Source organism: Leucoraja erinacea, chromosome 2 (assembly GCF_028641065.1).
Source record: "Leucoraja erinacea ecotype New England chromosome 2, Leri_hhj_1, whole genome shotgun sequence".
Lineage (NCBI taxonomy): Eukaryota > Metazoa > Chordata > Chondrichthyes > Rajiformes > Rajidae > Leucoraja > Leucoraja erinaceus.
Genome location: NC_073378.1, coordinates 97299473 through 97429141, shown reverse-complemented (window position 1 = coordinate 97429141; position 129669 = coordinate 97299473). Strand labels below are relative to the sequence as shown.

Below are 129669 nucleotides of genomic sequence, written 5' to 3'. Positions count from 1 at the left end.
CTACCCCTGGCTGCGAGGCGTTCCAAATCCAGCGCCGCCCGCGGTCGGACGCCCGCAGCCCCAGCTCCACGAATGTTGGGAGAAGGCGGCCTCAGCGCCCTGGAGCTTACCGCACAGCGACCCGGTAAGGCATTGCCCGCTTCCCGCTGGTATCCCAGCGCTGCGACGCCGCCGACTCCCAACATTTACGGAGCTGGGGCTGCGGGCATCCGGCCGCGGGCGGTGGTGGATTTGGAGCGCCTCGCAACCAGGGGTAGAGTTGCCGGGGTCGGAGCTACAACCGGCGCCGCCCGCAGCCCCAGCTGGGAGTTGGCGGCCACAGCGCTGCGGAGCTTACTGCACGACGACCCGGTAAGGCATTGACCGCTCCCCGTCTCTCCGACCAGGTAGGGGACTAAGAATTAAAGTTTACCCCTTCAACCCCCCCTTCACATAAAAGCCCTCCAAACTAACTGACTAACATTTAAGCAATGATTTACAGATGTTTAAGTGTCTCCCCGGTCTCCGGGGAGGAGGCAGCCGCTACAGTAGTACAGACCTGGGTTGACCGTGGGTCGTTTCGGGTCAAGTTTGGCGCCAAACGCGAGCTTTGGTGTGCAGACGACATCCTGGAAAAAATGGCCGGTTTTCAGAGTTTTTCGGTTTCCGGAACACCGGATAAAATGTTGTGCACCTGTATTACAATGCATCTGTTCTGTAATGTAAATGTAAATTGTCTGAAATTTCTACTTAAACTATTCCTTAGGATTGAGAATTACTTTATATAATCTGCAGTTTTTTGCCACAAGAGGTGTTTAGTGGGTTGTGTCAGTAGTTTGAGGTTGCTTTTGTATGTTTCATAAGGACACGTTCTGTGTCTTCCCAAATCCTTTATTCACTTCAAATGACTTTAGGCCTGCAATTTCCAGGACCAGGTATCAATAGGTTTGTTGAACATTTTCCAAACAGGTTTTGCAAACATCCCTGATTCCTCGAAGATGCAAGGGAAGTTTGATATTAAGAAAGAGTAGGTGTTGGGGCTCTTGAAGATTCATTAAGGTTGATAAATCCCCAGGGTTTCACAGGATCTATCCCGGTTTATTGAGAAAGGCAAGGGAGGAGGTTGTGGGAGACTTGACAAAAATCTTTGCATCTTCTCTGGCTACAGGAGAGGTCCCAGACTGGAGAGTAGCTAATATTGTTTCTTTGTTTAAGAAGGGAAGTAGAGAGTATCCAATGATTTATAGGCCAGTAGGCTTCATGTCAACGATAGCAAACCTATTGGAGAGGATTCTTCAGGATTGGATTTACTCTCGTTTGGAAGAGAATGGGTTAATTAGGGACAGTCTCCGCAGCTTTGTACAGGGCAGGTTGTGTCTCACTAACTTAATAAGTAGTTTGAGGAGGTTGATGAGGGTAAGGCAGTGGATGTTGTCTATATGGATTTTTGTAAGATATTTGATAAAGCCCCGCATGATAGGCTGATCCAGATTAAGATGCTCAAGATTAATAAAAACTTGGTTGAATGGATTCAGAACTGATAGAAATCAGAGGGCTGGGGTGGAAGGACAATAGCTCTCCAGCCTTAATGTGACCAGTGGGGTTTGGCAGGGATCAGTATTGGGACCTCTGCTGTTTGTACTAGAAACTTGATGTAAACATGGACAGGTTAGTTTAAGTTTACAGATGGCACCAAGATTGCTTGGATCGTGGACTGGGAGGATGGCTGTCAAAGTATGCAGCAGGATAATGATCAACTACAGAAAGGAGGGGAGAAATGGCAGATGAAGTTTAATCCAAGCAAGTGTGTGGTGTTGCACTTTGGGAGGTCAAATGGATAGGAGAAAATATACAAATCATGTCAAGACCCTTAACAACATTAATGTATAGAGGGACCGTGGACTCCAAGTCCATAGCTCCTTGAAAGTGGCAACACAAGTGGAGTGAATGCTAAAGAAGGCATATGGCATGCTTGCCTTTATTGGTCTGGGCATTATATAAGAGTTGGAAAGTCATGATGCTGTTTTATAGGACTTTGGTTGGGCCATATTTGGAGTATTGTATGCAGTTATGGTTGCCCCAATACAGGAAGGATGCGGAGGCTTTGGAAAGGGTGCCAAGCAGTTTTACCAGAATGATACCTGGATTAGGAGGTATTAATTATGTAGAGGTTGGACAGACGTAGTTTGGTTTCTTTGGAACACCGAAGGTTGAAAGAAGATCTGATGTAGTATATAAAAATATGCGAGACATAGTGTCAGAACCTTTTTCTGAGGATTGAAATATCAAATATTAGAGGGCGTAGGTTTAGAGTGAGAGGGGAAAAGTTTAGAGAGTGCAGAGCAAGAGTTTATACACAGGGTGATGTGTCTGGAACATGGGTGCTGGTGCTGGTATATACGGTCATGGCAATTAACCATTTTTGGATAGGCACATGGATATGCGGGGAATGGAGGAATATGGGTCTCTGTAACATGTTCAGCACAGACATCGTGGGCTGAAGGGCCTGTTCCTGTGCTGAACTGCTCCATGTTCTTTGCTTGGTAATCTTTTACCATGAGAGAGCTTGGAACAGGGTATATTTTGGAAATCTGATGTCAACGTGCAAATAACAGGTCCAACCCAAATGAGTCTGTCTGGATTATAATTACATACCTAGACTCTCTGGTTCTTAACTTAAGTAGCAGTACACAGTATATTTTCTATTTGTCACATTGTATGTAAATAGCAAGTTACTTCTGAAGTTACCTTCGGCTTAGCAAGTGGCACACATTAAATTTGAACAAAGTACATGTAATTAAAAAATGTCAATACGTGGACTATGTTGCGAAGCATACCATCATGTCAATATTTTGCCACTATTCCCTGTCTCTCTAGGTACTGGACTGTGATTTCCAATTGTTAAATGTTAACTATTAGCAGATATAATTGAAGCAGCTTGATTATTGTTGTGTCTTCACATACAAATATATTTTGAAATCCATTAGTCTAAATTAACATATTTTCTTTTGAATCAGTCTTTTATGCAAAATTCCAATGGGATATTGTTAATGTGTTATCTATTGGTGGTATTCTTTCTACCAGTGGCAATGAATTTAGTGCAGCGGGACAGAAATCTTTAAAACCACTCACTTACCACAACAAAATGTTGTTTTTTGCTAATTTTCAATGGCTTTTATCTGTGGTCTATTCCGAATATTTCATGGTCATATTTTTTTCTAATAAAAGGCAGTATGTTGTTAATTTGTTACTTCTATGAATAGTTACTCTCTCGTGTATTCCAGTTTGAGCTGTTGCCACGCCTTTCAAATTCCAACCAAAACAAACATGGAACAACATTTCATTTGGCCTCATTATCCATGGACAGCAGGATGTAAACCCACATTTTCACAGCTGATTGTACGTGACATAAGACATGAAAGCAGCAAATTTAATTATAAAGATTAAAAACTTGGGCTGTTTATACAGAAAGTCATAGTCATAGTGATACAATGTGGAAACGGGCCCTAAGGCCCAATTTGCCCACACCGGCCAAAATGCCCCAGCTACACAGGTTCCACCTGCCCGCATTTGGCCCATATCCCTCCAAACCTATCCATGTTTGAAAAGAGGTATCGACCCGAAACGTCACCCATTCCTTCTCTCCAGAGTTGCTTCCTGTCCCGCTGAGTTACTCCAGCTTTTTGTGTCTATCCATGTACCTGTCTAACTGTCTCTTAAATGTTGGGATAGTCCCTGCCTCAATGACCTCTTCTGGCCACTTGTTCCATATACACCTGCCTCCCTTTGTGTGAAAAAGTTACATCTCAGATTCCTTTTAAATCTTTTCCTTCACCTTAAACCTATGCCCTCTGGTTCTCAATTTGCCTACTCTGGACACGAAACTGTGCATCCATCCGATCTATTCCTCTCATGATTTTATACACCCCTTAACCTCCTGCGTTCCAAGGAAGAGTCCCAGCCTACTCGTTGTAGCTCAGACCCTCTAATCCTGTAAAACATCCTCGTAAATCTTCTCTGTACCCTTTCCAGCTTGACATCTTCCCTATAACATGGTGCCCAGAACTGAACACAATACTATAAATGCGGCCTCACCAACATCTTATTCAACTGCAATATGACCTCTCAACTTCTAAACTGCAATGATGAAGGCCTCTCCAAAAACTTCTAAACTAAATAACTCTGAGATGATGATGAAGGCCAAGAGGTGCCAAAACAACCATTTTAGACGGAAACAGGCCATATCAACCCGTGCCGAACAAATTTTTTTTCCCCTTAGTCACCTGCCTGCATCATACCATAACCCTCCATGTTTTCCACTATCCAAGAGGTTTAAAATGATACCAATAATTACACTTCCATGGGATATTCCACACCGCTACCACTCTCTGAGTAAAGAAGTTCCCCCTCATATTACCCCTAAACTTCTGTCCCTTAATTCTGAAGTCATGTCCTCTTGTTTGAATCTTTCCTATTCTCAAAGGGAAAAGCTTGTCCACATCAACTCTGTCTATCCCTCTCATCATTTTAAAGACCTCTATCAGGTCCCCCCTTAACCTTCTGCGCTCCAGAATAAATAATTACAGTCGATATAATTGAGAATATGGAATGAGAACAATTGAGAAATGGGATTGGTGCATAAAATAGGATTAAGAAAACAGACACAAAAATAAAAATTAATGTTATTAGTGCAACTGATAATTTAGTACTTGGGTACAAGATTTCAATGATAGCCGCATATTTTTGTAAATTGGGTTGCAACATACCTTATGGAGGATCATATCAATGGCAGCGATGTCCTCAATTTCCACTTAAGGGCTCAGAAGCTGCAGTGTGTTTTAGTCATTTATAAAGATTATTGTTAATTTAATATGTGCGAGTGCAGCAAAATCTTGCCCATTCTTCTCCTCCCCTACCTGCAGCAAAACTATGCGTTAGGAAACAGAAAAAAAATGTTTATGCCATTCGCTATTCCCACTGTGTTTCTTTTACTCTGGAAAATAGCAAAATGAAATTTCTACAATCGCTTTAAAACCTCACCTTCAACTTGCTAAAAGATTTCTTTTCACTTAGTGACTTAAAAAAAAAATTGTACAAAAACACGCCTTTAACATCCTTAGCTAAGATCAATGAAATTAGTAACTTAGCCCTCAAGAGTCAAGAGTATTCAAGTCATATGTACTTGCAACGGAACAATGACATGTTAACTTGCTGCAGCTTAACAGGCTTGCTGTTGCAATAAAATGCAAATAAACATATAATAATCAATAATAGTGAAACACCTTAGTATTTTCCTCTTGTTTTGTAAAGCAGCAAGGCAAACATTAATTTAGAACTGGTCAAATTGGGGGGATAAAAAGCACACATTGACATCTTACCAAAAAGCTGGGGTTGTGTTGTCAGCATGCTTTTTGAGATTTGTGACAAACAATTTAGTAAATCTATTTCATATTTTTTACTGTTACCTTCATGAGAGGTATTTAATTTGTTATTGAAAGATCAATTAACCTACTGATTTTGAAAGTGACATGAGGCTGTGTAAAAACCGCTACTTAAAAACCAATCCATTTTTTGCTGTAAAAATTGTGGAGACAGCGCTCTGAAAAATGGTGGAGTGACTGAGCACCAAGGTGTCAGCACTCTACGGAGAGAATCCCTCGGGACAGCCCCCACTAGGGGTCAGCTCTGTCAGGCCACAGCCACTCTTGCCTTCCCCCTGACTCTGTCAAGAAGTCAGCGTCTAATGAAGGGTCTCAACGGGCAGCGGGCACATCGCCCATTCCCCATCAGCTCCAGAGAGTGCGGACAGTCTGGACCCTCCGCTGACCCAGTCACTGATTCTGCAGCCATTGACCTTGGGTCTATCTTGGGTGTGGAAACCAGTCATCCCTGCAGTTCGCTTCCAACCGCAGCCATTGATTACCTAATCTGGGGCTGTGTCTAGAGCCTTGGATGCTGGAGCTCCAATGTCGCGGATCAAAAGTTCAGATCTCAGCACAAGGGAGCTGACATCCCAACGTGGAGGGCTTGTTTGTTTCAAGAACATTGAAACTATGGCTTTCTCCCCCGACCGCAGTGAACAAAGTTGGGAATATACAAAAGTCCAAGACAAAGATTTTATTTAAAAACTTGGTGTTTACCTGTTTTTTGTATCTGATCTGACTAATCACAAAACACACTGGCTACTAAAGTGTGTGATTAACAGCACAAATCAGGCTCCTTTACACGGAAAAAAAACGCAAAAAAAGCGAAGGATGATACAGAAAATTAGTAGACACTGACTTACGTAGGATAGGGGGGAAATTCAAAGCACAGCAAGATCATCGGGTCAAAGGGAAAGGAAAAATGACGAAAGACGGCAGAGCAAAAAACTGCTCAAACCTAGATAGGGAGAGACGTGGCAGCTTCCCGCATACGCTAGTAACTCACGAAACACGTACTTTCTTACCTGTTAAAAAACGGCAAAATTGTCCATTTTGGTGTGCTGTAAATAATTGTGGAGGGTGACTGAGCGCTCTGAACCAAATGCTCGATTATCTTTGTTCTGAACCTGAGCACCAAGGTGTCAGCGGCCTACGGAGCGCATCCCTCGGGACAGCCCCCACTCTCCCCCAGGGGTCAGCTCTGTCATGCCACAGCCACCCTCTGCCCCGTCTCCCCCTGTGGGCCACACTGTCAGGGGCTGTGAGTTGGCAGCGCCCACACATGGGGCCGGGTGGAGCGGGGTCGCGGCTCCGGGCAGCGGGCACACGGGTCAAATACCCAGCAACGGCCCCATCAGCTGCAGCAGTGTTGGGGACAGTCTGGACCCTCCGCCCACCCAGAGTCACTGACTGTGCTGCACCACCACCATGACCGGCTGACCTTGGGCCCTACAGCGTGGCGTGGACTTCCACCGGAGTCGATCCCTTGCCTGGGATTGCTCTAACCGCAGCCAAAATTTGTTGTTTTCATCTGGGGCTCGCAGTCTCGTGAGAGGCCTTGGATGTCGGGAGCTCCAATGTCGCGGAAGGTTCGACCAGCCCCGATGCGGGGTCAGATCGTCCAGCACAAGGGAGCTGACATCCCAACGTGGAGGGCCAAAACGCCGCCGGCTATGGGAGTCGAGAACATCTCGTCAACGGAGAGCTCGACGCCCACGACCGCGGGAGAACAAAGAAGGGAAGAGATTTAACTTTTTTTGCCTTCCATCACAGTGAGGAATGTGGAGGAGTCACTGTGATGGATGTTTATGTTAAAATGTATTTTGTGTGTTCCGTTGCTTTTTATTTGTATGACTGACTTGGCAAATGAAATTCCTGGTATGTTGCAAAACATACTTGGCTACTAAAGTATTATTGTGATTGTGATAAAGGTTTTCCTTGAGAATGTCATCAGCGATTCAGTAACCTACACGGAACATGCAAAACGCAATACTGTTTCTATGTAATTGCTATGGACGTGGTGCCAGGGACGCACCTTGTCTGGGTTTGGGAGCTAAAATATAAATGTAAGAAGTGAAGAACGGAACCATGTCATTCTGAAAGATTAATAACTTGGTTCTACTGCTTTGAATGACAAACAATCTATCCTGAAGATGTGGAATGTGTCAGTTGGAAGACAATGCTACATATCAGGATAGTCAAGTCAAGAGAGTTTAATGTCATGTGTCCCAGATAGGACAATGAAATTATTGCTTGCTGCAGCACAACAGAATGTTGTAAGCATAAATTCAGAACAGTTCAGTGTGTCTACATAGCATAGACCATATACATATATACAAAAATAAACAGGTAAAGTGCAATAGGCTGTTATAGTTCAGAGTTTGTTTGATGGTGAGTTTAATAGCCTGATGGCTGTGGGGAAGTAGCTGTTCCTGAACCTGGATGTACCAGATTTCAGGCTCCTGTACCTTCTACCTGATGGCAGCGGAGAGTTGAGTGTGTGGCCAGGATGGTGTAGGTCCTTGATGACGTTGGCAACCTTTTTGAGGAAGCGACTGCGATAGATCCCTTCGATGGTGGAGAGGTCAGAGCCGATGATGGACTGGGCAGTGGTCACAACTTTCTGCATTTGTTTCCACTCCTGGACGCTCAAGTTGCTGAACCAAGCCACAATGCTCTCTACTGTGCACCTGTAGAAGTTCGAGAGTCCTCTTTGACAGTTCTAGGATTGATAGTTTGGTAGAAACTTTGACAGTTCTAGGATTGAGAGGGCACAGAATGGCTTTGATTTTGTATAAGAAATTTTACATGTGTACGGCAGTAGTCGAGGTGATTCTGACATACGTAAAACCTGACACATGGCAGATGTAGGCCTTTACAAATCTTGTTGAAGCATTTTAATATGATCTATTTTGGAGCTACTGAGTGGTAGCTCAATGAGACCAATCACTTCTTCCCTTGAGGTCTGGAATTATGGAGATTATCTTGAAAGCAGGTCTGAAGTCTGCCACTAGAGATGCATGGGACAGTCAGCAGGGTCAAGGAAAGAGCGCTCACCTTGCAACCCTGTTTCCACCAATCTTTCCACCACCACGCACAAGACAGACACCATTGTATGCAGATGCCGAGAAGTGTGTTCAGCTCTGGCTGAACAACTTCTAATCTTGTGCGTGGACTCGATAAGAAGAAACGGGATGGGGTGATGTGCTTTGGTAGAACTTTGTTCAAAGTGGATGTAAAAGAATAGAGCTTGTTTGGTAAAGATGTGTCAATGCCAAAGGCCGCCCTCCGGATTTCAGCTTATTAACCCAGGATGGTATTCAAAGCCCTGCCATGGTTATCTGACATTTATTTTATGCAATGAGCCTCGGGCATCAGAAGCCAATCCCTGATTGGGTGATAGAAAGCAATACTTGACTTTATTGTACAATAATTGGGGTCATCTTTCTTAAAAGCCTTGAATCTGGAGTATAGCAGAGAGTGAATCTTCCACTCTGCTAGAATATGTTCAAGGTAGTTAAGCCCCTGTCCCACTTAGGAAACCTGAACGGAAACCTCTGGTGACCTTGCGCCCCACCCAAGGTTTCCATGAGTCGCCAGACGTTTTGGTCACTTGCCTGGAAAGCCTTGACCGAATCGTGAGCTGCATCTACTGACCAAAGATCCTACAGGATCTTTGCTACCGACCACACACACACACACATCGCGAAAGTGGGGGCCAGGGACAGCGGAGGAGCACTGTCTGCGCGATGAAGTGGAAGGTAAACGGCTGCCAGAGCACGGTAAGTCCTTTAGAGAGTGCAGGAGAGAAGGGGAAAGAAGGGTAGAGAAGGACAGAGAGAAGGGGAGAGAAGGGGGGGGGGGGGGAGAGAAGGAGTGGAGACAGTTTTAAGAAGTTTAATAAAGTTAGCGGGCATTTTACCTTCCGGCGGATCTTCTAGGTCCTGAAAACCAAAGATCCTAAAGATCCTATAGGATCTTTGGTGAAAACTCCAATGAGCCAATCAAAGTGACCGGTCAGCGAAGGAGATTGCCTTTGACTGCCTGTAAGTAAATAGTGACCCCACTCCACTGGCTTCGACCAAACGCCAACCTATTTTTAGTCGAGGCCGGTTTTGAATTTGGTGAAATAATCGCCGGAACATCGAAGAAGCCTCAACCACGCGGAAACCACTTTCGACCATTAGGGAGAGTGACCAGAACATCCGGGAACCTTGGGTGGGGCGCAAGGTCACCAGAGGTTTCCGTTCAGGTTTCCTAAGTGGGACAGGGGATTTAGGGTGGTAAATAAGGCTTCCAGTACTTTAGTCTTCATCAGTAATAAGATCGAGTATAGAAATTGGGATGTTATGTTATAGTTTCACATGATGTTGGTGAGGTCACATTTGGAGTATTCTGCTCAGTTTTGGTAATGCTGCTGTGGGATGTATCTGGTTAAGCTGGAAAGGGTGCAGAGATATATAAAGATGTTGCCACGACTTGAAGGCCTCAGCTATAGGGAGAGGTTGGGAGGCCAGGGTTTTATTGGTTGGAACACAGGAGGATGAAGGGTGATATTATAGAGGAGTACAAGAATATAAAGGAAATACATAGTGTAATCTTGTGTCCAGAGTAGGGCAATCAAGAACCAGGGGACTTAGGTTTAAGGTGAATGGGGAAAAGTTTAATAGGAACCTGGGGAGTAACTTTTTCCACCCAGAAGGTGGTGGGGATATGGAACGCCAGGAGGCAGGTTTTCTAGCGACATGGACAGGTACATGGATAACAAAACACTATTTTGTCCAATGCAAAAAAAAAATCAATAACCTCATAAGGTCACATCACAAATGAGGTAAGCATGGTCTGTATCAAGTTTTATCATAAAATATGAAGCATGCACAGCATGTCAAATACTTTCACTTATTGCTGCACATGAAACTGTGATAAAGAACCATAACAAGACCACAATGAAAATCCAGTGAAAACGTGGCATCAAAGAGGTTCCAATACTATTACATTTCACACTTTTTTAACTGCCTCCCTCAGTCTGAAGGTTAGATAGTGTTTCAATGGCTGAACTGAATTAGTAGTTTTTGCCAAGTTCTGATATCTGGAAGATAGACACAAAATGCTGGAGTAACTCAGCGACCCCCTTTCAGAGGGTCTCGACCCGAAACATCACCCATTTTTTCTCTGAGATGCTGCTTGTCCCGCTGTGTTACTCCAGCATTTTGAGTCTATCTTTGATTTAAATCAGCATCTGCAGTTCTTTCCTCGTTGTATCTGTGGAATTCTCTGCCTCAGAGGGCGGTGGAGGCTGGTTCACTGGATACTTTCAAGCGAGAGCTAGATAGGGCTCTTAAAGATAGCAGATTCAGGTGATATGGGGAGAAGGCAGGAACAGGGTGCTGATTGGGGATGATCAGCCATGATCACATTGAATGGCAGTGCTGGCTCGAAGGGCCAAATGACCTACTCCTGCACCTATTGTCTATACATTTTGTCTGATTTCTGGAGTCAGCACACTGGAAAAAGTACGTTATTAGTACACATTTGGAATGCAGAATCAGAAATTCACCCCATTTGCCTTACCTCACGGTGAACACGAGCAAGATGAATGCTTCAATAGAACAGTAAAATAGAAAGAATCTTCATTGGAAAAGCACATTTTGAGGAAGTGGCAGGTTAGGTGTGCATGAATTTGATCAGTGGGGTTTGATATCAGTGAAGCTATTTGCTGGCTATGAATAGAAATATTAGCATTTCTTAACCGGTGAGAAATTAATGGATGTTTGGGTTCTGACGAACTTTGTTGTCCTTGTATGCAAAACTGAAAATTAACACATTGGTATCGTAATTACTTGACAAGCTAATAGTACTGGGTGTTTTTTATTGAAAGGGGGTTGAAATAGAAAGTAAGCAAGTTTTGCTGCAGTTGTTCAGGGCTTCATGAGACCAAGTACATTTACCAGAGGCATTACAATGAAAGTTAATTAAAATTGTTTTATGGGATAAGAAACTTCTTCACTCAGGGGGGGTGTGATAGTTTGAAATCCTGCATTTCAGAGGATTGTCAATGTATTAATTTCCCCCTAAAAGTGATACCGCTCAACTCTCAGATTCTGAGGAAATCAAAGATAATGTGAATCTGAGGGGAAAATTTGATCTATCAGATTGCTGATTGGCCTCATCAGGAACGATGAGTCGGCCTATAGGGAGGTCCAGCGCCTAGCAGCATGGTGCACTGACAACAACCTGGCCCTTAACTCCAAGACCAAGGAGCTCTTTGTAGACTTCAGAAGGTCTAGGGGCGGCACGCACACCCCCATCCATATTAACGGAACGGAGGTGGAACGTGTTTCCAGCTTCAGGTTTCTGGGGGGTCGACATCTCCGATGACCTCTCTTGGACCCACAATACCTCAACTCTGGTCAAGAAGGCTCACCAGCGTCTCTTCTTCCTGAGGAGACTGAAGAAGGTCCATCTGTATCCTCAGATTTTGGTGAACTTCTACCGCTGCACCATCGAGAGCATCCTTACCAACTGCATCACAGTATGGTATGGCAACTGCTCTGTCTCCGACCGGAAAGCACTGCAGAGGGTGGTGAAAATTGCCCAACGCATCACCGGTTCCTCACTCCCCTCCATTGAGTCCGTCCAAAGCAAGCGATGTCTGCGAAGGGCGCTCAGCATCGTCAAGGACTGCTCTCACCCCAGCCACAGTCTGTTTACCCTCCTACCATCCAGGAGGCGCTACAGGTCTCTCCGTTGCCGGAACAACAGGTTCAGGAACAGCTTCTTCCCTGGGGCTGTTACATTACTTAACTCTATACCTCCGTGATTGCCAGTCACCCCCCCACCCCGGACACTTCTTCCCCCAGAAAAAAAAAATTGCACTACGACGACTGTATTTACGTATATATATTTATTGCTCATATTCTATGTTCACTCTTCTGAGGAGATGCTAACTGCATTTCCTTGTCTCTGCACTGTACACTGCACAATGACAATAAAATTTGAATCTGAATCTGCCAAATTATTGACACAGTGATCTCCTTCTTCCTATATTAATTTAGATTGCTGGCTTGGAGTTATTGGTATTTACATTCATAAGTTGTGGCAATAAAGAGAGTGAATGCCAAAAATTACAAATTTGCTGACCAATCTCTAACCAGCAATAACATCAGTCAGTTGGAATTGGTCCTAAGATTTCCTCCACCCTGACCCCAACACAGATACTCTTCAGGATCATGCGTTCAGGCCAGGCACGTGCCATCAGGGTAAGCAAGGTGGGCACTGCCTACCCCGACTAAAATTATAAAAAGGTAATTATTAAATGTAAATAAACATAATTATGCCTACCTAAGAGATCGATCTCTTAGGTAGGCATAATTCTCGGTGCCTTTCATCCGCAGTACATGTAATACGCGAAGATCTGTGTAGCCCACGTGCCGTTGACGATGCTTCAAGCTATCAATTTCCAGGGGACTGACAGCAGCTGAAATTCTGCCTTTGCAGTACAGCGCATGCACAGCAGCCTACTGCGCATGCACAGCGCAAGTTTCTTGGCAGGTTTTTCAAATATGGATTGCCATTATCTTAAGAGTATCAAGAAACAAAGAGAGAAGAATGGAGTTTGTGTACAAATGACGTGGTAAGTAAATTTCTTGGTCCTATGTTTTTAAATACTGTATTTCCCAGCAATGAAGGCGCTATTTTTTACCCAAAAATAAGCACAAACATTTACATTGTCTTGGAAGCTGGTTGGAAGTTTGTTAGCCAAGAAAGATAGACTTGGCTATCCCTCAGTACAGCAACATCAAGAACTATGTTCTTGTATTGAGGGATAGCAAAGTCTATACCTCATTGCTGGCAGCTGATGGGAAGCAACTGGAAAAGGACAACACCGCTGGGGAGGGGAGAGTTCCTTTCACAGCGTGTGGGGGGTCTTGCCCGGTGTAAAGTTGCGGGGAGGGCAAGAGCGTTGAGTCGGGGGTCAGTGATCATGCCGGCAACTCACTTGCTGCAACGCTCCGGACGCAGAGCCACCACATTGTGGCCGGGGAGGGATGTATCTCGGGTGGCTGCGAGCAGCCGCTGGGACCAGACAGCTCGGGTGGCTGTGAGCGGCCGCCACCTCGGCTCCTTCTGCTGGCCCCCGCTCACCTCTGGCAGTGCTCTCAGTCTGAGCATCTCTCTCCTGGTCTCATTCATGTCAGCCGCTTCCTCCAAATCCTTAAATTCCAACAGCGCGATCAAGGGACCAATTGAGGTTACTTGGCTGCTGGAATTTAAGGACTTGCGGGAAGCGGCTGATATGAGCGAAGCCGGCGAGTGGCAGGTGAGAAATGTTCAGACGGAGAGCACTGCTAGAGGCGAGTAGGCCAGCAAAAGGCGCTGAGGTGGCGTCCGCTGTCACCCGAGCTACTTCCCTCCCCGGTCACAATGCGGTGGCTCCGCGCCCGGAGCACCGCGACAGCAGTGAGTGAGTTACTGGCATGATCCCCGACCCCCTCCTTTTCAATGCTCCTGCCCTCCCCGCAACTTTACCCCTGACCAGACTCCCCACACAACCTCCCCCCAATTGGTCCCTTGAACAAGTATTGTCATTCAATAAGATCACAACTGATTCAACTTGTCTCGGTAAGCTCCCGTTTTTCCCCACCATCTCTCTACCAGCCGTCACCCCCCACTCAGTAATTCAGAATGAAGGATATTTGGAAGCCTTGGGCAAATTGCTTTATTTTTCATTTTTTTGAACGTGAGAAATTCTTTGTCCCAACAGCCTTCTTTCAAAAATTAGCAACTCAAAATGGGGGTGCGTTTTCTTTGCCAGGAAATACGGTATTTTTTTTTTTTTTTTAAAAGAGATTTGGCTTTGGAAGACTTTATAAAAGTCGACTTACAGCTTATGGAGAGAACAATCTGCGCATGCGTGGTTTAAGATTTAAAAAAAGCCTGAGTAATTACTTACGGTACGTGCCTGGTATAGGCCCCTGCCTGACCTCCTGTACAACCATGACTTTGTGGCTAAATAAAACATCAAATCGATATGCAAGTTCATCGACGACACCAGTTATCAGCGAGATCAACAACGATGCACCAAAGAACAGTCATTGAGAACTTTGTCTTGGTGTCAGGACAACAATCTAGCCCTTAGTGTCAGCAAGAGTAAAGAGCTGATTGTTATACTAAGGAAGCGAGTGGGTGAACAGAACCCCATCTTCATCCACAGAGCTAGTTGCTAACTTCAAATTCCTAGGCATTCGCATCACCAGGTCCCTTCTGCAGTGATCAAGAAAGTGTTGCATTAAGGATGGAGGTATTGTTGATGGTTCTTACCATGCTAGCCATTCCTTTTTCTTTCTTCTAACTTCTGGAAGAAGATACAGGAGTTTGAAAGCTTTAAGAACAGCTTCTTCCCCACTGCTATCAGACTGTTGAACCAATTACCTTTCACACCCCCAACCCAAATGTGCCGCCACATGCTCCCTCTACTTCATTTGGTCATTCCATCGTTGTACTTTGATTTTTATGCACTGCTTTCAGCTAATTCTGCAATCTTGCACTGTTCTACTGCTTTTCAATTTGTGTGCTTATTCTCGTGTTTATCACGACAATGTATATTATTACTCTGTGAGCATCATCTAAACAAAGAATGGCATTGCACCCTGGTGTATATAATAAACTAATATGAATTTAATAGATTAAAAAAAAATGTATAGGCCAGTGGCATTCATAAACAGTAAGAACATAGAATATCTTGAAAAACAGAAAGGCTGAATGCCCAGCTGAGGTGTCAGTCATCATTTGTCCTCAGGAGATCTGTCCACAGGACCAATACACATCTTTTTCAATTCGATTGCAAGGCCTGGCAAAATATAGGATCTCTCTCTCTGCTCAGCTTCTGGATGGTCTCAGTCAACAGGATTAGCCTTCTGGAATTTATGGTGAGTGAGCAACATCCACACAGTTGTACATCGAGTGTTGGTAGTGGTGCCCACAGAGCAAAATCTGAGTTAACAAAGCATCCTTACGACAATAGTTGGCTGCTTGCCCAAAACAACAAATACCAACCATAGAACAGTAACCAAACAACACATCCATGTCAAATGAAATGGCAAACATAGCTTCTGCGTTGATCTGCCACATGTATGTTACAATGCTTACCATGCTAATAAAATACCAATTTCATATGGAGAGTATTTACTAATATATAATAAAAATTAAACACAAATAAGGGAGATAAATCCAGAACAAAGTTATTAATTGGCAAAGATTCTTAGCTAAAATATTGAGCAATTCCTTTCCGGTGATCCAGAGCCATCTCCCTGGAATAAAAATAGACAAATATTCCCTTTCACAAGGATTCTGGCAGATCTTAGAAAAGTCGACACTATTGGCAGGAAGTTCAATTCTTTAAAAAGGACCAGGCTTGATAAACAATGGTGAAAGTTGCAATCTGGGAAGGTAGTTGAACACAGCAACAAAGTAAAAATAATACCACATACTGTGGTTCATATTAAGCTCTTAAAACATTCAAGGTGGTTTATTGCACCTAAAATTGCTTTTGTTTGGGATCGAATGACATGAATAAACAGAATTTAATTTAAAATTCTCTTAGCAATTATGCGATCAAAATGCACAAAAAACAAAGCCATGTTACATTTAAGAACACAAAGTGCTTGAGGAACACAGCGGGCCAGGTGGAATAGCTGGAGAAGACAGATGGACAATGTTTTGGGTCGGAACACTTGTTTCAAAGAAGGGTGCTGACCTGAAATGTCGCCTATCCATGTTCACCCACCTAGTTCCTCCGCACTGCATATTTTTGGTAAATAACATCTGTAGATCCGAGTCTACATGTTACATTTTGGTGAACAAAGAAGTCTGCAGCAAAATGAAACACCTTTGCACAAAATTTTGAAATTGCTGGTGTGATCCCCTAATACCACATATCAGTTACTTTCAGAATAGTAATATTCAAATTCTTGTTACAATGTTTAAATTTGTGATTTTGCCAGCTGTTTAGATAGTGTATGCATTCTACATGAAATTTTACTTCAAGTAATTTTATTGTGGGCTGGGCAGGAATGTGAAGGATAGAGAAGACAACAAAAAGCAAACAAAAACTGCAAATTTATTACTAACAAGCATTTGAACAGTGGTTTGCAAAATCTGTTGATTTTCATCAATACACACCAATTAAGAAAGATTTTCCCCGTGGAAAAATAACCTAAAGAAATTGCAATTAACATCAACAGGAGATCAAAATGGCAGAAACGAACACCAACATTAAGACTGGCTAACTTCAGAACATTGGACTTTAATCACAGGAAAACAATTACTCTGCAGGTAATTTGAGTCATTTTGATCTTAAATGCACGTCATAAATTCATACACTACTTTCCCACATTGTGTGATGCACTTTTTGAAATATTACAGCAAATTTACTTTAATTGACTTGCGCAGAATTTAGATCAATCCATTTGGATTTTTCAGTAGTGAAAGAGCGTTCTTTTCCAGATGTAGTTAATGAATTAAATAGCGACAGCAAATCCTGCTGACGTCATTGGTGCTTAGTTTACTGACTCTTCAGGATTGCAAGCGGCTTTGGTACAGGCTAGAAAGCACGATCAAAGCAACTAATTCTCTAGTGCACAAGAACAGTCCTTCACTGCAGTTATGTAGTGGAGCAATGACCTTGTTGATGAATGCATGTTGGATTATGTTTCACACAACTAAAAAGCCAAGGCTGCATTGGATTCACTTTATTCTTCGGCTGTGTGCATGGTTGCAGGAGAAATGACCCCTCCTTCTGTTGTGCTCTCTTTCTGTGAAGCTTTCACTTCTGCTGTGGGTCCTGCGCTGAGATCACGAGACCCCGAGCCATCTTCAGAAGTTGGGGGGGAAGGGTTGGAGGGACCTACAGGTTCTTGGACGATTTCCTCCTCATCCACACTGGTTTCAGAGGTGGTTGCTTTTGTTTCTGTGAGCCATGGAGGAAAAATATGTATTCATCCAGTTAGATTTGAAATGAACTCCAAGATTAGAACCACAGTACTTCTCAAAAATCAGTAAATAAGAGTTGGGCTGAAAACGAGAGCAACTTCAATTTTAAAACAAAGATAAAGAAATAATATTAAAGAGTGATGCTTTAGAATTCAAATTACAATAACCAGAACTAATGCACATTACTTTACTTTTTTGTGCATTATAAAGGTTGAGTTAACATGGACTGCTTACAGATACATTGTCACGTAAAAAAAAACCCACCTAAAAGCAAAGAAGTTATTCTCGACTGCTAATATGGCTAAAGGCAGCTTCATAGCAGAACTGGCAGAGTTTGAATATACAACATCCAACACAAAACCATTGCCCTCCGGGTCCTATCACCACCTTGTTTTTAATCTCAAAATGTACTGGCATATTAGTATATCCAATGCCTTTTCCATTAGTATATCCGATATCTTTTCCATGTCCTTTTCCTTGATAAATACTGATAAATGCTGATTTAGTACCTTGCCTACGTCCCGACTCAGAGCAAAATTCCCTTCATCCTTGAATTGAACTCTCCCATAGTTACCCTCGTGTTTTCAATGTGTGTCAGAGTCATTGAGTATGAAAGAGGCCCAACTCATCAGGTGCCCCATCTAAGCAAGACCCATTTACTCACATTGGCCTCAATCCTTCTAAACCTTTCCTATGCATGTATTTGTCCAACATTTATTTTAAATTTTTGTATTGTACCTGTCCGAGCTCCTTTCTCTGGCAACTTGTTCCATATACCCACCACCCTTTGTGGGGAGAAAAATGCCCCTCAAGTTCCTATTAATGGGTAGCACTAACAAATCTCCCCGAGAAGATATTGATTCTCCCACCAGTTCAGATGCAACCTGTCCCTCTTGTCCCACATGTCCTGAGAGGAGAGCCCAATGATCAATATATCTGAAGTACTCTATACCCCACCTGTTCCTAAGCCACCTTTTCAACAGCACTATCTTTTCATTTCTTGTCTCACTAGCATGTGGCCATTGTAGTAATCCAGAGATGACAACCATGGAGGTCCTTTTTAAAAAAAAACCTCATTATCTAATTCCCTAATAGGGTGAGGCAGCATCTATGGAGTGAATGAATAGGTGACGTTTTGGGTTGCGACCCTTCTTCTCGACCCGAAACGTCGCCTATTCCTTCACTCCATAGATGCTGCCTCACCTGCTTAGTTTCTCCAGCATTTTTGTCTACTTTTGATTTTTCCAGCATCTGCAGTTCTTTCTTAAACATCTAAATTATTTTTCCAGAACATCCTTCTCCCTTCCTACCTACATCTTTGCTACCATTAAGGATCACAATCTCTGGCTGCTTACCTTCACCTCAGATTGTTCTGTGCCCTTGACCCTGGCACCAGGAAGGCAACACACATACAAAGCAGAGCCAGTGGACGTTGTTTACCTAGATGTTTAGAAAGCCTTTGATAAGGTGCCACACGTGAGGCTGCTAAGGAAAATGAGAGCCCACGGTATCAAAGGGCAGATACCAGCATGGATAGCAGGTTGGCTGGATGGCAGAAGGCAAAGATTGGCAATAAAGGGGGCTTTTTCTGGTTGGCTGCTCGTGACCTGCGGAGTTCCGCAGAAGTTGGTTCTGGGGTCGCTACTCTTCACGTTGTATATTAATTGTTTGGACGAGGGGATTGAAGGCCTTGTAGCCAAGTTTGCGGATTAAACGAGAATGGGTGGAAGGATTAAACGAAAATAGTGCAGAGAAAGCAGGGGCTCTGCAGAAGAACTTGGACAGGTTGAGAGAGTTGGTAGAGAAGTGGCAAATGGAATATAGTGTGGTAAACAGTGGAGTCATGCATTTTGGTAGTAGGAATAAAGGCGTCGACTATTTCCAAAATGGGGAGAGAACCCTGAAATCAGGGGTGCAAAGGGACTTGGTAGTGCTGGTGCAGGATTCCCAAAACGTTAATCTGCAAGTTGAATCGGTAGTAAAGAAGGCAAACGCAATGCTAGCATTTATTTTAAGAGGACTAGAATACAAAAACAGGGATGTAATGCCAAAGTATTGGTCAGACCACATTTGGAGTATTGTGAGCAATTTTGGGAACCATATCTGAGGAAGGATGTGCTGGCCCTGGAGAGGGACCAGAGGAGGTTTACGAGAATGATCCCAGGAATGAGTGGGTTAACAGATGATGAGCGTTTGATGGCACTGGGCCTGTACTTGCTGGAGGTTAGAAGAATGAGGGGGGGACCTCATTGAAATGTACCAAATAGTGAAAGGCTTGGATACAGTGGATGCGGAGAGAATGTTTCCACGAGTGGGGCAGTCTAGGACTAGACGTCATAGCCTCAGAATTAAAGGACGTTCTTTTAGGAAGGAGATGAGAAGGAATTTATTTAGTCAGAGGGTGGTGAATGTGTGGAATTCTTTGCCACAGAAGGCTGCGGAGGCCAAGTCAATGGATATTTTTAAAGCAGAGATAGATAGATTCTTGATTAGTACGGTGTCAGGGGTTATGGGAGAAGGCAGAAGAATGGGGTTATGAGGGAGGGATAGATCAGTCATGATTGAATGGCGGTGCAGACTAGATGGGCCGAATGGCCTAATTCTGTTCCTATCACTTATGAATTCCTGTTGTATCAAGAAAATGAAATGACGAGTTGGTCACAAAAAGAATGACGTATTATTTTACTTTAAAAAACTAACCATTCTGCTTCATTTTTTCCATGGCTTCATGTTTTTCTCTGGTTTCTTTCAACTTTTTACAAACTTTTTTGTGAGTGAACCAGTGCATCTTTTGACAATTTTGATTGCAGTATATCACCTTGAGAAAATATGTACTGATTAGTAGGCAATTAAGGAAGGGTGGGTGAGCAATTCTATGCTCTTCAAATATACAATATGACAATCTTGAGAAATAAATTTATATCAGAACATGAATAGTCATGTAATGACATGTTTTCCTTCCGCTCCCTTGAACTGAAAACCTTTTTGCTAAATTAATCCAAAAGTTCTTACCGTTTTGCAAATTGAACACCTTTTTGCGGCTCCCTTTTCACCACAGGCTGTGCAAAATTCAGCATCCATAAAGCCAACCTGGCCTGTTATGATTTGAGTCATTACAGATAAAGCTGTGGGATCATTACCCTCAATTCATTTCCATGGTTGGTTGGGTTTCAAGGTGGAGAAAGAGAGGAAAGAAAGAAGCAATTTCAATTGTTAATGTATAGTTCTGCAGAAGTATATAATAATCATCCACAGTTCCCTCAGCCAGAAATATTTTTTAAAACATGCTAACAACAATCTCTATGGCCGATAAAATGGTAAATCTAATAGGCCAATAGTAAATCCAAAAGTTCCTAATTTTGATATCATTAATGGCACACTCGAGTTATTGGTTTAAAACTCGGATTTCTTAGTGTCAATATTCTCAGGGCGTCATATTCACTGGAATAGTATGTACAAATATTAATTCAGCTACTCAAAGTCATTGCGAATTTCATTACTGTAGTATGGCAAAAAACAAATCAGATTCAGATTCAGATTCAACTTTAATTGTCATTGTCAGTGTACAGTACAGAGACAACAAAATGCAGTTAGCATCTCCCTGGAAGAGCGACATAGAATATGATTTCAATAAATATATCTATTTACATGTATACATAGTGTTTTTCCTGTGGGAGGAGTGTCGGGGGGGTGTGGGTGATTGGCAGTCACCGAGGTACATTGTTGAGTAGTGTAACAGCCGCAGGGAAGAAGCTGTTCCTGGACCTGCTGGTCCGGCAACGGGGAGACCTGTAGCGCCTCCAGGATGGTAGGAGGGTAAACAGTCCATGGTTGGGGTGAGAGCAGTCCTTGGCGATGCTGAGCGCCCTTCGCAGACATCGCTTGCTTTGGATAGACTCAATGGAGGGGAGCGAGGAACCAGTGATGCGTTGGGCAATTTTCACCACCCTCTGCAGTGCTTTCCGGTCGGAGACAGAGCAGTTGCCATACCATACTGTGATACAGTTGGTATGGATGCTCTCGATCGTGCAGCGGTAGAAGTTCACCAGGATCTGAGGAGACAGATGGACCTTCTTCAGTCTCCTCAGGAAAAAGAGACGCTGGTGAGCCTTCTTGACCAGAGTTGAGATATTGTGGGTCCAAGAGAGGTCATCGGAGATGTTGACCCCCAGGAACCTGAAGCTAGAAACACGTTCCACCTCCGTCCCGTTGATGTGGATGGGGGTGTGCGTGCCGCCTCTGGACTTCCTGAAGTCCACGATGAGCTCCTTGGTCTTTTTGGAGTTAAGGGCCAGGTTGTTGTCAGCGCACCATGCTGCTAGGAGTTGGACCTCCTCCCTATAGGCCGACTCATCGTTGTTGCTGATGAGGCCAATCATCGTTGTATCATCTGCATACTTAATGATGGTGTTAGTACCATGTACAGGTGTGCAGTCATAGGTGAAGAGGGAGTAGGGGAGGGGGCTCAGCACACAGCCCTGTGGAACGCGGGTGTTCAGGGTGAGGGTTGAAGAGGTGTGCTTGTCTAACCTCACAGACTGGGGTCTGTTGGTTAGAAAGTCCAGTATCCTGTTGCAGAGAGGGGTCGATGCCCAGGTTACTGACTTTGGTGATCAGTTTAGAGGGTATAATGGTGTTGAATGCTGAGCTGTAATTGATGAACAGCATTCTTACGTAAGTGTCTCTGTTGTCGAGGTGGGTGAGGGCGGAGTGAAGTGCTGTTGAGATGGCATCCTCCGTACTCCTGTTCTTGTGGTAGGAAAACTGATAGGGATCCAATGTGGGGGATAGGCAGCCTTTGAGGTGTGCCAGGACCAGCCTCTCGAAGCACTTGGTGATGATGGGGGTAAGTGCAACTGGGCGGAAGTCGTTGAGGCTCGCTGCAGTGGAGTGTTTTGGCACCGGCACGATGGAGGTGGTTTTAAGGCACGTGGGGACAACTGCTTGGGCAAGTGACAGGTTGAAGATGTTAGTCCAGACGTCTGTCAGCTGCACAGCACAGGCACTGAGCACGCGCCCAGGGATGCCGTCAGGGCCAGCAGCCTTACGTGCATTAGTCCTACTCAGTGCCACGTACACGTCGTAGGGGGTGAGTGTGAGGGGTTGGTGATCGGCAGGTAGCACAGCCTTGATGGCTGTCTCTAGATTGTCCCTGTCGAAGCGGCCATAGAAGTGGTTAAGCCCCTCAAGGAAGGAGGCGTCACTGGATGTGGGTGTGGTGTTGGTGGGTCTGTAGTCCGTGGTGGCCTGGATGCCTTGCCACATGCGTCGGGGGTCGGAGTTGTTGTTGAAGTGTTCCTCGTTCCTGAGCTTATGGCAGTGCTTGGCCTTCCTGATGCCCCTCTTCAGGTTAGCCCTGGATGAACTGTCGGCTCGAGCATCGCCTGACCTGAAAGCGGTGTCCCGTGCTTTCAGCCGTAGCCTGACCTCGCTGTTCATCCATGGCTTCTGATTCGGGAATACGGTCACCCGTTTGAGGGAGGTGACACTATTGATGGTGGAGTTTATAAAGTCCAGAACAGAGGATGTGTAGGAATCAATGCCCGTGTGAGAGTCAAGGGTGGCCTGGGCTGCAAACGCTTCCAGTCAGTGTTTCCAAAACACTGCTGAAGTGTGAAGTCCGCTTCCTCTGACCAGACTTTAACTGTCCTCACAGTGGGTTTAACCCGTCTGATGAGTGGGGAGTACTTAGGGAGCAGGAACGATGAGAGGTGATCAGACTGACCAAGGTGGGGGAGGGGGACGGCTTTGTAAGCTTCAGCCATGTTTGTGTAGACTTTGTCCAGTGTCTTGTCTACTCTATTGGGGAAGGATACATGTTGGTGGAATTTGGGGAGTGCAGTCTTCAGGTTGGAGTGATTGAAGTCACCCGCAACAATGAAGGATGCCTCGCGGTTGTGCGTCTGTTGTTTGCTAATGGCAGTATGCAGCTCTTTCATTGCAAGTTTGGCATTAGCATCAGGAGGGATATAGGCTGCAGTCACAACAGTGGAGGTAAACTCTCTGGGCAGATAGAACGGTCTGCATCTAACCAAGGGGAACTCAAGGTTAGCTGAGCAGTGACTCTCGATGATGGTGGAGTCCGTGCACCATGCTTTATTTACATAAATGCACAGACCCCCACCTCTGGTCTTACCAGAGTCTGATGTCCTGTCCGCTCGGAGTAAATGACACCTCGTTAGCTGGATGGCGCTATCAGGAATGTCGATGTTGAGCCAAGTTTCTGTGAAGATCAGGATTTTGCAGTCTTTGATCCAGTTGTGGGAGGTGATCCTTAGTCGGAGTTCATCCATTTTGTTTGCCAGTGAGCGCACGTTGGCGAGGAAAAGGCTAGGAATCGCTAGCCTGTGTGGGGCTAACTCTAACCTGGCCTTTAACCCACCTCTGCGTCCCCGGCGGTGCTTTCGCACGCGTCGCCGTCTGTTGGTGCTTCCAGTCGGCGGAGCTGGCTTGGTACCCGCGGGTGTTCTGCCACTCCGTTGCTCCGCGTCTCCAGTGGTGGTCTCCAGCCCCGCGGCTCTGTGGCGGTCTCCAGCCCTGCGGATCCGCTGGCTTGCTCCAGCCCCGCGGCTCTGCTGGCGGTCTCCAGCCCCGCGGATCCGGTGTTCCGTTGCTCTGACGAGCTCAGGAGCAAGACCGAGATCGCCCAGAAAGTTGTTGCAGCCGCAGGAACCGAAGTCCAGAAGTTCCTGTCGGCTGTACGAAATGGATACAAGACTGCTCCGTGTGAGCAGCCTTGAAACAGGTAGGGGAATTGTCGCTATTTTTCCCATTCTTGGGAGACATGGGGCGTCGCGATGTGCCCACGCCACCGCCAATTAAAAATAAAAAATCAATTAAGATGTTTTGAATCTATTGTTTAAAATCACACAAAAAGCACATGCCTGTGTAACACTTTTGGTGGAAGGTCAAATGAAGGAGAAAGCATTAACTTTGCAAAAGAAAACAAATGTACATGAGGCTCCAATTATATTTTATAACCAGCAGCTGGTTCATTAATTGGAAAAACCTGTTATCCGTTTATCTTTGCTGGAAATGGATGCATATATTAATGGAATCTTTACATTTGATTTTCCTTGGCCACCACAGTTGAAAATTTAGTTTAGCAATGCACTTCATTGTCCTTCACATCACAACTCATGATTTAAAATATTCTAGCTGAGTAATTCAATTTTTATATGATTAAACAATACCAAAATAACTTACAATTTCAACTGGAGCAATTGTTCTCACAAGCTGTTGTAACAGGGTGGCTTCACACCAAGGAAATTTCCGGATGCATTCTCTTATGAATTTCTCTTGGTAACATGGGAAACCATCAATATCCCGTCCTTTTAATAAACTGTTCAAAATAGGAACAAGCAAAAATTGACTTGTCTGCAAAAGCCTTAATATAATTATTCCTCCATTCCAATAATGTTAAAACTAAACTATGGGAGACCCATAATGTTTCAAAGGAGCAGCCAAGTGCTGGCCACCCGAGGAACATTAGCTCATGATCAATGAGCTGGAGATCGAGCTCCAAACACTTCAACACATCATAGCGGGGAAGAACTGGCTGGAAAGGATTTTCCCCTTGGATTAGCCCTTTCTAAAATGGTAATGGTCAGGGAGAGGATGGTGGTCCTGCAGAAGGGACAGGTAGAGGAGTCAGCCTCTATCCTTATCCAGCATGAATGAGGTTTTCGCTCCCTGCATGGGAAAGGACATCAGGGAGGATGTGCGGAATGTCCACGCCCCATGGCACAGGGAGTCTTTCATGTGGGAGAAGTAGCAATGTTACAAAATTTTGAGATTTAAATAATCAAGTCTGTAATTTATCCCATCAGATAAAGCATAAAAATAAGTTTAATTTGACACCTAATTCATTTTCATATCTCAAGTATTTAAAAAGTTATGGCCATTTTCATACTTGGAAATTAGCATCTTGTTCCCTATTGATTTTCTATGGACATAACAAAAAAGCTGTGATCGTGTGCAGTCAAAAGCCCATAACCTTCTTAAAAATTAAGAGAACTGAATGAAATTTTCAGTTATCGTAGATTGAACCATTCTGAAACAAATATAAAATAATCTTACTTGGATGACCTGAAATTAAAGCATATAATTAGTTAGTTACCCAATTGTAGCTAATTTCAAACTTCAATTACTAGATCTAAACACCTATCCATTTCTTAATAAATGATTAACATTTTTAAATAGCCTAAGTGTCCAAATGATATTTATAAATAATTCACAATAAAACACGATTTTTAAATCTCATTTACATTAATTTATAGGCCAAATGGAAGGAATTTAGTGTTCAATTGCTGTAAATTAAAGTCAATTTAAATCAGCTTTCTAGTGGGATCCTGTGAACGCGCTGGTTTAGAACGTTCACATTGCGGTAGATTTGTGCCCTCAAATGCCCAGAAAAATACTGCGGGATATAATGGGCCAAAAATGAGCTACTCGCAATATTAAACTTTGTATAAAGGGATCTTAAGAAGCCCTTTTTAATGTAAAAATAAACAGCCTACCTTCTGTTGTCTGCTCTATGCGACCCTGACGGCTGCCGGTGGTCGCGGGTTTAGAGATTGATTTTTAAACTACTATAACTATTATACAAGGCCTTTAAAACTAATAATAGCTTTTGCGACGGGGTCTTCCAGCGATTTTTCGTTAATAATTAACTAGGCTGAACATCTTCGATTGGAACAGCCTAGAGAAAATCGCGTTTTAAACCCGCCCCCCTCTAAACGGCGCCAAAATCGCGCACACGGGCTGGGACAGATTTTCAGCGACGCTTCAGGTACGCTTTGCAACATACCTAGGAGAAGAAAAGCAACAAAGATGTGTAGTAGAGAAGTGGGAGTTCAAAAGGTAATTTATTGTCACGTGCACCAATTAATGTACAGTGAAACGATTTACCGTACAGTCATACTATAAAAAGCAAAACACACAACTACATAAAAGTGAACATAAACATACACCACAGCAGATCCCCCACATGGAAGGCAATAAAGTCTAATCTTCTTCATCTTTATTCTCCCGCGGTCGGGGCAGCCAAACCATCCACAGTCCGTGCGATCGAAGCCCCCACGTCGGGGCCCAGAGCTCCCGAAGTCGGTCCTCAGCAAGAGGACGGCGAGCTCCACAATGTTAGGCCACAATGTGGACAGAGATACAATACGGGGAGGGGGGGGGGGGGGGGATTGGAACCTCCCCCCACCCAAAAAACGCATCTCTGTCGAGGTAAGCGATGATGCAAGTTTACCCAAGAGCGCTCCCGAGATTAAAAAAAAATCAAACGCATGGTATTCTACGGACTCCTACGACCTTCCACGAGCTCCACCCAGTAACAAATAACAATTTTTCATCACGAGTATATTTTTTTACTCGTGGACATTTTTCAGTGTTGAAAAAACTTCACGAGTAAAAAAATGCTCGTGACGTAAAAAATTGTTACTTTATTATTCGTGGGAGCTCCTGAACATACTCGTGGAAGGTCGTAGGAGTTCGTAGAATACCACGAGTTTGATTTTTTTTTAAAGTCGGAGAGCTCTTGGGTAAACTCGCATCGTGGGACATTGGCTTAAGGCCACACCTGGAATATTGTGCACATTATTAATTGCCTTACCCAAAGGAGCATATTATAGCATTATAGTCTGATGATAGTAGTTTCACCAGGCTAATTCCTGGGATGAGAACATTGCTCTATCAAGAACAGCTGGACAGTTTGGGTCTGCATCCCTTGAAGTTTAGAAGAATGAGGGGCGATTATATTCAAGCACACAAGATCCAAAGAGATCCTGACAGGTCAGATATTGAGATGTTTCCACAAGTGGGAATCACGAACAAGGGGACTCTTTGCTGCAAATTAAGGGACTGTCATAGAAAACGGAGGTGCGTAATTTTCAGTTGGCAGTGAATCCTCGCAATTCCCAGTCTTGGAGGATGGTGGAGGCAGTAATTTAGAAATATTTAAGATGGAGATAAACAAGTATTTGAAAGACTGAAGAATTGAGCATTGGGGGGAATGCTCTAAGAGGAGCTGGGGCGAGCACTGATCAGCCTCCACGACATTGAATAGCAGGGAAGGTGTAATTTTCACAGGCCTGGTGTTCAACTGCTGTTCCTATTTGTGTTCTTGTATGCTTTTAACAATGATAGAAATTCTTATTTGGCCTAACAAAAAGAAAGCTGCACAGCACCCAGTCCAGGGTGACAATCTATGTTGAACGGCATTCTTGATTGCACCGTACAGCTCCACAAAATAGAAGTATTCATTTCTGCATGCTATTTGTATAATTGTTGTGGATTACGACACAACTTGGTATCACTTGTAGCATGACTATCTAACAATAGTTACTTGATAAATCGTGTCCTTTGGTTGAAAGATTGGAATGCAAAACAATCTCTAAAGGTTAAATGTCTCATCAAAGAGCAATACACTTAATTTAAGAAATGTGTTAATGCACCACAATCTCCTTTATAATAACAATCATATTGAACAAACTTCTGTTAATTTTAGATAATTTTCAAAAAAGTTGTTTACCTTTTAATAAACCCGTCAAGATCAGACTCATGTTCCTTTGAGAACGTAATACACTTCTGGAAGATGTAACTGAGATAATGCATCTTCATGGCCAGTACTTCATTGATTTCCCGCTGTTTCATGCATTTTTCAATTAGAAGATCCAGCACCCTGTAGCACTTCCCCAGTGCATCAACATCTGCTAGCAATGGATTATCCTTAACCATCAGCACAATCTATAGAGAAATGTCAGATATTAAAAATAATTCACAAAATTAAATAAAAACATAACATGAAAATAGTTTTGCAACTTCAAGAAACTAGAGTACTTACTCGAAACAAGCTTACTTAAAACCCAGGAATTAGAACTGCTAAATCAAAGTGCCTGAGAAAAAGCAATTTAGATCGATTCCCCAAGTAAAACATTATTTAAAATGCTCCTTAATAAATACAACACACTTGTGTTTTATTTCCATGTGTGCATCTAACCACACAAAACCTTTGTCTAGGGACTATCGACATGGTATTCTAAAGAATATTTTAATCCTCAGAAAATTAAATGTCAGATCACCATTTTGAAAGGGCATGACACACAAGTTAAATTTCCAATTGTACAAAACACCAAATTTCAAGTTGAATTCTGCATTTATATTAAACATTTGAGTTTTATTTCTATGTTTAGACTCATGGCATCTTTCTTAGTTTGTACACCAGCTTCTAATGTATTTCCAAAGTAATTACCTGATAAGTAATTACCTGATAAGTAATGACCATATGTGTAATTTACTATGGATTCAAATATCTTTTGCAGATTGCACTGCAAGCCCACAGTGCAGAATCTCCTGAACTCTGAAACCTAATTTCTATGGGCGAAATGCTGAGTGATTTGAAGGATTAACGTTATGCTTTTACCAATATTTTTCTTTGAAGATGTACCAGACATCATCTTGTTCTTGATAACTTAAGTGGCAAAACATCATGCTGATCATCAGGCGCAGACAGAAGGGAACACTACTGCCCGAATAACATTGCACTACTTTCCCAATAATGCTTAAAAAGTATCAACATCGTTTGACGAGAAAACTTAGTTTAATTCTTGCATTTTACCCCACTGATATCATTAAAAAAAACTGTAAATTAAATGCAAGTTTATAATTAGTGGAAACTAAAGCAATAGATAAATATCAATGCTCCACTAAAAGAAAAAAGGCAGCCTTTTCCCAGCAACCATCCAGCTCCACAATACTATCTCATCAATTAAGATTTACTATGGATATTGTTTTGGTTGAGCTGGGGACTTCGGTTTTGCTCCTAATATATCTGATTATTAATTCAGTGTACCATTGATTTGTGCATATTTATTTGTGTATTTTGCCTTAACAGGCATATAAAGCCACAGTAAGAAAGAATTTGAGTAGAATTTGAAAGAAATTCCAGTAAGTAAGAAAGAATTGTTCTACTGCTAGTACAAACATCAATTAAACACTCTTGCTCTTGAAAGTTTAACTTCTGTACTCTTCAGCTACAAAAAATGCCATTCATTAATGGGGAAACAGGGTTATGAGCAAATGGTATAAATCAAGTTTTCATTCAGTGACACTCCTCAATGCCTTCTAAATAAATCTCAAGTCTAAAAATATCTAACCGCAACAGGGTTCAAGTTGGTTGTTATGATAATTTTGTGCAGGGGTCCTGCTAATTTGATTGGAAGCTTGGGTTCCTTGTCAAGTCCTTGTGGTTTTGTGTAGCAATCCAGCATTTCACGGGAAAAGAAATTGTTGATGACAGTTACACAATCATGCTGGCCTAAAGAAAGAGAGAAAATAAATATTATTCACAGAACGCATACCTCTGTTTATCTATTCCATATAATCATCATCTGCTTTCATCCAAATCATACTTTTCCAAAATATAAGAACACTCAGGCAATGAGAGAGACAAAGTGCCGGAGTAACTCAGCGGGACAGGCAGCATGTCAGCATCCCTGGAGAACATGGATCAGTAATATTTCAAAGATGTGAGATATGGATAGAAGAGTGGGCAGGTGGGGGTTGTTTAGGTTAGTTAACATGGAAAGATGACATTAGATGTAACCAACAAAATAGAAGGTATAGCTTGGCCCATGGCTACATCTTTAACTTGACAGGAGTGAGAGGAATCAAAAGAGAAGTTGTTGAGAACAAGGACACACTGTGCCAGGCAGAGGAGTGTGTTAGCGGAGGGGAAAATGATTGGGTTTCTGTTCAAGGAAGAACCAGAGGGCCTCGATAAGATCCTGGTGTAGAATGGAGGTATGAAGGAACTTGACGTCCAGGATGACAATGAGGCAATGAGGGCCTAGAAACTAAAATCTAACGAAGAGTTGAAGGGCGTGTGAGATGTCTTGGATACAAGTCGGCAGGGATTGATCAAGGGGGATAGGAGGGAATTAAAGGTATTTGGAGAAGAGTTGTGTGGGACAAGAGCGGGCAGAAACAATAGGTCTGCCAGGGGATTCCTATTTGTGAATTTTGGGAAGGTGTAACGAGCAGACAATTTGGGGCTGGAGAACAAAAGGGTTGGAGTCTGTGGAGGGGAGATTGGTAGATGTGATGAGAATGAAAATTGATTTTCCAACTTTAGGTAACAACTTCAAACAACCCATATTTCCCCCCCCCCCTCTCTTTTTTTTGTGCCCCAACTGGACGCACCCATTTTTATCCTCCCCTCCCACTAGCTTCATTCCTTCCTCTAGCTTCACAATTCACAGTTGTCTTTTCATCTCTGTCCAAACAAGCCTCCCCCCTCACCAGCAACAAACCTTCCAGTTTTTGCCCTGTCCCTCCTCTCTTCCAGCTATTTTCCCCTCCCCCACAATCAGTATGAAGAAGGGTCCCAAACCAAAACATTACTTATCCATGTTCTCTAGGGATGCTGCCTGACATGCTAAGTTACTCCAGCAGTGTTTTAAAAAAATATATAAACCAGCGTTGGCCATTCCGTATTTCTACTTGGGCAATGAGATTGACGAAGAAGAACATTTTACCAATCGCAACATTCCAGGAAAATTGGCCTGAACAAACTTGGATCTCCATCGTGTGGTACAGGAATAACAACTGAATATATAGATTCATTATAGATTAATTAACTATAAGGTATCAAAATGCCTTCACTTTAACTTATCGGCAACAATTCAGAGGATGTAGTTTAAGGACTTCACCTAGTACATCCTATGGAGACTTAGAAGTAATTAAGGCATAATGGTTCATGCTGGTTAGCTCATAGAATCCCAAATCTTGGTGGGATATAAAGAAAGATTTGACACGGTGGCGCAGCGGTAGAATTGATGCCCTACAGCGAATGCAGCGCCGGAGACCCGAGTTTGATCCCGATTACGGGTGCTTGTCTGTACGAAGTTTGTACATTCTCCATGTGACCTGCGTTGGTTTTCTTCGAGATCTTCGGTTTCCTCCCACACTCCAAAGACGTAGGTTAATTGGCTTGGTAAATGTTAAAAAAATGTCCCTAGTGTAGTATAGTGTTCATATGCAGGGATTGCTGGTCGGCGCGGACTCGGTGGGCCGAAGGGCCTGCTTCCGCGCTGTATCTCTAAACTACCAAAAAACTAAACTAAATCAAAATATTCTACGCAAATCCAGCTGCTTTCTTGGGCTTTCACAGAACTTACCAACAAAGGCAGCCATCTGTGCTGCAGTTCGTCCAACTGAATTTACAACATCTATTTCTGCTCCAGCTTGCAGGATCATCCTTGTTATCTCTTTATTACCTATAACAAAGCAAAAAATCCATTCCAATGAAATAACTTAAGAAAAATGAGGGTCCAAAATTGGTGAAAATTCAATGATGTAGCATCATTGATGGTGGATCTCGGTTTTCCCATTCTAAAGTCAACAATCAGCTCCATGGTCTTGTTGACACTGGGAGGAAGGTTGTTATTCTGGCACCATTCTATCTAATTTTCGATTTCCCTCCTAATCTAACTCATCATTACCCCTTACGATTAATGTAAGACGTATTCTAATTCAATTTAAAACCTTACATAGATTATATTACTCAAAAACTAAAATAAGTAAACTTTTTACAAATATCTCCCCCATGTGCTAAATGTCTATCCCAAGAAGCAACTATAGCACATTCCTTTGTTTTTTGTATAAAAATCCAAAAATTTTGGAATGAAATTTTTGAAATCTTCACAGAATCATTTAAAATAAAACTGAAACCGAATGCAAAATTGATTATTTTTAGAACAATGGAAGGCAGCCCCTGAGCTATCTGCCTCCCAAAGAGCCTACTTAATTACGGTTTAATAATGGGAAAAAAACTCCCCAACACCAACAATAAATATGTGGATTTCAAATATGTTCGAAATGCTACACCTGGAAGATATGAGATTCCTTCTAGCAGGCAAACCAGACCATTTCCAAAAGATTTGGTCTCCATTTATCGACTTACTACAAGTATAAGGTGCAACAGAATTCTGAAAATAAATGGTTTCAGGACCTGGTGAGGGGGGAGGAAAAATACAAAGTTGGTATATCCCCTTTATCTCTCTTTTTTTACTTTTAATATATCTTCTGTTTTCTTTTTCTATGGCTTACTTCTTAATTCTTTTTCAAATTTTCCGTGTTTAAGGGTCCCTTTTGATCACTCTTTCACACACTTACTATCCTATTTCACTCTTTACTTTTCTGCTTTTTAAAGTTTAAAATATGAAGTGGTACATGGAATGTATTATGTTATTTCTGGCTTACATTATTATTGTAATGTACACTACTTCTAATAAATAAAATTATTTAAAAAAAAATCATTACCCATTGGATTTTATAGAAGCTTACAAAACTCTTTAGTGGTTGGACAGGATAGATGCAGGAAGATTGTTCCCGATGTTGGGGAAGTCCAGAACAAGGGGCCACAGTTTAAGGATAAGGGGGAAATGTTTTAGGACCGAGATGAGAAAAACATTTTTCACACAGAGAGTGGTGAATCTCTGGAATTCTCTGCCACAGAAGGTAGTTGAGGCCAGTTCACTGGCCATATTTAAGAGGGAGTTAGAGGTGGCCCTTATGGCTAAGGGGATCAGGGGGTATGGAGAGAAGGCAGGTACGGGATACTGAGTTGGATGATCAGCCATGATCTTTATTGAATGGCGGTGCAGGCTCGAAGGACCGAATGGCCTACTCCTGCACCTATTTTCTATGCTTCTATTATTTGTCCGACAACAGAGATGCAGTCCGCAAATTTAAAGATGGAATTCTGGCTAGCCACAGTCATTGGTGTAGAATGAGCAGTGCAGGAGACTGAGTGCACAGCCCTGAGGTGTTCCTGTGCTGATGGTTGGGGAGGAGGAAGTGTAATTTGTACTGATTGCAGTCTGCCAATGAAGAAGTTGCACAGGTATAAGCAGAGGACTATTCCCCCCTCCCATCGAGTTTGATTTGGGAGCAGATGACAATTTTGAATGCCAAGCTATAGTTGATGAACAACAGCCTGACATATGCGTTCTTATTATCCAAGTGGTCCAATAGAGAGTTAGCGGGTTCAAGTTCCGTAATGATCTATTGTGGTGGTTGGCAAATAGTAGTGGATTCAGGTTCTTGCTATGGTGGGAGTTGATATGCGCCATAACCAACTTCTCAAAGCACGGATGTTAGTGCCACCAGTCAGTAGCCATTGAGGTGTGTCATCTGACACTTTTTGGGTATCAGTTACTTACCGGTATTATTAATGCCCTTTTAAAACAGGTGAGAACCTTGGACCTTGAGAGATTGAAGAAGTCCGCAAAAAACCCAGCATCCTGAACCACCATAGCCATTTCCACTTGATTACTCAACCCGAGTCAACTCAACCCGATTACAACAGGGCAAGGACATTTTCAATTTAGCAGCATGAATCATCTTAAAGGGGCTGTCCCACTGCGGCGACCTAATTGCCATGTTTAGAAGAGTTTGCCTTCGACTCATAGTCGCAGCATGGTTGACACGAGGTCCTAAGAGGTCTTTGTAACTCTCCTTCATGCTCGAGAGTAGTCCCTGCGTACTCAAGGCCTCAGCTAGGTCTCAGCGTATTTTTCAACACTCTGAAAAATGCCTGCGAGTAAAGAAAGGTCACCATGGAAAAAAAACGATTTTTTTTTTAACTTGTAGGTTTAGTCAAAGTAGGTCAGAACGTTATTCATAGGTAATCGAGGGTAGTCAAAGGTAGTCGTAGATAGTCTTCAACATAGTTGAACAGAGGTTGAAGGAGATTGTCTTCACTCTCCACTATTCGGTGTCCAATTTTCCCGAAGCTAGTCAACATAGTCAAAGGAGGTCCTCTACATAGTCGAAGGAGGTCTTCGACATGACACTTTTTCAAACTCTCCTAATCTCGCCAATTAGGTCGCCGCAGTGGGACAGCCCCTTAAGTAAAGGTCTTACCCGAGAGTCCAGCAAACATAAGAGCTGAATAACCATGCTCATGTTCATTGCAATTTACATCCGCACCGTGCTGCAGGAGCAGTTTGCACATTTCAGCTTTTCCTTTATATGCAGCGTGCATCAGAGGAGTCATTCCATGCTGCAAAAGGAAATAAAAATATTAAAACAATTATAGTTTTAAAAAAGCACATTAAAAATAAATAATTCATGCATTTTTGCATCATTCCAACAAATGGCCTGATTGATCTTTCCACCACCACACTTCACATGCTCTTTCCAAATTCATCACACTGTGGGAGTATGTACGCAAACAACTATTTGCCAAACAAAGTCTTTCCAAACCCAAGCAATCCATTTAACCCCCCACCCCACTTTTACTCTTCAAGAGTCCAGATTACTGCTCCACATCAGAGAATAACTTTGTTCCTGAATCCAATTCGACCATCACTTTTTGTTGTTACTCTTCAAGTTTATAAATTGCCATTTAAAAGGTTATGCTTATGCCATCATTATCTTCGGCATCTCTTCCCATTTCCCATTGTGTGGCAGCACTGTTTTATTTTCACGATGCGTTTGAATAAAATTGGCTGTGCTGTGGAAGTACAAAGTCAAAATTTACACCAACACTCAAAGTACATTATCCATAAAATGCTTGGGGGGGGAAATTATGTAAACAATCCCATCCATTATTCTTCTCCTCCACATAATAGACAGAAAAAATATTTTGGAGAACCAGAGCACAAACATAATTTGTGATTAATTCCACAACAGCGCTTCATGCAATTCTGTAATAATTTAACCCAATAAATAGATGAAAGCTTTTCAAACTGTTATGTATTAAACATTTTACGTGCACTCAACTGACGGGAATATCTCTCATCAATCTTAAGTTTATCCGCATACAATATTCTATCACAAATAAATACTCCTTGTTGATTCTTCAAGGCCAGTAGCAATGTGCTCTGTAGTATTACATTGGACAGGAGTGCCTGAATCTGGGAAATTCCTCAGCCGTCTCATTTCACTTCACCCACTCTTGAAGAGTGACAATTGTCTTTTGCTGTCTCATACCACAGTAGCTATCAATGTACACTACCTTGAAAAAGCAGCCCATGTCAGGCTGAGAATTTTGCGTGTGATAGGACTTGGTCACAGCTTTAAATTTCCTATTATTTCAATTGCAAAGACTAACATTGTAATACTATTGCTGTTTTCATAGACATAACATACTAAATTAAAAGGGAGTTTTTCCATTTGAGACAATACTCATTCAGACTTATTTGTGCCTGCATTAATCTACAATTGCACTTTGACATCACCCGTCACAAGTGACATTGGTATCCCTCTTGTTCTCCACTCATTTACGCCTCTCTCATTCTTCCCCCATTGCACACACTTTGATTCAAAATTTTGAACTCTGTATCTTGACACAGCTTTCACTCCTTGAAAGCAGTACGAACTGCGAATGAACATTGAAAATCAAACCCTGAAACATGGTTGTCGAGTGATGTGTTGGGTATATGGCCTTGTAAATAATCATCACCGATATAACAAGGTCAGGGTGGTTGTGAGAAGCTTTTGATGATAATCTGATTGATGATAGATTAATGAGACCAGTTAATGAAGGAATTTAAAAGCTGCGCAATGCAGAGCCACAGGAGGGTTTATTAGCAGATCCAGCCGTGCTAACAGAGAGCAAAAAAATCAAACCAGTATTAAACACAGGTGACATATATAGATCTAACTAATTCTGGTATAAACATAGTGAGAATGTCAGTTACTGGAGGTTGTTGAATTTGAGTCTGAGTCTGGAAGGCTGCAATGTGCTCTTGGGAGTATCAGGATTATTTGCTTCTCTTTGAGAAAAAGAGACCCAGGTCTCTTTTAAAGGTAAGGGTAGCTCGTCTTGATAAGCAAGGGGTGTAAGGTTAAGAGGGCAGGTGCGATTGCAGTCATGATCTGATCATTACAGTCTCAATAAACGGCAAAGCTGACTCAAGGAGTCAAGTCGGATACTTGCTCCTAATTTGCATATTATCAAAGCCCTCAAATGTAAAAAATTATAGATGTTGACCTGATGGCAGCACTACAGTGATCAGTGTTTTCAGCACTTCCAAAGGCCGAAGTGCCAGCCCAGATGACATACCTGGCCAAGCGCTGAAGACTTGTGCAGACCATTGGTCAGTGTATTCAATGTATATTAACCAAAGACCCTATAGCAAGCAAGATAGCTCACTCGACAAAAAAGACGTAGTATGGTCATGGGCAGATTCATGGGGAAATTTCAGCCCCACTTCCGTAAACGGCTTCCGTCTCCACCATCTTTGTCCGCCATAGCGGAGCAAACATACTAGTGCAGAGACAGAAGCCGGTTTCGGAAACATCCTCGTAAAAATCAAACATCTTAGGTAAAAATCTTCTTCTCATTTTCTTTCTGTCTCTCTGCCACAATAAAAAGCAAAAAGATGCCTCTGTTCCTTCCACAGCGTGTGCGGAGTCTGGCCCGGATCAGCACGGCTGGGACGCCAGGGTAAAGTTGCGGGGAGGTTTACAATGTATTTTTATTTAATGTTGTCCCTTGTCTGTGTCTTGAGTCCGAAATAAAGATTATCATTATAAAAAAATCTGGAGAAATATATATGTGTGTGTTATGACTATATACATCTATATCACATTCATAAATGTGTGTATGTGTGTTCTATCCTACACAATCTAATCACTTGTATGGTTGCTGAATAAATCATCCTTAAGTTATAGATACAGTATATCGTGAGTCTTGCTTGGGAACTTTTTAACTCAGCGGGCAGGCAGCAGCAGATTGTCGCTCCCTTCAGTTTCACCCCACCTACACCCCTCTGCTTCCCGGCCATGTGTGTGACCCCTTCCCTCCCCTCTCATTGCACCGGCACGGGGGCTTTGAACTGTCTTCACGTCGGCGATGCCAGCAGGTCAGTGCCAGTCACCGGAGACGTCAGGACCAACGGGACACCGACCCCCAGGCCCACTGCAAGCACGGAGATCCCAGATCAGCAGCTCCAGCCCAGCCTTGCTCCAACTCCAGAGGACCACGTTCCCCGTAGGGACAGAAGCAGATGGTGTGCAAGGTACGTCTTGTTCTTGGGGTGGCGCAGCTCGGGCTGTGGGCGAACTGCCACTTGTCTCCGTAGCGGCCCATCGGGGAGCGGATTCCTCTGGAGTTGGAGGGGGAGGGGGGATATTGTGCTGTTTGATCGACCTCTGCTATCCCAGGGACAGGGAGACACAGCGGCTTTTGAGAATGGTGGGCAATCACTTCCAAAGTTCTGCCCACAGTCAGTACACCTCTCCTATACTTGTCTCCCGCACAAAGGTCATCTCGCAGAGAATGATCCCAGCCTAACCCTCCCTATTCTCTCCTATTCTACAAGAAAAAACTACATTGAAGACTCAAACTCGCGATCGAGTAACTGCCGGGATCGAGGCGCAAACTCGCAACCTTGCGGATATGAGCCAAGCACTCTACCACTGAGCCAGCCGTTAAAAACTACGCTAAAAATCTTCCATTCGGAAAGCCGAAAAATTCCGAATTACGAAAAGTGTCTGGTCCCAAGGCTTTCGGATAAAAGGTTGTGTACCTGTGCTTCATTTAGATAACCCCACCATTACAGATAGATCTCATTTCACACTCTGGTTATTGGGAAGACCAGACCCATTTTATTGTTGAAAAACAATTCCATAGACACAAAAAATCATTAAGGAACATTCCAAGAGTAGAGCAACTAGAATCTTCATATTGCTATTATTTTTCCAAATACCGCAGTTGTGAACAGTGTGATTAGATGAATTACAGGGTGCAATACAAAAATCAACTCATACACAGCACATGACCCATTTAAAAAGAAAAGTTTAAAAAAAACATTAAAAAAGACAATTAACAGAATCATATTTTGTTAACATATTAATCTTTAACAAAATTTAACAGCATTATGAATGAACAGAATTATGAATCTAACCCTATATCACACACACAAACTGTTCCCCCGCAACGCCGAGAGGGATTTACAAAGTCGGGTCGGGTTACTGAAATGGACGAAAAAAAGTCCCACGTTCCGCTCCGTTTGCGTACTACACGTCAGCCCATTACATTTAGCAGGAGTCTCTGCTATATGATCTTTGTTGTTAACCAGCATCTGCAGTTCTGTTTCTATCAGTTATACAATGCTAGTAGTGGACAATTGGCAATAATAGGGTTTACTGTACTTAACTTAGTTAAATGTGGTTAGGCAGGGCATTTCATCCGATATGTGCTCAAAAACTTTTCTAGTCAACAAGTAGCATATTCCTCACCTCTTGAATGCAATCAAATTGGATCTATCACTCTTCAATTTCTTCCAGTAATTTTATTTTGGAACAGTTTACAATCTACAACGTGCACTACCACTGCTCACTCAGGCTACCCCAACAGCACCTCTCAAGCCCATGATCTCTCCCACATGACAGGCAAGAGTAGCATACATTGGTGGTCCTTCTTCATCACTGCGCCCCCAAATCCTGGAACTCCCTATCAAACAGCATTGTGGCAGTATGTATTGCCACCAGGTCTGCTGCATTTCAAGGTGACAGCTCACAAACACCTTTGCCAGAGCAATCAGGATGGGCAGTGCCCAGATTCTGAAAATAAACTGATTATTTGTTTAAGAAGGAATTGCAGATGCTGGAAAACCAAAAGGTAGACAAAAATGCTGGAGAAACTCAGCGGGTGAGGCAGCATCTATGGAGCGAAGGAAATAGGCAACGTTTCGGGTCGAGACCCTTCTTCAGACCGATGCGATGGTGGGGAGGAAGAAAGGAAGAGGTGGAGCCAGAGGGCTGAGGGAGAGCTCAGAAGGGGAGGAGAAAGTAAGGACTACCTGAAATTAGAGAAGCCAATGTTCTAACGGTGATTTTTTAACATAATCCGATACAGATTTACGCCGTGATGTCAAAAATCGCCATCTGAAAATTTCACGCAATATTTCTCGAGTTATTCATGAAAATGTTCACAAATTTCAAATAACTTGGAAAATAAACGAGATGGTCTCGCTGATGATGTCACGATGGCTCTGCCCTCACGACCTGCTGCCCTATGTTCCACACGCCCTCCGGTTCTTCAAAAGACGTAGAAAGAACGAGCAAGTGAAACATATAAGATTGTTAATGGCTTGGACACACTAGAGGCAGGAAACATGTTCCCGATGTTGGGAGTCCAGAACCAGAGGCCACAGTTTAAGAATAAGGAGTAAGCCATTTAGAACGGAGACGTGGCAGGTTCTCTGGATGTTTTCAAGAGAGAGCTAGATAGTTGGTATGGGGGCGGGATTAAAATGCCGTTTTCTCCTGCCTGTCGGGAGTCGAACTTTCTCAGGCTGTTCAGCTGCTGCAGAGAAATCGTTCCGACTGCCGTTCTCGGAAGTTTAAAAAAAACAAAAAACCGCTGGACAATTTAATCGCTGGAGTAAGATAAAAATCTACTTCTAACGCAGTAAACGCCGACAACGGGACTGATCTCACGTAGGGGACAAAACACAAGGCATTATTATTATGAGGAGCCCATGCTGAGTGACTCTACGACTATCTGATGGGCAAAAGAAAATCCATGTATGATAGTCAAGAGAGTCACGTGTTTAATTGTCATATGTAGTGACAACGTGACAATGATATCCTATTTGCTGCAGGGTTAAAGAGCATTAACATAACAAACAATCTTGAGATCTGTACTCAAGAATTGATCAATCAATCTCTAACACTTTCTGTAACCTCCTCTGTTCCCGGGCATTTGAGTTACCGAACCAGGGCTGGATGCAACAAGTATGGCCTCTACTGCATGTGTTTAAGAGGGAATCCCGCCCCCATACCAACTATCTAGTACTCCCAACATCGGGAACATGTTTCCTGGCCTCTACTGCATACCTGTTGAATTTCTTTTTTCTTTTTTTTTAATTTTATGTGTATTAGAAGTACAATAAATTACAATAATACACATCACATATATCTTATTACATTATGTTGTACCACTTCGTTTTTTGAGCTTTAAAAAAGGTAGAAATAAAAGAAGTAAGGAAAGTGAGCAAGAATCGTGAAGGTGCAGGAAAGTGTTGGGAGAAGAAAGCCCCTTGGGGAAGAAATTGGAGAAGGAAGTAAAGAAAGGAAATAAGACCCTAGAAAGAAAAGAAATAAAAAGGAAAAACAATCGCTCTATTATAACACAAAACTCCGCAAAAAAGGATATACCAACCGTGTTTTAAAAAAAATGTATTTTATACCCCCCATTACCAGATCCTGGTACCATTTATATTTTAAATTACTATTGCACCTTATGCTTGTAATAGTTCCGTAAATGCAGAACACGTCTTTTGGAAGTGGTCTGCTTTGCCTGCTAGGAGGAGTCTCATCTCTTCCAAGTGTAATGTTTCGAACATGTTTGAAATCCACATTTTTATTGTTGGTATTGGAGCATTTTTCCAAAATTTTAGTATAAGCTTTTTTCCCCATTATTAGCCCCTAATTCAGTAAGTTCTTTTGAAACACATTTAACGGGGTTATCTTCTGATATTACAAAAATGATCCATTCTGTTTTATCATACCTATACAACATTATTTTAAATATAGAGATACCTACATGCGATGGTATTAGAAGAGACTGGGAACAAGAACTAGCTATAAAAATTTCAAAAGAGAGCTGGGATAAACACTTACTTACTATATGTGCATAAATGCTCGATCAACGTACGACATACTCTAATTCAATATAAAACATTACATAGACTATATTATTCAAAAACTAAAATAAATAAACTTTTCCCCAATGTCTCACCCATTTGTGATAAATGTCAGTCACAAGAAGCTAACATAGCGCACTCTTTTGTTTTCTGTATAAAAATTAAAAAATTCTGGAACAAAATATTTGAAATCTTCACAAAATTATTTAAAATAAAACTTGTACCAAAAGCATACCTGTTGAAATCCAATAGAGCATTTGGTGACATACCAAATTACCTCAATCTTCTATGCAAGTGGAAATATTAATGTGTGGGAAGGAACTGCAGATGCTGGTTTAAACCAAAGATAGACACAACAAGCTGGAGTAACTCAGCAGGCAGGCAGCATCTCTGGAGTAAAGGAATGGGTGATGTTTCAGGTCGAGACCCTTCTTCAGACTGGTTAGGGAAAAGTGAAACGAGAGATATAGACAGTGATGTGGAGAGATAAAGAGCAATGAATTAAAGATATGCAAAAAAAAGTAACGATGATAAAGGAAACAGGCCATTGTAAGCTCTAGCCTGCTGAGTTACTCCGGCTTTTTGTGTCTATCTTCGGAGATATTAATGTGCTTTCTTTGTGAATGCATCAAAGTGCTGGGCCGAGGATAGACCTCCAGAGATATGCATGCCCAGAATCTACCAGCCTGAAGAAGGGTCTCAACCCATTCCTTCTCTCCAGAGACGTTGACAGTCCCGCGGAGTTACTCCAGCTTTTTGTGTCTCTCCCAGGATCTTTCAGCTGTTGATTTGTTCCACAGCCGTCATGCCAGGGCCTGTTTCCACTGTATCACTATATGAGAGAGAGATACTGCAAAACTATACTAAACATAGAATACTGCAGCAAAATTACTACTTAAATCACTCCCAAATGTCAAAAACATGTGGACCAGTCTTGCATTATCAACCTTCTGTTTATTTGTCTGGATTTGGCAAGTGACACAAGTAAAATGTACAAGTGGGTGTCACCAGATAATTATAATGTTCTATCCTTTGCGCTTAAGCTGTTCCACGCAAAATTCCCCAATTAGCTCAACAGCATTTCAAAGAATTCTAAGGTTGGGAGTTTTTGTTTTTTTTTAACCTTTGCTGCAAACCATAGTTTTGACCAGATTTCTTGGCTGTGGGATTACATAAAAGTACACCAAATGTTGTCTTTGAATTATAGCAGAAATAACTATTGCAACTTCACGGGTATGGGATCATAGTTTCTGACTATCAAATTCAGATATAAAATTATGCCGAATTTTATGGGAGAAAATTCCACTCTTCTACCGCACTTGCATGGAGTGTTTTCTAACCCACAACCAGAATAGCTCTTCTCCGACTTTAAGCTTGTGGTGCTTTGTCCAACTACCAACATAAAGTGTTTTTGGTGTGTGCTTTCAACACGTTTCATAATTCTAAAAATTTCACCCCAATCTTAAATAAAAGACTGATTCACACTTAATCATTTGATCCGTACCAAAATTCTGGGGAATCGATGCTACATTTCATGCAACACCACCATATCCTCTAGTCTAATGCAAAGTCAAAAATGGAACCATGCAAATGACTAGTACCTGCACTTGCTACATCCAGCATTTGTGATGATGATTGGATTAGACCAAAGAATAGGAATGTGTTTTTTACCCCCCGTTTTGTACAGATAATTTCCCACTGTACCAAGTAGATGCCAGCGCTATAAGTGCGACAATAAATTAAAGCAAGAGGTGCCATTAGTTTGCAACACAAGACTTCAATAATAAGCGAGTTCGGTATTCCAACTGTGAATGCCCAGATCATAGGTCATAAGCAACAAACATTCTCGGCAGCCGTGCCGCGGCATGGACATAGACATGTGCCTCATCTGCAGCCAGGATCGAACACGGGTCTCCGGCGCCGCAATCGATGCTGAACCGACACTGGACCATCCCCCCCCCCGGTCCGAGGCTGCCAGAGACGTCAGGAGTCAAATGGGAGCGGTTCTCAACTCTGCCTGTTAAGCTACCAGCGCTGCCTTGACTTACGGGAACGACGGCCCAGGCGCACAGCCAACGGGGAGAAGCAGGGCTAACTCCACGGCTCCGGACTGGTGACCCATCAGTCCAGGTAGGACTGTAGGTTAACGCGGCGAAACAGAGGGGGTGGGGGTTTGGTCCTTGGGAGAGGATGGTGCAGTGGTGGTTTGGCAGCGATTGTGGCGCCGGAGACCCGGGATGGATCCTGGCTGCAGATGAGGCGAGAGCGGCACGACTGCCGAGAGGTTTTATCGCTTGTGACCTTTGACAAATCCCATGATTCCTTGTGCTTTTCGGAATGCCAAACTCACTGAATCTGAAATTCCCTGCTTACATCTCCATAGCATTCCTCTTCCCCTTAGACCTACCTTTCTGACCAAGCTCTTGGCTATCCGCCATTATTCTTTCTTGTGTGCATTACCTCGGTAGTTTAGTTTATGTAACATACCGGCAAAGTGCCTTAAACCACAGTAAGGCTCAAGAGTGTTTAATTATCATTTGAACCAACAACTAAATTCTTACTTGCTGCAGCTTTATAGGCCCATTAGTGCAATAACATAACAATCAATAATATAATAAATTAATATAGATAACCAGACCATAGTCGTCCCAAATCCAAGTACGTGTTCATCCAAAACAAGGCCCATGGTAGATCATAGTTGTTGTAAGTGTTGTGAAGTGTTCAAGAGCTTGATGCTTACGGGGAAGATGCTGCTCGTTAACCTAGAGGTCATGGTTCTCAGCATGTTCGTGAAAATGTAGGTATGTTACAAAACTTACCTTCAGCGACGCTGCAGTTCTGCCACTGGCCGTGTGCGCGACTTTAGTGCATTTGAGAGGGGGGCGGGATTAAAATGCAATTTTTTCCTGCCTGTCGGAGTCCATTTTCTCAGGCTGCTAAGCTGCTGCAGACATCCGTTCTATGAAGTTTTTTAAAAACATCGCTGGATAATTAAATCGCAGGTGTAAAATAAAAATCGACTTCCAACGCCGTCAGCGGGACGGTTCTCCCACACGGGACAAATAATGGCAAGTCGTATATTTTACAAATATAAACTTGCTTCTTAGGATTACTTTAATGCAAATTTTACATTGCGAAAAGATGATTTAGGCCCCATACGAACGGGCAATGTTTTTCCTGCCGCTATTGGGTTTAAATTCGCCACGAACCGCAACGTTCCAAATGATCGCGTTCCACAAAATCCCACTCGCATGACGATTTAAATGGCCATTAATTTACAGGAATTAAACACTAAATTCCTTCCATTTAGCCTATAAATTCATGACAATGAGATTTAAAAATCATGTTATATTGTGAATTCTTGTGTGAATGTTATTTGGACACTTAGGCTATTTAGAAATGTTAACCTTTTCTTAAGAAATGGATAGATGTTTAGATCTAGTAATAGAATTTTGTAATTAGCTACAATTAGGTGACTAACTAATTATATACTTTAATTTCAGGTCATCCAAGTAAGATTGTTTCATATTTGTTTCACAATGCTTCAATCTATAATAACTGAAAATTTCATTCAGTTCTCTTAATTTTTAAGAACGTTATGGGCTTTTGACTGTCCTTGATCACAGCTTTTGAGTTGTCAATGGAAAAGCAATAGGGAACAAGATGCTAATTTTAGAGTATGAAAATGGCCATATCTTTTTTAATACTTAAGATATGAAAGTGAATAAGGTGTCAAATGAAACTTCTTTTTATGCTTTATGTGATGGGATAAATTGCAGACTTGATTTTTAAAATCTCAAAATGTTGTAACATTGCTGCAAAATGTTCTTCCCGATGGTTGTGGCGAGATGAGTTAGGGTGTGGCTCTCGATATTAGTTGCCTTTTTTGGCAGGGCCTCCTGCTGGTCACTTTGATAGTTGGGAGATCAATACCCATGATAGACTGGGCAACATATACACTTTCTGAAGTCTCCCTCGGCAATTTGAGTAACTGAAGCAGGCAGTGATGCCACCAGTATACACTCGACCATACACTTGTAGTTCAATAGAGTATTTGTTGACATAATGAATCTCCTCAATCATCCAATAAAAGAGGCAAACTTTCTTTGTGATTACACGAAGTTCTGTGCACAGGACAGATCTTCAGAGATATGCATGCACAGGAACTCAAAGCTGCTGACTCTCCTCCACTGTCCCAATGAAGATGGGTTCATTGATCGTCAGTTTTCCATTTCTGAAGTTAATCAGCTTCTTGGTCTTGCGAAAATTGAGAGCAAGATTAATGTTCTGGCACCCATCAGAATGTCAATCTCTCTTTTATAACTGACCACATCACCTGTTATTCGTCCAACAGCAGTTGTGTTCTCAGTGAATTTAACAATGGCATTGGAGCCGTGTCTGGCTGCACAGTCAGGAGTATAGAACAAGTAGACCAAGAGACAGAGCATACCCCCTCGAGATACTCTTGTGTTGGTGGTCATTGAGGAGAGCGTTGTTGCCAATTTGTGCTGATTGTGGTTTGTCAGTGAGGAAGTGCAGGATGCAGTTGCATTGCGGCAAGCGGAGACTCAGTTCCCTGACGTTGATGATGTTTAAAGGGGATGATGGTGTTGATCACCGAAAAGTGGTCAATGAACAACAACGTGCCATACATTTTTTTTATTGTCCAAGTGGTCCAGTGCAGAGCGTGGAGCCAGCAAAATCAGATCCTCTGTGGATCTGTCATGGCAGTAGAAGGATTTTTGTGGGTCCAGGTCCTTACCAAGGGTTAACACAGGTCATAACCAACCTCTCAAAGTACTTCTTCCCATGGAGGCCAGTGCAACTGGTAGGCAGTCATGAGGGCCTCACCTTGCTTTTCTTGGACATGGTTCTTATTGATGTTTTTCTAAAGCAAGTGGGGTCTTTGGACCTTGGGAGTGAGAGGTTGTAGCTGTCTGCAAAAACTCTAGCCAGTTGGTCCACATCGGTTTTAAGAACATTGCCAGGTAAATTGGGCTGGATGCTTTGTGAAGGACCTTCCAGCATCGGCCTTGGTGACTGAGATTACAGATATGTCGGGGCTCAAGAAAACGGGTGTTGTCATTTTTGAAGTGAGCATTGAAAGCATTGCGTTTGCCAGGGAGTAATGCGGCACTATCATTTGATTTTGCCTTATAGGAATGAATGGCGGGCAAGCCCTACCACCATTGCCAAATTTGCCTGATCCTCCATTTTATACCGAAAGTGTCTCTTTGCATTCTCAATTACCGTTTCGAGGTCAGCTCTGTGATTCTACATCACCAGACCTGAATGGCAGAGTGTGATTAAGCAGCCAACATAAATGAATCAAATGAGGAAATTCTTCATATTCTGCTTGTGCAGCTTACAACCCAATGGTAAGAATGTGGAATTCTCAAATTTTAGCTAACTACATAATCCTCCCCCCCCCACGCCCCACCTCAACTAGCCCTGATTTTCTCTTCCCCTTCCACCTACATTTGTTCCTCCAGCTTCACAAGTTGCAAGTTGTCAGTACTTTTGTCTCACCCACTTGTCCTTTCATTTCTGGCCTTTAACCAACAATCTGCCTATCAAAAATCCCTCCTTGCATGTTTCCACCCATTAGCTGATGGGTAAGATCAGCAAGATCTTTCAAGAGAAGTAAGCTTGTGGAAGAATTGGTGAGATGTAAAAAGAAACATACATACCACATTGCATGTGTCAACAAGCAAAAATTGAAAATGAAAACAACCAATCTCCTTTGATGAAACTAATAACTAATGTACTTATACAATGTACAACGCCCTATTCGTTACGCAATTGGATTAAAAAAATATTATAGTTCACAAATATGGACTTAAAAAAAAAAAGTTCTGACATTGTTGCTCTGGCAAACTGGAATAGAACTGCAGTATTCAATTCTCAACAAAAACAACTTCAAATTATGATTCAAAATCTAAATTAAGAACTTCCAGTTGACATAGAAGTCTGAATTGGAGCATTGTGGTCAAGGCAGCCGAGAACATGGAAATTAATCACATGTTAAATTTTTTCCAAACCATAAGACTGTGAAATCCAGACCAGTGCAGAATCTGTGCTTTCAAAGTGGAAAATACATAATGCTCACATGCAAGTTTACTGAGGCCCAAAAAACAAAGTGCTGTATTCTGATCGAATCGGTGGGGGTAAATGGACAGGCGACATTTTGGGTCGAGCCCCTTCTTCAGACTGATGTGGTAAAGGAGAGGAAGCTGGCAAAGCGAGGTGAAGGAAGGGGAGCAAAGGAGCAAAAACTGGCAAGTGATAGTTGTAAGATTTGAGTGGGTTCATAGCACATAAAAAAGGGTACCACATCTCCTGTGCGTTTTATGACTAAACTAGACCCATCTTAATATTTAAACCTCAATGTAAAGAATTACTCAGACCATCACTAAACAGCATTGTACATTAAACGGTAGAGATTAGGCAGTAATAATAGCTTCTGTAAAGAAAAATGCATGAATCTCGGAGATTATAACGACAGTATGAGTGCAACTTGGTGGTCATCATAGTCTCACATAGCATGCGGGTACTCAGGAATTTGCTAAGATCGATAGATGTGCAGCAAAGATAAAAGCCAACAGAGTGCAATCTAGCACCTGTCTCCCTCACCCCCCCTTCCCTCTCTACCCCACCCCCTTCCCTCTCTCCACCCGCCCCCTTCCCCTACCCCTCTCCTCCTCCCTCTCACTCCCCACTCTTTCCCGTCTCTCCCTCCACCCCCTCTCCCCCCCTCCCTCCCCTCCCCACCCCCCTCTCTCACCCCCTACCCCGCTCTCCTTTCCCTCCCAAATCTGTCATGTTTCCTCCTCCTCTCCCCTCCCTCCCCACCTGTGAGTTTGGGGGGTGGTTAATTTGAGTGTGATGCCGCAGCCCCTACTCCCCCCCCGCAAATGCTGTTGGGGAAACAGACCCAACGGGTCTGCACTTGATCTAGTATATGTATAAAACTCAAATCCGTCCGCCGTCCGCCTGCAGTACGGATCCCTTCTTGCCTTTCGATTCGTGCCCGATACTCGCAGATGTCCAATCGGAATGGCCGATGCTCGCAGATGTCCAATCCGAATGGATTCATTTGCATGTACGGCTGTCGGCTGCATTTCTTCCTTTGATTCATTGCCACGCCCAATCCAGACGCCCAATCTCCGAGATTGTTTCCATTTCGGTAGAGATTTTGCTTTTCTTTCTAAGTATCCGCTCCTCATTTCATTTCGTCGTGTTGAAGTACATGTTTTTAATCAAATCCTTCTCCCCCCCGTCCCCCCCACCCACCCCCAAGTATTTCAAAAATAAACAGGCTTCTCCATTTACATGTCAGCTTCCAACACACTTCGAAACAAAGTTGCAAGAGAGGAACACTGAACTTTTCACTGCTGCAGCAGGCAGGGGAGGGCTGCAATCTTACATTTGGGAACGGGCTCAGTTCCAATGGAGGAGACGGGTGCATGGTGGAATATTGGGTTGGGGGATCGCACCATTGGGGGAGCAGACCCAACGGGTCTGCACTTGGTCTAGTATCTTACTAAAAGTCTGATTTGACCGCTTTTGGCTCGCTGTGCTGCGATTTCCAAGAGAACGCCGCCACCTACGGCAGTCATTTTTGGCCACCTCGCTCAGAGCCCCCCTCCGGCTTCCGGGACTGGAGGATTTTTCCCATCGATGAAAAATAAGGGAGATATTAATGTTTTAAAATAATTTGCCATTCTCTCTGCTGCCCCTGCTGGAGGGAGAGGGAGGGAACTATAAAACCAGGAAGTGGTGTGCCTCACTTAGTCTCTGCAAGATGGGAGTAAGCCAGAGGGTCACGTCTCTCTGAGCTCTGAATAACACTGAACACATGTCTACTCAACTGTGAGTGCCCTTGATGTGGTTTCAAAATGAAAATATGGTGGGTTTGAAGTAAAAATGCACTGCAAATGTTTGTTTGGGTTGAAGTAAAAATGCACTGCAAATGGTTGTTTGGGTTGAATTAATTGGTGGAGAGGTGGAATTGGTGTGGAGGTGCAATATTGCTTTGGGGGACCAGCCCTCCCATGTGAACATGGGACCCAACGGGTCCCACTTAGTCTAGTATATTACTAAAAGTAAGATCTTGACCACTTTTGACTCATTGCGATTTGATTTCCGAGAGAACGCCGCCACTTTTTGGCCACATCGCTCACAGCCCCCCTCCGCTGGACTGGACCAAAGGATTTTTCCCCATCGATGAAAAATATATTAATGTTTACATTTTTTTTACCATTCTCTCTGCTGCCCCTGCTGGTGGGAGGGGGAGGGACTATAAAACCCAGAAGTGGTGTGCCTCACTCAGTCTCTGCAAGATGGAGGAAGCAAGAGGGTCACGTCTCTGAGCTCTGAATAACACTGAACACATGTCTACTCAATTGTGAGTGCCCTTAATGTGGTTTGAAAATGAAAATATAGTTGGTTTCAAGTAAAAATGCACTGCAAATGGTTGTTTGGGGGGTTTGGGTTGAAGTAAAAAGGCACTGTCTGCAAATGGTTGTTTGGGGGGTTTGGGTTGAAGTAAAAAGGCATTGTCTGCAAATGATTGTTTGGGGGGTTTGGGTTGAAGTAAAAAGGCACTGCAAATGGTTATTTGGGGGGGTTTGGGTTGAAGTAAAAAGCACTGCAAATGGCTGTTTGTCTAAACTTGACAACTTCCTGTTTGCACTAGATTAAATTTAGATAAAACGCTACCACTTACGACTGTGATTTTTTTGCCATCTTACTCAGTCCCCCCCTGCTCATCAGGTGCAGCGGATCCTTCCCATCAATGAAAAATAAAAGTGTTATTAGTGTTCAAAAATTTTTGAGAATCTCTCTCCTGTCAATCACGCCATGAAGGCCACACCTTTTACGGTGGGAGGGGGAGGGATTACCCTCTGAAACCCAGAAGTGTGGGTGTGGCAGTCTCTGCATGATGGGGGAGGGAGAGGTCACGACTGTTTGAGCTGTGAATCAACTGAACACACTGAATGTGTACTGAACTGCGAGTGCGGTGTTTTGTGTGGTTTTATGGTGGTTTCACCCTGCTTAAAATGGTATGAAACTGCTCTTGAATTTGGTGGTCTTGCACCCTGCATGAAATGGTATGAAACTGCATTTGAATGTGGTGTTGTTGCACCCTGCTTAAAATGGTATGAAACTGCTCTTGAATTTGGTGGCCTTGCATCATGCTTGAAATGGTAGGAAAGTGGATTTGAATTTGGTGGCCTTGCACTCTGCTTGAAGTGGAATTTCAAGGAATAGCCGTGAGTCAACTGCCAGCCCACCAGCCGTGAGTGAGCTGCCAGCACATCAGGCTTGAGCGACTGAGCTGCCACCCCAAGAATCCATACGGCCCACAATGTCCATACTAGCCCTCTGGAGACCAGTAGTCCCTGCAGCCAACAATACCCATACCAACGCTCCAGAAAGCCCCCCCCCCCCCCCCCCCCCCCCCTGGCCACCAATATTGGAATTGGTGGGGAGGTGGAATATTGCATCGGGGGACCAGCCCTCCTGTGTGAACATGACGGGTCCCACTTAGTCTAGTTTCTTTGCTATATTTTCTGCATAATTTCATACAAATCTACACCCCATGCACCTTTCTTTGAAACCACGATTCAATTTAATTGTCAAAGACTATTTAAAAGTTAACATTATTAGTATGAAATGATTTTCAACGTGTAAAAAAACAACAGGTTTGGGAAGCGTTTGGAGAAGAGATGAACATTTGGAATAGAACACAGAACAAAAGTTATCAAGCTAACCGTTAGTTAAAAAACGACCAATTGGAGCAAATTGATACAGAAACATTGTGAAACACAAATCAAGATCGAAGCATCTTGTGGTATTTGTTAACATCGTTTGACAGTGCTTTCTTCGCTTGTCCAATGCTAGATTTATTTTATATTAAATATTAGACATCTCTGCTGGAGCATCAATTCGTATAGGAAAGAAAATAAAAAAATCATGGTGGCTTTTATCAGGAGTGGAATTGAAAATGACACGTAGTTTGCAACACAGATGCAGACCCTTCAATCATTACTCAACATTAACTCTTTGCCAAGAACAAATGTCACAGTTCTGCTCTAGTCGACGATTCAAATATTACATCAGATTTCCATCAAAATATATTTGCCACGAATACTTCCTGCCACATTCACCACATAAATTAGTGCAAATAAACTTTTCTCAGATCATCATAAAGTTAAAATTAACTAACTTTGCAGGAACAGTCCATTAACCTGAAAATTTATGGATTCAAGTTACAGGTCTGAAATTCAAGCACAATTTGGGCTGATACGGGAGTATATTGTTAATGGAGCACTTTACTATTCTTTCAGGTGATATATTAAACTGAGTTCTTAGCTGTCATGCGAAGGTTCCCCATGTTGCTATTCTGAATCAGATGGAACTGAGCCATGGAAAATTGAACAAGGATTGCTCAGTGATGATATTGTTGAGGGCCATAATCATATGAAATGTGATGGGAGAAATTCAACTGAGGAATAAAACCAGGAGTGAATTTTGCATTCCAGATAATAAGATTGATTGACCATATCATGTCATGCCATATTTCTTAAAAACTGCATTGATTAGACTTGAAGAATTTGAGATGGATGTTGTACCAGGAGTGACCAATCTAATATATACTAATGGTTTTAATAGAAATAAAAGTTTTAAATATTGATGCAAGTGTGTGGTAAGTAGACGGATTGAAGTCTGCAGTAATTTTGTGGCTCAGTCATAGCCAATAGTTTCAAAGTTGAGAGTAAAAGTGTTGATGCAACTGAATTGAGAAAGAGTATTTGGGAAAGGACACAGAATAAAGTGGGATTGTGAGGAAGGAGTGGATGTGAGTAGACAGTAAAAGAACCAAAGTCATAAAATGCTGGAGTAACTCAGCGGATGAAGCAGCTTCTCCAGAAAACATGGATAGGTGACGTTTCAGGCCAGGACACTTCTTCAGACAAAGTAGAAAGGTCCAGATCCAAAACGTTACCGTTCCATGTTCTTTTTTTTTTTTGTATTTAATTTTTTATTATTGGAGATAGGTACATGATCTATTACATCTATTACATCATTATTACATCATTTTTAAATTGATAATATTGTCAGTTATTATTACATTGTCTCCAATACTTTTTGCATTTTTCTTCATTTTTTTTTTTATAACTAGATAGGGCTAAAGGGATAGATGAAATAGAGAGAGGGAAGAAGGAAAAAGAAAACTAAAATAAAAAAAAAAAAAAGGAAAAGGAGTGAAAGAGGTAGTTGAAGAAGAATGGAAAAATTTGTTAAAGTTTAAAAACATCATTCGAGATATGTTCGTACATTTCGAAGTATAGCATTTCATCCAATCTTTAGTCCGGGTGCTAGTCAGGTTCCTGTGCTGAACTGTTCTGACCCTTTAAATAATCAATAAAAGGAGACCATGTTCCAACGAATAATTCCTGTTTATCCAACAGGGAAAATCTGATTCTTTCCATGTTTAAGGTCTCCGTCATTTCTATAATCCACATTTTGATTGTGGGGGCCGTAGGGCCTTTCCAAAATTTTAGGATTAATTTTTTTCCTGTTATTAAACTGTAATCGATAAAGTTTCTTTGTGTTATTCTAAGTGTTTGATTTGATTCTAATATTCCGAATATTATTAATTTTGAGTTGGGTTCCAGTTGTGTGTTGATTACTTTGGATATTATACTAAAAATATTTACCCAAAATTTTTTAATTTTTGTACAGTTTGTAAACATGTGCGATAACGTAGCTTCTAAATGTTGACATTTATCACATATAGGTGAGATATGTTGAAAAATTTTATGTAATTTTGTTTTGGCGTAGTGTAACCTATGTATTACTTTAAATTGTATTAGAGAATGTCTCGCGTTTAGTGAACATTGATGTATGTGTTGTAGACTTTCTTCCCAAGTGTCTTTCGTTATTACCTGGTTTAATTCTTTTTCCCATGCTTGTCTGTGTAAGTCCGTCAAAGGAATGTCACTATCTAATAAGATATTATATATATAAGATATTAATTTTTCTGTATTAGGATGCTTATTCCAACATTCATCTAGAATCTCTGGGTTTCTATTTCGAAAATTTTTAGAATTCGATTTAACATAATCTCTGAGTTGAAGATATCTGAAATAATCATTTCCTCGAAGTCCATAAATCTGTTGCAACTCCTGAAATGTCAAAAAAGAGCCTTCTTTGTAAAGGTGTCCTATATTTTTAATTCCATTATTCTTCCATTGTGTAAAACCCCCGTCTAAACATGAAGGCTTAAACAATGAGTTATTCACAATTGGAAGAAAAAGAGATAAGTTATCTAATTTTAATGTCTTTTTTAATTGTTTCCAAATTTTTATAGCACTAAATATTATAGGGTTTTCCTTATAAATTTTCTTGTTTAATTTAGACGTAGCAAATAATATCGCACCAATATCATAAGGCATACAATCTTCCCTTTCCAGTTTTAACCAGTCTGGTTGCTGGTCTATTTCTCCCAACCAGAAGTTCATATTTTTAATATTAACTGCCCAGTAATAAAAAAAAAGTTAGGTAAAAACAAGCCTCCATTATTTTTTTTGATTTACACAGGTGTCTTTTGCTTATCCTATGATTCTTATAATCCCAGATAAAATCATTAACAATAGAGTCCAATTTTTTAAAGAAGTTTTTTGCCAGGTATATCGGAATCGTCTGAAAAAGGTATAATATTTGCGGTAAAAAAATCATTTTTATGGCATTAATTTTACCAACCATTGAAATAGGTAATGTTTTCCAGTATTGGATATTCTTATGTAATTTATTCAATAATGGGGGGAAATTTGCTTTAAATAATGATGTATATATCTTAGTTACATAGATACCTAGATATTTAAATTTTTCATTTACTACTTTAAATGGGAATTGTTGTATTATCTGTTTGTTATGTTCCCTTATTGGCATAATTTCACTTTTATTCCAATTTATTCTGTATCCTGAAAGTGCACCGAATTGGTTTATTAGTTTTAATAGGTTTGGGATACTAATTTCTGGTTTTGTGATGTAAATTAATACGTCATCTGCATATAGAGAAATTTTATTCACTGTGTCTTTACTGTTATACCCATATATTTCCGGATGCCCCCTAATTCTTTCTGCAAGTGGCTCAATTGCAAGTGCAAATAGTAATGGAGATAACGGGCATCCTTGTCTACACCCTCTAGATAGACTGAATTTAGATGACAGTCTTTGGTTGGTAAGTATTCTGGCCGTAGGATTTGTGTATAGCAGTTTTATCCATGTGCAAAATTTCTCCCCTAGCTGCATCTTTTCCATCACCGAAAATAAATAAGGCCATTCGACCTGATCAAATGCTTTTTCAGCGTCAAGTGAGATTATTGCTAAATCTTCATTAATAATTCTCTTGGTATATATAATATTAAATAATCTTCTTAGGTTATAATATGAATACCGTTTCTGAATAAAGCCTGTTTGGTCAGGGTGTATTAATTTATTCATCACTGTACTTAATCTACGTGCTAGTATTTTAGTTAGTATTTTCTGGTCTGTATTCAGAAGTGCAATTGCTCTGTATGATCCCGGATCTTCCGGATCTTTATCAGCTTTAGGAATAAGCGTTATTATAGATTCATTTAAGGTATCTGGGAGTTTCTGTTGGGTGTAGATATAATCATATAATCTTTGCAAGCGTGGGCACAGCAAATCATGAAATTTCTTGTAAAATTCTGAACCTAGACCATCTGGCCCTACTGCCTTACCATTTTTAAGAGAGCCAATAGACTCCTCAATATCCTTTATCGTAATTTCCCTTTCTAATAATTCTCTATCCTTTGAATCTAAACCTTTTAAATTACTTTTTATTAAAAAATCTGCTATTCCTTCTGATTGTGCTACAGTTTTAGTTGAATAAAGGTTATGATAGTATTGTAGAAATCTATCATTTATATCCTTGGGCATTTTTAATAATTCTCCTGTCTCTGTTCTAATTTTATGAATTATTTTTTCCCCTTCCATTTTTCGCAGCTGGCGTGCTAATAATTTTTGTGGTTTGTCTCCAAATTCAAACTGTAATTGTTTGGTTTTTTGATAAAGTTTTATTACTTGTTCTGAGTACATTTTATTTAATTTATATTTCAGTACAGCAATTTTATTATGTTTTAACGTAGATGGCGTTCTCGCGTTTTCTGTATCTAGTTGCTTAATTTCACTTTCCAGTGCTTTTTGTTTAATCCTGTTTTCTTTATTATAAAATGCTTGGGCAGAGATTAATGTACCTCGAACATACGCTTTGAACGTCTCCCACATAAGAGAAGCAGGTGTGTCAGGGTTGTCATTTACCTCAAAAAATATTTGAATTTGTTTAATAATATATTCCTGGCATGATCTTTCGTTCAAGATTTGCGGGTTAAGTCTCCAATATGTTTGTTTCTCGGACATTCCATTTAATTTAATCATGAATGTTACCGGTGCGTGATCTGAGATTATAATGTTATGATATTTTGAATTATAAGTAAATGGAATAAACGTAGAATCAACTAAAAAGTAATCTATTCTTGAGTATGTTTTGTGTACTGGTGAATAAAATGAATATTCCCGTCCGGTTGGGTTTTCTATTCTCCAGATATCCTTAATATTAGTGGTATTAATAAATGAATTTAAAAAAACACTTGAGTTGGATGTTGATTTTTTTTGCCTTGATGATCTATCTAAGTATGGGTCTAATGTACAATTGAAGTCTCCTCCAATTATTAATTTGTATTGTGCAAATTCAGGAATTTTATTAAATGTTTTGTTAAAAAAAGTGGGGTTATCGAAGTTAGGCCCATAAACATTTAGAAGGATCACTTTTTCACCATTTAACTCTCCAACCACTATAATATATCTGCCATCCATATCCACTATTATTGAGGAGGTCGCAAAAGGAATTCCTTTACGAATTACTATTGCTACTCCTCTTGACTTGTGGGAAAAAGAAGAATGATATGATTCAGCGATCCACTTAGCTTTAAGTCTGTGTTGTGATTCCTTTTTAAGATGTGTCTCTTGAAGAAATATTATATCTGTTTTGATTTGATTTAGGTGTGCCAAAACTTTACTTCTCTTAATTGGTTCATTGATTCCCTTGACATTCCAACTACAAAATGTTATTCCCTGACCCCTTCTTGTCATGTTAGCATCTTGCATATTGCTTTTGTGGTGGTCTATAATCGGGTAGAAGGAACAACACATAGAACCTGACCCTGCTCCCAAACCTCAGATAGATGAATTTAAATTCAAATACATCATTCTTCCGATCATATCTCCTTGCCTTGGTCTTGTTTTTCCATTCAAACCTTGAGTTAAAGAAGTATTTAAAGAAAGAAAAGTGATAGGGTTGGTTAGTGTAGGGTGAAGAAAAAAGAACTACATCTACAATTAGTGTAGTTAGTGATAGCCACACTAACGTGGCTAGAATTCTAAAGACTTCCGTAGCCTTTGTAAAATGAGAAAATTCCCAGCTCCGTGCCCGAGGAAGAGGAAAGAAAAAAAAAAAAAAAAAGGGAAATTATATTTAACATTCAATCAACTTCTTTGGGAGTATCAAACTTATTTACCTAGTCATACTTATACCCACACAATATATATACACCTACCTACGTACACGTATATATATATATATATGTATGCATACCCACATGTATACTAGTGTCAACACGTAACCCTGCAGAAAGGTTCAAGACAGCAAAATGATTTTAAATTGAAAGATAGAGCGAAAAAAAGAAAAGGAAACCCGTCAATCATAATTATCATATAGGTTGATTTACCTCTTACATATCTTTCTATATACTATATTATGTAATTCCTTTCTTCATTTATCAAAGACTATTAGTTATTGATCATTGTTATCCATCTTATACCGTATTAACTTTTATAAGAATTAATAATGTTAATAATTTTAGTGGAAATAAGGATATTTAATAAGTATTAGTTGTTACCTATATAGTTAAATATGAATTTACATATAATAGTAATGATTAGTAACCTAAAAAGAGCTAAAACAAAAAAGAGAGAAAAGAGGGAAAAACCCTCGAAAAATCGCAGTTTTTGTCCAGTGTCCTCCATCATTTTCGATTTCCAAGTGTCTATAAAGTTCTTGAACGAATTTTAAAGGTCCTTTTAGATCTGATGGTCATCTTAGTCCTTGGCTCCTAAGGAGTGGTGTGGGTTCTTCAGTCTGTAGGCACGTTACCAACTACCTTGGCGTATTCGAGTGCTTTTTCGTGCTCTGTAAAAAAGAACACATTGGAATTGTAGGTGACTCTTAGCTTTGCGGGATAGAGTAGGCTGTATTTCAAATCCGGTACACTCTTCAATATTCTTTTGGTCTCGTTGAACAGCATTCTTTTCTTGAAGACCTCTGTCGAGTAATCTCGGTAGATGCTAAATCTCTCGCCTTCAAAAAAAAGTTGACCGCTCCGAACACTTTTCTTCATTATCTCATCAAATTCATGATCCTGTAGGACTTTTACAATAATTTGTCTTGGATGGACATCATCTTGAGTACGACGTCGCTGCGCTCTATGGGCTCGGCCGAGTAGAGGTTTGTGATCCAATTTTAGGACTGTATGTAGTAGGTCTGCCACAAAATCCCGAGTACCCATTTCCTTCTCCCTTCCTTCCTTCACCCCTACAATTCTTAGGTTCTTTCGTCTTTGACGCCCCTCCAGATCGATACATTTATCATTTAATTTGCTCACCATGTTTGTGAGGCGTTGGTTTTCAGTAAGGAGCTGATTTACTGTTTCTGCACACTCGTCATCGCACATTTCTCAAGCTCGGTTATCGCTATTCTGTGTTGATCGAGTTCTTGGCGAATGGGGTCCACCTCTATTTGAGCCTTTGTTTCCACCGAAACGAGTCTGGCTTCCATCACTTCCATCTGGTCTTTGACCTCTTCCTCCCTCGTCCTCTTCCAGTTTTCAAACATTTGTTGAACTGTAACGAGCATTTCTGCTCTAAAATCTACCTTGAAGGTGTCTAGTGATTTTTGAAATTTCTCACTAAAAGTCTTCATTTCAGCAGCCAGACAAGTCTTCATTTCAGCAGCCAGAAAGATTTTAAGATCTTCCATTTCCCCTTTTTTCCCCCCTTTAATCTTCCTTGGAGGATCTTCCTGGGCCATCGTTGTAACTGAGGCCGAGGCTTCTGTAGGGCCTTCCTCTTCCATCTGGGGTCTTCCTTTAGCCGATTTTTTTGTTGTTCCACGGGGGGGGGGTGTGTTGTAGCGACATACCTTAAGTCGCAGGCCTGATGACGTCACGCAGGCTGCCGTTTCAGATTGCGATCGCTGCAGGTAGGTCCCGATTTTTCTCCCGTTTTTTGTTTTCCTCGGTACGGAGCTGGTTGGCGCTGGACTTAGTTCTCCATAGCGCCACCGGAAGCGTCCCCGTTCCATGTTCTCCAGAGATGCTGCCCGAGTTATTTTGTGTTTTTCTCTGATATAAACCAGCATCAGCAGTCCCCTGCTATTACATAGTTATAGATGAAACTTACTTCTTTTTTCAGAGAGCACAGGGGCAGAGTGGGACTGCTCAAGCAACATATGGGCAAGGCAGACAACTGAGAGTGTGGAGAGAAGAGTTTATATGGCCATGAAATGTTACCAAATATCAGTAAACTCAAGAGAACAGAGAAATTGAAATCATCAGGGTGAATGGTCATGGCGCAGACACTGGGAACAAATATACAGTGAAAATAAAATGCATTTCCTTTGATAAGTCAATAAAGAGCACATAGATATTTCCACCACAAACAGAGGGAAGCGAATCAGAATCCCTTTCAGGTTGGAGATCCTTTATTGAAGGAGAAGAATGTTAATTTGTTTCTAAAATTGTGATTCTGTTTCTCTTTTCACAGGCAGCCTGACCCATTAAGCATGCCAGCATTTTCTGTCTTTGAGATCCAGTGTTTAATATTCACAGAAATAGTGTGACATTAACATATTACAAAACAAAGTTGAAATACAATGTACAACAGCATTGAGGGAACTTTAAACAGACCCTCTTTGGAACTTTCATGGTGGGAAATGAAACACGAGGAAAAAGTGGACAACCTTCCCAAATTCCAAAATGAGAGAAATTTTGGATCACATATTTATAACAAGTGTTAGTGACTGAATTTAAAGTGTGCAATAGGCATACCTGATCCAAACAGTTGACACGGACATTTCTGCTACCCAGCAACCTTCCAGCTTCCTGAACATTTCCTGCATGATGTTAAAAAATTAAATTAAATTCCAGTGTTCATACGAAAAATTCTAAATTTTCCTACGAAATCGCACAAAAAAAGGACAAAAGATATGGATTTCAGATACGTGCTTGAAATCACAATTCACTTTTCAGTTTGGTGTTACAAGTACATTCTTTCAGATTTCTATGATAAAATATTTCCATTCAAATTTACTCACACTATTTATGCCCTGCTAATGCTGGTACCGCAGTTTGAGCAGAGGAATTTATAACGTAAAGATTGACAATGCCTATGGATGCAAGATTTGGATTTGTTTAGATGATAAATCCTTCATTGTGGACGTTCAAAGTTATGCAACTGCTTACTCAGCAGAACAGCGATATTCACTACATGGACTGTTGCATTCAAGAGGATGATTCACCATCCTTGTCAAATGCAACCGAGGATGGTCAAAATATGTTGCTTGTGAAAATAATATACCAATATTTCACAAATGAATTCCTGACCTCATCAGTAAGTAGCCTGTCAATGAACAAGATGATTGGTACCTCAATGACTTAGAAATGACCAAAGGTTTGCTTAGATGACACAAGTGATCCACCATCAACACAATTTAGCACGATTTCCAATCAGGCACCCTTGATTCATAAAGTTTTCAGTTATCTCAGTGCTCTGAACAGCATAGTTGGTAATTGGTATTGATTTATGATTGTTATGTGTACCAAGATACAATTAAAATATTTGTTTTGCTGATATCTAGGCAAATCATAACATACGAACTTGATGCTCTCGACCATCTCCACTTCAGCACCACTGATACTGGCTGTGAAGTGCACCCCACCTTGCTTCCTGAAGTCGATGACCAGCTCCTTCCTTTTGTTGACATCGAGGGAAGAGGTTGATGATTTGAATCTAAGTGGTCAAACCCCTTTCTGTACTCCGTTTCATCATTATTTGAGATCAAGCACACCATGGAACTGTCATCTTCAAATTTGTGTGGAAATGTAGTAAGCGGTTGAGAACACTACCTGTGGAGGTCCAGTGTTGAGAATTATCATAGAGAATGTTCTACTGGTTATTCTTACTGGTTGCAGTCTATGGGTCAGGAAGCCAAGGGACTGAGATTAATTTTATTGGAATTACGGTGACAACAAATAGAAATATGATGTAGAAGTCTTATCCAGTTGTTCCAGGGAACAGTATAGGCACAGTGAGATGGCATCTGTCCTGGATCTATTACAGGGGTAGGCAAATTGCAATGGATCGTAGCAGTCTGAGAGGCTGGAGTTGATGTGCACAATGACCAGTCTCTCAAAGCACTTCATGATGGTGGATGTCTTGAGCCTCCAGATATTTGTCAGTAAAGCCCACAAACTTGGTTTTCTTTGGCACGAGGATGACAGTGATTTTCACAAAGCAAGTGGAAACCTCTGATTGGATTAGGGAGAGGTTAAATATGTCCTGCCAGCTGCTCCGTGCAGATTCTGAGGACTTAGCTGGGAACTTTGCCAGGACTGTTATCCTTCTATGAGATGAAGCCTGCGACGGCAGTGCCACACTCATTTAGGTTGGCTGGGGTGTGGTTGAATATAGACTTGGCCACCAACTATAACAAGTACACAACTTATTTCCTCTCATATTCAAGGCTTCTTTGCCACCTAATCAACTCTTTAACCTCTGACTAGACATTTTCACAATTTCTTATTGTTTATTATGTATTTCCTTGCCTTATTTGCCCTCCTCAAATGCACTATACACACATATCCATACTGAATTATATTTGCAATATTTGTGTCCACCAAATCAGTCCTGTCTGTGGGTTACAATTTCTTCCTTGCCAATTTTGATACAAACAAACCTCATGCTCCTCAATGCACGGCCAAATAATTGACATGTATTACCGCAAACTCCAGGATGATCTCTGTAAAGCCCTAGTGAATGTAATTCTCCAATCACTAACATTCTGACCAACTGTTCCTACGATCCTTTAATCCAATTTTTGATACAATATTAAGGACATCCAATTTCCTGATCCACTTGCCACATGGGACATTGTCAAATGTTTTGCTAAAAATCTATGCAACAATATCAAATGCTTGACCCTCATCAAGCCTCCTTGTTACTTCCTCATAACATTCAAAGTTGGACAGACACATCAACCAAAAAACAAATCTATGTCCAGGATATAAAATAGCTGCCAATCTTTGCTGTCACTCAGTGTATTCCCCACCCCAAAAAAGAACTGCCCACCAATGATGTTAAGCTGACAGGTTATTATTTACTCTGTATATGCCTTTTTGTTCCCTTTTAAAAACATTATCACATTAGCTACCTGCTGGTCCTCCGAGATCACAGCTAAATGGAGGGGGCCGACTCTGTGTCCACACCGCTGAGGACGTCCTGCAGCCCCGACGTCGGACTTACAACACCCCGGCGAGCGGGCGAGAACATCGGGCCACCCGTAGCGGCAACTGCGGAGGGCTTGGGGAGGCCCTGACCACGGGGAACAGTGGAGGAAGAGTCTGACTTTAGTGCCTTCCCACACAGTGGGAAACTCTGATTCTGCTGTGTGGGGATGTTTTATGTTAAATTCTATCGTGTGTTGTGTCCTTTATTTTTATTGTATGGCTGTATGGGAATTTCATTTCACTGTGCCATCTGGCACATGTGGTGAATAAATGTATCTTGTATCTAATGCCATGGAGGATACACAAATAATCTGAACTTGCATTATTTCCTTGCATGCTCCTTTAAGTCTCGAAGGGCTGAATGGCCTACTCCTGCACCGATTTTCTACGTTTAATTGTCATGGATACTTTAGCGAGGGCCTGATCGTCTCTCTTAAAGATCTTAAAGATTTTTTTTTTAAATATTTTCTTCATGCCTGTCATTTCCAATACTTCACATTGTCCTTAATGTCATAGTCTTTATTGTGCCCCTTCACAAAGACAAATATTAATTTAGATTTCTGCACAAGACAACCACCTTCACTTTAGTTTGCTGTTTTAATTTGTGATCAATAGTAGAATACTAGGAAGTGTGAAATATTAATTTCATTGGAAAAGAGAGGATTCAATTAACGTATAAAATTATAAACTCACTGTGGATAGGAATAACTCATTTTTGAACCAGATTTGTTAATTATAAGCTAGATGACCTTAGATTTAAGATCATTTGGAGGATTTAAGGCAAAGTTCAACCATAATCTTATTGAATAGTGGAGCAGTCAGCAGATATATAATTGACCACTCCTGGTTCTATTTCTTACAGATTAGTAGAGCTGAGAGTTTTCTTCCACCTCACACAAAGAGTGGACAATCTACAATCAGTTGCTGAAATAGTAGTAGAGGCAGAACCACTTCTTCGAAGGACTACTCAGAACTGAAGAGACTATTCCAAAAATTCTGTGATGTGAGATTAGACTGTGTAGCTCTTTTGATTAGCACACAGATGATAAGCTAACAACCCTGTATTGTATTTCTAAAATGACTAAGCTTTTTAGAGACTTGATTTGATAGCATACTATACACCTATTCCTTGAAGATAAATAAACTACTTATGTGATTATGATCACACCTCATGTATCTAGAGAGAAATTGAGTGCTAATTTATCAACAGTCAAAATCATAAAAGTATTGAAGTTAACAAAATGTTAATAACAATACTTCCTAAACACATGAAACTTTCCAGATAATAACTGCAATGTACCAGCTGGACACAATGGAGAATGTGGCATTCAGAAAGTATTCAGACCCCTTCACTTTTTCCACATTTTGTAACGTTACAACCATATTTTTAAAAAAGGATGAAATCCATTTTTTAAATCATCAATCAACACACAGAATGAAGAAGCAAACACAGGTGTTTAGAAATTTTTGCAAAGTAATTAAAAAGAAATAACTGAAATATCGCATTTACATAAGTATTCAGACCCATTGCTATGACACCCAAAATTGTCCGTAGACTACCGAGACAGGATTGTGTCGAGACACAGATCTGGGGAATGGTATAAAATAAATTGTTTTGTATACCAGCATTGCAGGTCAAGAGCACAGTGGCCTCCGTCATTCTTAAATGGAAGAACGTTGGAACCACCAGGACTCTTCATAGAGCTGGCCATCCAGCCAAACTGAGCAATCGGGGGAGAAGGGCCTTGGTCAGGGAGGTGACCAAGAACCCGATGGTCACTCTGAGATGGAGATGGGAGAACCTTCCAGGAGAACAAATATATCTGCAGCACTCCACCGATCGGGCCTTTATGCTTGAGTGGCCAGATGGAAGCCACTCGTCAGTAAAAGGCACATGACAGCCTGCTTGGAGTTTGCCAAAAGGCACCTAAAGGATTCTCAGACCATGAGAAACAAGATTCTCTGGTCTGATGAAACCAAGATTGAACTCTTTGGCCTGAATGCCAAGCGTCACATCTGGAGGAAACCAAGCACCGTTCATCACCTGGCCAATACCATACCTATGGTGAAGCATGGTGGTGGAAGCATCATACTGTGCGGATGTTTTTAAGCAGCAGGAACTGGGAGACTAGTCAGGATCGAGGGAAAGATGAACGGAACAAAGTACAGAGAGATCCTTGATGAAAACCTGCTGTGGAGCGTTCTGGACCTCAGAATGGGGTGGAGGTTCACCTTCCAACAGGACAACAACCCAAAGCACACAGCCCAGCCAAAACGCAGGAGTGGCTTAGTGACAAGTCTGTGAATGTCCTTGAGTGGCCCAGCCAGAGCTCGGACTTGAACCCGATCGAACATCTCTGAAGGGACCTGAAAATAGCTGTGCATCGACGCTCCCCATCCAACCTGACAGAGCTTGCGAGGATCTGCAGAGAAGAATGGGAGAAATTAACCAAATACAGGTGTGCCAAGCTTGTAGCGTCATTTACCCAAGACTTGAGGCTTGAATTACTTCGCAAAAATTTATAAACACCTGTTTTCGCTTTTTTATTTTGTAGATTGATGATAAAAAAAAAGAATTTAATCCATTTTAGAATAATGCTGTAACGTAACAAAACGTGGAAAAGTGAAGGGGTCTGAATACTTTCTGAATGCACTGTATTTACCAAAAGAACTCGCAACTACTCCCCAAAAATACATCCCTATTAAGAAAACAAACGTACTCCCAAAGTACCAACCCATTAAACTAAACACAATCATAGGACCAGAGGTTGAAGGAGCAAAAAAATCACCCCCTTACTTCTGCTGAACTTTCACCTCAGGGCCATATTGCTGCATTAATCTAATTTCCCTAGATTCCCTTAATACTCCCAAATCTATTGATCTACATTCCAAATTTAGTCAGAACCTCCACTCCCCAAGAATTTCCTTTCCATCTCAGTCATAAATGGCAGACCATTGATTTTGAGATTGTGAGCCCTGGTTCTCGTCACAAGCCAAGGGAAACAACATCACCGTGTCGACATTCAAATAAATGTTTTAAAGTCTGGAGAGTGAAGACCTATCTTCTTAATTTCACTCTGAAGGGCCACCATACCAGGAATCAATAAAAAAGAGACAAAGTGCTGGAGTAACTCAGCGGGTCAAGCAGCATCACTGGAGAACATGGGTTCAGGACTGAAGAAGGGTCCTGACACGAAAAGTCGCCTATCCCTCCCAGTCCTGCAGAGCTGCTGCCTGATCTGCTGAGTTACTCCCGCATTTTGTATCTATTTTTAAACCAACTTGTGCAGTTCCTTCCATCCACCAGGATTCAATCCTGTAAACGTTCAATAGCAGCAAACCTGTGCACAAAACATCAACAGTGATCGCATCGCCGGTTACACGTGCTACACACACGTCCCTTAATAGAAAGTGCGAGAACGTTTTTACCACCATTAAAATAGTGACAATTTACGTGTCGGGGATTGGAATTGAAATGAAAACTAAATAACATTAAAATATTAATGTACACAAGCCAAGATTAAATTTAAGCATGCGAAGAACTATGACCCATCTTGTCGGGCCTCTGTGTTTAATTTAAAATAAAATTGCCATCCCCCATTTTAATTACAATCCTAATTATTGCAATATTTACATATAAATTCACGACAATTAGTTTTCCTCAACAACAAGTCTCGAATTATTTTGTTTTAAATGGGAGGGCCGCTGCCGGGCTGCATTACCTTCAGAAATTACTTGCAGCAATTCAGTCTCCTCCTCGGTCAGATCCCCTTTCTTGGGAGGAGCCATAGTTCACTCGAACGACCAATTTATTTTGCAAAGAAGAGCAGAGATTACGTGCAGCAGCTCCAGCAACAAACCCGCCGGCGGCCCGGTAGTGAAGAGGGTGCAACACCAGCCGTCGCCGCGTTGACTCGATGCTGCAAATGTAACAACCCAGGGCTTCCTGGCATTGGGAAAACAGAGGGGTGCAAAACTCCCCCAAAAAACCCCCCACTAAAACGCACTTTCATGAGCTTACATCATTTTGGCATGTCATCATTTTAGATGTTATCACCGGATGCAAAACCTCCCTGGAAGATTAATACATGTATTTGTGATTGTTTTTGATTTATTAGCTGCTTCCTTCTTCCCCCCCGCCCCCGGTCGTGTGGTAGCGCCGGCCGCGCGCGCGTGCTGGTGTTGTGTCAGTTCTCCCCCGCGCATGCGCAGAGTGCTCGTGAATCTTGCCAGGACACGGGGTGTGAATTAGCCGGGAGTTCTTTGGAACGTTGAGCCATCTGGGTAAGAACGCGGTGCCGGCGGGGGAACAATAGGTTCGAACGTTTGCCCGGTTGCCTCGTGAGTTCAGCGGCAGCGGCAGCGGCGACTCGGAGCAACACCCCAGCGGGTAGAGTATGGGCAAGGGAGGAAGAAAGGGAAATACGGCTCTGCTGTGCCTTCTACATGTGCACGGACTTTTCGGGGGAAAAAAAAAACGACGACTCGCGATCACGACGAGTAAATTTCGGAACCGAGCAACAAATCTAGGCACAAATGCACTACACACTTTTGTGTAAAGATAGCTCCTCTAGTATCTGCTTTTGTGTTACATTCCGCTCGGAGACTGGAATGTGTGGTTTCTTGTTTTAAAAAAAAACTAGCTGAGGTTTCGACTGCAAATTGGTGGTTAAATTTTACCGACCTACGCAAATGTTTTGAAAGAAAGCTGGACTTTTATTGTATTTTCCACGATATTTCAGCGTGGATCTGGATTTAACATATTAACAACGGCAGCTCAGCAGATTACACATGTTTCTTTCTGTGTTTATTAATAGAATCCGATTGTAAGGGCGTTAATATAGTTTCTAAACGATCCACGGATAACCTTGTGTCCAATGTTATTATTGTTTTGCATATCGTTTGTATTATGTTATTTCACTCTGCAATTTGCAACCGGTGAATTAACGTGTTGATAATAGTAGCGTGAAACCGATTTTGGCTGTATGTCATGTGCGGGATTGGGGCGGGTGGGCGAGTGGATCAGCGCTATGAGCAGATTAATTCAAGTACACTTATTAAAAATAAACATGTATGCCCTGCCCTGGAAATATTCCGTGTACCTGGTCTGTAGTTGTTGGTTTCGATGACACTAGATAACAAACTCGAAACGTTTGTGGTGAAAACATTAGTTTCCAGAAAGATGATGGTTCCCATTTGCCTCAGTGCAAGTTGGGATTGATTTAATGTGCCATTGCTCTGACGAGATTGTTGAGCTCATTTAAAATAAACAATCTACCGACTCTATCTTTCAGTTGCGGATGCAAAAATATATCGTTGGCATCCAATTGGAGGTACATTCATCTCAGAGGTGTGCATCAAAGCTACTAGAGGAGCTTTGGTGTGCATGTTTGAGGTGTTGAGGAGAGGGAAAGTGAAGGATCTGAGTACAGAATCAAATTAATGACAACCATATGTGATTACCTAAATGAATGGCTGCATTTACTGTTGTGGAATCAACTTTTTATATAATCCTACATTTTTACCAGTCCTTTGATAAAACTACAGTGTCCCCCATAATGTTTGGGACAAAGACCCATCATTTATTGATTTGCCTCTGTACTCCACAATTTAAGATTTGTAATTGAAAAAAATCACTTGTGGTTTAAGTGCACATTAATAAAAGCCACTTTATACATTTTGGTTTCACCATGTAGAAATTGCAGCAGTGTTTATACCTAGTTCCCCCATTTCTGAGCACCATAATGTTTGGGACACAGCAATGTCATGTAAATGAAATTAGTCATGTTTAGTATTTTGTTGCATATCCTTTGCAAGTAATGACTGTTTGAAGTCTGCGATTCATGGACATCACCAGTTGCTGGATGCATTCTCTGGTGATGCTCTGCCAGGCCTTTACGCCATCTTTAGCTTATGCTTGTTTTGGGGGCTAGTCCCATTCAGTTTTCTCTTCAGCATATAAAAGGCATGCTCAATTGGGTTTAGATTGGGGAATTGACCATTTTTTAGCTTTGAAAAATTCCTTTGTTGCTTTAGCAGTATGTTTGGGATCATTGTCTTGCTGTAAAATGAACTGCCGGCCAATGAGTTTTGAGGCATTTGTTTGAACTTGAGCAGATAGGATGTGTCTATACACTTTAGAATTCATTTTGCTACTACCATCAGCAGTTGTATCATAAATGAAGATAAGTGAGCCAGTACCTTCAGCAGCCATACGTGCCCAGGCCATAACACCCCCACCATCGTGTTTCACAGATAAGGTGGTATGCTTTAGATCTTGGGCATTTCCTTCTCTCCTCCATACTTTGCTCTTGCCATCACTTTAATATGTTAATCTTCGTCCACAAGACATTTTTCCAGAACTGTGGTTGTTCTTTTAAGTACTTGGCAAACTGTATTTTTGGCCATCCTATTTTTGCAGCTAACCAGTGGTTTGCATCTTGCAGTGTAGCCTCTGTATTTCTGTTCATGAAGTCTTCTGCGGACGGTGGTCATTGACAAATCCACACCTGACTCCTTAAGAGTGTTTCTGATCTGTCGGACAGGTGTTTGGGTATTTTTATTTATTAAAGAGAGAATTCTTCTGTCATCAGCTGTGGAGGTCTTCCTTGGCCTGCCAGTCCCTTTGCGATTGTAAGCTCACCAGCGCTCTCTTTCTTCTTAATGATGTTCCAAGCAGTTGATTTTGGTAAGCCTAAACAGTCTTATTGTTTCTTAGACCCATAATGGCTTCTTTGACTTTCATTGGCACTACTTTGGTCCTCATGCTGATAAACAGCAATAAAAGTTTCCAACGGTGCTGGAAAGACTAGGTGCTGAAAGCTCTCTTATACCTGAATCAAGGAGGCATTTAAACACACCTGAGTAATTACAAACACTTGTGAAGCCATGTCTTCCAAACATTTTGGTGTCCTGAAATGGGGGAACTATGTATTTAAAACAGCTGTAATTTCTACATGGTGAAATAAAAATGGCCTTTATTAAAATCAGACAATATGCATTTTAACCACATGTGATTTTTTTTCTATTTCAAATATAAAATTGTGGAGTACAGAGGCAAATAAATAAATGATAGGTCTTTGTCCCAAATATTATGGAGGGCACTGTAACTACTGCAGAATATAAATAGCAAATGGTAATGTGGAAGAAGCAAACATTAGGAGTGCAATTATTTTACATAAATACTAACCAATTGCTTTCTTACTGCTCCAAACATTCACTACAATAGTTGGAGCAATCTTCAAACATATCACATTTAATAAACATGGAGTAACATGATATGAGATAGTTGATATAAACTTGTAGCATCCAGGTATTTTCCATGTGAAGGAAAACCATCTAAACTGAGTGATATTAGGGAAAATTGAGCAAGAAGGGAAAGTGGAAAATCAGCATGGATACTTGGATGTGCATTATATCTATTTAGCTATCTGCTTTACCAACATATTTCATAACACTAGAATTGATTAACAATGTTTCAGAAACTTGACATTTCTTCCTTTTTTATATATATTCAAGGGACATTCAAACAGGTTATGAAATAAAATGCAGTAATCAATCCACACTGGATTCATATGACTCTCTTGTAGCTTCAACCAGATAATAGTGATGATGATGAGTCCTATATTACTAAATGGCATTATAATTGCAAGTCTCTGCCATTATGTAAGTGTTTTTAGTCTGAAGTAAACCACACCCGTCAAAAGTATGATTTAATCCTAGTTTGGGAAACACCACCGTGATTAATTTCACACATTTAATTCAAGATGTTGCAACACGCTAAATGAGTTACAACATAGCAGTTTCAGTGCTTCTCAAATAACTGGGGAATATTTGTTTGTGAAATTTATGATGTACACAACAATATAAATTTAAGCTATTGTGTTCAAATGGTGAATTGTTAAATATTATTCATTGTTAAAATTGCAACCTTATTTGACAATTATCCGCGAACATTTAACCACAAAAGAAAGACTTAATAATTCCCAATACAATGTCCGATTAAGATTAGAGGGATTTAAATGGATTTACATGGTGGTATACGGTCAATGAATACCAAAGTATTACTTTTATTGGCTACTTACATTAACCATTAAAAAAATTAGGTACAATTATATCTTTAAAAAATACAGCTCTGACATTATGAACATAGTATTATGCAAATGCATTATTTTTTTTAAACAGCAGTGCTTGCGTATCAGCCAATATACTCTGCATTGACATACATTCAGGATAAATATTTGCAGTCTACATTCATATATTAACAAGACATTGTTATTTTGGGGAAATGAGGCGCAGAGAAAATTGACAGAAAAAAAATTAGTTGATGTAGAATTATTAGTGTTCTCTTTTGAGGGGAGATCCTCGGAGTTTCAGAAATAGATTTTGACTTGAATGATCCTTGTGCTAGCAGACCTTCTTAGAAAGTACTCAATGTTTGTTGGCTAATAACCTTGGGCAATGGATGTGCTGATTTTGGCAGAAAAGGGATTGAACACCGAGCAAAGAACTACTATCTACCTCTTTGATGACTCTCGGACTATCAATGATCGGACTTTGCTGGCTTTACCTCATGTATCTACGCCATAAATAGATCGATTGTAATCATGTATTGTCTTTCCGCTGACTGGTTAGCACGCAACAAAAGTTTTTCACTGTACCTCGGTACACGTGACAATAAACTGAACTGAATATCCGCACATTTACTCTGAAGGTTGAACTGGAAATGTTTAGGCTTGCAGGCCAATTTCTTTGGGAGGAAATCGTGGTGGTTCTTCAAATAGTTGGGGAAGTTGTAAACTTGCTTACCAATTTATTTTCTCTCCCACCATTTTCTCAATAGTCAAACAGCGATCTATGAATTTATTGATTGGAGTTTCTAACCAGTGCGGGTTTGTAAAAGTTTGCTTTCCTTTCCCTGATTCTTATATCCATTGAGATATTCCACACAGGATCCCAACTCAGCAGACTTCCTTTCTGGACTATAGTTGCAGGAATTATGTTAGTTCCGTTCCCTGCTTTGCATTTATTCCCTTCCCCCCCTCTCCATAGCATTTAACAAATTCTTAATTTCTGGCATAGAAGAGAGAAGGCAGCAGAGAGAAAGTCAGTCACATTGAATGGAAAGACAGGCTTGTGGGCCCAGAGTATCTTTGGCTTCACATATTTTCTTGTTATTTTCTTAACCCTTCCTGAGACTCCTCTTTTGAGTGCTGGGAATACTCAGCAAGTCAGGTAGTGTTCGTGGAAAGAAAAACAGAATTGATCTTTAATAGTTTGACAGCTTTTTAAAATTTTCTTTATGCATTTTGTTTGCCCTCTTTTATTCCTTTTGTGATCCTACATTTACCTACCAAATGTTTCATATGTTTGTGGAATGAAATGTTGTCTTGAACTTAATTCTGAAACTGCTTGGCAATAATAATTGAAAATCTTTAATATGTGATGAGTTTCTCCTTTGTCCAGACCACTGTTTTCTGGAAAGGTGATGCTTTTAATTCCAATTAGTTGAAATTGTCAGGCAAGAACAGCTAATTTCAAGGCTTTTAAGTTATAAGAGATGTTTTAGTATCTTTCATTACGTAGCGGCTGACTAGTTGTGAATTAATCGGAGGTCATCATCATACAGCACAGAAACAGGCCCTTCAGCCCATCATGTTCATGCTGACTATTAAGTACCTATTTACTTGCACTTGGTACATAGTCTACTGTGCCTTGATGATTCAAGGAGTTTACAAATAGTTTAATTTTAAATACCCCCATGGCAAATTGTGAAATGGAATTGAATAAATTGGTATTTTCCAGAATGGGGCCCAAAATTAAAAATTCTTGTTTTGTTTAAATAAAGAATTATGTTATGCAATTCATCACAATAAAAATCTCCACTGTTCTGGTCAGCACTGAAATGATGTGCATATCAAATTGGTTTATTTGGATTTGACCGGATGAGTATGGGAAATGATTGTTATATGGCTGGCTGTGAAACAACATCAGTTGCAGATGGAACCCCCACCCAAATCTCTCACATTTCCTAGTTTGTACTCTTGAACTGCTCATCACGGACAGAACGAGGGATTGAGTTGTCATGGTTCTCGCCTTTCACCCATCACCACATCCAACTCAACATTTTCCAGTGTTTCCACAAGCTTCAATGCTTGGTTTACTAATAACTCCAGGGGCACTTTCCTTGCAACCACGAGAGTTGCAACACTTGCTGCTCAACCTCCATTCAGGGCCCCGAATAGCCTTTCTTTGTGAAAAAGAGGTTTACATACACAATCTTTATTGCATGATCAGACTGAAGGCCTGTGACTAGTGCTGTGTCTCGGGGATCAGTGCTGGGCCTATTGCTGTTTGTGGGATATATCAGAATGTACGGCATGATTAGTAAGTTTGCAGGTGATACTAATGTAGACACTAGCAGAGACAGTTATCAGAAATTACAGGAGGATCAGATTTTCATTTAGAAGCCTACATGACCTACAGAATGAATGGCATGGAATGTTGTAGAGTAGAGGGATCTGGAATCTAGGATCTAATAGTGCCTTGAAAATGGTGTCACAGGTAGATACGATGATAGATGACCAGGAAGGCTTTTGGCATATTGGACTTCGTCAGTCAGAATATAGAAGTTGGGAGTTTATGCTGTAGTTGTTCAAGACATAGGTGAAGCCACATTTGGAGTATTATGTTCAGTTTTGGTCACCCCACTATAGGAACAATGTTATGAAGTTGGAAAAATTGCAGTGAAGATTTACAAGGATGTTGCCGAGACCTGAGGGGCTGAGCTATAAGGAGAGGTTGGGCAGGTTAAGATTTTATTCCTTGGAGCGTAGGAAGATGAGGGGTGGTCTTAATAGTATAAAATCATGAAGGGAATATATAGGATGAACACATAGTCTGTTGCCGAGAGTAGGGGAATCAAGAACCAGATGACAGAGGTTTAAGGGAAAGGTGTATTTGGAACCTGAGGGCCACTTTTTTACACAATAATAACACTTTATTAGCCAAGTATGTTTTGCGATATACGAGGAATTTGAAACTGGGACAATCTGTCAGAGATAGTTCAGGGAGGTAATATAACATAATTTAAAATAAGTTTGGACAGGTAAGTAGAAAGGTACGATTTAGAGGGATATGGGTGGGGCAAGTTGGGGCAAAGGGCAAGTTTCCATACTGTATAGCTCAATGCATTGGTGTGTCCTCCTCTACCTCAGTGTGGCCAATATAGGCTAGGGGATGGCCTCACAGAACACTGGAGTCCTGTCTGCCAGAGGCAGCAGGTGCTCCCGTTGGATAGCCATTTCAACTCTCCTTCCCGTTCCCAAACCGACTTGTCTGTCTTTGGGCTTCTTCACGACCAGAGTGAGACCACATGCAGACTGAAAGTACCACACCCAATATTCTGTTTGGATAGCCTACATTGTTGAATTCTCCACTGTTTAGGTAAACCCATCGGCGACCCTTTCTCATCTGTTCAGCTTCACCTGCAAACAGCTTCCCACTCTCCCAACTATATCTCCAGTCTGCTCCCCCTCCTTCACCTGCTCAAACTGCACATCTGCTTATCACCTTGATTTGCATACTGCTGGTCCCCCCCCCAATTCCTCCTCTCCTGGATCTTGTCACACATTTTTCCTCCCCTCTTTTTACCATCCATCTCTCCTCTGCTCCCATCAGTCCTAAGAAGGCAAACGCAACCCAAAACATCTTTTATAGTGTAGTCACAGTTGTAATACAGGCTGTCTCTGATTTACAAACACCTGACATGGGCATTCTGACATACATGTGAACTCCCATAATATTGTTAAATTAAAAAAGTAACATATGAACATTCATGAACAATGTGTTTATTCCGAAACGTCAGAACTAGTTTTCCGTTTATTTCCACTTTTAAGGGCTGAAATGCTGAAAATACTTACAGCCATCATCTGGGAAGTAAAAAGAAGAATTAACATTTCAGGTTGATGCTATTTTATCAGAATACATCTCATTATCCTGCTAATTTGCACCACACTATAATTTAAATCATCAAATGCCTCCACCTGCAACATCTCAAGATGATACTTTCACTCGCAGGTCCTGCAAAATTGTGCAGACTCTAAACCACATTAGTTTAATTTATTATTGTCATGTGTACATAGGTACAGTGAAAGGCTTTTGTTCGTATGCTCTCCAGTCAAAGAAGGTTAATTCCCGGGATGGCGGGACTGTCATATGTTGATAGAATGGAGCGGCTGGGCATGTATACTCTTAAACTTAGAAGGATGAGAGGGTATCTTATTGAAACATATAAGATTATTAATAGTTTGGACACGCTAGAGGCAAGAAACATGTTCCCGATGTTGGGGGGAGTCCAAATCCAGGGGCCACATTTTAAGAATATGGGGTAAACCATTTAGAACGGAGATGAGGAAATACTTTTTCACACAGAGTTGTGAGTCTGTGGAATTCTCTGCCTCGGAGGGCGGCGGAGGTCGGTTCTCCGGATGCTTTCAAGAAAGAGATAGAGCTCTTAAAGATAGCGGATTCAAGGGATATGGGGAGAAGGCAGGAACGGAGTATTGATTGTGGATGATCAGCCATGATCACATTGAATGGCGGTGCTGGCTCGAAGGGCCAAATGACGTACTCCTGCACCTATTGTCTATTGTCTTAAAGACCATACATAAATACAATGAAGACATCCACAGTGCACAGATAAAGGATAAATGTACAACATTTAGTTCAAGATAGTTCAGACTAACATTGTAGTCTGACATGGTCCGAATAACGATAATTCAAAGTTCACCAATGAGGCAGATGGGAGGTTCGGACTGCATTTCACTTTTGATGAGAGAACTGTTCAGTTGTCTGATAACAGCTGGGGCAAAATTGTCCCTGAATCTGAAGATGTGTGTTTTCAAACTTCTGTAATATTTGCTTGATGGGAGAGGGGCGAAGAGGGAGTGACTGGGATGAGACTGGTCCTTGATTATGCTGGCGGCCTTGCCGAGACCAGTGTGAAGTTTAGATGGAGTCAATGGAAGTGAAGTTAGTTTGTGTGATGGTCTGGGTGACATCCACAACCCTCTGCAATCTGTTGCGGTCTAAGGAATGTTCCCAAACCATTAATACTTTGCACGTCAGTCCAGGATGTAACAAATCCTGATCAACCTTTCATGTTTAGTGCACCAAATCTTGCTGCTAAAAATGATAATGTATCATCAGGGAAATAAGGGATGCATCTTTGTTATCTTAAGACAGTGTGACTAAAATAAGTTTTGCCATGATTACACATGAAGAATGGTATTTATTTTTTGACTTGTACTAACACATAATGAGTGCTGTAGGCCACAGTAATGAGCAAAGAAATATTTTTGAGTTAAATCAAGTATCTTCATCTTCAAGTTACCAGTATGGAGACACTGTGGGTACCCATCTCAATTGTAAATTACTGTAATTGTTGAAATCGTGACAAGGTGACTCCAGAGCAATGCATGTAACCAATTAATAGGGTATAAATAGAAAGAGTTGTTAACGTCAAACTTCATTGATATGGATTTTTCTGAAAATAATAATTTGCTCTCATTGGGAGAGATTAAATTTAAGGACACCCTGGGCTCTTGACTTGTGAATTGACGTGATTTAACTTACTAAGCTTACAGATATAGTGGAGAATTATGTATTCCCAGTATTATTTTTTAATGTTCATTTTCTAAAGCAAAATGCTGTAGCCCAAGGGCTTAGGCTATTTTGTGGAAGTCTGATGCCAGTTCGTGTTTTTAATGATTTGACACAGTTACAAATGTTTAATGCCGGTGGACTAAAGTGCAAATGCTCATTCCACTTTGCATTTTTCCTGAAGGCATCATCTTAACTTGAGATTTCACAAGAAAACGTGCAGAAATAGATCAACCTCCCAAAAGATGATGATGACCACAAAAGGACACTTTCCAACAGATCCTGATTTAATTTGCATTATAGAAAGTATTTATTACCTGTTTAAATCAATGACACCAGCTAATTATAACTAAGGGCAGCTTTCCATCCACAATGTATACAGTGCATTCAGAAAATATTCAGACCACTTTGTGACAGCACTGGGTGATATGCCACACACTGTACATAAACTTCGGCTCTTGGGGGGTTAACGTGTCCCAGTGGCGAGAGGTAGGGGTCACCGTTTGGTCACTGGTGCCCCAGGGGAGTATTTAAGGGTTAATCGCGCGAGCACTGTGTTGGTGAGTGAGGAGAATTTGTGTAGTAGTACAGAACCAGTATTTCGGACAAAGTTCGTGTCTGCCTCGTTCTTTAACGGACAACTCCGCATCCACTACATTAGGTGACCCCGACATCCAGAATAGATATTCTGGAAGAAAAATGCACCGCGCCAAAACCCAACCCTTCATCACTGCCGCCGCCGATGATCAAGCCCAATTCAGCGCCGTCGCCCTGAAGCTGCCGACCTTCTGGACCGCCCAGACGCAGATATGGTTCCTGCAGGCCGAATCACAATTCTTCGTTCGCGGGGTAACAAATGATGAGACCCGCTACCATTACATGGCCGGCGCGCTTGACCAGGAAATGGCTGGACGAATCTTCCCCTTCCTGCAGGTCCACCAGCGGCCGATAAATATGGCGGCCTGAAGGCGCTGCTGCTCCTTACCTTCGGCCTAAGTTGGATGGAGCGAGCGGCCCTCATTTATAACATGCGCGGGCTCGACAACCGTAACCCATCGGCACTAATGAGCGAGATGCTCGCACTCATGGATGGCCACCACCACTGCATGTTTTTTGAATATGCCTACCTGCAACAGCTTCCAGACGACATCCGCCCGCTCCTCGCAGACATGACCCAGCCATTGTTGGTGCAGATTTTCTCCGGACGCAATCTCTGCTGGTGGACATGAGGGGACAGCGCCTTATCCACGCTTCTACACTCGAGGCAATCTCCTTGAGCCCTGCTGCGTCTGCTGTGCCAATTCGCAACCCGGTGGTGGCGGTGGACAATATCAACGCACAAATCTTGGCCGAGTACCCGGCTATCCTGACCCCTCAGGATCTTGATCAACCCGAAGCATGGGGTCCAACATCACATTCTGACTTCGGGACCACCGCTTCATGCATGCGCCCGCAGACTGGCCCCCGACAAACTCCGGCTTGCGAAGGCGGAGTTCCAAAAGATGGAAGCAATGGGAATTGTCTGGCGATCAAACAGCACATGGGCCTCCCCTTTGCACATGGTGCCCAAGGTCTCCGGCGGCTGGAGGCCTTGTGGCGACTACCGCCGCCTGAATGACGCTACGATTGCAGACCGGTACCCCGTCCCACACATTCAGGACTTCTTTGCCCATCTGGCTGGAGCTAAATTCTTATCCAAAATCGACCTGGTCAGGGGATACAATCAGATCCCCTGTGCCCAAAACGTCTATCATCACCCCCCCTTCAAATTTGTGCGTATGCCCTTCGCCCGATGGACAATGTGGGGCGGGAGCTTCAGTTTGTCTTCATTTATCTGGATGACATCCTGGTGGTGAGTCATTTGCGATGGAAACATTGCACCCACCTCCGGTTGTTGTGCCAGCGTCTGAGCCAGTTCGGGTTGGTATTAAACCCGGATAAGTGCCAGTTCGGCCTTTGGACCGTCGACTTCTTGGCCCATGGTGTGACGCAGCATGGTGCGGTGCCTCTACCAGTCAGGGTGGATGCCATTCTCGGTTTCCATGGCCTTCCACTGTGCGGCGCTTGCAGGAATTTGTCGGAATGATGCAGTTCTACCACTGATTTGTGCCGGCGGCGGCGAGAATACAGCGGCCTCTATTTCAACTATTGTCGGACAAGCGGCGGCATTGCAGTGGACCGACATTTCCATGGCGGTCTTCGAGGGGGCGATAGAGGCATTGGCTCGGGCGACGATGCTGGTACATCCATGGGTCGACGCCCCTAACAGCACAAACTGTGGATGCCTCGGACTCTGCGGTTGGTGGTGTATTGGAACAGTTTGTAGACGGTCACTTGTGGCCTTTCCCCTTTTTCAGCCGCCAACTTAATCCTGCGGAGCATAAATATGGCACGCTCGACCGGGATCTGCTCGCTTTATACCTGGCTGTTAGGCATTTCCCTTATTTCCTAGAGGGCAGAATTAGTGTATAATAAAGAACCAGTATTTCTGACAAACTTCGTGTCTGCCTCGTTCTTTATCGGACAACTCCGCGTCCGCTACAACTTCACTTTTGACACATTTTGTTACGTTACAGCCTTATTCTAAAATGGACTAAAACATTTTTTTTATCATCAATCTACACACAATACCCCATAATAAAAAAAGCAAAAACAGGTGTTTAGAAATTTTTGCAAATTAAAAATAAATAACTGAAATATTAAAGCGCGATAAAGAGTCAGACTTTGTGAACTCATGGACAAACTTTGTCAAACGGAAAAGAAATCAAAAACAAGAGCAGTGTTGCTGAGCCCAGAGTAACTGCGTGTGTCTGCAGCAGGGCACACCCTAGACTTCCTTTCTACCACAACTTCCTTCCTAACCCCCGCCCCTCAGTCACGTGCCTCTTTCCACATAATGAACGAGGGTTCGATTAACCAGTGGCCCGACCACCAGATGATTCAAGATTCAAGATTCAATTTAATTGTCATTTGGACCCCTTGAGGTCCAAGCGAAATGCCGTTTCTGCAGCCATACATTACAAACAAATAGACCCAAGACACAACATAATTTACATAAACATCCATCACATCGTTGTGATGGAAGGCCAAAAAACGTAAACCTCCACTGCACTCTCCCCCCCCCCCATCCCCCCTCGATGTCAAAGTCAAAGCCCCCGGCTGGCGATGGCGATTGTCCCGCGTCCATTAAAGCCACGCCGGGTGGTGCAAGGTCGCACGCCGGGTCTTGGTGTTAGAGCCCCCGGCGTGCGCTCGCAGAGTCCCGCAGACATTCCAAGCCGCGTGGGGCGGTGCTGTAAGGCCCCGCTCCAGGAGCTCTTCAACCCCCCACCTACTCGGGCGGGGAGAAAATCGCCGTTGCAGGAGCCCTGAAAAAGCGGTCTCCCTCCAGGGCCCGCGGGCTCCCGGTGCCGCCGTCCGCCAGACCCGCAGTTGCAGCCTCCGAATCTCCGGAGGTCGGGCCCGCAGCAGCAGCAGTGCTCCACTACCGCTCCACCCGCTCCGGACTCGGCCAGCTCTGCGACGGCGAGGTGAGTCGTCGGCACCAGAGTCCCTGGTCTTCTCCTGTTGGAGGCCGCTCCTCGTTGCAGCCCCAACGACAACGGAGACCTGACAAGAAAAGGTCGGGTCTCCCGTGCAGGGAGAAAATTCAAAGTTACCCCCTCCCTCCCCGACCCACCCCAGACCCCCCACACACACACACACACACACCAACAAAAAATAACAAAAACTCCATAGAAACATAGATAAAAAATAATAAAACGCGGACGGGCTGCAGAGGCCGCTGCTGACGAGAGTTGCCCCGCCTACCGGATGGCAGACTATCAAATTTACATAAGTATTCAGACCCTTACTTTGTTGAGGCACCTTTGGCAGCGATGACAGCCTCAAGTCTTCTTGGGTATGATGCTACAAGCTTGGCACACCGGTATTTAGTTAATTTCTCCCATTCTTCTCTGTAAATTCTCTCAAGCTCTGTCAGGTTGGATGGGGAGCGTCGATGCACACCTATTTCAAGTTCCTCCAGAAATGGTCGATCTGGTTCAAGTCTGGGCTCTGGCTGAGCCCCTCAAAGACATTCACAGACTTGTCACAAAGCCATTCCTGCATCTGTGTCTTGGCTGTGTGCTTAGGGTCATTGTCCTGTTGGAAGGTGAACCTCCGCCTCAGTCTGAGGTCCAGAACACTCTGGAGCAGGTTTTCATCAAGGATCTCTCTGTAATTTGCTCTGTTTATCTTTCCTTAAACCCTGACAAGTCTCCCAGTACCTGCTGCTGAAAAACATCCCTACAGGATGATGCTGCCACCACCATGCTTCACTGTGGGTATGGTATTTGCCATACCTGGTTTCCTCCAGAGGTGATGCTTGGCATTCAGGCCAAAGAGTTCAATCTTGGTTTCATCAGACCAGAGAATCTTGCATCTCATGCCTTTTGGCAAACTCCAAACCCCAAACTCCACAAACACAATAGCGGGTTGTCATTGGCCTTTTACTGAGGAGTGGCTTCCGTCTGGCCACTCAACCATAAATACCTGATTGGTGGAGTGCTGCAGATATAGTTGTCCTTCTGGAAGGTTCTCCCAACTCCACAAAGGAACTCTGAATCTCTGTCCGAGTGACTATCGAGTTCTTGGTTACCTCCCTAACCAAGGCCTTTCTCCCCCAATTGCTCAGTTTGGCCGGGCAGCCAGCTCTATGAAGAGTCCTGGTCATTCCAAAGTTCTTCCATTTAAGAATGACGGAGGCCACTGTGCTCTTTGGGACCTGCTGCAGAAATTGTCTAATGCCCTTCCCCAGATCTGTGTCTCGACACAATCCTGTCTCTGAGTTCTACGGACAATTCCTTAGTCTTCATGGCTTGGTTTTTGCTCTGACATACATTGTCAACTGTGGGACCTCATATAGACAGGTGTGTGCCTTTCCAAATCATGTCGAATCAATTTAATTTACCACTGGTGAGCTCCAATCAAGTTTTAGAAACATCTCAAGGATAATCAATGGAAACAGAATGAACCTAAGCTCGATTATGAGTGTCACAGCAAAGGGTGTGAATACTTATGTAAATGTGATATTTCAGTTATTTCTTTTTAATTAGCGAAAATTTCTAAAAGCTTCTTCTTTCAGGGGTATTATGATGAAAAAAAATGTAAGCCATATTAAAATAAGGCTGTAACCAAATATGGAAAAAGTGAAGGGGTCTGAATACTTTCTGAATGCACTGTATGGACTACTTAATCATATAGTTTAAATTGGCGGTAGGAGTAGATGGTGATTACACAAAAGCAAGGATCTTATGTAATGGAAATTTCTTCTCAACATGCAGATCAGCAAGGGAACTCCACTGAGATTACTTAATTTGGAGCCTGCAGTCACCTTCAAGAATGAAACAACAGAGCTGGGAATTTGTTGGTATTTTTGAATCTTGAATTAACAGGAGGTTGTTCTAAATTTGTTAAGATTCATGAAAGTGAGATTTTCCAGTGTTGAGAAGTGAGGTACCATTGGAGGTAAGGGAGAGCAATGGAGACTGGGAGCTTGTGGTTAGAATGACCTATCTTTTTTTAATATTTGTATTTCTCTTTGCCTTCTCTTGCACTGTTGAAACCTCTCACTGTGCAGCTGTTGGCAACAATGTACAAAATAACTCTCAACTATTGTGAACCAAATTGAAGAAAGTATTGATGGTGTTTTCCAGCGCCTTGACATACACTGAGATGCCTGCTGCAGGTAGGTCAGATCTGCAACAGAGTCCAGCACCTCAATGCCTTTTTTTAAATGTAAATCCAGACACATTCATGAAAGTTATGATCTGACTTCATTTGATATGTGTCCAAAAATCCCATGATAAAATCTTCAGCAATGGAAAATAATAATAATTCTGTGCAGAATCTATTCCCCAAAAAGAAATGGGTACAGATGGGCTCCAGATGAATGCCCATGGCTACACCTTTGATTTGAAGAACGTATGAGGAATTAAAAGAAAACATAACCGGTCTCTGTTCTTGGAAGAAGCATGGGGCTCTGAGGCCCACCCAATGGGTCATGGAACTGTAAAGAGACTAGACGTCCATGGGAAAGATGAGGGAGTTATTAAACTCGTGGCAAGGTAATCTTCAGTGGAAGAAGAGATAAAATAAAGATACAGAGAGATGAGAGTTCAGTGGGAATGAGCAGGTAGAAACAATGGGCCTACCAGGGTGGACGTGTGTGGACCTTGGGTAGGAGATAGAAATGGTTGAAGTGAGGTTGGGAATCTTATCAGGTTGGAGGGGAGGAGATGTGAGAGTTCAAGTGTTGTTCATGGGACAGTCATATTTGATATGGCTCCAGCTAACATTGCTGAGGGTAAAGTAGCTACTCAAACAAGTCAACCATCGAGCTCATTGGTTGTGGGAGAGAAATCCAAAATCAGAGGGTTTTTTAGAAGAAATTCTACTTTGTATGTATTAGTGCATATTATTTCTTTCATTTTTTAAAATTCATTATTGTAACATACTTTGTTTAAAGTAACCCATATATGTGTTAGGGGAAATGGAACGGAAAGGCATAGTAGGCAGTGAGAAACAAAAAACGAATGAATGAATGAATACTTTATTGTCACATGTGACAGGTCAGTGAGATTCTTTGCTTGCATCCCCAAGGTATGCAAATAGTATGAAAAACAAAGTACCCCTGCGCCAGGTCCCCTTTTGTTCTCCCTCCTTCGTCATGGCGGCCCCCTCCCCCTCCCAGGCCGGGTCCACCTTTGTTCCTTCCCCAGCAGTAGCGTCCTCGTTTTATCATGTCTGTCCCTGTCCGTCTGTCAGCGTCATCATCGACCGCCATACCAACCTCCGCTATTGCTGTCGGGTACTTTCCAGACATTTCTATGGAGCCGGCCCAGGACAAAACTGCGGGCTCCGCAGACCCAGGCGCCGTTGGCTTTGTCGACTAGCGAGGCTCCACCTTTGGCCTGCAAGGGGCTCTGACATATGATGCTCTGACGGGATGGGTCATTATATATTTTGTTTTGACATGCGGCACTATTCCAGGACTGTGTGACTAGTTGTATCCCTGGTCAATTCTTCCCTTCCCTCCCGCACCACCCCCTCCCCGGGCACTTTCCCTTGCAAGAGATGCTACACTTGTCGCCTTACATCCCCCCTCAACTCCATTCAAGGACCCACGCAGTTGTTCCAGGTGCAACAGAAGTTCACCTGCATCTCCTCCAACCTCATCTATTGCATCCGTTGCCCTAGATGCCAGCTGATCTACATCGGTGAGACCAAGCGTAAGCTTGGCGATCGTTTCGCCGAACACTTCCGCTCGGTCCACATTAACCAACCTGGTCTCCCGATGGGTCAGCACTTCAACTCCCCGTCTCATTCCGAATCCAACCTTTCTGTCCTGGGCCTCCTCCATGGCCAGAGTGAGCACCACCGGAAATTGGAGGAGCAGCACCTAATATTTTGCTTGGGCAGTTTGCTCCCTAGCGGCATAAACATTGACTTCTCCAATTTCCGGTAGCCCTTGCTGTCTCCTCCCCTTCTCAGCTCTCCCTCCACCCTCTGGCTCCTCCTCTTCCTTTCTCCTTTCTTCTCCCCCCCCCCCCCCACATCAGTCAGAAGAAGGGTTTTGGCCTGAAACGTTGCCTACTTCCTTTGCTCCATAGATGCTGCAGCACCCGCTGAGTTTCTCCAGCACTTTTGTCTACCTTCGATTTTCCAGCATCTGCAGTTCCTTCTTAAACACCGTGTGACTAGTTATTGTTCTCTGCTAGTCCTCCAGTTGAAATGAGCTGTTGGAAATTGATCTCTCCACTGCTTGGACCCATACCTGAAGCAAAATGGTTGTGGTCAGTGCTTTTCTTTTGTTATCAAAGAGTCCCGACCCAAAATGTCGCTTATCCATTTCCTCAACATATGCCACCTGATCCGCACAGTTACTCCAGCACTTTGTGATGAGTGGAACGAGATAAGAAAGGCATAAGAAAGGGAAAGGGATAACGAGATAAGAAAGGGAAAGAGTGGTGAATCTCTGGAACTCTCTGCCACAGAGGGTAGTTGAGGCCAGTTCATTGGCTATATTTAAGAGGGAGTTAGATGTGGCCCTTGTGGCTAAAGGGATCAGGGGGTATGGAGAGAAGGCAGGTACGGGATACTGAGTTGGATGATCAGCCATGATCATATTGAATGGCGGTGCAGGCTCGAAGGGCCGAATGGCCTACTCCTGCACCTAATTTCTATGTTTCTATATATGGGCAGATGTAACCTGTTGGTTGACAGTGTCAGGCACCAAAGGTATGGCATGTTATCAGGTTGGGGAAAGGATAGCCTGGGTGGATCGGAATGAGAGAATAGGGCACGGCGTTCCAAGTTACCTGAAATTGGACTACCCATGTGGAATGCAATCTGATGTTTTCTAGTTTCCATTTGCCCTTGCCTTGGCAGTGCAGAAGACTGACAGATTAGTGTGGGAATGGAAATAAAAAGAGGAATTGTAAACGACATGCTACCATTAACATGACGGGCTAGCTCAGGATGGCTATTGTGGAAGAAAGCAGATGTTCCTGCACCCCTTCCCCTCTTCCATCTGGCTGCATCTACCCTTCATCCCTCTAATCTGGTACCAGTGCCTGCCAGCTCCTCCCTTGCTGCTCATTCACCACTTTGTACACCCTTTCTGCTCTTGGGCCCGATGCAGTGTCCTGACCCAAAATGCCAACCATCCCCTTCCCTCCACAGATGCTACTTGACCCGAGTTCCTCCATCAGTGTGGTTTTAGTGTTCTATGTTTCACGACCCTGTAATCCCTTGTGTCTTCAGACAAAATAGGTAGCTTGTTTTTACGGGGGAGCTGCTTGTGTTTGACAGCATAAGAGTATTCTTGGATCTGGTATGGAAAGCAAACATCACTTTTCACATAACAAGGAATTAAAAGCAAAGAAAGACACAACGTGCTGAGTAATTCAGCAGTTCAGAGAACATCTCTAGAGAACATGGATAGATGATGTTTCAAGCCGCGACCCTTGTTCAGACTCAATTAAAAGTAAGTTGTGCTTTGGACATTTGGTGTCTTTGAAAAATATAAGAGATTCAACCAAGGGATTTGGATGACGATATCGGGGAAAAATTGAAGTGATACTCTCGGAAATATCTTAATTTGTGAGATTTTCTGATTTGCAACTGTGCACTGAATTTTCAATTTAAAGCAAATTTGGGTGATAATTGAGGAATTTGGATATTTTAATGTTGATTCAAAACAAACCAATTAAAATGAAAAAACACTTGCTGTGTTTCTTGGTCAGTGTTCAATAGTTCTTAGAAAATGGAGATATCCCAATTACTGCCTATGCAGCCCAGGTGATTATCGAAGGCTGTTGATATCAACGCCCACCTGACTTTTGGCAACAAAACACTAATTGCAATAAAGAAAGATTTTCCGAAGAGAAAAATCTAACAACATTTTGTAATTGGTGCTCTGGCTTTCCCAAATGCACATCCTGTGTAGGAAAGAAATGTGATGTGAGTTTTCAGTAGTCAGCTACTTAATGCTCTGCAGTTAGTATGCAGCACTACCCAAATTCAACTCTCAACAATGCAAGCCCTTTCAAAACAATCAAAGTGCAGGCGCCTGAGAGAAAGCTTTTATAGGATCATAAACAAAATGATGACATGTCAGAGGACATTTAGGACTGGTGCTTCCAGGCTGATTGACAAATTATTTCCAAGCCTAATCCCAATATGCAGCAGGTCCAGGTCTGTAACCCTACACGTCACATCCGAATAAATTTCAAATATGAAGAGGGATGATGCTCCTCAGTCGATCAGTTCTAGATCCCTTCCAATTTTTTGATTTTAAAGGAAAATACTCTCAAATACTCCCATTGATTACTTCAAACCAGTGCCTGGATCCTTCCTATTTACATTGACTTATACCTCACGAGGTACAAATGATTACATACCTCACAATTTCCCTTTTGGTTTTCTGTTCTAAACTAGTCCATCCAATCTGTTCTCTTAGCTATAATTTTCTAGTCCTAACAACAACATTCTCATATAAATTCCCTGCACACACTCCAGATTAATCACCTCTTTCCTGTAATGTGCCGATCAAACTGCATGTGGGATTCAAGCTGCAATTTGAGTAGCTTTGAATACAACATTATCTCCATACTTTCTCACCACAAATGAAAGAAAACATGCTCAGTGCCTTTTTAACTATTTTATTGACATCCTGCTATCTTTAAAGATCTATGGGTATATATTCCAAGGCCCCTCCATTTCTCATCTATTATGTGTTCTCTTGTTTGTTGCACTTCTTCAGACCATTCTGCTCTGAACAGACTTTTCTGTCCTGTAGTAGAAGCTTTCGTCCACCCTGATAACATGTCCAATTTTTGTCTTGCCTTAAAAAAATCAATATGACCTGTACATTTATGTTTAAGCCATTATTATGTACCACAAAAAGAGCTACATTCTTTAAGATTTACTCACTTTTCATAATCTGACTATTAAATGTTACATCCCTTCTCTGTGCACGGCTTGATTGTATTCATCTTTGACTGGACAACACGCAAACTAGTTTTTCAATGTACTTTGGTCCAAGTGACAACTACAACTAAACTACATTTTATTGCCACTCCCTAATTGTGCTTGACCCTCCACAGTCATTTGATGAAGGGATAGTCACAGAATTATTAGGGAAGCAGTTTCAGGATTTGGATCCAGTAACGATAAAGGAACGGTAATGTATTTCCAACCTAGAATTCTGCGTTACCTGTAGATGATTTTTCAAGAGGCAGTGTTCTTTTATGCCTGCCGCTCACATATTTCTTGACAGTGGAGGTCATGGAGTTATTGCTGCTGGGGTAGCAGCAATGGTCATAACTAGTATAGTTGGTTAGATTCTGAGCTTAGCTGCAGAGGGAGTTTCCAGCTTTTTGGGGTTTTATTTTGATTAGACCACCACATTGAAAATTGGCATTGCCTGCTATTTTTGTAGCCTTGGTTCATGGAAAATCGCATCTGTTATCCATTCTGTAAAGCCCCTGAGTATGTGTTTTTTTTTTCCAATAAGCCTACCTCTCCCTCTAAATTCTTGAGAGTACAGGAACGTCATGATTATTCTCTCAGTCCACAATCTCCATTCCAGAAATCAACCAGGCAAATCTTTGATGCACTTCTCATGCCTTTCCTTATGAGTCTCCTGTGGGTCAAGCAGCCAAACCTGCTAACATTGTATCAGTGGCATTAGTCTGAGGCCCATATATAATGGGAGTAGGACATCTTACTGTCGTACTCAGATTCACTTTAAATTAAGGCCAACATATCTTTTATCTTAAATTTGAGATGTTTATTGTCATGTGTACCGAGGTACAGTGAAAATCTTTTGTTGAGTGCGAACCAGTCAGTGGAATGACAATACATGATTACAATAGAGCTATTCATAATGTTCAGATAAATGATAAAGAGAATAATGTGAATAACGCCTCATGCAAGATAAAGCCAGTGAAGTCTGATCAAGGATAGTGAGAGGGTCGCCAAAGAGGTTGATGGTGGTTCAAGACTGCTCTCGAGTTGTTGGTGGAATGGTTCAGTTGCCTGATAACAGCTGGAAATAAACTGTCCCTGAAGCTGGAGGTGCACTTCCCAGTTGCTTGTCTACCTAATAATTAAATTTGTGATTCTTCTGCAAGGAGCAACAACACACTTTTCTATCTCTCAACCTATACAACTTCACAATTTCCATATAATGTTTGCCCACTGCCGCAGCTGGTCTGTCCTGTTAAAGCCTCTATGCATCCTCTCCTCTCAAGCCCACCCAGCTGTGTATCATCAGCCAAATTGCAACTATGACATTTGATGTGCTTTTTTCCAACCATTAACCAATTTTCAAACCTACTCATTTTTTACACCCATTTAGTCGTGCTCCAACTTTGATCACCTCGTACGTGGCATATTTTCAAACACCTTCTCAGAATCTAAATTGCCAGACCAGTAGGATTTTCCTAATCCATCTTGCTGGTTTCAAATTTAAAATAATAAACAGAATGATTAAATCTAAATTTCCCTTACTATGTGAGTTTACTGTTTCTCATCCCATTTTTCAATTTCTCAGTGTTGTGCTGTCTCTTAATAAATAAATAAATAAATAAATAAAAATTTAAAAAATCCCTAGTATTGAAGGTACAGGTGCACAACCTTTTATCCGAAAGCCTTGGGACCAGACACTTTTCGTAATTCGGAATTTTTCGGCTTTCGGAATGGAAGATTTTTAGCGTAGATTTTAACGGCTGGCTCAGTGGTAGAGTGCTCGGCTCATATCCGCAAGGTCGCGAGTTTGCACCTCGATCCCGGCAGTTACTCGATCGCGAGTTTGAGTCTTCAATGTAGTTTTTTCTTGCAGAGTAGGGAGAGTTAGGCTGGGATCATTCTCTGCGAGATGATCTTAGTGCGGGAGACAAGTGTAGGAGAGGTGTACTGACTGTGTGGGCAGAACTTTGGAAGTGATTGCCCACCATTCTTAAAAGCCGCTGTGTCTCCCTGTCCCTGGGATAGCAGGGGGCGATCAAACAGCACAACACTTCCCTCCCCCTCCAACTCCAGAGGAATCCGCTCCACGATGGGCCGCTACAGCGACAAGTGGCAGTTCGCCCACAGCCCGAGCTGCGCCACCCCAAGAACAAGACGTACCTTGCACACCATCAGCTTCTGCCCCTCCGTGTTCCTCTGGAGTTGGAGCGGGGCTGGGCTGGAGTTGCTGATCTGGGATCTCCGTGCTTGCAGTGGGCCTGGGGGTCGGTGTCCCGATGAGGGGGTGCAGCTCGGGCTGTGAGCGAACTGCCACTTGTCGCCATAGCGGCCCATCGGTGAGCGGCTTCTGGTGGTCCTGACGTCTCTGGCCACCCCTCTGTACAGGAGCTGAGACTGGGAACTGTACCGCCCTTGCAGGAGAGTGGGGTTGTTTGCAGTTGCAGAGGGAGGGGGCAAGGGTGGTACAGTTCCCAGTCTCAGCTCCTGTCCAGGGGGGTGGCCGGATACGTCAGAACCAACAGGAACCCGCTCCCCGATGGGCCGCTACAGCGACAAGTGGCAGTTCGCCCACAGGCCGAGCTGCGCCACCTCATCCGCAACCCAGGTTCCTCTGGAGTTGGAACGGGGCCTGGCTGGAGTTGCTGCTGGCTGTCAGTCTCTGGGATCTCCGTGCTTGCAGTCGGTGTCCCGTTGGTCCTGACGTGGGAACTTTTTAACTCAGCGGGCAGGCAGCAGCAGATTGTCAATTATTAACCCTCCCACGCAATATATCCTCACCTTCTCTTTTGTGAATGGGGATTTAGTTCCCCTTTCTTCGAGGACCGACCGGAGGAACTTCTATCAACAAATCCATCCTGCCAGTTCTTGATGAATCTGTCTCTATTTAAACAGGTTTATAATTGTGCCTCAGAATTATTCCAAAGATCTGCCAATAAACAATTATTGCTCTAATTACGCTATCTTTATGCCTCTTTAAATTATAGTTCAGCATTTGTTGTCTCCAATCTTTTGGCACCATTCCTACAGCCGGTGAGGATTAACAACAACAATGCTCAAGGTCTCTTAATTCCCACAGCTCTTGAAGTGATAGTTGGATGCAGGTGAGGGGGGGGGGCGTGGCGTGGCGTGGCGTGGCTTGGTGGTTGTTGGCAGATGAGTGGATCAAAGACAGATTAGGGAAGAAGATAAAAAGCTGTGAGGTAAAGAGAGACAAGTTGCAAAATATAGTCAAAGTGGAAACAGGCCCATCGGCCCAACTTGCCCTCACCAACCAACATGTCTCATCTACATGTCCACATTGCCTGTATTTGGCCCATATACCTCTAAACCTTTCTATCCATATACCTGTCCAAATGTCTTTTAAATATTGTTTATAGTACCTGTTGAATGCCATGCTGGAATTCATATATACATCATCTGGACCCTACCTTTATAGTCACATCTTCAAAAAAACTAATATTTGTGAGAGACAACCTCCCACGTACAACACTGTGCTAACTATCACTGATCAGCCATGTCCATCTAAATGCATATATATCTTATCCCTCAGAATCCTCTAATACCTTTCCTCCACAAACGTTAGGCTCACTGGCTTAGTTCACAGGCTTTTCCCTGCATCCCTTCTTGAATGCAGGCATTTGCCACCCTCCAGTCTTCTGACACCGCACCTGTATTTAATGACAACTCATACATCTCCGACAAGGAACCTGCAATTTTCTCTGCAGAGTCCTCAGATATATGTGATCAGGACCAGGAGATTTGCCTACCCTCATACACGTCAGGACCTTCAGCACCTCTGACGGTAATACTGACTGCTCTCAAGGCACTTCCATTGACTGCCCCAAGTTCTTCTGTCATTACCCTTTTTCCACGGTAAAAACAGAGGAGAAATACTCATTGAGGACCTTGCCCATCACTTATAAATGAGAATTTAGAGGAAGGGATATAGGCTGAAGGAAACGGGGGACAGGGAAAGCAGGCTTCCCTTGCAGACTTCCCCACCTCAGAGGGCAGTGGGGGCCGGTTCTCTGGATGCTTTCAAGAGAGAGCTCGATAGGGCTCTTGAAGATAGCGGAGTCGGGATATGGTGAGAAGGCACGAATGGGGTACTGATTGTTGGTGATCAGCCATGATCACATTGAATAGTGTACCGAATGGCCTACTCCTGCACCAATTGTTTATTGTCTTTGTCCTGCCCCGACCAGCTTTCTCCCCGCTACTACAAGCAGTTTAAAGAGAGGTCCCACCCTAAACCATCACCTATCCGTGTTCTCCAGAGATGCTGCCTGACCAGCAGAGATACTCTAGCACTTTGTCTTTTTTTTGTAAGAAGAATCTGCAGTTCCTATATTTTACAATGATCTCGCAAATACACATGTTTAAAGAGTGTGGCATCAGTCATCACACAAGATCAACAATGCACTCACAGTAAGATGAACTCATCCAGTAAGGTGAATGGATCCAGCCTTGGCTTGTTTGCCTTTGGCCGCAATCGGAACAGGCTTTAAAGTGAACGTGTTGTCACAAGAGTCAAAGTATTTTTATAACCTTTTCCTAAACTGAACTTCTCATTGAAAATCAGCAACTCCTTTCAAACAAATAGAACTGGCTTCACCCTACTAACCATGGTTAGCGCAATGCTGAGGTTACAAAGTATATTGGGGGCCACTTGTCCAGGAGTGCAGTGAAAGACCAGGGTGTGCTCATCAGATGTTCCTGCCCTGCGTCTCTAGTGATCCAGGTTCAATCCGGACTGTTGTCTGTGTAGCTTTTGCACATTCTTCCTGTCACCAAATGCTCCCCAGCTGGTGGGAGAATTAGGAAGGGGAGGGGTTGGAGAGAGAGGGAAAGCAAGGGCTATTTGAAGTTGGAGAAGTCAATGTTCATACCACTGGGGTGGAAGCTACTCAAGAGAAATATGAGGTGCTGTTCCTCCAATTTGCGCTGGGCCTCACTGACTATGGAGGAGGCCCAGGTCAGTTTGGGAATGGGAGGGGGAGTTAAAGTGCTGAACCAACCAGGAGATCAGATAGGTTAAGGCTTTTTGTCAGGGGAGTTTGTTCTGCCCTATGATACAGTTAACCTAACAACATTTTAAAGACAGAAACATCATAGGAACATTTTAGAGTGTTACTGGACCAAGTAGGACATGTTGGGTCCCTGTCACACAGGCCTAGTCCCCCAACGCAACCCATTCCCCCAACGCAATATTCCACCACTCACCCATAGACCCCATGGGAGGCCTGGTCCTCCAATGCAACCCGTTCCACAACACAATATTCCACCATTCACCCCTTCCCCCAACACAACCCATTCCCCCAATGCAATATTCCACCACTCACCCATAGTCCCCAACTGCGCTGGGGCAGCTCATTTCCCCTTATCCCCAGCGCACCCTCCCCCTCCTCTTTACACTCCATCTTTTTAAACTTAAAAAAAATTGACTTTTCACTTTAAAAAATCCAATTGCACTTGCTGCCAGGACTCAGTGTCCTGTGATTTGCAACATTGTAATGGGCAGGGCCAGCAAGTGCAATCTGATTTCATATAATGGACCCACCATCCCAAGAACCACACCGTTGAATCTTCAATGTTTGCCTTTATTGCAAATTTATCCTTTATAGGAAAAAGAGTGAAATTAAGTTTCCAGGTACAATAATTATATAAAATCACTGTATATTGCTGTAATAAATGATTACGCAAATTCTCTGGCAATAAAGGCCAACATACCATTGCCTTACTAATTGCCTACTGCTCCTGCACACAGCTTGCAGTCACTTGGCTATGAAGATGCTTGTTTCCATTCGAACATCAACATTTACAATCTCTTGTCATTTACTAAAAAAGACAAATTTCTGTTTTTCTTTCAAAAGAAGGGGATACATTGCAGAATATTAGCATGCAGTTGATATTAATTCACAGACTGTTTAAATGGAGTGCCATGGGGGTTTTTTAATATTTTATCTTACGATTACATTGGGGGTTACAGGCACTTTGGTCAACATGGAGTCACTGAGCCATACACTGCTTATACTCAGAACATAGCACCGTACAGCACAAGAACAGGCACTTCAGCCCACAACGTGTGCTGAATTTGATGCTAAATTAAACTAATCTCCGCTGCCTGCATGTAATCCACATCCCCGTCCATACCCATCCAAAAGCTTCTCAAGCACTATTATCGTATCTGTTTCCACCAACTCCCTGCTAATATCAAACGATGCATCAACCAATGTTAAAAAAAACAAAAAAAAAACTTGTCCCGTACATCTCATCTTCTTTAAACTCTTCCCCCTCCCCACCCCAATCTTAAAACTACCATCTAGCATGAGACATTTTGCTGGGGAAAAGTTTCTAACTGTCTTCCCTATCCACATCCCTCATAATTTTATAAACTTTCATCAGGTCTCCCTCAGCCTACAATGCTCCAGAGAAAACAATCTTTGTCCAATCTTTCCTTGAAGCTAATAATCTCTAACCCAGGATGCATCTTGGTAAACCTGCACCCTTTCCAAAGCCTCCACACCCTTCCTGGAATGGGGTTATCACAACTGCAAACAATACTCCAAATTACCATTTTCCAAATTGTATACTCTTTTTAAGTTCTTCTGTATTATCTGGGGTCATCGGATCATGTCCTACATTGGATGTTTTTTAAAGTGAAAAGTCAATTTTTTTTAAAGTTTAAAAAGACGGAGGGTAAAGAGGAGGGGGAGGGTGCGCTGGGGATAAGGATAAATGAGCTGCCCCAGCGCAGTTGGGGACTATGGGTGAGTGGTGGAATATTGCGTTGGGGGAACGGGTTGTGTTGGGGGAAGGGGCGAGTGGTGGAATATTGTGCTGGGGAACGGGTTACATTGGAGGACCAGGCCTCCCATGGGGTCTATGGGTGAGTGATGGAATATTGCGTTGGGGGACTAGGCCTCCTGTGTGACAGGGACCCAACATGTCCTACATGCTTTGTGATTTCAAACTGAATTCACAGCACATACTTAGTGATTGCAACTGTAATTATGGATTTATCGCATCCCTAGCACTTTTCCTTGAATGTCTGCTACCCACAGTGAAATTCTGCCGCTTCAAATGAAAGTGAGAAAAACACTTTTAACTAGTTTCATTTCAAGCTATTGATTAAATCATCTAAAAAATGATGCTGATTTTGTCTAGCCCGTGTAGTGCTTTGTGGATGTTTCAGTTATCTGGTGTTTGTCTGTGCCTGTATTTCAAACAAATGAGAATTCTAAATATTCAAAGTATGAAAGTTACAACATGTACCTTAATTTACATGTTTGCATCCAATAAATGTGCAAATCATTTCAGAATGATTCAACATGGAACATTTGACCCAATGAGTCTGTACAGGCACTGGCTTGCCCTACTTCCCTATCCTCCATCCTTGCCCTCGCTAATTTTAATTCAATTGTTTATCCTGCTCTCTCTTGAGTACTTCAGTTGTATCTGCCTTGACCAGCAAAACGGAGACGTGACAAGGAAAAGGTTGCACCTCTGTTCAAGGAAGAGATTAAAAAGTTCAAAGTGTCCCCCCCCTCCCCCCCCCCACATATCTCATTATGTGGATTTTATCTGTGTTACGACACAAATATAAATTTATAAAGCACCTTATCGCAGTTTAAACATTTGTATTTGTCTATACTACAATGATGTTTTTTTCAGATATTTATATTTCCCTTTTCATAGAAACAGCATGGAAAGCCCCTTTTGCCCACTGGGTCCACGCTGACCAACAATCACACTGGTTCTATCTTATCCCAGTTACTCATCCGCTCCCGACACTGAAGGCAATTTACAGAGACCGATCAACCTCCAAGCCTGCATCACCGCTTTACTTTCTATATCTGAAACCTCAAAACCCTGGAATATTGAGTTGCCAGTGCTCTTCCACTTGCAGCTGAGTAATGGCCACAACAGCATGCAGCATGGTGGTGTAGCAGTAGAGTTGCTGCCTTACAGTACCAGAAACCCAAGATCGATCCTGACTACAGGTGCTGTCTGTACGGACTTTGTACGTTTTTTTCCCGTGACCTCGTGGGTTTCCCCCGGGTGCTCCAATTTCCTCCCGTACGCCAACAATGTACGGTTTGTAGGTTAATTGGCTTTGGTAAAGATTGTAAATTGTCCCTGGTTTGTGGGATAGTGCTGGTTTATGGGGATTGCTGGTCAGCACTGACTCGGTCGGACGAGGGGCCTGTTTCCACGCAGTTTATCTAAACTAAACTAAACACTATAGTTCCATTCATCGATCCAGACCCTAAGTTCATCTGCTTTACTCATAAATTATACTCCTTGCATTGAAACAACACATGTAATCTCCTCAATTTCACCATGTTCATTAACCTATACCTGCCTGTCCTTGCTTTCAGACTTGCTTGTCATAGTGTCTACCATACCATCCAGTCCCTCCACTTACTGACCTGCTGCTCTGGGGGGAAAATAAATAAATGAATTGTTAACTCATTTCAAAGAGCTTCATGTGTTGAATAACTTTTTGAACTGCAATTATTTATATATTTAGATGAATTTGATAAACAACATTGACTAGCAATAGCTTATTTGAAATATAACGATATTGATTGAGGAGCAATGTAGACCAGATTAGCTGCAGAGCTGACTGTCTCTCAAATATTCCCATAGGATCAATAATGTCCATTTAAACTATAGTAACAGCTATAAACCAAGACATAAATAGATAATCGAGGCTATACGATTTAGATGATGGTCAGAAATAATGTGTAGTTCAGCGTTTATTTGCAAGATTTGACAAAAATTAGCTTGTTTTGATGGCAGTGATGAGAAGAGGATGAAAATCTGAAGAATTAATCAATCTAAAATTGTAGCAATGGACTGAGCATGTATTTCTAGATTTGCTTGCATTAAGAATATATCAATTTTTATAGTCAAAGCAATCTCATTTTGTCATATTGGCATGCACTCTGAAATGACCACATTTGTAGTCAACAAATGGATGTTGCAGAATAAATCTGTGAGCATTCTGAAGGGCTCATTTACTTTCTTGGAATATTTAATAGCAAATGTGTTTGTTTGGTGGCATTCACATCGATAATTCTGTTCGACAATGCACATTTTCAAATAAAATGACACCTGAGATCAAATAGAGAAAATTGTATCGGGACTGAAATCAAAAAATCGCTCAACATGATTTCAAATGGGAAGGAGAAATTAAAAAATGACGGTACTCTGAACATGAGCCATGCATGAATTAATAGCATGAACTTGATCAGATGTATAATTCTAACCAAATATGAGGTGTGAATAAACTTTGGCTTACAACGTGACTGGACGTTCACGTCTATTAATTGAACATGGGGGCGTTTGAAATGTTACGGGTAATCATTTATGACACGAATCAAACTGACACTGAATGAGGAGCACTCGGAAATCTGCGGCTCCAGACGTAATAATTTGAAGTGATGAAATGTTAGTGATTTGTCAGTGTGAGATGTTGGGAATAGAAGGGACGGGAACCAGGACTGTAAAATTTATCGGAGCAAATTTCATAGTTGGTTCTCTTTTGTTTAAAAATGCTTTAAAGCAGTGTATTTTTAATAGATGTTCTATTTGTCCATTCCTAATTGCCCTTGTACTGAGGAGCACACTACTCCGGGGGCTAATAAAACTTAATCATGGTAATGGAGGTTTTATGGGCTGTTTCTTTCAATTGCAACATGACAGGTTTACTTCCATTAATGAATCAGCTGTTTTTTTACAACAATCTGGTGGTTCTGTGGTTCTATCACTTAAAAAAATATATATATATTTGATTATCCAGATTATTTGAGTTTAAATTCCACAGCTGCCATGTTGAACCTGGGGGTCAAATTGTGACCAGATTCCTCTTGGGGTAATTTGATCGCTGCACCATCACCATACTTTTTGGTTAAAATTAAGCAGCAGGGATAACATTGACTGTTTGCTGTAAAGTAAATGATGGAACAGTATTTGTTTCCTGTGAACTGATGCAGATATTCCATTTGGCATATCTGCCCACTAGTGTAACTAAGACTAGGTTTTTTTTTCCTGCTAATTTCTGCCATGAGTCTAATTTATTGTTTCTTTCTTTATAGAAAGTTTATGAGTAAGTTGCAGAAGCCAGTGCTAACAGGCCAACGGTTTAAGACCAGGAAGAGGGGTAAGCTTTATAGGCTAGTTCTTTCAATTGCAATATTTAAGAGACGAATCAAGAAAAGTGCATTGATACCAAGAATGACAGCATTATTTTTGTGTTTACTGTAAGCATACCGATCAATCCAAGGAATTTCTAAAGAATTCACTGATATGTTTCTATTTTTCTTTCAATATGGATGTCTAGATGAGATTGTCTCCATTTTCTGTTGACCATCTTCTTAAAGTTGTGATCATATTGCTTTAAATGACAATGGTGGAAATTTTTAAAAATCAGAGGTAATGACTGTATCTTTTCTACAGATGAAAAAGAGAAGTTCGAACCAACAGTCTTCAGAGACACAATTGTTCAAGGTCTTAATGAGGCGGGGACTGACCTTGAAGCGGCTTCCAAGTTTCTGGATATAACAGGCTCAAGACTTGATTATCGTCGTTATGCCGACACACTGTTTGATATATTGATAGCTGGGAGCATGCTAGGTAAATATGAACCTGACTGTCTGATAAATCAGTGACTAATGAAGAGAAGAGTGTGAAGTGGCCAAAGTGTAAATGTTAAAGTGTTTGTTTTCCTTGATGTGAGTAAGCATTTCAACAGCAGACAAGCTGAGCTACGGATGTGATTAATATTTGAAATGGACATACGCTTGCTTTAGAATTGAATAAGTGAAACGTGTGAACACAACCCGAGGACTCGTAATGTGGATTGCAGCTTCAGTCATTTAGCCTACGTATGTGTATCAGCCGCATAATGCGTGGAAGACTCCAGTCATGCATCGTGATGTTAATATCATTTGGATGCCACTTCTGCATTCTCACTTAAATAGAAGTGGCCCATGCACCTGAATTGTGGGCTCCATTTGAAGCTGATTCCCGCTGGCCTCTACATCAGCTATTGCCTCCCATACAACACCAGATCCAATCCCTCCGCCCATTGATTGCAGACATTGCCCACCTCCCCATCATTCCTCCTTCCGTCACCACTCAACTGATAAATGGAGCCCGCCGACTTGTGAAACCTAGGCCGCCAATTACAGGTACCCGCATCACTATAATTAATTGTTGACACCCAACTCTCACCCTAACCCGGTCACCTTCTCAAGCCTTGGTCTTGCACCCAGTAATTTTTCTAACCAAGATAGATGATAACGTTTGCATGGTTACACTTAATCATATTGGAACACAACATTAGGATAGTTGCATAATGCTGGAGTCACTCAGCGGATCAGACAGCATCTCTGAAGAAAAGGAATAGGTGACGTTTTGCTTCAATGTTTCTGTTGAAAGGACTCGACCCGAAACATCACCTATTCCTTTTCTCCTGAGTTGCTACCTGACCTGCTGAGTTACTCCATCATTTTATGCCTATCTTCAGTGTAAACCAGCATCTGCAGTTCCTTCTTGCACATTAGGATAGTTATGTATCAGGGCTCTCACTTAACTTTTTTTTTTTCTCTGTTTCCAGCCGGGCAACCGTGGCAGCTTTTTAGGTTGCCAAATTACAGTTTAGGTGGTCATTTAAGACGGCTTGCATGTCGCGTGCAATAATGTGCTTGGACAAAGTGCGTAGTTACCAGTCGGAATTGTGCTCATTGAAGCATTCGCATATTATTTCCGCTTCTAGTAAAGTCACAAACATATTTGTCAATCAAGACATGATATATATCACAATGACATGCAGCAAAATTACAATACAGTATCTCAACTCTTTTTACACATTGCAATGAATGCAATTTCTATTATTTCTTTCCACTTCCAAACGAAAATGTGGTTGGATTATTCAGCGTATGATCAACCTCGGTGAGACCAAGCGCAGGCTTGGCGATTGCTTCGCACAACACCTCCACTCAGCTCGCAATAACCAACCTGATATCCCGGTGGCTCAGCACTTCAACTCTCCCTCCCATTCCAAATCCGACCTTTCTGTCCTGGGCCTCCTCCATGGCCAGAGTGAAGCCCACCGTGAATTGGAGGAACAGCACCTCATATTTCACTTGAGTAGTTTACACCCCAGCGGTATGAACATTGGCTTCTCCAATTTCAGGTAATCCTTGCTTTCTCCCTCCTTCCCCTCCCATTCACAGCTCTCCCACAGCCCACTGTCTCCACCTCTTCCTTTCCTTTCCCGACCCCCCCCCCTTGCTTTCTCTTCCGCTTCTCAGCTCGCCCTCAGCCCATTGTCTCCGCCTCTTCCTTTCTTCCCCTCCCCCCGGCATCAGTCTGAAGAAGGGTCTCGACCCGAAACGTCGCCTATTTCTTTGCTCCATAGATGCTGCCTCACCTGCTGATTTTCTCCAGCTTTTTTGTCTACCACCCATTCACACAAGTTCTGTTGTCCCACTTTCCTCACCCACTCCCTACACATTTGGGGCAATTTTACAAGTTAACCTACGAAGCCAATGCGTCTTTGGGATGTGGGAGGAAACCCACACGCTTGCAGGGAGAATGTGCAAATGCAACACAGACAGTGCCCGAGGACAGGATCGAACACAGATTCCTGGCGTGTGAGGCAGCACGTCTACCAGCTGTGCCACTATATTTTGTTTTCCAACACACAAAAAATTATACGTTGATAACTTTGGTTTCTAAAAAAAAACAAAACTATCCATTGTCAGTCTTAAATCTCTAAGTGACGCTATGTCCCCCTTTACAGCTACTGTATGTTTTAATTCAGTTCAAGACTATGGGGCAGTACATTGGCCATAAAGTTGCTGCCTAAAAGTGCCAGAGACCCGGAATTGATCCTGAATATGGGTGCTGTCTGTATGGAGTTTGCTCCTTTTCCCTTTGATCACATGGGTTTTCTCCGGGTGCTCTTGTTTCCTTCCACATTCCAAAGGTGTGCAGGAACCTTTTTCAGACCCAACCCAAAACATAATCTTTTCCTTTTGTCCAGAGATTCTGTCTGACCTGTTGAGCTACTCCAGCTTTTTGTGTCTATTTTCAGTTTAAACCAGCATCTGCTGTTACTTCCTACACACATGATACTATACGATAGAACTTTATTAATTCCAGGAGGGAAAGTGTGTGTGTTATATTTATATGTATGTCCACGTTGTATCTTTAAATTAAACTAAAAACACTAAAACCAGAGGGAGTCTAAAGAAGGGTCTCTACCCGAATCATCACCCAATTTCTTCTATCCAGAGTTGCTGGCTGCTCCATGGAGTTCCCCCACACAATTAAAGCATGGAATAGTCTTCACCCTATCATAGTCACCCAACCAGATGCAACTAAATTTAAGGTAGACAAAAATGCTGGAGAAACTCAGCGGATGAGGCAGCATCTATGGAGCGAAGGAAATAGGCGACGTTTCCGGTCAAGACCCTTCTTTAGACTGATGGGGTGAGGGGGGGGGGGCGGGAAGAAGAAAGGAAGAGGCGGAGACCGTGTGCGGTGGGAGAGCTGGGGAAGGGGAGGGGGAAGAAGGAGAAAGCAGGGACTACCTAAAATTGGAGAAGTCAATGTTCTGGGGTGTAAACTATCCAAGCGAAATATGAGATGCTGCTCCTCCAATTTACGGTGGGCCTCACTCTGGCCATGGAGGAGACCAGGACAGAAATGTCGGATTCGGAATGGGAGGGGGAGTTGAAGTGCTGAGCCACCGGGAGATCAGGTTGGTTATTGCGAACTGAGCAGAGGTGTTGGGTGAAACGATCACAAAGCCTCCGCTTGGTCTCACCGATGTAGAGCAGCTGACACCTAGAGCAGCTGATGCAATAGATGAGGTTGGAGGAGGTGCAGGTGAACCCCTGTCGCACCTGGAAAGACTGCTTGGGTCCTTGGATGGAGTCAAGGGGAGAGATAAAGCAACAAGTGTAGTATTTCCTGCGGTTGCAAGAGAAAGTGCCAGGAGAGGGGGAGGTTTGGTTGGGAAGGGACAAATTGACCAGGGAGTTACGGAGGGAGCGGTCTCTGCGGAAAGCCGAAAGGGGAGGAGATGGGAAGATGTGGCCAGTGGTGGGATCCCGTTGGAGGTGGCAAAAATGTCTGTGGATTATCTGTTGTATGTGACGGCTGGTAGGGTGGAAGGTGAGGACGGAGTCGATGATGTGCTGTCCGTGGTAGTGCGCATGTGCAGGGCAGCCGAGGATGTGCTGACCTTGGCGGTACGCATGTGCAAAGCGGATGAGGAGCGGCCGGAGAACAGAGACTCGTCGGCCTGGACACGGATGGCGGGCGGAGACGGAGAGTGAGAGAGATAGAGGGGGTGCCAAGCTGGGCAAAATGACACTGCTTTTAGATTGCCCGGCGGGACTTTAGGTGGCCATTGGCAACCAGGCAACCATTAATTTCGAGCCCTGTGTATTTATCTACTGTGGAAGATATTTCCGTGTATTCCTTGCTATAAATCCCTTTCATCTATAAGTCAGTTACATCATACAGCCCACAGATAAAATCTTGGGTTCAAACGCGATAACAAGCTATTTATAAATGTGACCATACCTTATTCTTGCTTTCCGCTCCCAAACTAGTATTTACTGATTTCCATCTCCTTTGAAACTCAGCAGTGCATAAAGGAAATCTATTACTTAGTGTCGTCTAGCTTCATGTGTGGCCAATTATATCTCATGTCAAATCAATTACTACTTTATGCAAATCCTAAATGTTCTTATCAGGCAGGTGTCAAGATCTCATCTACGTTCCAAACATAGAATATAAAACGGTAACTTGAACGTAACAAGTTTAAACCTGTTTTGCAGCCGCATTGCCCCACATTTCCTTATAGCACATATCCAGAGTAGAAGTACATGGTTCCATGAAGTTCGAGTAGCAGGTCGATTAGATGGTCAAAAAGGCTTTTGGCACTTTGGCCTTCATCAGTCAGAATGTAGTAGTTGGGAGGTCATGTTGCAGTTGTGTAAGACATTGGTGCGACCACATTTAGAATATTGTGTTCAGTTCTGGGCTCAATGTTAATGGAAACATATTGTCAAGCTTGAAAGGGTTCAGAAAAGATTTACGAGGATGTTGCTAGAACTAGAGGGTGTGAGGTATAGGGAGAGGTTGAGTAGGCTGGGTCTCTATTCCATGGAGTGCAGGAGGATGAGTGGAGATCTAATAGAGGTATACAAAATCATGAGAGGAATGGATCGGGTAAATGCAGTTTTTTACCCAAAGTAGGGGAATCGATGATAGACAAAAATGCTGGAGAAACTCAGCGGGTGCAGCAGCATCTATAAAGCAAAGGAAATGGGCAACGTTTCGGGCCAAAACCCTTCTTCAGTCTGAAGAAATAGGCAACGTTTCGGGTCAAAACGTTGCCTATTTCCTTTGCTCCATGGATGCTGCTGCACCCGCTGAGTTTCTCCAGCATTTTTGTCTACCTTCTATTTTCCAGCATCTGCAGTTCCTTCTTGAACACAGGGGAATCAATGACATTGGTTCAAGGTGAAGGGGAAAACGTTTAATGGGAATCCAAGGGGTCACTTTTTCACACAGTGTGTATGGAACAAGCTGTCAGAGGAGGTAGTTGAGGCTGGGACTATCCCATCATTTAATAAACGATAGGACAGGTTTGGAGGGATATGAACCAAGTGCAGGCAAGTGGGACTCGAGTAGATGGGACATTGTTGGCCGGTGTGTGCAAGTTGGGCTAAAGGGCCTGTATTACTCTATGACTCTAAGGAGGCCATTTAGAATGAATGAATTAATAAGTTTATTGGCTAAGTATTCACATACAAGGAATTTGCCTTAGTGCTCCGCCTGCAAGTGACAACATGACATACAGTGACAGTTAAGAATAATACAAAAAACATTAAACATTAATAATAAAACATTATTGATTAAACGTGAATTAATAAAATGCCAGAGCTCTTCGATACCCAGTAGCAATGTTACAAAATTTTGAGACTTTAAAAATTAAAGCTGCAATTTATCCCATCAGATAAAGCATAAAAATAAGTTTAATTTGACACCCAATTCATTTTCATATCTTCAGTATTAAAAAGGTTATGGCCATTTTCATACACTGAAATTAGCATCTTGTTCCCTATTGCTTTTCCATTGACTTGATTCAAAAGCTGTGATCGAGGACAGTCAAAAGCCCATAACTTTCTTAAAAATTAAGAGAACTGAATGAAATTTTCAGTTATTATAGATTGAAGCATTCTGAAACAAATATGAAACAATCTTACTTGGATGAACTGAAATTAAAGCATATAATTAGTTAGTTACCTAATTGTAGCTAATTACACAATTCAATTACTAGATCTAAACATCTATCCATTTCTTAAGAAAAGGTTAACATTTTTAAATAGCCTAAGTGTCCAAATAACATTCACACAAGAATTCACAATATAACATGATTTTTAAATCTCATTGTCATGAATTTATAGGCCAAATGGAAGGAATTTAGTGTTTAATTCCCGTAAATTAACGGCCATTTTAATCATCTTGCGAGTGGGTTTTTGTGGAACGCGATCGATTGGAACGTTGCGGTTTGCGGTGAATTTAAACCCCATATCGGCAGGAAAAACACTGCCGGTTCGTATGGGGCCCAAATCACATTTTCGCAACGTGAAAATTTGATTAAAGTAATCCTAAAAAGCAAGTTTATATGTAAAATAAATGACTTGCCTTATGTTTTGTCCCGTACGTGAGATCCGTTCCGTTGCCTGCGTTGACGGCGTTAGAAGTCGCTTTTTATTTTACTCCAGCGCTGAAATTGTCCCGCGTTTTTTTTTTTTTTTTAATTCCGAGAACGGCAGTCGGAACGAATTTTCAGCATTAGGTAGCAGCCCGAGAAAATATATCTCGGACAGGCAGGAGAAAACGGCATTTTAATCCCGGCCCCCTCCTCAAAGGCGCCAAAGTCGCGCTAACGGCCAGTGACAGAACTGCCGCGCCGCTGAAGGTAAGTTTTGTAACATACCTATACTAAGCTCTTCGATACTAAGCTCTTCTATTTAGCTCTTCGATACTAAGCTGGCTCGTGAAACATTTCATTCAATTCCCTTCTTCCTTTAATATCCCTGAGCATTTTCTCTTGCACATCATCATCTCTCCCTGATTTTCCTGCAGCCACCTACATTTGGGGGTAATGCAAAGAATCTAATTAACTGGTCAGCATGTCTTTAGAAAGTGGAAAGGAACCATTGTATTTGGCAGAAACCATTTCAGTCATTTGGAGAATGTGTAAACTCCACACAGACTGTACCCAAGGTCAGGATTGAACCTCGGCTGCATTGATGTACTCAACAGTCAGTTCCTTAAATTTCTAAAGTCAACTTAAACACTGTGTTCTGTTTTAATATTTTAATCCTGTGTCTCCCAATCTGAAACAATCTGAATAGCTGCAGACCTAAATACTGTGGTCATTTTAAATGTGGAAACAATCATTCTGCAATATCCATCTTATTTTATAAATCATGAAGAAAAGCCTAGCCATTAAATTTTAACTGTGGCTCTTTTTAAGTTTAGAAACTTTATTGTTCTATTTTTAGTTGCAGCTGAATTTAGAAATAAAACTCCAAACAGCTTTGGAATTAATCAGCAAAATCTTTAGTCCTTCACGAGCGCTTTACACAAACTGACAAACATTGAATGAAAACGTTTGTTGCTGCGCATCAGTAAACCATATAACCATATAACAATTACAGCACGGAAACAGGCCATCTCGACCCTTCTAGTCCATGCCGAACACATAATCTCCCCTAGTCCCATATACCTGCGCTCAGACCATAACCCTCCATTCCCTTCCCATCTATCCAATTTATTTTTAAATGATAAAAACGAACCTGCCTCCACCACCTTCACTGGAAGCTCATTCCACACAGCTACCACTCTCTGAGTAAAGAAGTTCCCCCTCATGTTACCCCTAAACTTCAGTCTCTTAATTCTCAAGTCATGTCCCCTTGTTTGAATCTTCCCTACTCTCAGTGGGAAAAGCTTTTCCACGTCAACTCTGTCTATCCCTCTCATCATTTTAAAAACCTCTATCAAGTCCCCCCTTAACCTTCTGCGCTCCAAGGAATAAAGCCCTAACTTGTTCAACCTTTCTCTGTAAAACCAATTATGTTAATCTGCCCCTGTTATAGCAAAATAGGCAGTTGAATCTGATGTGTTCCTTGGATGACGTCTGCAACATGAGTCTGTTAAAACCTGCTCAAAAGGCAAGAAGGATTTGGTGAACATTCAATCAATGAAAAATTACTTCAAACTTTTTCACCCAGTTTTCTTTACTACAATTTGAAGGAGTTAACGTTTATAATGCAGACAGTAAACATGTAAATGTGTCACTAAAGTCTGTCACAATTATTTATTTTGATGTCTTCTCCCTGAGAAGGCTGGAAAAATATATATTTGCTGCACACATAATCACCCTCTACAATACAATACAATACCATTTATTGTCATTTAAACCTCAAATGAAGTTCAACGAAATTTGGTTTCTGCAGTCATACGAGAAGAAGAAACAATTTAACAAGACAAACAACCAACATAATTCACACGAACATCCATCACGTGAATCTCCTCCTCACTGTGATGGAAGGCAAAGTCTTGTCTCTCCCCTGCTCTCCATTCTTCTGATGTTGGAGTCCCCGGCGGGGCGATGGCAAGTCCCGCGGCCATTTAAGCCGCACCGGGCGATGTAAGGCCCCGCTCCGGGTCGTTTTCAACACCGCAATTCGGGTGGGAGAAGTTGCCGTTGCGGGAGCTCCGAAAAGCGGTCTCCCACCAGGGACCCTCCCGATGTCACCGTCCACCGGACCTGCGGCTGGAAGCTCCGGAGTCGGGTCGCAGCCGCACGCCACCACAGCTCCGAAGCCGGCCAGCTCCGCGATGGTACGTCCGCAGGCTCTGCAACTGGAGCCCCCTGGTCGCTCCGGTTGGAGGCCGCTGACTCCACAATGTCAGGCCCAACAACAACGGAGACGCAACAGGGAAAAAGTGCGCTCCCCCAAAGAATAAAAGTCCCCCTAACTTTAAAAACAATATATAGCCACAACAAACTCTGTCAAAAATTAAAAAAAAGACAGATCTGCAGAGTCCGCTGCCGTGAGCCCCCGCCACTGCCTCAGGATCTTCATAAGTGTGATTCTTTTGGCCCACCAACCCACCATTTCTGATGCCTAAGCCAACAACGCCCGTAAAATGGAATCTATCTATTTCTGCCTTCATAAATCCAGACTCCACTTTGCAGTCTCCGTAAGATATGTTTGGACAATTTGTTCAGCCACTTAGTGACAGCATCCTTTCCACATTTTATTTAAACAGCTCAGTCACTACTTATCATTTTCACTGTTCTGAACCTTTCATTTGAATATTCATTCTCTTCCACATACCTGCTCCAAATAGCTCTTATCTAGAAAACAAAACAAAAGCAGATCCCTAAGTTTAAAATGAAATGCCATCCAGCTACTGTCCGAAAGATGGTTGAAAAGCCACTTAGTGACAGCATCCTTTCCAGAAACACGTACCTTCATTTCATTGTATTTCATTCTCGGCGAAGAGAACTTAATAGAAAACACCCCAGCGGTTTTGAAAGTTACTTACTTTTGGGAAAAATGGCTGGTACCATATTTCTCGGCGACAGGATCATTTTGAGTTACTTAATTGTTGGTGGTTCAAGGAGGCAATGAGGACTGGGGAGCCTCCATCTTCGCCTGTCCCACAATGCGCTGTGCGGTTCAGGTCTGAGGGATGGCCTCTTCCTGGCTCGGGGTGATCAGATAAAGGAGAGAGAGAAAGATAGAGAGAAATGGAGCAGCCAGCCTTCCGCCCAGTAGCTACCCGCCAACCTCCACCTCCACCGGTTGCGCCTGTGCCCAAGGACACCCTGGTTGGCGGGCTGGCACATGGTACTGAGGTGGCGGCCGGATCCTCTGTCTTTCCCGGAGGCCGCTCGCAGCCACCCGAACAACTGAGTGAGTGGATGAGTTGCTGGCATGATCCCCGACCCCCTCCTTCTCAACGCTCCTGCCCTCCCCGCAACTTTACCCCTGGCGGCCCAGCCGAGTTTGCTACTTTGTGCAGCCCAGGCTGTGCTGACCCGGGCTAGACCCCCACACGCTATCCCTCATCCCTAACCCTTACCCTAATTTCTAACAATTAACCCTAACCCTAGCCAGCAATGAGGGGTCGACTTGGCTATCCCTCAGTACAGTAACAGTGTTCTTGATGTTGCTGTACTGAGGGATAGCCAAGTCTATCTTTCTTGGCTAACAACCTAACCTTCGGCCTCCAAGACGCAGGTACATTTTCAGGCCTTATTTTGTGGTTAAAAAGTACGGGAAATACGGTAAATGATAAACGATGTTGTGGCAAAATAAAGATAAGTAAAGAGAAATGAAGTAGAAAGAGAAAACCAGTGGAGAGAGAGTAGGCTGGTGCAGAATAGAATTTTAGTTTTGTTTAGTGATACAGCAGGGAAACGGGCTGTTCAGCCCACCAAATCCATGCTGACCAGCGATCCCCACACATAACACTATCCTACACACACACACACACACTATGGACAATTTACAATTTCACTGAAGCCAATTAACCGACAGACCAGTACGTCTTTGGAGTGTGGGAGGAAGCTAGGGAAAACCCACGCGGTCACAGGAAAACCATACAAACTCTTTACAGACAAGCAACCATAGTCAGGGTCTCTGGCGCTTTGGCAGCAACTCTACCGCTGCGCCCCCCTGCTGCCCAATTGTACGATTGTAAATGTATAATAAAAAACTAAAGTAAAGCGAGAGAGATATTTGCCAGGCTTATGACCAGCAGTAACTCGGCTGCAGACATGAGCTGTTAAATTGGATAATTGAACTCTATGATTAAGGATGTTGGTTTGCCTCTGCGGGAAAAGGAATAGATGGCGGGTGTGTTGTGTCCCGGTGGCCACCGGACTTACATTGCAGTGAATTATCGGCTTCCTGTGGTGATGTTCTGCTAAAGGATCTTGTTTAACATTTTCATTTAATGTATTGGTTCCTGTAATTTGCATCCAGCAGCTAAATGTGACAAACTATCTTGTATCTTGTACAAATGTATCTTGTACATTTCTGTTTTTCACTTTCCCTCAAGGAAAGTGTAAATAGGCGAAGCTGATGGATTTAGTCAGTAGAATTATTTTTTTTTGTGTGTTGTCTGCCACTGGTCTAAGTCCATAAAATCACGGTAACAGAAGTAGGTAGTGTCCTTCATACCATATGGTGTCAATGATGTTATATATGTACACATTGTTCCACATATCTATTGATCATCATTATATTACGTTGATGATTTCTGAATAATTTCACCAAAGCCACCCTGCATCCTTGCTGCCACTAACATTTCTCCACTGAGGGAGGCTCATCTTTGGGATTCTGTACCCTGGACAGACATGGAAGGTTGGTCGTTGATGACCTAGTTCATAAGCGATAGGAGTAGAATTAAGCCATTCGGCCCATCAAGTCCACGCTGCCGTTCAATCATGGCTGATCTATCTCTCCCTCTAAATCCTATTCTCCTGCCTTCTCCCCATAACCTCTGACACCTGTACTAATCAAACGGTACATAGATTGATTGATTTCTGTACACTGTAGCACCCTGAAATATGGGGATGGCACAATAATGTGGTTTTTGAGATGAAGGCTCTGAGGTTTAATCTTTTTACCCATGTTTGGGTAAAAATACTAAATTTTTTTACTAATTTTATTGCTCCTGCTCTGTCATAAAACATTTATTATGTTTATGCTCATGTCCATTGCGTTGGGATGTTTTATGAGGTAAATGTTTTATTTTTTATATCATGTGCTATTGGATTAAAGTGAAATGCAAACATTTTGATCGTTGGAATGAATTATCAAATTAAGTCTTCCAATGTCTCAAGACCACGTGAACTGTGTAATTCCAGGAACCTTGTAAATAAGGTGCGAGTTCAGGTACTACTGCATTTTGTATTTATACACATGGTTTTAAATTGGATTAATCCTGTCTTTAATAAGGTTGAATGCTGTTCTTAGCTTACAAATTTTGGTTGTTGGTTGATCGAGATGGCACATCTATTTGAATAAAACTGTGTATTTCTGCTCTTATAGCCCCAGGAGGAACACGTATTGATGAAGGAGACAAAACCAAGGTGACTGAATACTGTGTGTTTGGTGCCACTGAAGATCAACAAATGATCCGTAACTATGCTCAGGTAAATGGACCCTGGGATGTAAAACTGCTAAATTGGTTTGGTCTAATTCTATTCCAGGTAATATGTGCTACGTTGCAGATTAACTCGATGATTCATTGATGGCAAAAGAATTGAAAGAGGAAAGGATGTTAAGAGAGACAAAATTGGAAATGTAATTGGGTGAAGGAGCTGATGGGATTACCAGTTCCAGAAGCCAATGGAGCAAATGGCACGGTACGAAGTGCATTCTGACAGAATAGTATTACCAGTTTGGTTTGATGTCTTGATATCACGAGTCTACTGGAAAAAAAGATTGGAGTAAACATCTTATTCAGGAAATTGGAAGCATGATGGCATTCTGTGTTGATGCTAGCATGCCTAATGCATTAAATTTATTTAGATAATAGCTATAACCATCATCTCAGTGAAGAAGAAAATGTCATTCAATGAGATCGGTTTGCCAGCTTCTCTTGCATCACTTTGTTCCAAATTGGTCAAAAGATCAGTTGGAAACTGGTTGTATAATGCTGCTAAATATATATTCTCAACATCACTCTGGTCATTATCAATGCCTAACATCTCATTCTCCGCACAAAAAAAACTAACTCTGGGGAGTGGTGTGAAAGAAATTGATCAGAAGTTCTTTTTACTTTCTGGAAGCTTTGCCATCAGTTGCTTCTTCCATCCAGTCAACATCACGAATATTGACATAAAATATATGTACTGGATGAGGTTTTTCTCAAATGTACCAGAGTGTGGAATTGGAGAATCATATAAGACACAAATGCTGGAATAACTGCGGGACAGGCATCATTCTCTGGAGAGAAGGAGCGGGTGTCTTTTCGGGTTGAGACCTTTTAGGTCTTCAGACAGGGTTGAGACTTTTTAGGTCTTCAGACAGAATTATATTGGCTGGTTTGAGGAGTCATGCAGCACAGAAATAGGCCCTATGGCCCAACTTGTCCATGGCGACCAAGATGCCTCATCTAAGCTAGTCCCATTTTCCCACATGTGGTCCATATACTTTTAAACTGTTCCTATCCATGAACGTGTCCAGGTGTCTTTTAAATAGTGTTACAATATCGGCCTCCTCTGGCATCTTATTCCATATACCCACCATCCTCTCCAAGAAAAAGTTTCCCCTCGGGTTCCTACTTACATTTTTCCTCTCTTACTTAACATGCCTAGTGTATGAAGGCAAGAATAAAGACTGGCAATTATATAAAATACAAATGAGACACGAGAGACCACATTTGCTGGAATCCTGAGCAAAAAAACAAAGTGCTGGAAGAAATCAAGGGTCATACAGTTCAGACTGAGGAAGTGAACCAACCCAAGATGTTGTTTGCTGCTTGACTCATTGAGGTGCCCTGTGTCATTTGTGTTTTTGCTCAATAAAATACACATATTACCATATTTTTGCCCTGGAGAATTACATTGGCATATACAATAAACACTTGTTTTACTGGAGACCTTTATGGGTAATTCTTCAGTAAGTGTCTACTTTGGTGTCCCGCCACTTTGATGCTGAATATAAGAAAAATACGTAATTCTATCCCATTTCTTCTTTTTCTATTTTGTTTTAAAAAAAAAACATATTCCTCATGAATAAAGATTAAACCCTAATGAATAAATTGTTGTTTTTTGGGGGTTTTTTCCCGATGTCCGATGCTCCCCCCCCCCCCCCCCCCCCCCCCCCCCCCCCCCCCCCCCCCCAATGGTTACTATTTTGTTCGGCAAATTTATTTAATGGGGGATCTATCTGAAATGAAAATACTTTGAAATGGTAGGTAATAATAATTAAAATATTTATCACCCTTAAAAGAATTCTTGATAAAGTTATAAGTCTTACCTTTTTTCAAAAATTTCTTATCCCAATGATTGGAGTCATTTACCATCACGCACCTTTGTTGATCCGTCCCGCATGGGTATAAATAGAATGGATGCGAACTTCCGACCTCAAAAGACCGCAGAATTCAAAAGTCCCCTACCTTGTGAATTTCTCCTGATTCACGGGACAAGAAGCGCGTGAAAACTCTGTTTTCTGCTGCGTAGCGGGTACGTACCTTTATTCAACGCCATTCCCGAATGGTGCTGAACTCTTAGAAAATAAATTTAAAAATTGTTCTTTTGTGATTTGTTCTGGAGAACAAATTGTGCCATGTGCCATTCGGGAAACGATATGGCCAGGCATGGCCTTCCAACATCTTGTTCCTCCCCCCCCGCACCACCGGGGAACAAGGGCTGAAGAGGGCCGGGCGTGGAGAGAGACATCGGGTCACGGGAAGATGTGATGTCTTTAACCCCTTTTTCACGGGGCGACTTGACGCAAGAGTTAACCAAAGTTGAACATCGTGGGAACCTCTTGTGATAACCATACGGCATTCGTGGACCACCGTGGCGCTAACGGCAGGTACTCGTGTAACTTGGTGACTCGGGAGAAAATTCAAACAAGCTTGAATTTCTCCAAGAGTGACTTGTACACTTGTGGTTGAACATTGCAACATTATATGCACGTAGTGGCCAGTGCGATATCCGTACTGACTCTTGCGTGTACCGTGGGAACTCCTGCGAACGGTGAACCCGGAAGCTGGGCAGAGGGGACAGAAGGTGAGTAAAAATTGTCTTCTGTGGGATTGAATTTAAAAAATAAAGATTTGAATCCGCATATGGACATCAACTTATTCATGAGTCATGTTAATGTGATTCAAGAAAATAACTATAATCTTTAAAAGGGACTTTACTGAAAGGTCCCGCATTTTTATGGTCCGTGAGAAATTTTTCACATGTACTTCTTTGAGAGATACAGCTCGGAGTCCTCGCCGACCAGCGATCGATGCCTTTCGAAGCAGGGTCCGGAACGCTACCAATCAATGTTCTCCAGATACCCGTGTAAAGGAGTGAACTGCACATGCTGGTTTGAAACGAAGACAGACACAAAAAGCTGGAGTAACTCAGCGAGTTAAGCAGCATCTCTGGAGAAAAATAGGTGATGTTTCGGGACGAGACACATCTTCAGACTCAATTCCGATTAGGATGTCTGAAGAAGGGTTCCGATTCGAATCGCCACCTATACTTTTTCTCCAGAGATGCTGCCTGACCCGCTGACTTACTCCGTGTTCACTATGAACATTGAATTATTTAATTTAGGTAACTTACACTCTCTCTCTCTCCCCCCCCCCCCCCCCTCCCCCCTGCCCCACCCCCCCCCCCCCCCCATGCAGTAAATGTCGGTTAACCAGTCCAAGGTTTGCAACACTGGTTCCCTCTTGGGATCCCACTATCCCTAGCCAACAATTGGCATATCAGGGAACCAAATATAGACATAAAGTGCTGGAGTGACTCAGTGGGTCAGGCAGCATCTCTAGAGGAAAGGGTTAGGCGCCATTTCGGGTCGGGACCCGATCTTCAAAATACCCTGCTGAGGTCATCTGTTGTTGGCCCTGATTTGACCCGGTCTTTTCTTGCTTCCAGTTCCCCCCTACAATCATCCCGAAGAAGGGTCCTGACCAAAAATGGAATCTATTCCTTTTCTCCAGAGATGCTGCTTGGCCCGCTGAGTTACTCCAGCATTTTGTGTCTAACTTGCTGATTCAGACAGTTTTTGATTTACTCTGAAACACACGTTGGAAATTTAAACTTGGGCGCAACTAACATCGTCTTACTACCGTGGGAACTCTTTAACTCAGCTGGAAGGCAGCAGTTAATTGTTGCTCCCTTCAGTTTCCCAGGGGGTCGGGACGGGACTGGTGTTGGGAGGGAAAGGTGGGGGAGTCGGGGGAGAGGGGGGGGAGACAGATGGGGGTGTCTTCATTTACTGGCGGCGGGTGTCTGTCACTGAAACAGGCAGGTGAGATTTCACATCCACCTTGTGTGCCTCTCTGTCCCTCCCTCCCTCTCACACAGGCTGAGAGACTCTGCCTCTGTGAGTGTACGCCTCTTTCTCCCCCTCTCCCACACACAGTAAAGACCGAATAACTGTGCTCACTCCATCTGTGTCTCCCACATACACAGTAAAACTCTGCTTTGTGTGTGTATATACCAATTCAACCAAGGGAGGATATTTATAGTGTGTGAAAAAAAAAGTGACATCATTTGTGCCACGTATTGATTTAATTACACTTGACAGTTTACAATGTCATTCAAGATTTAACGGGAAAGCTCGGGAGACGGACAAGTCACTCGCACAAATAACAGAAATGCCGAGTACCGTGGGAACTCTTTGTCTACCCCCCCGTTATATCGTGTGATATCGTGCTAGACCACGACCACTTCACTCTGGTTACATCTTGCGTCGTCGCCCCGTGAAAAAGGCCTATTTGTGTCTCCACTCAGTTTCCAGCTCCATCTCCGGCCCCAGCCGGACACAAAGCCGTCACATGGAGCTGGAGCTAGAGTTGATGGAGCTGGAGATCGGGGGTAAGTAATCCCTGCCCCAGCTCTAACCCTAGCCCCAGCTCCAGCCCTAGCCCGAACCCATGCCTTAAAGATAGTTTAAGGCATCTCCATCACGTGACGCTCCCAAACCTGACCCACCATGCTGAGTCATATCTGTCACACGAGTATTTTATGCTCATAATGTGTAAAATAATACAACAATGACCATCATTATCAATTGTAATTGATGAATGAACAGTATGCTTCTGCCTATTCATCTGAAGTTAATATTGTTTTAAAGGAAGTTGGTGAAAAGTTATGTGAAGGTTACCATTCTTGATGAAAATCACTTTTTTTAGCAGTAAACTTACAAAGGTTTAAAATCAATGCGTTAGACTGAAAACTTCTTTTTGGTAGTTTATTTGAGGAAGATACTCTATTTGAAAGACTGCAACAAAAATTTCATTTTATATCCTTAAATCAGTTATTTGCAGTGTTGTTCATCATAAAAATATGACGGACATGACAATGTCATGAGCAGCCTGGAAAAAGAAGGAAATATAAATTAAATTCTCTAAAAGATTGCGCCAAACATATTTTTCCCATAGTAGAGATGTTCATCTATGTGAAACAACATTCAAAGTTGCAAAAAATTATTTTGGGGTTTCCAGAAACTTAAAAGTAGACACTTACTGAAGAATCACCCTTATAACAGGTTTTGTTTAGAGCAGAGACCTGCCGACGCCACCCCCGGCTGGCAAAGTGTCTGATCGAGCCCTCCTTCACTTACATGGCTCATGTTGTAACCCCAGAGGAACAGCGCTTTCTACGGGACAATACCACCGACAGGACGCACTCGGTCACCACGAGGCACCCACCCGCTCGCCAGCTGCCGCATCTTCCTTTGCTTTATCCACTCCACCGCCGCCACCACCTCCTCTTCCCGGTGGGGCCAACATACTTCACCTTGGAAAATTTGGCGACTCCAGCGGAGAAGGAGAAGGAGGAGGAGGTGGCAGTGGAGTGGGAAGGGGTGGAACGGAGAAAGCAACAGAAGAAGTGATGGGAAGGAGCCTCACAGTGACCGAGCACGTCATATTGGTGGCGATGGCTTGAAGAAAACACCGTCCCCCGAAGCTACAACGTGAGTTGCAACAACAGCCATGTGTACTGGTGAAGAAGGGCTCACTGATGCAGACCAGCTGCTTCAGTACCAAGTTTTAAGGTGGAACCACACAAAATGCTGAGTAACTCAGCGGACTGAATCAGTTTGAAGAAGGGTCTCGACATCAACTCTCCATGTTCTGCAGAGATGCTGCCTCACCCGCTAAGTTCCTCCAATACTTTGTGTTAATTTGTGTATTAACCTTCATTTGCAGTTTGTTTCATCGACATACAATGATAACACCTTACTCGGGTATAGTGGACAATCAGCATAACAGACACCATTCTCTCTATGTGGTCCATTATAACAAGGTCTTACTGTATTTTATGTCATCTTTCGGCTGAACATATTCTTATTTCTTTTAGGTCTTCAATAAACTCATCAGACGTTATAAGTATCTGGAAAAAGCTTTTGAAGATACAATTAAAAAGGTAATTTTCTCTCCAATCTAGCTTCAGTCAAATGTATGATTTTCCGGGAATTAAGAAACTTTCAAGGATTAACTCAGTTTGTTTCAATTAATGGTGATAATTAATTTCAAGTTTGCCCAAGTAAGACCATGTAGACTTAAACCACAACCTTGCTGCACAAGATGAAATCAACTGGGATTGACTGAGGCACGACAGTACAATTTAGCTCCTCTGGACTGAACAAAATTTCCACTCCAGCCACTAACCAGTGACATAGGCTGTTCATATTCATGTATGGATCCAGATGATAACTTGGGTTTGGCTCAGACTGACTGCAATAATCTCTATTATCCACCCTCAATACGTGTATGTGAATAAATCAACTCTGTCCCAGTGTGCACTTGTATCTGGCCATAATTTGGCACTTCACGAAAGGGAAGTGAGAGAAATAGAGCGGTGTGTTAGAGTATGTTTGGAGTAAGCAAAATACAGTTTAGTCAATGAGGGTTTCAAATTCAACGAGAATTGGGGAGGGTGTGTGATGAGACTAGATGCTCAGAATTACATGATTTTTCCGAAGTCATTGATTAGAACCTGATTGCATGTTTTGGGGTGGAGTCAAGTACAGCAAGAAACAGGAAATGGTGGTTAATGTTGCACATCGGCATGGATTGAGGATTGATTAACACACAAAAAATAGGAATAAACAAGGCATTTTTAGGCTGGGGGATTGAGATCAGCGGGGTGCCACAGGGACTAATGCTGGGCCACAGCTGCTCCTTTATGTGATATTAAACTTTAATTTGAATTGGGAAAGCTATTTAAAATCTTGTTTTAAAGTTGTGCAGTAAAGTGCATTGTCGTAGAAGTATTAATAGTTCTATTAAACTAGTGATTTCAGATGAATAGTCACCAAAAGTACCATATAAAGTAAATGTTGGATTTTGATTTAGTGTGATGGTGTAAACAAACATCAATATAACAAAAAGCAAGTAAGAATTTTGGGACATATCCTAATTGATCTGTCTTGACTGTTGACATTGGGCATGTGAGACTATTGGCAGCAAAATCTCTTTTGTCCATTTTCTCCTTTCATTTATTTGTAACTATAACTTATTGTTTCACATGAGTGACAAATTATAGCCACATAACGTACCAGAGCATGTTTGGAATGTGTGAGGAAACCCACAGAGAAAATGCAGATTCCACACATAAGCCCATTGTAACATACCAACTGCAGCTGTGCTGTATGCCTAGAACCTGTTGTCTTTAAACACTGAGCAGTGGAAATACAATGGAGCTCTCTGCTGCCATCGCACAAACTAATATTTACAACAATGGTTACGTTGTGTAATAATTGGCTGAGGTTTAGCATGTCCATAGTTGTATTTAAAAGATATCGTTGATTTAAAGTCCAGAAATCATATGATAAAACACTCTGGTCCTTCATGTCTTGTATTATATATCCCATCCTTCGTACCACTATTTATTTTTAAAAGTTATTTTCTTATCTTTCCTCAGCTCTTGCTATTCCTGAAAGCATTTTCGGCATCAGAACAAACCAAGTTGGCAATGCTCACCGGCATCCTGTTAGCCAATGGATCGTTTCCAGCAACAATTTTAACAAGCTTATTTTCTGATAATTTGGTTAAAGAAGGTAATATTTAAAGACGTGTTCAGAAGTTGAGAAAGTAGTTCTTCATGTTAGTATTAACATGACAGTTTGACGAGGACAGCAAATAAACACTTAATATTTGGTGTGGAACAGGACCTGGATGAGTAAAGTCTTTTAAGAGATGCTCAGCTATTTCTGACCACACGTACAGAAATAGATCATCATCCATTGTGTTTCCCTAGATGGAAATATGAGCAGCCAGTTTTGGTTGACCCTGAGCAGCTGAGTGACAGGGACGGGAGTAAAATTAGCTTATGGTGAATTAAGAATCTTAACATTTTCATAACATTTCATTAAAACTTTCTCTCCATTTCAGGTAACCCAAACGAACCCACCCACCACCCCATTCTTCCCATCCACCCTGCCCACACACTTCTTTCCACTACCCCTGTCCTCGTTACTCAATTCTGTTTTGCCGCCTCCACCTCCCCCATACACTACTAGCCCTCCCCAACCTCCCTTCGACTCGCTGTCCCTCAACTCTGGTTGTACATTTGATTCCGCACCTTCCTTCCTTCCTGTCCAGAATCCACCATCTGCACCCTTTGGTCTACTCTATCTCCATGCTTGGTTATTGACTCCACAGCCTCAGTTATAACATGGCGCCAGAGTGTGGCAACTCTTTGCATGCTGGTCCCAGAAGAGGATTTGTTATTACACATTATAATCGCTCCTCTTTTAAGGTTTTATTTCAACAGCAAACCAATTGTTGTACCGTTTATCTTTTACCTGTGCAATTTGGATGGCTTGATTGCGTTCATGTTTAGTCTTTACTTTGCCTGGATAGTACACAAACAAAAGCTTTGCACTGTACCTTGGTATACCTGTAAATAATAAGCTATACTACACTCCCCTGCTTTCTACCTGCTTTCTCCAATTATCTTCCCTCCATCAATCTAATGAAGGGTCCTGTCTCAAATGCTGTCTGTACATTTCGCAGATGCTGCCTGTCCTGCTGAGTTCTTCCAACAATTTGTTTTGTGCTCGGGATTCTTACTACTGCAGTCTTTTTACGATTTTGGTTTACCTAATCATTTCCTCCCAACTCATCGCCCACATGCTGACACAATACAAGTCGAGTTCATTGGATCAGGAACAATTCCTCGTGAAAAAAATAAAGAATGTTTCTTATTATAAACTCAGATGTTCCTTTTTAGAATGTGCTTTTGGATCTGTTTCAAGCTGGCTTGGATATTCCCCGCCTTCTTAGAAAATGTACATTTTAAAAATGTTTATTACTCCATAAAACAGGAATATCTGCATCGTTTGCTGTAAAAGTTTTTAAATCTTGGATGTCAGAAAAGGATGCCAATGCTGTAACCGCATCCCTCAGAAAGGCGAACCTGGACAAGAAGTTGTTGGTGAGCAATTGCACCCATATCTTGCATGTTCAGTTCCTTTAAGTTGCGTTTCTGTAAAATAGAGAAATAAACAGATTAATATTAAATTCAGCAAATTTTAGGGGGCAAGGGTAGATTTGAAGGGAAAAAAAACAAAAAACAGCCTAAAGCAAAAGAAATTTTAAAGGCAACATCAGTTAAGAGACACATGAGCACACAGATGCTGGAGTTTGGAGCAAGAAATAATCTGCTGGAGGAGCTGAGCAGGTCGAACAGCATCTGTGGGGAGGAAAGGAACAGATGATAACCTTGGGTTGAAACCCTGCATCAGGACAGAGGGGACATAGCTGATTATAAAGGATAGGCGAGGTGATGAGACAGGAATCAGAGGCAATTTAGTTTAGTTTCGACCCGAGTCTGCGGCGACCAACGCTCCCCGCACACTTACACTATCCTAACACACTAGGGACAATTTACAGTTACACCAAACCGATTAGCCTACAATTCGGTACTTCTTTAGAGTCGGAGGAAACCGGAGATCCCGGAGAAAACCCACATAGGTCATGGAGAGAACGTACAAACACTGTACAGACAAGGACCTGTCGTCAGGTTTGAATCTACCGCTGCGCTACCATGCCACCCTGTACACAGAGGGGTGAAGGATAACGGGGACATCAAGCCAAAGGTGAAGGAGGATAGACGGGTGGTTCCCATTATCACCTTGCTTACATCACACTCCAGCACCAGCTCATCACACTCCAGCAGCCGTCTCCACCTGCACACCCTCCTCTGCTCCTCACCTAACCCCTACCAACCTGGCTCCATCTGCCTCTCCCTCCTTTTCTCGCCTGATTCCATCCAGTGGCACAGCTGTTCACAGCGTCAGAGACCCAGGTTTGAGCCTGACCTCGGGAGTTGTCTATGTTTTGGAGATTGCACTTCTGGGTGTTCCAGTTCCCTCCCACATCCCAAAGACAGTGGGGCTGTACGTTAATTGGCCTCGCTTTAAAAAAAAAAAAATGTCCCTAATGTGTAAGGAGTGTGAGAGAAATTGGGATAACGTTGAACTGGTGTTAATTGGTAATCAATGGTTGGTGTGGACTTGTGGGCCGAAGGTCCTGTTTCCATGCTGTATCTAAACTATTCATCTGCCTCTGTCTCCCAGCTCCACCACTCCACTTCCCATACCTGGCTCGACTCGCCTATCATCTTTCACCCCTCAACACTAACTCCTGCTCTCTCCTCTTAATACTAGCTCCCACCCTGCTACACTCAGTCCCCATGCAAAATGTTGAAACAAAATGTTGATTGTTCCTTTCACAACCCCCTCCCCCCTCTCCAACATGGGTGCTGCTCAACACATTGAGTTCCTCCAGCAGATTGCCAGTTACACAAGTCATTGACGCCAATATTTTATGTAACACTGGTGAAATGTTTATTTTTATCTATTAGTAGTTGTGTTTGTGAAAACCTTTGATAAGGAAAAACTGTTGACGGATATCTTTTATTATAATCTTAAATTCTCTCATAACTAATTCTCTTATTAGATGACCACATTTTTACCTATTTGAAAGAAGAGAGGATTCAAAAGTAATAAAAGATTTGTTGTAAATTTCTATCAGAAACAAGATATGTCAAACTATCTCTCTCCAGGGGCTTAGCTAATGGGACAGCAAGTAGCTGTACCTTGCAGATCAGAAAGATACCAACTTCAAACAACAGTCATTGCTGAGTTAGCGGTTGGTATCATTGAAGTGTTTCAAAATCTCTGCATTTGAAAGGGGGAATTAAGTATTTGTTTAAACAAGTTCTCCTGAAAATTTTATTTATTTGCACTTACAGTCCCTCCATAATGTTTGGGACAGACCCATCATTTATTTATTTGTCTTTGTACTCCACAATTTGAGATTTGTAATAGAAAAACATCACATGTGGTTAAAGTGCACATTGTCAGATTTTAATAAAGGCCATTTTTATACATCTTGGTTTCACCATGTAGAAAATAACAGCAGGGTTTGTACATATTCCCCCCATTTCAGGGCACCATAATGTTTGGGGCACATGGCTTCACAGGTGTTTGTAATTGCTCAGGTGTGTTGAAATGCCTCCTTAATGCAGGTATAAGAGAGCTCTCAGCACCTAGTATTTCCTCCAGTCTTTCCATTACCTTTGGAAACTTTTATTGCTGTTTATCAACATGAGGACCAAAGTTGTGCCAATGAAAGTCAAATAAACCATTATGAGGCTGAGAAACAAGAATAAAACTGTTAAGAGACATCAGCCAAACCTTAGGTTTACCAAAATCAACTGTTTGGAACATCATTAAGAAGAAAGCACTGGTGAGCTTACTAATCACAAAGAGACTGGCAGGCCTCCACAGCTGATGATAAAATAATTCTCTCTATAATAATAAATAAAAATCCCCAAGCACCTGTCCGACAGATCAGAAACACTCTTCAGATGTGGATTTGTCAATGGCCACTGTCCACAGATGACTTCATGAACAGAAATACAGAGGCTACACTGCAAGATGTAAACCACTGGTTAGCAGCAAAAATAGGATGGCCAGGTTACAGTTTGGCAAGAAGTATTTAAAAGAACAACCACAGTTCTGGAAAAATGTCTTGTGGACAGATGAAATGAAGATTAACATAGAGTGATAGCAAGAGCAAAGTATGGAGGAGAGAAGGAACTGCCCAAGATTCAAAGCATACCACCTAATCTGTGAAACACGGTGGGGGGTGTTATGGCCTGGGCTGGTGTTTGGCTGGTGAAGGTACTGGCTCACGTATCGTCATTGATGATACAACTGCTGATGATAGTAGCATAATGAATTCTGAAGTGTATAGACACATCCTATCCGCTCAAGTTGAAACAAATGCCTCAAAACTCATTGGCCGGTGGTTCATTCTACAGCAAGACAATGATCCCAAGCATATTGCTAAAGCAACAAAGGAGGTTTTCAAAGCTAAAAAAATGGTAAATTCCATACATGCCCAGGCCATAACACCCCCACCGTGTTTCATAGATATGGTATGCTTTGGATCTTGTCCAAGTCAATCACCCGATCTGAACCCAATTGAGCATGCCTTTTATATGCTGAAGAGAAAACTGAAAGGGACTAGCCATCAAAACAAGCGTAAGCTCCAGATGGCTACAATACAGGCCTGGCAGATCATCACCAGAGAAGACACCCAGCAACTGGTGATGTCCATGAATCGCAGGCTTCAAGCAGTCATTGCATGCAAAGGATATGCAACAAAATACTAAACATGACTACTTTCATTTACATGACATTGCTGTGTCCCAAACATTATAGTGCCCTGAAATGGGGGGATTATGTATAAACACTGCTGTAATTTCTACATGGTGAAACCAGAATGTATAAAAATGGCCTTTATTACAATCTGACAATGTGCACTTTAACCACATGTGATTTTATTCTATTACAAATTTCAAATTGTGGAATACAGAGACAAATAAATAAATGATGTGTCTTTGTCCCAAACGTTATGGAGGGCACTGCATATGGCTTAATCTTCATTGTTTAATTGAAGTCTGAAAATAATTGCTACTTAATAATTCAGTTACATTTTAGGTATGCATTAACGTTTATCTAAATTTACACCTCAAATCTTTCACATTTTTGGTGTACTGTGAATAATCTAACTTTGCTATTGTTTCACCACAGGAACTCTTTCCAGCTAATAAACAAAACTTTGAGCATTTTGCTGCATATTTTACTGATGCTGGACTGAAAGAGCTGTCTGACTACCTACGTGTACAACAATCTCTGGGAACTCGCAAAGAACTACAAAAAGATCTGAAAGAAAAACTTTCTCAGGAATGCCCCATCAGGGAGGTATGTTGGATATAATTTGGCTTGAAAACCAAACCAAATTCTAGTTACTGAATAATTGGACTACCTAGAGCAAATATTAATAATAGAATAAAAATTAAAACAATCATTAATTTCAACAATAACTATCGGACATCAATACAAGGTAAAACATCACCAAAAAGAATACCAGATCCCTTTCAAGGAGAATGTTAGCTTTGCATAAAACAAAGTGTTGGGGGATCTTTGCCAGGGATGGAATTGATGTTTCAGGTCAGGACCATTCTTCAAACTGCTTAATTTCAACAAGCACATGATAACGAGTTAACTCTGAGTATCCATGTTATTCACAGTTTTTAGTAGTATTTAAGCAACTTTGTATTTGCTGCTTGTTATTCTAGCTTGGTTGAAGATTCACCTCCAGTATAAAGTTTAGTATGAATCTCGACTGAAGGTTAACCGTTTCCATGCTGCTCCTGTGCATTGTCATTGACCAATAGGGAGTGGAGTATGTTTTCAATGCCCTATCTAGCCTCGTTTGGCTCTTTGAGCTGTGTGCACATTAAACTATATTTCAACACAAATTGCTATCTTGGAAGTTGAATTGTGAAGAGCTAATAATCTTGCTGTCTCCTGCCCATAGTTAATTTGGGAGGTTTGATAAGAATGTTGGGATTGTTGCTGAGCGAGCAGAGGGCTGTGCATTCAGATAGGGTGAGATTTGTGTGGGTGAGGGTTGCAGAGAAGTCAAGATGGTTGATGTTGCACTGGTAATTGGAAAGAAAAAATTGCAAAGGTGATAGAAGGCCAGCAGGGGGGAGTCCACGAGGAGAAAGAGCCTTGGAGGTAAGAGAAGGGGACGTCACAGAGAGGCGAGGACTCCTTGCCAGAGAAATGGGCCCGGTGACGGAAGGAGAGCTCAACATCATGATGGGCTTGGAACTCGTTGAGGTGTAGGCATAGGGGTACAACGGTAAGGCCTCTGCTGAGGACTAACCATGTGCACCAGAAAGGCGTTGGTGGGGGAGGGGGGGGGGGGGGGGGGGGGGGAGATGGTGGAGGATGGTGGAAACCTGACATGGGTATAGTGCTCTTATAACAACAGGGAAAAAGCTACTCCTAATTATGGTGGTATGTGCTTTCAAGCTTTTATTTCTTCTGCTCAATGTGAAAGGGAAGAAGAGACAATGACCAGGGTGGGAAAGGTCCTTGATTATGTTGGCTGCTTTCCTGAGGTTGTGTGAAGTGTCAATGAAGTTGGTGTTGGGGAGGCTGGTCCATGTGATGGACTGAGCCACATCCATAACTCTCTGCAATTTCTTGTGGTCTTTGGCAGAATTTACGCCAAACCAGGCTGTGATGCATCCCAACCTGGCGTGCAGAAATGATGCAGCTACAGTATCTCCAAGTGAACTGAGCTTCATATAAAACTTTTTTTTTTTTTTTTAGATCATCCTGTATGTCAAGGACGAGATGAAGAGAAATGATCTGCCAGAACAGGCTGTAATTGGTCTACTGTGGACCTGTATAATGAATGCTGTTGAATGGAACAAGAAAGAAGAGCTTGTTACAGAACAAGCTTTAAAACATCTTAAGGTATTGATCCACAAGCAAAATACTGAGCACAATAGCTCATTTGGCCATATGTTCACACTTTAAGTTTTAGATGTTTGGTATTGGAACAGTTTTTACATTTACCCATTGAGTAAATGTAAATAGTAAAAATGGGCGTAAATAATTCTCAGAATGCTTTATCAACTTATGCCTATTAGAAGAATCAAAATGGTTTAATTTTCAAGGCCCAAAGCATTGTGTTGCAGGAGAGCGTTTGGGGTAAATATGGAGGCAGTTTTATTATTTTAAACAGTATGGATGAAAAATGTTTATTAGGATAATTACAATTACAGCTCGGAACCAATAGGATCATTGAACACAACCTGATGCACTTTTATTTTATTCTGAACGTGTGAGAAAATCAAATTTTACTTCCAAAAATTATAGAGGTGTATAATGCAATAGTTTGAAAATTGCTGTTATACAGTTCATGCAAGTATAGATAGTTAAAGTGCTTTTTAATATTTTTCAGCAATATGCACCACTTCTTGCAGTATTCAGTACTCAAGGTCAGTCGGAGTTGATCCTACTCCAGAGGATTCAGGAATATTGCTATGACAATATCCACTTTATGAAGACTTTCCAGAAAATTGTTGTTCTATTTTACAAAGGTAAAGAAACTGGCAATTTTTTTATCAAAGGACAATCTAATGGATGAAAGATACTTTATTGTCACATGTGACAAGTTACAGTGATATTCTTTGTTTCGCATACCCATGGTATGTAAAGAGGCACCACTTAAAGGGCACTGACAAAGTTACAATGTATTCCATGTTACACAAACATCTTTGAACACATTCCATTTGTGGTCCCCATTAGTTCAAGGCTGTTCACCCCCACCCGGGTCTAACATTGTTCTCCCTCTCGGCTGGCTCTCCGCCCCCCCCCCCCCCCCCCCCCCCCCCCCCCCCCCCCCGTGCCGGGTTCTCCTTTTCTCTCCCTCATGGTGATTTCCCCCCCCCCCCCCCCCCCCATGCCTGGTCCTCCTTTGTTCTTGGCGGCGGGTCCATCCTCTGGCACCCACGTGGCCCATCGTAGACGGCCAATACCATCCTCGGCCTCAACCCCCGTCCCAACCTCGATCGTTACAATTCCATAGATGAGGTGAATTTTCTACTTTGTTTCATCTAAAGTAATTCCCCAGACGTTTGGTGACACAAGTCTGCAGATGGCATGACCCTTTAAAGCACTGATGTACAGAAGGATCTTGTGGTCCAAGTCCACAACTCCTTGAAAGTGGCAACACCAGTAGATAGAGTGGTGATGAAGGCATATGGTATGCTTGCTTTCATATGTCAGGGCATTAAGTATAAGAGTCAAGAAGTCATGATGCACCTTTATAGTACCTTTGTGAATTGTAAAGCAAGGGCAGAATCTTGCCCCATATATTATATAAGTTGTGCAGTACTCTATACCTCCCTCGCATATCCAGTTTAAGCTATTAAGTCACCTGTACTTAATGCTCCTAACAAAATTAGTCCTTGTGTGATATGGCAACAAAATTATGACAACAGTGTCAGCAAGAGTTATGGAAAATGTAGTGGAGATAGATCAGTCCAATGCAGGGTGTATAACCTAAAAAAAGACATTACACATCTGCCGTTCATGAGGGAGAGATGATCAGGTTGTCATGGAATACCATCATCAGGAAAAGCAATAGCTTTTTGCTGTGCTACAATTTGTATGCTATTAGATTTTTTTAAATGTTGACCTTCTGATAACTGGTTCAATTTCAGCTGATGTTCTGAGTGAAGAAGCCATCCTAAAATGGTATAAGGAAGCACATGTTGCAAAGGGCAAAAGCGTCTTTCTTGACCAGATGAAGAAATTTGTCGAGTGGCTACAAAACGCTGAGGAAGGTAGTATTATACTATATAATTGATTTTATTACAATAGCTTTAAGATTCAAGATTCAATTTAATTGTCACATGAACCAATTAAGGTACAGTGACATTTGAATTACCGTACAGCCATATACTAAATAAAAAGCAAAAATACACATAGCACATAAAATAAAGTTTAACATAAACATCCACCACAGTGAAATCAACATTCCTCACTGTGATGGAAGGCAATAAAGTTCAGTCATCTTCCTTCCTTTGTTCACAAGACATTCAGAGGTGCCTCTAAACTGGCTGCCGAGTCCACGCTTGGTCTCACTGATAAAGAAGATATTTAGTTGAGAGCGGGGCAGGGTGAGCAGTATTGAGTTTCAACATGACAGACATGAAAGAGAGGGTTATGGAAGGAGTTGCATTAATGATCAGAGAATGGCATGGTTGTACTCAGAAACTACATACTGGAGAGCTTATCCACAGAAACAATATAGATAGAACTCAAAAATAAGAAAGATGCAGCCCCTCTTGAGTTAAACTGTCAGTCTCCCAATAGCCAGCTGGCGAGGAACAGGTGGGTAGGCAGATTTTGGAAAAATGCTGAAGCAGCAGGGATGTCGCACTGGGTGAGTTTAATTTCCCCCGAGCCTTCCTTGGTGCATGTGGCTTAGATGGGGCAGAGTTTATTAGGGGCATCCAGGAGGATTTCTTGAAACAGTATGTAGATTGTTCAACCAGGGAAAGGACCAAACTGGACCTTGTGTTAGGAAATAATCCTGGCCAGATGATTGGGATATCAGTGGGAAAGCATATTAGGAACAGGGATCAAAATTGCTGAAACTTTAAGATTTTATGGATAAGGACACATTTGGACCCTGTGGGCGAAGGTGAGTGGAATCCTCAATTGGGGGAAGGCAAATTACTTAATGAACGGGCAGTGTTTAGGGAGAGTATATTGGGAGCACCCATCGCTGGCCACTTAATGGTGAAACTTTACAGGGTTGTTTAAATGCCAGATAATCTGAATGATCTGACATATTCCAGTGAGGAAAACAAAGCTGGAATGGAAATTGGATTTGATCTTATTCTAATTGAATGGCAAAGCTGCTTGAAGAGCTGAATGGTCAGCTCTTATTTTGTTCTTGTATTGAAAGTATATTCTTGCAGGAAAACGAGAGAATTTTGTAGTGTGAACATGTAAAAAAATGTACAAGACTTGAATCTTTAATTTCTGCGCATTGTGGCAATCTTATAATGGTGAATTGGTATCTCAAATAATATTGCTTCAGGGTGGAGAAATCCAGGGAGAGTATATTTCTCCCATGTAATGAAATATTACTTCATAGAAGGTTTGATCTGTGACTACTAAAATTCTTTGCTGGTAAATGGTTTATTTTAAGTTATTGCAGCCACTCGGGAGCCTGTGAGTGTGAGTTCATTAACTGCTGCCACCACATGCTGTTGTGTATCACACAATTAAAAAGATTGTAAACTATATTACTGACCTTAAAAGATAATGCTACCCTAATTAAAATGTGAGATGTTTTTGGATAAGTATGTGAGTCGATTGTTTTGGTTTGCCAAATGTCAATGGTCGAAAAGCCATTTATTTGCTCAAATAAAAGCCATTGATACTATCCTGTTTATATTCAGAAACGCACTGTGAGTCAGGCAGTAATTGTGGGACAAACCAGTAAATGAATCTTTTAGTCATGGACTCACTGCCAAATGTGATGGATGGGACAATGGATGGCATTTAAAAAGAAGCAGTAAAACACAAAACATAAATGTACAAAAATACAGACCATGAACACACATAAAGGAGGCCAGGGAAAGGCAAAAGTGGGAAAAAGAAAGTGAAGCAGGAGTCTGGAAAAATCTTATTTAAATTAAAACACGTTGCACTTTTGTATATTTAACATTCAGTTGTATTCTATTGCTCTGTTGCCACAATGCACAAGAACTTTTAAACTGTTGCTTGGTACATTCTTTATTGCAAATGTTTAAATTCAAATAATGTGATACTTTATTTTATTCTGTTCATACTTCAGTGCCATTTACTGTGCTTATCTAAAATTGTTTAAACAATTCACTGTTTTAGCACAAAATATTATAGTTGTCAACATGGACTGTTTGTATTTAACATAAGGCATGTGTTAGAGAAAGTTATACCAAATTATAGCTCAAGATATCTTGTCTTAAAGTTAGGCAATGACCTAGAAAGATCCTCAGTACATTTAAGTGCTGGAAGCAATTTAATGTTAATTAACATCTTGCATGTTTGTGGTAGAAGTAATTGCATCTCCTGTGTGACAGTAAACAAGTTCATTTTACCTAAAAATTGATCTCATTGGAATAAAAACTTACTGAGCAGACACGCCAAGATCTTGAAATGTAATTGCACATGGCAGTACATGTACAATTCATCTACTTAATCTCATTAAATACGCTCAGGAAATACGATTGACTTTAAGAATTTATTTCTTTATAATTTTGTGAAATCTGGTAAAGCTTTTTTATAGAGCAATAAAGTACCATTACAATTCCAGAGAGAAGGAAAACTGCAAAAAAGTACCGATGAACTTGAAATGTTGAATGTAGTTCTTGCTTCAACTTCCCGTTGTTAATATTTCTAAATAATAACAGTGGAAATAGGATTTGGAAAGCAGTAATCAAATCACTATCAGTAGATGTATTTTTTTTTAACTGTGACTTTATTTTCTAGAATCTGAATCGGAAGAAGGTGAAGAGGATTAACTCAACCAACGATATTGTGTAGTTTGTGGGGGTCTGCCCCCTCACATGTAAGATTGCAATAGAAGAGATTGTGCTTTCACATTAAATGGAAACCTTGAGATAGCTTTGTTTTGTGTAGAAGATAGGCTTATACCTGATGTGAAAAAACCCGAGCCGTGAGGCACGACTTGTTTCTGTGGGCCTATACCCTTGGGGCGCTGTGCTATAACTGAGTAAAGCTATTTAAAAGGGAGCCTTGTAGCCAAAAGTAAAGTAACATTGACTCCTTTTATTAGCATTTTTTTTTTTCAATTGCATTGCTTATCTATTGTAACCATAGTTTTGTTAATCTTTGTAGCCTAATAAAAGTTTTGTGGATGTGTAATTTGACACGAGATTTTTTGAATAAATGTTTTTGTACTTTAAAAATTATGAATCGGGAGACCCTTCACTTTCTAATACATTGTGACGTATGGGTTTCTTTAATTTTCGTGTACTGATTAAGAAATATTGTTTTACTGAGCAGCCAACCAATGATGGAAAACATTCAGATCAGCACTCTCTTAAGAGGGCAAATACTATGTGCGAAGTTTCTGGGAAAATCTGGATGCTCAGATTCTGAGAATAGGACTCGGATATAATGCACAGCAGTTCATTTTGCTTCAGAATTAGTGGGGCAGCAGTAGAGTTGCTGCCTTACAGCACCAGAGACACTGGTTCAATCGTGACTACAGGTGCTGTTTGTATTGGGTTTGTACGTTCACCCGTGACCTGCGTGGGTTTTCTCCGGGTGCTCCGGTTTCCTCCCACAATACAAAGACCTACAGGATTTAAGGCTAATTGACCTGGTAATATTCTCAATTGTCCCTCGTGTGTAGGATAGTGCTAGTGTGTTGGGATTGTTGGGCGGCCTGGACTCTGTGGGCCGAAGGGCCAGTTTCCATGCTGTATCTCTAAACTAAACTAATTAGAGCACCATTGGAGATAAATGTGGTGTATGCTGCATAGTAGGTGCTGGCTCAGTAAATTACCCAATATTTTCCTAGGTATTCCCTTGGCACTAACCCTGTAATGAGTCAGCTGCTCTCAATGTAGCCTCTCTGGTAACCTGGTGTGTTGGCCCTTTCTAGGTTGCGAGAGTGTGCTAATTAGTAAAATGCTAGTTAATCAAGCTTTTACTGTGCAGTGCTGCATAGTTCTCTATCAATCCAATAAAGTGTATCAGATTCACAGATTTGGATCTCAATCCCATTTTTGCATTACAGCAAATTTGTATCCGATATTTCCATGCAAGAGAAACCATGCAGCACTGTTATTAATAAATTGACTAGCAGATAACACAGCAGCACTGTTGGTAGATGAAATGTGTAGGAAGGAACTGCAGATTTAAACCAAAGATAGATACAAAAAGCTGGAGTAACCCAGCGGGACAGGCAGCATCTCTGGAGAAGGATTGGGTGACATAGAAACATAGAAATTAGGTGCAGGAGTAGGCCATTCGGCCCTTCGAGCCTGCACTGCCATTCAATATGATCATGGCTGATCATCCAACTCAGTATCCCGTACCTGCCTTCTCTCCATACCCCTGATTCCCTTAGCCACAAGGGCCACATCTAACTCCCTCTTAAATATAGCCAATGAACTGGCCTCAACTACCCTCTGTGGCAGAGAGTTCCAGTGACATTTAGGGTCAAGACCCTTCAGTCTGAAGAAGGGACTCGACCTGAAACGTCACCCGTTCCTTCTCTTCAGAGATGCTGCCTGTCCCGCTGGGTTACTCCAGCCCTTTGGGTCTATCACTGTTAGTACATCAGGACATTGGCCCGAGAAGGGTTCCTCTACCTGTGGTCGCTGTTACAGGCCATGTTATTCAAAGGCAGAAGAGGATGCCCCATTTTTCTCACCTAGCTTTTGAAATGTTATCAGCTGGAAGGAAGGTGCTCAATACCTACAACTGTCAGAAGGGGCTGGGAAAAGGTGGCATTGAAATTGACAGGGGGGTGGGTATTCTTGGATCCTTGTCAGCAGAAATAGCGTGACCTGAGGAGTTACATTAAGTGGAGAAAAAGAACAGGCAATGTTTCGTGTTGAGACCCTTCTTCAGACCAAGCTTGACCCGAAATGTCAACTATTCCTTTTCTCCAATGTTGCTGCCTGACCCGCTGAGTTACTCCAGCATGTTGTGTCTTCGGTGTGAACCAGCATCTGCAGTTCCTTCCTGCGTAAGATACACTAAGTAATAGCTGAAATGTGCTGCCTTTAGTTAAAATGTTCAGCTACCTTAAACAGCATTTTGCATATATTCACAATCGGAATCAAACAGCCTCACATTGTCAAGTTGACAGTGGTCAATTCAGATGTAAAATCTACAACATAGGAGAGACATTGATTTTCCACTGTAAAGTACTGGTAATGACAATGCTCCACAAAATGTTATGGGCTCATCAACCCAATTGGAAAATAAGATAAAGTACAAAGGAGAAATTTAAGCATTTTGAGAAGCTATGAAGAAAGGATTATATACATAA

The 129669-nt window shown here is 42.1% G+C and overlaps 2 protein-coding genes across 5 annotated transcripts; one reads left to right on the top strand and one right to left on the bottom strand.

The window, feature by feature from the left end:
- Positions 1-16502: 16502 nt before the first annotated feature.
- Positions 16503-65652, bottom strand: ankmy2a (ankyrin repeat and MYND domain containing 2a). Of its 3 annotated transcripts, none has more exons than XM_055661756.1 (10): positions 65439-65652; positions 59260-59324; positions 34326-34464; positions 31577-31675; positions 29555-29715; positions 27931-28145; positions 24600-24735; positions 20406-20534; positions 20094-20211; positions 16503-17370 (listed from the first exon to the last, which is right to left on the bottom strand). In XM_055661756.1, the coding sequence occupies exons 1-10, from the start codon at positions 65503-65505 to the stop codon at positions 17153-17155; spliced, it is 1347 nt and encodes a 448-aa protein (XP_055517731.1). In that variant the 5' UTR covers positions 65506-65652; the 3' UTR covers positions 16503-17152. The 3 variants fall into 3 exon arrangements, with proteins under 3 accessions (XP_055517731.1, XP_055517739.1, XP_055517748.1); XM_055661764.1 differs by lacking the exon at positions 65439-65652 and adding an exon at positions 63777-64098; XM_055661773.1 differs by lacking the exon at positions 59260-59324 and having other exon boundaries at positions 65439-65600.
- A 208-nt stretch (positions 65653-65860) lies between these two features.
- Positions 65861-127570, top strand: LOC129712969 (eIF5-mimic protein 1). 2 transcript variants are annotated; one of them, XM_055661787.1, is made up of 12 exons: positions 65861-66000; positions 95997-96061; positions 96358-96534; positions 108069-108172; positions 114059-114124; positions 115625-115760; positions 117030-117139; positions 120810-120980; positions 122406-122552; positions 123043-123181; positions 124307-124429; positions 127131-127570. In XM_055661787.1, exons 2-12 carry the CDS (start codon positions 96004-96006, stop codon positions 127160-127162), a joined length of 1263 nt encoding a protein of 420 aa, XP_055517762.1. In that variant the 5' UTR covers positions 65861-66000; positions 95997-96003; the 3' UTR covers positions 127163-127570. The 2 variants fall into 2 exon arrangements, with proteins under 2 accessions (XP_055517762.1, XP_055517768.1); XM_055661793.1 differs by lacking the exon at positions 65861-66000 and adding an exon at positions 66033-66106.
- The last annotated feature ends 2099 nt before the right edge of the window (positions 127571-129669 follow it).

Coding starts and splice junctions, on each gene's coding strand:
- LOC129712969 (XM_055661787.1), top strand. CDS start 96,004: ATGAGTAAGTTGCAGAAGCCAGTGCTAACAGGCCAACGGTTTAAGACC. Junction 96,535..108,068: donor GATAGCTGGGAGCATGCTAG/GTAAATATGAAC, acceptor CTGCTCTTATAG/CCCCAGGAGGAACACGTATT. Junction 120,981..122,405: donor AGGAATGCCCCATCAGGGAG/GTATGTTGGATA, acceptor TTTTTTTTTTAG/ATCATCCTGTATGTCAAGGA.
- ankmy2a (XM_055661756.1), bottom strand. CDS start 65,505: ATGGCTCCTCCCAAGAAAGGGGATCTGACCGAGGAGGAGACTGAATTG. Junction 28,146..29,554: donor CCAACTTGAACCCTGTTGCG/GTTAGATATTTT, acceptor ATTTCTCTATAG/ATTGTGCTGATGGTTAAGGA. Junction 17,371..20,093: donor GGAAAAAATGAAGCAGAATG/GTTAGTTTTTTA, acceptor CATGGCTCACAG/AAACAAAAGCAACCACCTCT.